At 33.4% G+C, this 144,179-nt stretch overlaps 1 protein-coding gene across 1 annotated transcript; it reads left to right on the forward strand.

The window, feature by feature from the left end:
* The first annotated feature begins 10,039 nt into the window (after window positions 1-10,039).
* LOC139849288 (uncharacterized) lies at window positions 10,040-54,003 on the forward strand. Its single transcript, XM_071838944.1, has 3 exons — window positions 10,040-10,520; window positions 10,584-11,026; window positions 53,416-54,003. Exons 1-3 carry the CDS (start codon window positions 10,040-10,042, stop codon window positions 54,001-54,003), a joined length of 1,512 nt encoding a protein of 503 aa, XP_071695045.1.
* Window positions 54,004-144,179: the final 90,176 nt, after the last annotated feature.

Raw genomic sequence — 144,179 nt, forward strand, 5'->3', positions numbered from 1 at the left:
ATTAGTAATTTGAAGGCACAAAAACTAATAAGAAAAGGTTGCTATGCTGTTCTAGCACACGTCGAGAAAGTACAAACTGAAGAAAAGAGCATCAATGATGTTCCCATTGCAAAAGAATTTCCCGATGTATTTCCGAAAGAATTACCGGGATTACCCCCACATCGATCCGTTGAATTTCAAATAGATCTTGTACCAGGAGCTGCACCAATAGCTCGTGCTCCTTACAGACTCGCACCCAGCGAGATGAAAGAACTGCAAAGCCAATTACAAGAACTTTTAGAGCGTGGTTTCATTCGACCAAGCACATCACCGTGGGGAGCTCCTGTTTTGTTTGTCAAGAAGAAAGATGGTACATTCAGGTTGTGTATCGACTACCGAGAGTTGAACAAACTTACCATCAAGAACCGCTACCCACTACCGAGAATCGACGACTTATTTGATCAACTACAAGGCTCGTCTGTTTATTCAAAGATTGACTTACGTTCCGGGTATCATCAAATGCGGGTGAAAGAAGATGATATTCCAAAGACTGCTTTCAGAACACGTTACGGTCATTACGAGTTTATGGTCATGCCGTTTGGTTTAACTAATGCACCAGCTGTGTTCATGGACCTTATGAACCGAGTGTGTGGACCATACCTTGACAAGTTTGTCATTGTTTTCATTGATGACATACTTATTTACTCAAAGAATGACCAAGAACACGGTGAACATTTGAGAAAGGTGTTAGAAGTATTGAGGAAGGAAGAATTGTACGCTAAGTTTTCAAAGTGTGCATTTTGGTTGGAAGAAGTTCAATTCCTCGGTCACATAGTGAACAAAGAAGGTATTAAGGTGGATCCAGCAAAGATAGAAACTGTTGAAAAGTGGGAAACCCCGAAAACTCCAAAACACGTACGCCAGTTTTTAGGACTAGCTGGTTACTACAGAAGGTTCATCCAAGACTTTTCCAGAATAGCAAAACCCTTGACTGCATTAACGCATAAAGGGAAGAAATTTGAATGGAATGATGAACAAGAGAAAGCGATTCAGTTATTGAAGAAAAAGCTAACTACGGCACCTATATTGTCATTGCCTGAAGGGAATGATGATTTTGTGATTTATTGTGATGCATCAAAGCAAGGTCTCGGTTGTGTATTAATGCAACGAACGAAGGTGATTGCTTATGCGTCTAGACAATTGAAGATTCACGAACAAAATTATACGACGCATGATTTGGAATTAGGCGCGGTTGTTTTTGCATTAAAGACTTGGAGGCACTACTTATATGGGGTCAAAAGTATTATATATACCGACCACAAAAGTCTTCAACACATATTTAATCAGAAACAACTGAATATGAGGCAGCGTAGGTGGATTGAATTATTGAATGATTACGACTTTGAGATTCGTTACCACCCGGGGAAGGCAAATGTGGTAGCCGATGCCTTGAGCAGGAAGGACAGAGAACCCATTCGAGTAAAATCTATGAATATAATGATTCATAATAACATTACTACTCAAATAAAGGAGGCGCAACAAGGAGTTTTAAAAGAGGGAAATTTAAAGGATGAAATACCCAAAGGATCGGAGAAGCATCTTAATATTCGGGAAGACGGAACCCGGTATAGGGCTGAAAGGATTTGGGTACCAAAATTTGGAGATATGAGAGAAATGGTACTTAGGGAAGCTCATAAAACCAGATACTCAATACATCCTGGAACAGGGAAGATGTACAAGGATCTCAAGAAACATTTTTGGTGGCCGGGTATGAAAGCCGATGTTGCTAAATACGTAGGAGAATGTTTGACGTGTTCTAAGGTCAAAGCTGAGCATCAGAAACCATCAGGTCTACTTCAACAACCCGAAATCCCGGAATGGAAATGGGAAAACATTACCATGGATTTCATCACTAAATTGCCAAGGACTGCAAGTGGTTTTGATACTATTTGGGTAATAGTTGATCGTCTCACCAAATCAGCACACTTCCTACCAATAAGAGAAGATGACAAGATGGAGAAGTTAGCACGACTGTATTTGAAGGAAGTCGTCTCCAGACATGGAATACCAATCTCTATTATCTCTGATAGGGATGGCAGATTTATTTCAAGATTCTGGCAGACATTACAGCAAGCATTAGGAACTCGTCTAGACATGAGTACTGCCTATCATCCACAAACTGATGGGCAGAGCGAAAGGACGATACAAACGCTTGAAGACATGCTACGAGCATGTGTTATTGATTTCGGAAATAGTTGGGATCGACATCTACCGTTAGCAGAATTTTCCTACAACAACAGCTACCATTCAAGCATTGAGATGGCACCGTTTGAAGCACTTTATGGTAGAAAGTGCAGGTCTCCGATTTGTTGGAGTGAGGTGGGGGATAGACAGATTACGGGTCCGGAGATTATACAAGAAACTACCGAGAAGATCATCCAAATTCAACAACGGTTGAAAACCGCCCAAAGTCGACAAAAGAGCTACGCTGACATTAAAAGAAAAGATATAGAATTTGAAATTGGAGAGATGGTCATGCTTAAAGTTTCACCTTGGAAAGGCGTTGTTCGATTTGGTAAACGAGGGAAATTAAATCCAAGGTATATTGGACCATTCAAGATTATTGATCGTGTCGGACCAGTAGCTTACCGACTTGAGTTACCTCAACAACTCGCGGCTGTACATAACACTTTCCACGTCTCGAATTTGAAGAAATGTTTTGCTAAAGAAGATCTCACTATTCCGTTAGATGAAATCCAAATCAACGAAAAACTCCAATTCATCGAAGAACCCGTCGAAATAATGGATCGTGAGGTTAAAAGACTTAAGCAAAACAAGATACCAATTGTTAAGGTTCGATGGAATGCTCGTAGAGGACCCGAGTTCACCTGGGAGCGTGAAGATCAGATGAAGAAGAAATACCCGCATCTATTTCCAGAAGATTCGTCAACACCTTCAACAGCTTAAAATTTCGGGACGAAATTTATTTAACGGGTAGGTACTGTAGTGACCCGAACTTTTCCATGTTTATATATATTAATTGAGATTGATATTTACATGATTAAATGTTTCCAACATATTAAGCAATCAAACTTGTTAAGACTTGATTAATTGAAATAGGTTTCATATAGACAATTGACCACCCAAGTTGACCGGTGATTCACGAACGTTAAAACTTGTAAAAAAACTATATGATGACATATATATGGTTATATATATAGTTAACATGATATTATGATAAGTAAACATATCATTAATTATATTAACAATGAACTACATATGTAAAAACAAGACTACTAACTTAATGATTTTGAAACGAGACATATATGTAACGTTTATCGTTGTAACGACATTTAATGTATATATATCATATTAAGAGATATTCGTACATCATAATATCATGATAATATAATAATTTGAAATCTCTTTTGATATTATAAACATTGGGTTAACAACATTTAACAAGATCGTTAACCTAAAGGTTTCAAAACAACACTTACATGTAACGACTAACGATGACTTAACGACTCAGTTAAAATGTATATACATGTAGTGTTTTAATATGTATTTATACACTTTTGAAAGACTTCAATACACTTATTAAAATACTTCTACTTAACAAAAATGCTTACAATTACATTCTCGTTCAGTTTCATCAACAATTCTACTCGTATGCACCCGTATTCGTACTCGTACAATACACAGCTTTTAGATGTATGTACTATTGGTATATACACTCCAATGATCAGCTCTTAGCAGCCCATGTGAGTCACCTAACACATGTGGGAACCATCATTTGGCAACTAGCATGAAATATCTCATAAGATTACAAAAATATGAGTAATCATTCATGACTTATTTACATGAAAACAAAATTTCATATCCTTTATATCTAATCCATACACCAACGACCAAAAACACCTACAAACACTTTCATTCTTCAATTTTCTTCATCTAATTGAACTCTCTCAAGTTCTATCTTCAAGTTCTAAGTGTTCTTCATAAATTCTAAAAGTTCTAGTTTCATAAAATCAAGAATACTTTCAAGTTTGCTAGCTCACTTCCAATCTTGTAAGGTGATCATCCAACCTCAAGAAATCTTTGTTTCTTACAGTAGGTTATCATTCTAATACAAGGTAATAATCATATTCAAACTTTGGTTCAATTTCTATAACTATAACAATCTTATTTCAAGTGATGATCTTACTTGAACTTGTTTTCGTGTCATGATTCTGCTTCAAGAACTTCGAGCCATCCAAGGATCCATTGAAGCTAGATCCATTTTTCTATTTTCCAGTAGGTTTATCCAAGGAACTTAAGGTAGTAATGATGTTCATAACATCATTCGATTCATACATATAAAGCTATCTTATTCGAAGGTTTAAACTTGTAATCACTAGAACATAGTTTAGTTAATTCTAAACTTGTTCGCAAACAAAAGTTAATCCTTCTAACTTGACTTTTAAAATCAACTAAACAAATGTTATATATCTATATGATATGCTAACTTAATGATTTAAAACCTGGAAACACGAAAAACACCGTAAAACCGGATTTACGCCGTCGTAGTAACACCGCGGGCTGTTTTGGGTTAGTTAATTAAAAACTATGATAAACTTTGATTTAAAAGTTGTTATTCTGGGAAAATGATTTTTATTATGAACATGAAACTATATCCAAAAATTATGGTTAAACTCAAAGTGGAAGTATGTTTTCTAAAATGGTCATCTAGACGTCGTTCTTTCGACTGAAATGACTACCTTTACAAAAACGACTTGTAACTTATTTTTCCGACTAGAAACCTATACTTTTTTTGTTTAGATTCATAAAATAGAGTTCAATATGAAACCATAGCAATTTGATTCACTCAAAACGGATTTAAAATGAAGAAGTTATGGGTAAAACAAGATTGGATAATTTTTCTCATTTTAGCTACGTGAAAATTGGTAACAAATCTATTCCAACCATAACTTAATCAACTTGTATTATATATTATGTAATCTTGAGATACCATAGACACGTATACAATGTTTCGACCTATCATGTCGACACATCTATATATATTTCGGAACAACCATAGACACTCTATATGTGAATGTTGGAGTTAGCTATACAGGGTTGAGGTTGATTCCAAAATATATATAGTTTGAGTTGTGATCAATACTGAGATACGTATACACTGGGTCGTGGATTGATTCAAGATAATATTTATCGATTTATTTCTGTACACCTAACTGTGGACAACTAGTTGTAGGTTACTAACGAGGACAGCTGACTTAATAAACTTAAAACATCAAAATATATTAAAAGTGTTGTAAATATATTTTAAACATACTTTGATATATATGTATATATTGTTATAGGTTCGTGAATCAACCGGTGGTCAAGTCTTACTTCCCGACGAAGTAAAAATCTGTGAAAGTGAGTTATAGTCCCACTTTTAAAATCTAATATTTTTGGGATGAGAATACATGCAGGTTTTATAAATGATTTACAAAGTAGACACAAGTACGTGAAACTACATTCTATGGTTGAATTATCGAAATCGAATATGCCCCTTTTTATTAAGTCTGGTAATCTAAGAATTAGGGAACAGACACCCTAATTGACGCGAATCCTAAAGATAGATCTATTGGGCCTAACAAACCCCATCCAAAGAACCGGATGCTTTAGTACTTCGAAATTTATATCATATCCGAAGGGTGTCCCGGAATGATGGGGATATTCTTATATATGCATCTTGTTAATGTTGGTTACCAGGTGTTCACCATATGAATGATTTTTATCTCTATGTATGGGATGTGTATTGAAATATGAAATCTTGTGGTCTATTATTATGATTTGATATATATAGGTTAAACCTATAACTCACCAACATTTTTGTTGACGTTTTAAGCATGTTTATTCTCAGGTGATTATTAAGAGCTTCCGCTGTCGCATACTTAAATAAGGACGAGATTTGGAGTCCATGCTTGTATGATATTGTGTAAAAACTGCATTCAAGAAACTTATTTTGTTGTAACATATTTGTATTGTAAACCATTATGTAATGGTCGTGTGTAAACAGGATATTTTAGATTATCATTATTTGATAATCTACGTAAAGCTTTTTAAACCTTTATTGATGAAATAAAGGTTATGGTTTGTTTTAAAATGAATGCAGTCTTTGAAAAACGTCTCATATAGAGGTCAAAACCTCGCAACGAAATCAATTAATATGGAACGTTTTTAATCAATAAGAACGGGACATTTCAATATCAATAAGTCGTTGATATGTTGCTCCTGCATTCTTCAAACCAAAAGGCATTTTCATATAACAGAATATGCCTTCCGTCGTGTGAATAGCCGTTTTGTCTTCATCCTTTAAAGCCATTGGGATTTGATGATATCCCTTAGCTGCATCTAGAAAACATTTGAATCGATATCCTGCTAATGATTCAACCTTCCAATCAATTTCAGGTAAAGGATAATTGTCCTTTGGACATGCTTTATTGATATCCGTGAAATCCACACACATCCGCCATGAATTATCCGGCTTCCTAACCATGACCGGATTGGCTACCCATGTCTGATATTTGACCTCTCGCAAGATCCCAGCATCTACCAAACTTCGTACCTCATCACGAAGGAACTTGCTTCTTTCTAGCGCCATGCCACGCTTTTTCTGACAAACAGGATGTACATTGGGGTTCACATTTAGCCTATGCTCTGCAATTTCCCTTGGAACACCGGTCATATCAGACGGCTGCCATGCAAAAATGTCTAAATTTGTTGTCAAAATATTGTATAATTTTTCTCTACATTCATTGTACAACGTATGCCCAATTATGATTTTCTGATCTGAAAATTTAAGATTTGGTGAAATTGACCCATCATCGTGTATGATTGGCTTAATTACTGCCTTTGTTACTTGGGCACACTCAATTGAGTTCTGCCGTTCTGCATATAACGTTGCCACTCCGCCTGGTGTTGGAAACTTCATCATACCATGTACAGTTGACGTTACAGCTCCAAACGTCATTAAAGCAGTTCTTCCTAAAATTATGTTGTACTGTGAATTTGCTTTAACTACCAAGAACTCAATGTTGGTTGTACGTCTTAGGGGTGGCTTGCCCAAGGTTACTTCAAGCAAAATACTTCCCTCAGACCACGATGGCTCACTTGTAAAACTTGCCAACGGCACATATGTTTCCTTCATTCCCTCTTGTACATCTTTGGGTAGCTGTATGAAATAATGTTCATACATAATGTCTGCTCCAGCTCCTGTGTCAGTGTAAATGTTGCGTATTAAGCAATTTGCAACTCGCGCTTCTATAACTACTGGACCATCAGATGGGTTTGTGTTACACATAGAAGGAAATGATATTAAGTGTTCTTCCCAATCTTCTAATACTTCTGCCTTCCTTCGTTGTCCAGCTTTCCATGGATGTATCATGCCCACTTCTATGGGTATGAATTCGTTATCCTCGCCGTTTTTATCAGTATTGGTGAGATGATTCATCTTAATAATGGATGGCGCCATTGTTAACACCTATTTCCTTATGAGGTAAGGCTTAGTATGTCAACAAGAGACTAGAAGTGATCTAGCTTTAGGAGGGCGGAGTGTTGCCGATTGATTTTTACCCTCGGGAAATAATCCCTGCAGACCCGGTTCACAAGTGTAGAAACTTGTGGGGTGGCTAAATCAATCTGTCGTCCGTAGAGCGTATAAGTGCTAGCCGGATGACTTCTAGTGAGAGAAAGTAGAGAGAGAAAGAGAAGTGAAGTCTCAGCTCTCAAAGTTGTCAGAATATCTGAACTTGTAAAATGACGACCCAAGGGGTCTATTTATAGTGTTAGATCCACCAGATTGCTCGGGGACACGTGTCAGATGATGATACGTTCTGTTATTCGTGGTCCGAAATTTATGCTGAAAGTGCCGTTCTCCGGCGAGGGCTTACACGCTAGGCGGCCCTCAGGGCTTACGCACGACGGAGCAGCCTATACAGCGGAGAACGCTGGATGGATAATTCCACAAAACTGTTGTTTCCAGCCTTCCTGATGCTATTTTTATGCATCCATTATGCCTTTTATGTGTGTATACGATAGGATACACCATTAATTAGGAACTCGTCTAGACATGAGTACTGCCTATCATCCACAAACTGATGGGTAGAGCGAAAAGATGATACAAACGCTTGAAGACATGCTACGAGCATGTGTTATTGATTTTGAAAACAGTTGGGATCGACATCTACCATTAGCAGAATTTTCCTACAACAACAACTACCATTCAAGCATTGAGATTGATCATATACATACTTATGTATATGTATATTTTTAAGTGCGAAAGGCCATTTAAAGGCAAAAATACAAGATAGCTAAACCACGGTAAGTTACTAATGAACGCGGTAGGATTACGCAGAATATTAAAGAGTGCGAAGGATTCTCGCAGTGTTTATGCGGAATGCCTAAGTGCCCGCACATCTTACTTCCGCGTAACTCCTGAACCTATAAATAGGGAGCTTGGCCTCTCATTTTAGGTTGTTGATTCTGGAAGAATTGCTCTAGCCATATTGATCTCTCTCGTGACTTTGCCCGAGACTTGATCATTGTTTGGTTAAGGTAATTTGCGAAGACCGGTACATGGTTGTTGATCGTTTAGTACTTAACGAAATATGACAATAAGGTCCCAAAACCATAATCGACATCCATTTTTCCCCCTCATTACACTCAATCCTTGATTAACCTTAATAGGATGATCTAGGATTGATCAATTGGCGCCATCCGTGGGACACGAATAGAATTGAAATGAGAAATTCGCGTTCGTTGTAATCGAGCTATTAAACTCATTTTCTAATTCTAATCGTGTTGATTTCTGTATTATATTGCAGGAAGGTGTTCTTAATCCAATAGAAGTGAAAATTTCATGTTATTCTTGAATAAACATGACTACGTGCAAAAAAAGAAGAATGCAAGCACTATAGGTGCATTGGATCCAAAAAATGCTTCAAATTTTGACTTTCAATCAAGTCCTGAAGTTAGTCAGCAAACTAAAGAATTCCTTGTGAAAGCATCTGCAAATGCTAAAGCAATAGAAGAAACACAATCAAATGTTTTAGCTGAAAAAATGAATGCGACAAGGTGGAATGTGCCGCAGACTCGTGAAGAGCAGAGAACAGAAGAAATAAATTCCAAATTAACATCTGCAAATACGCAGACAAAAATGGATAAAATGTCAGTTAATGAAGGTAATGCGCATAGTGGTGCTGAAATCGTAAAAAAAGGAAGGTCAAAACAGAATGCGAAAAAAGTGCTCACGCCTTTAGAGGCAAAGAAATTGTTAAAGGAAAGAGGTTTTGACCTCCGTATTCCAAAAAATTTTGAATGGCCACTCAATGCCTCCAGACAGAAAGTTACTTTTTCCTGTACGAGTAGTGAAGAACTAAATGAGAACTTTTGTTGGTTGTTGACCAACGGAAAGAAATGGGATTGTGTCAACTTCGTTCCTTCATCACCAAATGCGCAAAGGTTAGTAATACAACATGATGAAGGTGTGCGAGATGAAGTGCAAGACCAAAGAGCTTTTGGTTCACCAGTGCTGCTTTTAAAGAAAGCGAAAAGTGCTAAAGTTGTATTGCCAAATTCTGATCCTGTTCCGCGTTACTATGAAGAAGGAGAAACATCCCAGGCTGCGAAAATGGAAAATGCACAAACATTTTTAGCAGATATGTTTAAAAAGTTGGCACCAAAGGATATGCAACACAAGTTTGAGCATCCAGATGTTATACAACAAATGATTGAGAAATATTGCGCGGAAAATAAAGAAGTGCGGCTAAAAAATTGAGAAATATTGCGCGGAAAATAAAGAAGTGCGGCCAAAAAAGGCAACTGAAATTACATTTGCGATTGATAAGTTTGTGGAGCACATATCTGATTACCCAATCACCACACCACCCATTGTGCCTGCAACTTTGGGTGTGTATTTAGGGTTAACAGACCACTTGATTTTTTGCAAAGATTTGAAGGTGTTGTAAGCACGTATAATTGGGATGAGGCGGTTGCGTGCCACGTATTCCCAATGGTGTTGCAGGGATTAGCGCGTGAATGGTTTCATAATCTAAACGCAAGAAGCATTGCGGGATTTGTTGATCTAAGAGAAAATTTTCTGTTGCAATTTCAAAACTTGTTACCGCAGAAAAAGATGCATATTGAGTGCCATGACATTAAACATGGTTTTAAGGAAACATTGGGAAGTTTATTGACAAGGTACATTTATGAATGTCAAAAAATCCCAAATCTTAATGAAGATCAAAAAATTTCTGGTTTTGTGCATGCGATAAATCCGCAAAGGCACCCAACACTTATGCGACGCCTTCGCAGAGATGTTCCGCGTAATTTTTCTAAAGTTATGCAGGAAACATATGATTATATTCGCTGTGGTGAGGATAGTAATATAGTGCAACATTGCGGATGGGGCAAGGACAGAAATTGGCGTGATGATAATGACACATACCGTGATGGTAATGGGGATGGATACCGCGATTATAACCGCGGATCTGGTCAGCAAAGAAGGAATAACAATGGTGGAAATTGTCGTAATGATCGATAGCGTACTAATTTAGATGGCGAAAATCAAGGATATAATAATCGCGACAGGAATTACACGCGAAAATGGAATAATGATTCCTTTGCTGTAATTCAAACATTGTCCAATACGCCAAAGGAAATACTCTTGCAAGAGCGCATTGCTAAGGCATTTACAGACCCACCGCATTTGAGTGATAACAACAGGCGTGACAAGTCAAAATTTTGTATCTTTCATGATGATTATGGCCATGATACAAATAGATGTCGCGACCTTGTTGAATTAATCGCAGACGCGGTTTGGCAGGGAAAATTCAATCATTTATTAATTAACAAGGAAGCAAGCTCTACTGATGCAATCGTTGTACCCGCATTAGCTGCTACTCCAAAAACACCAAATTTTAATTCGGTGGTTCAGCAAGAGCGCAAAGCACCTGCGGTTAAAAACTTAGGTGCGAAGGTGGTTGGAAAGAAGGATACTGTGACGACCCGGAAATTTCTGACTAAATTTAAACTTTATCTTTATATTATTCTGACACGATAACAATGTTTGTTAAGTTAAATCTCAAGGATTTTAAACTATGTTTATACATTCATTTAAACCTCGACCAAATTCCAATGATTCACGAACCATTAAATGAACATATATGAATATGTATGTATATGTGTATATGTTATAAATTGAAAATGTCAACAAAGTATTTAAACGTATAATGCTTTATATGAACGTATTTGTTTCAATATGATTATCGACGTAATTAAAAAAATATATTAAATGATTGAATTATGATTACAAGTCTCTGTTGAGAGGTCCACTATGATTTGAGAAAATCTATTCCTCTTAACGATATTCGGAATAATTTATAAAGCTATTTATAATTAAAAATAAAAAGTGTCATTTACGAAAGTTAGACAAAAGCTAGTGGAGAATTGGTTACCATAATATTCTATTAATCTATTTTCAAACGTACAAAAACGTTTTCAGTTTAAAAAAACTTTATTATTAAAATGTATATAACTTTTATAAATATCTAGAATCACTTTTGACAACTCATTACTTAACCAGTATAATAAATATAACGATATTTATATATTATTTCATTAAATATATATAACGATTTAAATTAATATTATATATATTTATACGTGTATTATACATACATAGTTTTTATACTTTTACTATACTTTAACTTTACCTTTACTTTACTTTTACTTTACTTTAACTTTAATAATTCACTTTAATAATTCATACTTTAATAATTCACTTTAATAATTCACTTTAATAATTCATACTTTAATAATTCACTTTAATAATTCAAAAATCTATTATAAATAGAATTCAATAGGTTTCATTATTTCATAGAAACTTGAAAATATATTTCTCTAAACTCTCTCAATCGATTTACATACATATATATATATATATATATATACATATATATATATATACATATATATATATATATATATATACATATATATATATATATATACATATATATATATATATATATACATATATATATATATATATATATATATATATATATTTATTTATTTATTTATTTGCTCTGTATTATTTCAAGATATTATTAGTATACATAAAATATTACGACGGAGTGATGTCCGAGTGATTTCAAAATAGTTTTTTGAATGAGTCGAAGCTAAGGAAATTATGGGTTATAGCTATGGAGGTGATGGGTATGGTTTATGGGTATGCTCGTGAGGTCAATCTAGTGTTTATCATCTCCGTTGCGTCTACGTACTTTCCTACAATATTGAATCTCAATATTGATACGTGAGCACTCATAACTTAACTTTTATATATCAATAGTGTATCCCTGACTAGTGCTCGAGTATATAGGATTATGAATGCTTGTACATTCGATATTGTCCTTAGATAGGTTTGTTGAATCCTGAATTAGATACATATGCTACTGAGATAGGGTATATGATATGCATGTCATTGGAAAGCTAGCGAAAAATTAAGAACTTTTCATTTAGATATCGAATGGTTTCGATGAACGGATTAGAAGTTATAGTCAACTGAATTTTAGTATTATTGGTAAAATGATTATTATTACTATCGTTGTTATTATTTTAATAGAAATATCATTGTTATTATAAAATATCATTATTACTATTATGTTAGTATTATCATTTTATCATAATAACATTTTTAGTAAATATAAATATTGTTATAGAATAATAATAATTATTATTACAAAATAATACAACTTTTACTTATTATTATTATGATCAATATTATTTTATCCAATAAATAGGGGATACAAAGATATTTTTCACCGCGCGTAATATAATTACATTAATAATACTTACCACTATAGTTTTACGATATTAAGTAAACTTTATTTATTTTACTACTTAAGACATATAAAAGTATATTTTATCATATATAAACGTTAATATAAATTTTTATTAATAAATGACTTTTATTATTATAAAATCTAATAAATATATTTAAATATATAAAACGACTATAGTTAAGTAATATAATAAACACGTATAAATTTTAGAAGTCATTTTGGGTCAAGTTGACTTTTGTTGACTTTTGCATATTAGTCTCGAGCATTAGGATTGTGGTACACTATGACTTGACCAAAAATTGTTAGACAAATATTGACCAACATATAAATATATATTATTAATATAGGTTCGTGAATCCGAGGCCAACCTTGCACTTGTTAAATGACGTTATATGTATTTTTACTACGAAATACAGTATGGTGAGTTTCATTTTCTCTCTTTTATATATATTTTTGGGACTGAGAATACATGCACTGTTTTTATAAATGTTTTACGAAATAGGCACAAGTACTAAAACTAATTCTATGTGGGTTTAAACCAGAAATATACCCTTAGCTTGGTAACATTAAACTACTTGTCTATGTACGATAGGCGCGAATCCTAAAGATAGATCTATTGGGCCTGACAAACCTCATCCTGACTATGGGATGCTTTAGTACTTCGAGGTTATTTTAAACATGAAAGGACCCGTTCATATACATTATAAACGATTCACAATAGTTGATTACATTGCGAGGTATTTGACCTCTATATTATATATTTTACAAACATTGCATTCGTTTTTAAAAGACAATCTTTCTTTACATCGAAAATTGACAGGCATGCATACCATTTCATAATATCCACTATCCAACTATAAATTGATTTATTAATAATCTTTGATGAACTCAATGACTCGAATGCAACGTTCTTCAAAATATGCTATGAAAGACTCCAAGTAATATCTTTAAAATGAGCAAATGCACAGCGGAAGATTTCTTTAACACCTGAGAATAAACATGCTTTAAAGTGTCAACCAAAAGGTTGGTGAGTTCATTAGTTTATCATAATCATTTATTTCCATCATTTTAATAGACCACAAGAATTTCATTTCCAGTTCTCATAAATATACGTCCCATGCATAGAGACAAAAATAATCATTCATATGGTGAACACCTGGTAACCGACATTAACAATATGCATATAAGAATATCCCCATCATTCCGGGATCCTCCTTCGGACATGATATAAATTTCGAAGTACTAAAGTATCCGGTACTTTGGATGGGGTTTGTTAGGCCCAATAGATCTATCTTTAGGATTCGCGTCAATTAGGGTGTCTGTTCCCTAATTCTTAGATTACCAGACTTTAATAAAAAGGGGCATATTCGATTTCGATAATTCAACTATAGAATGTAGTTTCAATTACTTGTGTCTATTTCGTCAAACATTTATAAAAGCGCATGTATTCTCAGTCCCAAAAATATAAAGGGTAAAAAGGCAAATGAAACTCACCATACTGTATTTCGTAGTAAAAATACATATAACGTCATTGAACAAGTGCAAGGTTGACCTCGGATTCACGAACCTATATTAATTATATATATTTATATGTTGGTCAATATTTGTATAGCAATTTAGGTCAGGTCATAGTGTAATCCTATCCTATAGCTCGAGTCTGACTCTACAGTATAGTAACATGTTATATTACTCATGCTCAATTAAGATTCTAGTAAAAGGTGACGTGTGAAACAACGTAACACAAATGGTTTCATAATCATAAAATAGTATTTTAGGTTTTTTTTTTTTTTTTTTTTAGAAAATCAACACAAAAAGTTAACTGAAAAGTTAACAGGAAAAGTCAAAGTTCAAAGTCAAAAGTCAAAGGTTAAAGTCAAAAGTCAAAGGTCAAAGTAAAAATGAGGTCGCATGCAAATATGTAATAACTTATACAAAAATAATTTTCGGTCAAACATGACTAAACGGGCCACTTCAGCTATTTTTAGAAAAAGTATCGAAACTCCGATTGATAAACGGCCAAAGATAAAAGTTACACATTACCAAAAAGATTAAGCATAAATATTACAGAAGTAAACTAAACCTAGACAACTCGTAGTTGCCAACGCGTTTTCGGCGTTTCAAAGTTAATTTTTCAGCTTTAATAAATTTACAAAAGTGACCGAGTAGCCTACTTTGGAGATTTTTAGAAAATTCCTCAAAACTCGTATTGACAAACGGTCAAAGCCTGCAAATTCTCGTTACCACAAAGATATAACATGATTTTTGGCAAGAGTAAACACATATCAGACCGACCATGACAACTGATACAAAACTGACATTTTTAAATAAAAAAGTTTCAGCTCTTTTTAGAATTTTAAAATGTGACCAAACCGTCAACTTTGATGATTTTTAGAAAAATCGTCGAGACTCGAATTGACAAACGGCCAGAGTCGTTTTTTAGACCTTACAGCAAAGAATTCAGTGGTATTTTTTTTTATGTATGAAACAACGCAGATCAGCGAGAATTTCAGTTCCCGTTTCGACATTTCATCAAAATTTGCAAAACTTCTTTTGTCCATAACTTGACAACCGTTCAACGAAACGAGACGTGCTTTATATGAAAATTCATCTACTCGACGAGTAGAATCCAAATAACCACTTTTTATAACCCATAAAATTAGTTCACTAATTATCATCAGCAATTTTAATTACGAAATTAATTATGCAATTTGTTTATTTCATAACTTTCTAACCGTTACTTAGATTCAAGTGATTCTTAAACCAAAATTCAACTATTTTTCGCTAGCTTTCCAACGACATGCATATCTTATACCTTATCTCAATCGTATATGTAACTAATTCAGGAATCAACATAACCTATCTAATGGCAATATCAAAAGTACAAGCATGCATAATCCTATATACTCGAGCACTAGTCAGGGATACACTATTAGTATGTAAAAATTAAATTATGAGTACTCACATATCAATATTGAGATTCAATATTGCAGGAAAGGTACGTAAACGCAACGGAGATGATAAACACTATATTGACCTCACGAGCATACCCATGAACCATACTCAATCACCTCCATAGCTATAACCCATAATTTCCTTAATCATATCCCACTCGAAAAAACAACTTCGAAATCACTCGGACAGCACTCCGTCGTAATATTTTATGTATACTAATAATATCTTGAGATAATACGGAGTAAATATATATATATGTAAATCGATTGAGAGAGTTTAGAGAAAACTATTTTCAAGTTTCTATGAAATAATGAAACCTATTGAATTCTATTTATAATAGATTTTTGAATTATTAAAGTGAATTATTAAAGTATCAATTATTAAAGTGAATTATTAAAGTATGAATGATTAAAGTGAATTATTAAAATATGAATTATTAAAGTGAATTATTAAAGTATGAATTATTAAAGTGAATTATTAAAGTATGAATTATTAAAGATAAAGTAAAGTAAAAATAAAGTAAAGGTAAAGTTTAAGTATAGTAAAAGTATAAAACTATGTACGTATAATACGCGTATAAATATATATAATATTAATTTAAATTGTTATATATATTTAATAAAATAAAATATAAATATCGTTATCTTTATCATACTAGTTAAGTAATGAGTTGTCAAAAGTGGTTCTAGATATTTATAAAAGTTATATACGTTTTAATAATAAAGTTCTTTTTAAACTGAAAACGTTTTTGTACGTTTGAAACTAAATAGATCAATCGAGTCTTTATGAGATTCAATCTTCCACTATCCTTTGTCTAGTTCTCAATGATTTACAATTTGTTCATATTTATAAATCACTTTACCATTTTCCGAATATTGTTAAAATGAAAAGATTTCTCAAATCAACGTGGGCCTTTCAACAGAGACTTGTAATCATAATTCAATATATCTGATAATTCAATCATTTGATCTTATCTTCTAATTCCATTGATAAACATTTTGAAACAGATACAATCATATAAAGTATTTAATCTAATATTTTGTTTACGTTTCAAGTTATAATATATATATACACATATACATATATAATCATATTCGTTTAATGGTTCGTGAATCGTTGGAACTTGGTCGAGGTTGAATGAATGTATGAACATAGTTTAAAATTCTTGAAATTTAACTTAACAAATATTGCTTATCGTGTCGGAAACATATAAAGATTAAAGTTTAAATTTGGTTGGAAATTTCCGGGTTGTCACAGTACCTACCCGTTAAAGAAATTTCGTCCCGAAATTTGAGTGGAAAGGTCGTGAATGATAATAAGTATGTTTTCATGATGCATACGGGCTGAAAATTAGAGTTTTATCATCAGCGAATACTTTGGATAAACAATCCATTTATATGAAGAGTACGAATGAAGGTAACATAGAAGAGTGAAATGAGTAAGTGTAGATTCATCTTATCATTTGACGTAGATATGATTGATTCCCAGATTTTAAGGGATTTGAAGAAAATCTTCTTAATAAGATTTGACTCTCTGGTAATCAAGGGAATTAGGATCCGCTTTAAATGCGATCGTCCATTTTAATTATTCTGTCGGAGATTTTCTTATAAATTCACCTCATTCGTTTCCTTACAACTCACACCATCTGTTGATGCATTTTATGTAAGTCCCTAGACATCTACCCACGTCCATTGCAGGTACAACAGTTTACAGGCCACCATAATTGCTCGTTATTATCCTATCCGTGTTTGTATGTGGTTACAGGAACTGCAGGAATTAGATTTAGATGTTTGACTATGTTAGACTTAGTCAGACGTACGAGTGAAGCCTCACTAGTACGGCAGACAGGCTCATACGCATGGTTGATGCTGAGCTAAGTCACAATTACAACCTAAATGATAAGACACGAGTGAGTGATCACCCGTACGGTTGATGAAGCCAACTCGTACGTGTGATGAATGAATCGTATGGGTGTGTCAACAGCAGGGGTATATAAAGTCTTATGTTCTTCATTTTAGGTTAAGCCTCTCATTTGTTACACACACTCAGATCTAGTGAGCTCCTTCGATTCTCTCTCAGTCCAAATCACCCAGGTGGTGAATAATAGCTCTAGGTGTTGATCTAATCACACTTGATTTAGTTGTGGTTTGACTAAATTAATCAAAAAAAAACTTAACCTATTCACTAGAGGGTTTGATTCACTTATTCTGCCATTGTGTGAGTTAAATCTGTTGATTTCTAAGTTCCTAGTCATGTTTCATCACCTTCTATTCTTTCCCCCTCAACTCATATTTTAAAGTATTCATCAATATGCTCCATCCAGTTCTGATTCTCGATATACTTCTAACTTTCATATCGGTCATTCTTCTTTTTTTCCTCTATTGCCGGAAGAATCTATTTACTTCTACTATACTCTTGGATTTATAGTGTTCCTAGTTCTCCCGTGTCTTTATATTGCTATATGCATCGATATATATGCTTTATAATTTCTGGTTTATCGTTGGGCTTTATATGTTCCCTTATATTTTAAAGTCTCTGCTTCTGTCTTCTATAATCATTATCATTCATAGTTAATGCTCTCTTTTATTTGCTACAATTTATACCCCAATTTCTATTTTGGAGTTTTGTCCTTTCGTTTCTTCTTCTTGCGATTAAGCACCGCTTGTAATGGTCCAGAATTCACAGATATGAATTTCGAAATGAACATTGTTAATGTTCTAGGAAGGAAATTGTGATGGCATGATCTTGACTTGTCAAATTACTAAAATACCTTGGAAAAGGCCGAATCATCAAGAAATATTTTCTTGATATTTTAGAGGTTAAATATAATACAAGAGTCGTATAACATAACACATGATGATGTTATGATCTGTGAATCATCACGTTCCATTTAGAAACTCAGCATAACTTACTGTAATATAATCACATTGATCAAGTGTCATTATATTATACTAATTCATGCTTCAGTTCCCAACACTACTTCAAAATATTCCTATTTTAAACTTGAATGTTTCAGAATTTAGAAACTAAAATAGTTTCTTTTATGATGTAATACAGATAGCGCGAAGAGGTAAATGATTTCAAATAAGAAAAATTAAGAAAATATCTTCAGAAATATGGAGGATATTTATAATGAAATATATGATGATATTTTAGAATTTCTAATATCAGAGGATGATGAAGAATATTGTCCGCAGGGGTTTAGAGTCAGGAGCAAGGTATTCATTAATGACTTCAGCAGATACTGAATTATTTGGATCCTTTGAAGTCAGGTTCAGTCTTTGTAATTTGTTCACAACCTCCTTCCTACTTTGCTCAATCCGTTTTCCAGTTCCAAGACTTTTCTTTTTCTGCGCTTTGCCAGCACACCTATTCATTATCATCAAACTTTTACTGTTAAGGTCGTTTATAGTTTTTTTTTTTGCTGCTTCATCAGTATTTTTCCATTTTCGGAGAACCAATTCGTAGTTCGAAGTGTTTTTCAGAATCTTCACATTCAAATTAAGTCCAAAAGATAGACGTTATATATACACATATAACTGTTGGCGTAGACATGCTGCGAGATTTCAAAATACTGATTGCTAATTCCCAATGATTCGTATGGAAATTCTCATTACAAGATGCGAATGAGTAAATGATGGGGTTTCAATGAATAATTATAATGACTTTTTGGAGAGGCTAAAGTCAAAGGGTAATGAAGTTGTTGATACATCTGTTAATAATGTGGTGGAATGTAAAAGGTTCCTTGGTAACGATGGTGTATATCTCAAGGTTATAATAAGGTTAGTCTGACTGAAAAGTCGAAGTTGACTTGCTGGAGCTGTGACAAAACTGGCTACTTTGAATAGGAGTCGCAAAGTTATTTTTGCTAATAAATGCTAAAGAATCTGACGAGGATACGTTGTTTAAACTTTTACTTTGGTTTCAAGAGTTTTTCGGGTACATAACTGTGGGTAACATGTGGTTGGATCATCATCTCGATTGCTCATCATTCGAAGTGTCTTCAGAAATTTTTGAAGAGTTTGAACACAGATTGTAATCATTAACATACATTTGATGTTCTAACATAGTTTTGAATTCAAAATATAGCTTGTGAAAGATGTAAGGATCTAAGAGTGATGATTTTGGTCATATCTCAAGTTGAATTTTGAGATTTCAAAATCAGAATATGTAATTAAATTTTGAATGAGTATGGTTGTTTTGATTTCTATAAAAGAATGTATATTGTTTTGAAAGTAGGGAGTATAATGGATGATTTGCTGAATCAGATTCGAAGAATGTAATATATTAATTGTGAATTTATATATCTCTCGGGTATTACCTACCCGTTACAAAAAATTTCACAATTAATATTTTGTACAAAAGAATTTTATTACAGTCTTTATGAAAATATATATATGTATATTTTCTTCTGATGTAACATAGATTTAATGAGTTAATGTTAAATTAAACTCATTTTATTTACGGTTGAAACTAGAATTGAATAATCCCTAAAGGCTTTAAAAAGTACATAACTTTTACGCAGTATTTCTTTAATAACATTGAAATTATGAATCAATACTTTGTTATTTGTTGATGTATGATGTTCAGTTCGTGGAATTCTTGTGAATTTCGCAAACTACGAATGATGTTATCTGAAAAGTTTCGGGTACATCGATGATGAAAGTGTAAAATCAAATATATACTTGATTTATTATGAATTGGAATTTGTTGAATTGCGACAAAGATTGTAGTTAACGCTGGTTAAGTTGCGGCCGAAGGACGTACATTATTGCATATTTGTAATATGAATTAACCGAGTAGTTAAGATTCACACACAATAGCTTAGCACGGAAAGATTTATTTTTATTTCAAAATATATAAAATATACCTATAATTTCTTCAAAGGGAATGAGTTAATTCTTCATAACTCGTTGATACAATATACGGGTTATTGATTCGTAATGATGTCCATAGTGATTCTTGAGCTGACGGAGTTTGTAATGTTATAGGTGTTGTTGATTCTGATGTTGACTATACTGATGATGCTGGTGACGCTGACGGTACTGTTGATGCTGTTGGTAAAACAAGTTTAGCTTGTTAATCACACACCATTTTTGTCAGGGTTTCTACTATTCCTTCTATCATTTTGGTTCGCTTTACTGATTTATGGTTAGGGCTAGATTAGATAATCTCTAAGACTTTAGAGATTACATAATCTGCGCGGAATGTTTATCCAATGAAGTTATGAATTAATACTTCGTCGGTTATTGTTGTTGGTATTCCTTGGTATCTACAGGGCGTATGACATTGGTGCTCGTGGGACAGAGTGTAAAGTTGAGGTTTACGACGTGGTTGTGGTTAGGGTGGTAATGGTACTATTGGCGTTGATGATGGTGTTACTGGTTATGTTGCTGATGCTGCTGCTGGTGTTTGTAATCTCTTCACCATATTCTCCAAAGCCACTACCCGAGCGCGAAGCTCGTTGACTTCTTCTATTACACCGGGGTGATTGTCGGTTCGGACGAGGGGATAAATAAAATCTAAAATTTGATGTAATATATAATCGTGACGAGATACTCTGGAAATGAGCGAGAAAATGGTGTTTCGGACAGGTTCGCCGGTAAGTGCTTCAGGTTCTTCGTCAAGAGGGCAATTTATTGGATGGAAGGAATCACCTTCTTCTTGTCTCCAATGATTGAGGAGGCTACGAACCCATCCCCAATTCATCTAGAATAGGTGATGACTGATTGGTTGATCTATTCCGGTCACACTGCTTTCGGAGCTGGAGTGGGATTCCATTTCAAAATCCGAGGAACTTGAATTAATGATGAATTCCATTTCGTACGATTGAATAAGGATTTTTTTTTTCGATATGAAATGATTTTCGGTTATCGGATGGTATTCTAATTACATAGAATATCCATATATATAGAACAAAAGATTTCGTAAATTACGGAGGAATTTACGGGATATATCAGGCAACGTTTACAGTAATAGATACGATAAGATATGATTTAGCAGATACGCTAAGATATGAATTTTTGTCTATACACTATTCATGCAATCAATGCAGCAAGACGTGTCTTAGACTAAAAATGATAAGCAGGTAATTTCATGAGGATGATAAGTAGTTAATTTTTGACACAAAATGATAAGCAAAACTATTGACATGCAGACACGGTCGAAGTTCAGACTCACTAATGCATCCTATCGACTTATCTGTTAGACACACTAATGCAGACCTGGTTCGCTAAGACCACCGCTCTGATACCAACTGAAAGGACCCGTTCATATACATTATAAACGATTCACAATAGTTGATTACATTGCGAGGTATTTGACCTCTATATTATATATTTTACAAACATTGCATTCGTTTTTAAAAGACAATCTTTCTTTACATCGAAAATTGACAGGCATGCATACCATTTCATAATATCCACTATCCAACTATAAATTGATTTAATAATAATCTTTGATGAACTCAATGACTCGAATGCAACGTTCTTCGAAATATGCTATGAAAGACTCCAAGTAATATCTTTAAAATGAGCAAATGCACAGCGGAAGATTTCTTTAACACCTGAGAATAAACATGCTTTAAAGTGTCAACCAAAAGGTTGGTGAGTTCATTAGTTTATCATAATCATTTATTTCCATCATTTTAATAGACCACAAGAATTTCATTTCCAGTTCTTATAAATATACGTCCCATGCATAGAGACAAAAATAATCATTCATATGGTGAACACCTGGTAACCGACATTAACAATATGCATATAAGAATATCCCCATCATTCCGGGATCCTCCTTCGGACATGATATAAATTTCGAAGTACTAAAGCATCCGGTACTTTGGATGGGGTTTGTTAGGCCCAATAGATCTATCTTTAGGATTCGCGTCAATTAGGGTGTCTGTTCCCTAATTCTTAGATTACCAGACTTTAATAAAAAGGGGCATATTCGATTTCGATAATTCAACCATAGAATGTAGTTTCAATTACTTGTGTCTATTTCGTCAAACATTTATAAAAGCGCATGTATTCTCAGTCCCAAAAATATAAAGGGTAAAAAGGCAAATGAAACTCACCATACTGTATTTCGTAGTAAAAATACATATAACGTCATTGAACAAGTGCAAGGTTGACCTCGGATTCACGAACCTATATTAATTATATATATTTATATGTTGGTCAATATTTGTATAGCAATTTAGGTCAGGTCATAGTGTAATCCTATCCTATAGCTCGAGTCTGACTCTACAGTATAGTAACATGTTATATTACTCATGCTCAATTAAGATTCTAGTAAAAGGTGACGTGTGAAACAACGTAACACAAATGGTTTCATAATCATAAAATAGTATTTTAGGTTTTTTTTTTTTTTTTAGAAAATCAACACAAAAAGTTAAAGTTCAAAGTCAAAAGTCAAAGTCAAAAGTCAAAGGTTAAAGTCAAAAGTCAAAGGTCAAAGTAAAAATGAGGTCGCATGCAAATATGTAATAACTTATACAAAAATGATTTTCGGTCAAACATGACTAAACGGGCCACTTCAGCTATTTTTAGAAAAATTATCGGAACTCCGATTGATAAACGGCCAAAGATAAAAGTTACACATTACCAAAAAGATTAAGCATAAATATTACAGAAGTAAACTAAACCTAGACAACTCGTAGTTGCCAACGCGTTTTCGGCGTTTCAAAGTTAATTTTTCAGCTTTAATAAATTTACAAAAGTGACCGAGTAGCCTACTTTGGAGAATTTTAGAAAATTCCTCAAAACTCGTATTGACAAACGGTCAAAGCCTTCAAATTCTCATTACCACAAAGATATAACATGATTTTTGGCAAGAGTAAACACATATCAGGCCGACCATGACAACTGATACAAAACTGACATTTTTAAATAAAAAAGTTTCAGCTCTTTTTAGAATTTTAAAATGTGACCAAACCGTCAACTTTGATGATTTTTAAAAAAATCGTCGAGACTCGAATTGACAAACGGCCAGAGTCGTTTTTTAGACCTTACAGCAAAGAATTCAGTGGTATTTTTTTTATATATGAAACAACGCAGATCAGCGAGAATTTCAGTTCCCGTTTCGACATTTCATCAAAATTTGCAAAACTTCTTTTGTCCATAACTTGACAACCGTTCAACGAAACGAGATGTGCTTTATATGAAAATTCATCTACTCGACGAGTAGAATCCAAATAACCACTTTTTATAACCCATAAAATTAGTTCACTAATTATCATCAGCAATTTTAATTACGAAATTAATTATGCAATTTGTTTATTTCATAACTTTCTAACCGTTACTTAGATTCAAGTGATTCTTAAACCAAAATTCAACTATTTTTCGCTAGCTTTCCAACGACATGCATATCTTATACCTTATCTCAATCGTATATGTAACTAATTCAGGAATCAACATAACCTATCTAATGGCAATATCAAAAGTACAAGCATGCATAATCCTATATACTCGAGCACTAGTCAGGGATACACTATTAGTATGTAAAAATTAAATTATGAGTACTCACATATCAATATTGAGATTCAATATTGCAGGAAAGGTACGTAAACGCAACGGAGATGATAAACACTATATTGACCTCACGAGCATACACATGAACCATACTCAATCACCTCCATAGCTATAACCCATAATTTCCTTAATCATATCCCACTCGAAAAAACAACTTCGAAATCACTCGGACAGCACTCCGTCGTAATATTTTATGTATACTAATAATATCTTGAGATAATACGGAGTAAATATATATATATATGTAAATCGATTGAGAGAGTTTAGAGAAAACTATTTTCAAGTTTCTATGAAATAATGAAACCTATTGAATTCTATTTATAATAGATTTTTGAATTATTAAAGTGAATTATTAAAGTATCAATTATTAAAGTGAATTATTAAAGTATGAATTATTAAAGTGAATTATTAAAATATGAATTATTAAAGTGAATTATTAAAGTATGAATTATTAAAGTGAATTATTAAAGTATGAATTATTAAAGTTAAAGTAAAGTAAAAATAAAGTAAAGGTAAAGTTTAAGTATAGTAAAAGTATAAAACTATGTACGTATAATACGCGTATAAATATATATAATATTAATTTAAATTGTTATATATATTTAATAAAATAAAATATAAATATCATTATCTTTATCATACTAGTTAAGTAATGAGTTGTCAAAAGTGGTTCTAGATATTTATAAAAGTTATATACGTTTTAATAATAAAGTTCTTTTTAAACTGAAAATGTTTTTGTACGTTTGAAACTAAATAGATCAATCGAGTCTTTATGAGATTCAATCTTCCACTATCCTTTGTCTAGTTCTCAATGATTTACAATTTGTTCATATTTATAAATCACTTTACCATTTTCCGAATATTGTTAAAATGAAAAGATTTCTCAAATCAACGTGGGCCTTTCAACAGAGACTTGTAATCATAATTCAATATATCTGATAATTCAATCATTTGATCTTATCTTCTAATTCCATTGATAAACATTTTGAAACAGATACAATCATATAAAGTATTTAATCTAATATTTTGTTTACGTTTCAAGTTATAATATATATATACACATATACATATATAATCATATTCGTTTAATGGTTCGTGAATCGTTGGAACTTGGTCGAGGTTGAATGAATGTATGAACATAGTTTAAAATTCTTGAAATTTAACTTAACAAATATTGCTTATCGTGTCGGAAACATATAAAGATTAAAGTTTAAATTTGGTTGGAAATTTCCGGGTTGTCACAAAACACACCTGATCTGGTGTACTTCAGAGGGTAAAACATGAACGTTAAGGCTTGTTATCGGGTGCCTACAACTTATAGAATACTTTTATACACTTGCGAGTGTACATATATTTATAAACAGAAATCTTGTGGTCTATTAATATATTGAAATGTTTGTTATGATAAACCTATGAACTCACTAACCTTTTGGTTGACACTTTAAAGCATGTTTATTCTCAGGTATTAAAGAAATCTTCTGCTGTGCATTACTCATTTTAAGGATATTACTTGGAGTCATTCATGGCATATTTTGAAAGACGTTGCATTCGAGTCATTGAGTTTATCAAGATTATTATTGAAATGTCCCGCTCTTATTGATTAAAAACGTTCCATATTAATTGATTTCGTTGCGAGGTTTTGACCTCTATATGAGACGTTTTTCAAAGACTGCATTCATTTTTAAAACAAACCATAACCTTTATTTCATAGGTAAAGGTTTTAAAAAGCTTTACGTAGATTATCAAATAATGATAATCTAAAATATCCTGTTTACACACGACCATTACATAATGGTTTACAATACAGATATGTTACAACAAAATAAGTTTCTTGAATGCAGTTTTTACACAATATCATACAAGCATGGACTCCAAATCTCGTCCTTATTTAAGTATGCGACAGCGAAAGCTCTTAACAATCACCTGAGAATAAACATGCTTAAAACGTCAACAAAAATGTTGGTGAGTTATATGTTTAACCTATATATATCAAATCATAATAATAGACCACAAGATTTCATATTTCAATACACATCCCATACATAGAGATAAAAATCATTCATATGGTGAACACCTGGTAACCGACATTAACAAGATGCATATATAAGAATATCCCCATCATTCCGGGACACCCTTCGGATATGATATAAATTTCGAAGTACTAAAGCATCCGGTACTTTGGATGGGGTTTGTTAGGCCCAATAGATCTATCTTTAGGATTCGCGTCAATTAGGATGTCTGTTCCCTAATTCTTAGATTACCAGACTTAATAAAAAGGGGCATATTCGATTTCGATAATTCAACCATAGAATGTAGTTTCACGTACTTGTGTCTATTTTGTAAATCATTTATAAAACCTGCATGTATTCTCATCCCAAAAATATTAGATTTTAAAAGTGGGACTATAACTCACTTTCACAGATTTTTACTTCGTCGGGAAGTAAGACTTGGCCACTGGTTGATTCACGAACCTATAACAATATATACATATATATCAAAGTATGTTCAAAATATATTTACAACACTTTTAATATATTTTGATGTTTTAAGTTTATTAAGTCAGCTGTCCTCGTTAGTAACCTACAACTAGTTGTCCACAGTTAGATGTATAGAAAAAATCGATAAATATTATCTTGAATCAATCCACGACCCAGTGTATACGTATCTCAGTATTGTTCACAACTCAAACTATATATATTTTGGAATCAACCTCAACCCTGTATAGCTAACTCCAACATTCACATATAGAGTGTCTATGGTTGTTCCGAAATATATATAGATGTGTCGACATGATAGGTCGAAACATTGTATACGTGTCTATGGTATCTCAAGATTACGTAATATACAATACAAGTTGATTAAGTTATGGTTGGAATAGATTTGTTACCAATTTTCACGTAGCTAAAATGAGAAAAATTATCCAATCTTGTTTTACCCATAACTTCTTCATTTTAAATCCGTTTTGAGTGAATCAAATTTCTATGGTTTCATATTGAACTCTATTTTATGAATCTAAACAGAAAAATTATAGGTTTATAGTCAGAAAAATAAGTTACAAGTCGTTTTTTTAAAGGTAGTCATTTCAGTCGAAAGAACGACGTCTAGATGACCATTTTAGAAAACATACTTCCACTTTGAGTTTAACCATAATTTTTGGATATAGTTTCATGTTCATAATAAAAATCATTTTCTCAGAATAACAACTTTTAAATCAAAGTTTATCATAGTTTTTAATTAACTAACCCAAAACAGCCCGCGGTGTTACTACGACGGCTTAAATCCGGTTTTACGGTGTTTTTCGTGTTTCCAGGTTTTAAATCATTAAGTTAGCATATCATATAGATATAGAACATGTGTTTAGTTGATTTTAAAAGTCAAGTTAGAAGGATTAACTTTTGTTTGCGAACAAGTTTAGAATTAACTAAACTATGTTCTAGTGATTACAAGTTTAAACCTTCGAATAAGATAACTTTATATGTATGAATCGAATGATGTTATGAACATCATTACTACCTTAAGTTCCTTGGATAAACCTACTGGAAAATAGAAAAATGGATCTAGCTTCAACGGATCCTTGGATGGCTCGAAGTTCTTGAAGCAGAATCATGACACGAAAACAAGTTCAAGTAAGATCATCACTTGAAATAAGATTGTTATAGTTATAGAAATTGAACCAAAGTTTGAATATGATTAGTACCTTGTATTAGAATGATAACCTACTGTAAGAAACAAAGATTTCTTGAGGTTGGATGATTACCTTACAAGATTGGAAGTGAGCTAGCAAACTTGAAAGTATTCTTGATTTTATGTAACTAGAACTTGTAGAATATATGAAGAACACTTAGAACTTGAAGATAGAACTTGAGAGAGATCAATTAGATGAAGAAAATTGAAGAATGAAAGTGTTTGTAGTTGTTTTTGGTCGTTGGTGTATGGATTAGATATAAAGGATATGTAATTTTGTTTTCATGTAAATAAGTCATGAATGATTACTCATATTTTTGTAATTTTATGAGATATTTCATGCTAGTTGCCAAATGATGGTTCCCACATGTGTTAGGTAACTCACATGGGCTGCTAAGAGCTGATCATTGGAGTGTATATACCAATAATACATACATCTAAAAGTTGTGTATTGTACGAGTACAAATACGGGTGCATACGAGTAGAATTGTTGATGAAACTGAACGAGGATGTAATTGTAAGCATTTTTGTTAAGTAGAAGTATTTTGATAAGTGTATTGAAGCCTTTCAAAAGTTTATAAATACATATTAAAACACTACATGTATATACATTTTAACTGAGTCGTTAAGTCATCGTTAGTCGTTACATGTAAGTGTTGTTTTGAAACCTTTAGGTTAATGATCTTGTTAAATGTTGTTAACCCAATGTTTATAATATCAAATGAGATTTTAAATTATTATATTATCATGATATTATCATGTATGAATATCTCTTAATATGATATATATACATTAAATGTCTTTACAACGATAATCGTTACATATATGTCTCGTTTAAAAAACATTAAGTTAGTAGTCTTTTTTTTACATATGTAGTTCATTGTTAATATACTTAATGATATGTTTACTTATCATAGTATCATGTTAACTATATATATATATCCATATATATGTCATCATATAGTTTTTACAAGTTTTAACGTTCGTGAATCACCGGTCAACTTGGGTGGTCAATTGTCTATATGAAACATATTTCAATTAATCAAGTCTTAACAAGTTTGATTGCTTAACATGTTGGAAACATTTAATCATGTTAATATCAATCTCAATTAATATATATAAACATGGAAAAATTCGGGTCACTACAGTACCTACCTGTTAAATAAATTCCGTCCCGAAATTTTAAGATGTTGAAGGTGTTGACGAATCTTCTGGAAATAGATGCGGGTATTTCTTCTTCATCTGATCTTCACGCTCCCAGGTGAACTCGGGTCCTCTACGAGCATTCCATCGAACCTTAACAATTGGTATCTTGTTTTGCTTAAGTCTTTTAACCTCACGATCCATTATTTCGACGGATTCTTCGATGAATTGAAGTTTTTCGTTGATTTGGATTTCATCTAACGGAATAGTGAGATCTTCTTTAGCAAAACATTTCTTCAAATTCGAGACGTGGAAAGTGTTATGTACAGCAGCGAGTTTTTGAGGTAACTCAAGTCGGTAAGCTACTAGTCCGACACGATCAATAATCTTGAATGGTCCAGTATACCTTGGATTTAATTTCCCTCGTTTACCAAATCGAACAATGCCTTTCCAAGGTGCAACTTTAAGCATGACCGTCTCTCCAATTTCAAATTCTATATCTTTTCTTTTAATGTCAGCATAGCTCTTTTGTCGACTTTGGGCGGTTTTCAACCGTTGTTGAATTTGGATGATCTTCTCGGTAGTTTCTTGTATAATCTCTGGACCTGTAATCTGTCTATCCCCCACTTCACTCCAACGAATCGGAGACCTGCACTTTCTACCATAAAGTGCTTCAAACGGCGCCATCTCAATGCTTGAATGGTAGCTATTGTTGTAGGAAAATTCTGCTAACGGTAGATGTCGATCCCAACTGTTTCCGAAATCAATAACACACGCTCGTAGCATGTCTTCAAGCGTTTGTATCGTCCTTTCGCTCTGCCCATCAGTTTGTGGATGATAGGCAGTACTCATGTCTAGACGAGTTCCTAATGCTTGCTGTAATGTCTACCAGAATCTTGAAATAAATCTGCCATCCCTATCAGAGATAATAGAGATTGGTATTCCATGTCTGGAGACGACTTCCTTCAAATACAGTCGTGCTAACTTCTCCATCTTGTCATCTTCTCTTATTGGCAGGAAGTGTGCTGATTTGGTGAGACGATCAACTATTACCCAAATAGTATCAAAACCACTTGCAGTCCTTGGCAATTTAGTGATGAAATCCATGGTAATGTTTTCCTATTTCCATTCCGGGATTTCGGGTTGTTGAAGTAGACCTGATGGTTTCTGATGCTCAGCTTTGACCTTAGAACACGTCAAACATTCTCCTACGTATTTAGCAACATCGGCTTTCATACCCGGCCACCAAAAATGTTTCTTGAGATCCTTGTACATCTTCCCCGTTCCAGGATGTATTGAGTATCTGGTTTTATGAGCTTCTCTAACTACCATTTCTCTCATATCTCCAAATTTTGGTACCCAAATCCTTTCATCCCTATACCGGGTTCCGTCTTCCCGAATATTAAGATGCTTCTCCGATCCTTTGGGTATTTCATCCTTTAAATTTCCCTTTTTTAAAACTCCTTGTTGCGCCTCCTTTATTTGAGTAGTAAGGTTATTATGAATCATTATATTCATAGATTTTACTCGAATGGGTTCTCTGTCCTTCCTGCTCAAGGCATCGGCTACCACATTTGCCTTCCCCGGGTGGTAACGAATCTCAAAGTCGTAATCATTCAATAATTCAATCCACCTACGCTGCCTCATATTCAGTTGTTTCTGATTAAATATGTGTTGAAGACTTTTGTGGTCGGTATATATAATACTTTTGACCCCATATAAGTAGTGCCTCCAAGTCTTTAATGCAAAAACAACCGCGCCTAATTCCAAATCATGCGTCGTATAATTTTGTTTGTGAATCTTCAATTGTCTAGATGCATAAGCAATCACCTTCGTTCGTTGCATTAATACACAACCGAGACCTTGCTTTGATGCGTCACAATAAATCACAAAATCATCATTCCCTTCAGGCAATGACAATATAGGTGCCGTAGTTAGCTTTTTCTTCAATAACTGAAACGCTTTCTCTTGTTCATCATTCCATTCAAATTTCTTCCCTTTATGCGTTAATGCAGTCAAGGGTTTTGCTATTCTGGAAAAGTCTTGGATGAACCTTCTGTAGTAACCAGCTAGTCCTAAATACTGGCATATGTGTTTCGGAGTTTTCGGGGTTTCCCACTTTTCAACAGTTTCTATCTTTGCCGGATCCACCTTAATACCTTCTTTGTTCACTATGTGACCGAGGAATTGAACTTCTTCCAACCAAAATGCACACTTTGAAAACTTAGCGTACAATTCTTCCTTCCTCAATACTTCTAACACCTTTCACAAATGTTCACCATGTTCTTGGTCATTCTTTGAGTAAATAAGTATGTCATCAATGAAAACAATAACAAACTTGTCAAGGTATGGTCCACACACTCGGTTCATAAGGTCCATGAACACAGCTGGTGCATTAGTTAAACCAAACGGCATGACCATAAACTCGTAATGACCGTAACGTGTTCTGAAAGCAGTCTTTGGAATATCATCTTCTTTCACCCGCATTTGATGATACCCGGAACGTAAGTCAATCTTTGAATAAATAGACGAGCCTTGTAGTGGGTAGCAGTTATTGATGGTAAGTTTGTTCAACTCTCGGTAGTCGATACACAACCTGAATGTACCATCTTTCTTCTTGACAAACAAAACAGGAGCTCCCCACGGTGATGTGCTTGGTCGAATGAAACCACGCTCTAAAAGTTCTTGTAATTGGCTTTGCAGTTCTTTCATCTCGCTGGGTGCGAGTCTGTAAGGAGCACGAGCTATTGGTGCAGCTCCTGGTACAAAATCTATTTGAAATTCAACGGATCGATGTGGGGGTAATCCCGGTAATTCTTTCGAAAATACGTCGGGAAATTCTTTTGCAATGGGAACATCATTGATGCTCTTTTCTTCAGTTTGTACTTTCTCGATGTGTGCTAGAACAGCATAGCAACCTTTTCTAATTAGTTTTTGTGCCTTCAAATTACTAATAAGATGTAGCTTCGTGTTGCCCTTTTCTCCGTACACCATTAAGGGTTTTCCTTTTTCTCGTATAATGCGAATTGCATTTTTGTAACAAACGATCTCTACTTTCACTTCTTTCAACCAGTCCATACCGATTATCACATCAAAACTCCCTAACTCTACTGGTATCAAATCAATCTTAAATGTTTCGCTAACCAGTTTAATTTCTCGATTCCGACATATATTATCTGCTGAAATTAATTTACCATTTGCTAATTCGAGTAAAAATTTACTATCCAAAGGTGTCAATGGACAACTTAATTTAGCACAAAAATCTCTACTCATATAGCTTCTATCCGCACCCGAATCAAATAAAACGTAAGCAGATTTATTGTCAATAAGAAACGTACCCGTAACAAGCTCCGGGTCTTCCTGTGCCTCTGCCGCATTAATATTGAAAACTCTTCCGCGGCCTTGTCCATTCGTGTTCTCCTGGTTCGGGCAATTTCTAATAATGTGGCCCGGTTTTCCACATTTATAACAAACTACATTGGCATAACTTGCTCCGACACTACTTGCTCCGCCATTACTCGTTCCGACACCATTTGTTCCTTTCGTTCTATTAACCCCTGGTCCGTAGACCTCACACTTCGCTACGCTATGACCATTTCTTTTACACTTGTTGTAAAATTTGGTGCAGAACCCCGAGTGATACTTTTCACACCTTTGGCATAGCTGCTTCTGATTGTTGTTGTTGTTGCGGTTATTATTGTTATTGGGATGATTGTTGTAGTTGCTGTTGTTGTTGTTGTTGTTGGGCCGTTTGTTGTAGTTACGATTGATGTTGCGATTGTTGGGATAATTATTGCGATTATTGTTGTAATTGCTGTTGTTGTTGTATTGGTGATTCTTATCACCGTTTTCCTCCCACTTTCTTTTGACTTGCTTCACATTGGCCATTTCAGCAGTCTGTTCTTTAATTCTTTCTTCAATCTGGTTCACTAGTTTGTGAGCCATTCTACATGCCTGTTGTATGGAGGCGGGCTCGTGTGAACTTATATCTTCTTGGATTCTTTCCGGTAATCCTTTCACAAACGCGTCAATCTTCTCTTCCTCATCTTCGAATGCTCCCGGACACAATAGGCACAATTCTGTGAATCGTCTTTCGTACGTGGTAATATCAAATCCTTGGGTTCGTAACCCTCTAAATTCTGTCTTGAGCTTATTGACCTCGGTTCTGGGACGGTACTTCTCGTTCATCAAGTGCTTGAATGCTGACTACGGTATTGCGTATGCATCGTCTTGTCCCACTTGCTCTAGATAGGTATTCCACCATGTTAACGCAGAACCTGTGAAGGTATGCGTAGCGTACTTCACTTTGTCCTCTTCAGTACACTTACTTATGGCAAACACCGATTCGACCTTCTCGGTCCACCTTTTCAATCCGATCGGTCCTTCGGTTCCATCAAATTCCAAAGGTTTGCAGGCAGTGAATTCTTTGTAGGTGCATCCTACACGATTTTTTGTACTGCTAGATCCAAGGTTATTGTTGGTATGTAGCGCAGCCTGTACTGCGGCTATGTTTGAAGCTAGAAAAGTACGGAATTCCTCTTCATTCATATTCACGGTGTGTCGAGTAGTCGGTGCCATTTCCTTCAAAATAGTCAAACGGAACAAGTTAATCAGACAGAATATTAAGAGTAGTTAATAGTATTTCGTAGCATAATATGAACTCATTTATAAAAGCTTTTTCTTCATATTAGCGTTTTATAAATTTAAATTCGGGTAGTACCTACCCGTTAAGTTCATACTTAGTAGCTAATATACAATTCAACTACTACAATTCTATATGAAAAACTGATTATAATAATATTTCGCGTTCAAACTTTTACACAATATTTTACAAACTTACAATACCGCTTATTTTACATATAGCATGAAATATAGCACACAATAAATTTGATACAAGATGGTTGTGAAGATAATTCTAGCTAGTACACAAGTCGTTCAGCAAAGGCAATAAAGACACGTAATTCATACGTTCAGAAACAAGTCATGCATTCTGGTTTTACTAGGATTACTTCCCATCCTTGGTCTTGTGGAACATAACCGTTATGGCCGTTGATAAGACAGCGTGTTGTAACGTCGTCAAAGGGACGAGGGTTACGTAATGTCCAACAGTCCCGTAACAATCTAAAAACCTCATTTCTTACCCCAATTACTGACTCCGTCACTTGTGGAAACATTTTGTTTAATAGTTGTAGCCCGATGTTCTTGTTCTCACTTTGGTGAGAAGCGAACATTACTAATCCGTAAACATAACATGCTTCTTTATGTTGCATGTTAGCCGCTTTTTCTAAATCACGAAGTCCAATATTCGGATATATTGAGTCAAAATAATTTCTTAACCCATTGCGTAAAATAGCATTTGGGTTCCCCTCAATATATGCGTCAAAGTAAACACATCGTAACTTATGGATTTCCCAATGTGATATCCCCCATCTTTCGAACGAAAGCCTTTTATAAACCAAGGCATTCTTGGAACATTCTTCGAATGTCTAATAAACTGATCTCACCTTAAATAGTTGTGCCGAAGAATTCTGACCGACTCTAGACAAGATTTCATCAATCATGTCTCCGGGTAGGTCTCTTAAAATATTGGGTTGTCTATCCATTTTGTGTTTTTATACTGTAAAATAGATAAGAGTTAGATTCATAAAAAAATACTTATTAATACAAGCAATTTTTACATATATCATAAAGCATAAGCACACTATATTACATATATTACACCACACGAATACAACTATCTTATTTCGACTCGCTTGTTTCTTCTTCTTCGGTTTTGGTTCGTTTTGCCAAGTTTCTAGGGGTATATGATGTTCCCCTAATACGAGCCGTCGTTTTCCACATTGGTTTAGAAAAACCTGGTGGTTTAGAGGTTCCCGGGTCATTGTTACAACTTAAGGACATCGGGGGTTGACGATACATATAAAGTTCATCGGGGTTGGAATTAGATTTCTCTATTTTTATGCCCTTTCCCTTATTATTTTATTTTGCCTTTTTAAATTCAATTAGGGTAATTTCTATAACATCATCGAAATTCTCGTCGGAATCCGATTCATCGGAGAATTGGTAATCCTCCTAATATTTTGCTTCCTTGACGGAAACACCATTGACCATAATTAACCTTGATCGGTTGGTTGAGGATTTTCTTTTACTTAACCGTTTTATTATTTCCCCAACCGGTTCTATTTCTTCATCCGGTTCCGATTCTTCTTCCGGTTCCGATTCTTCTTCCGGTTCCGACTCTTCTTCCGGTTCCTCTTCGGGAACTTGTGAATCAGTCCACGAATCATTCCAATTTACATTTGACTCTTCATTATTATTAGGTGAGTCAATGGGACTTGTTCTAGAGGTAGACATCTATCACATAATATCAAACGTGTTAAGAGATTAATATATCACATAATATTCACATGTTAAAAATATATAGTTTCCAACAAAATTTGTTAAGCAATCATTTTTCAAGTAAACACGGTCGAAGTCCAGACTCACTAATGCATTCTAACAAACTCGATAAGACACACTAATGCAAAATTCTGGTTCTCTAAGACCAATGCTAGGATACCAACTGAAATGTCTCGTTCTTATTGATTAAAAACGTTCCATATTAATTGATTTCGTTGCGAGGTTTTGACCTCTATATGAGACGTTTTTCAAAGACTGCATTCATTTTTAAAACAAACCATAACCTTTATTTCATAGATAAAGGTTTTAAAAAGCTTTACGTAGATTATCAAATAATGATAATCTAAAATATCCTGTTTACACACGACCATTACATAATGGTTTACAATACAAATATGTTACAACAAAATAAGTTTCTTGAATGCAGTTTTTACACAATATCATACAAGCATGGACTCCAAATCTCGTCCTTATTTAAGTATGCGACAGTGGAAGCTCTTAATAATCACTTGAGAATAAACATGCTTAAAACGTCAACAAAAATGTTGGTGAGTTATAGGTTTAACCTATATATATCAAATCATAATAATAGACCACAAGATTTCATATTTCAATACACATCCCATACATAGAGATAAAAATCATTCATATGGTGAACACCTGGTAACCGACATTAACAAGATGCATATATAAGAATATCCCCATCATTCCGGGACACCCTTCGGATATGATATAAATTTCGAAGTAGTAAAGCATCCGGTACTTTGGATGGGGTTTGTTAGGCCCAATAGATCTATCTTTAGGATTCGCGTCAATTAGGGTGTCTGTTTCCTAATTCTTAGATTACCAGACTTAATAAAAAGGGGCATATTCGATTTCGATAATTCAACCATAGAATGTAGTTTCACGTACTTGTGTCTATTTTGTAAATCATTTATAAAACCTGTATGTATTCTCATCCCAAAAATATTAGATTTTAAAAGTGGGACTATAACTCACTTTCACAGATTTTTACTTCGTCGGGAAGTAAGACTTGGCCACTGGTTGATTCACGAACCTATAACAATATATACATATATATCAAAGTATGTTCAAAATATATTTACAACACTTTTAATATATTTTGATGTTTTAAGTTTATTAAGTCAGCTGTCCTCGTTAGTAACCTACAACTAGTTGTACAAAGTTAGATGTACAGAAATAAATCGATAAATATTATCTTGAATCAATCCACGACCCAATGTATACGTATCTCAGTATTGATCACAACTCAAACTATATATATTTTGGAATCAACCTCAACCCTGTATAGCTAACTCCAACATTCACATATAGAGTGTCTATGGTTGTTCCGAAATATATATAGATGTGTCGACATGATAGGTCGAAACATTGTATACGTGTCTATGGTATCTCAAGATTACATAATATACAATACAAGTTGATTAAGTTATGGTTGGAATAGATTTGTTACCAATTTTCACGTAGCTAAAATGAGAAAAATTATCCAATCTTGTTTTACCCATAACTTCTTCATTTTAAATCCGTTTTGAGTGAATCAAATTTCTATGGTTTCATATTGAACTCTATTTTATGAATCTAAACAGAAAAAGTATAGGTTTATAGTCAGAAAAATAAGTTACAAGTCATTTTTGTAAAGGTAGTCATTTCAGTCGAAAGAACGACGTCTAGATGACCATTTTAGAAAACATACTTCCACTTTGAGTTTAACCATAATTTTTGGATATAGTTTCATGTTCATAATAAAAATCATTTTCTCAGAATAACAACTTTAAAATCAAAGTTTATCATAGTTTTAAATTAACTAACCCAAAACAGCCCGCGGTGTTACTACGACGGCGTAAATCCGGTTTTACGGTGTTTTTCGTGTTTCCAGGTTTTAAATCATTAAGTTAGCATATCATATAGATATAGAACATGTGTTTAGTTGATTTTAAAAGTCAAGTTAGAAGGATTAACTTTTGTTTGCGAACAAGTTTAGAATTAACTAAACTATGTTCTAGTGATTACAAGTTTAAACCTTCGAATAAGATAGCTTTATATGTATGAATCGAATGATGTTATGAACATCATTACTACCTTAAGTTCCTTAGATAAACCTACTGGAAAAGAGAAAAATGGATCTAGCTTCAACGGATCCTTGGATGGCTCGAAGTTCTTGAAGCAGAATCATGACACGAAAACAAGTTCAAGTAAGATCATCACTTGAAATAAGATTGTTATAGTTATAGAAATTGAACCAAAGTTTGAATATGATTATTACCTTGTATTAGAATGATAACCTGCTGTAAGAAACAAAGATTTCTTGAGGTTGGATGATCACCTTACAAGATTGGAAGTGAGCTAGCAAACTTGAAAGTATTCTTGATTTTATATAACTAGAACTTGTAGAATATATGAAGAACACTTAGAACTTGAAGGTAGAACTTGAGAGAGATCAATTAGATGAAGAAAATCGAAGAATGAAAGGGTTTGTAGGTGTTTTTGGTCGTTGGTGTATGGATTAGATATAAAGGATATGTAATTTTGTTTTCATGTAAATAAGTCATGAATGATTACTCATATTTTTGTAATTTTATGAGATATTTCATGCTAGTTGCCAAATGATGGTTCCCACATGTGTTAGGTGACTCACATGGGCTGCTAAGAGCTGATCATTGGAGTGTATATACCAATAGTACATACATCTAAAAGCTGTGTATTGTACGAGTACGAATACGGGTGCATACGAGTAGAATTGTTGATGAAACTGAACGAGGATGTAATTGTAAGCATTTTTGTTAAGTAGAAGTATTTTGATAAGTGTATTGAAGTCTTTCAAAAGTGTATAAATACATATTAAAACACTACATGTATATACATTTTAACTGAGTCGTTAAGTCATCGTTAGTCGTTACACGTAAGTGTTGTTTTGAAACCTTTAGGTTAACGATCTTGTTAAATGTTGTTAACCCAATGTTTATAATATCAAATGAGATTTTAAATTATTATATTATCATGATATTATCATGTATGAATATCTCTTAATATGATACATATACATTAAATGTCTTTACAACGATAATCGTTACATATATGTCTCGTTTAGAAATCATTAAGTTAGTAGTCTTGTTTTTACATATGTAGTTCATTGTTAATATACTTAATGATATGATTACTTATCATAGTATCATGTTAACTATATATATATATCCATATATTTGTCATCATATAGTTTTTACAAGTTTTAACGTTCGTAAATCACCGGTCAACTTGGGTGGTCATTTGTCTATATGAAACATATTTCAATTAATCAAGTCTTAACAAGTTTGATTGCTTAACATGTTGGAAACATTTAATCATGTTAATATCAATCTCAATTAATATATATAAACATGGAAAAGTTCGGGTCACTACAATTATTATGTCAATTATAGTTGGATGTATTATGAAATGGTGTGCATGCCATCAACTTTTGTTGTAAAGAAAGTTTGTCTTTTAAAAACGAATGCAATGTTTGTAAAATGTATCATATAGAGGTCAAATACCTCGCGATGTAATCAACTATTTTGAATCGTTTATAATGTATATGAACGGGTCCTTTCAGTTGGTATCAGAGCGGTGGTCTTAGAGAACCAGGTCTGCATTAGTGTGTCTAACTGATAGTCGTTAGGATGCATTAGTGAGCCTGGACTTCGACCGTGTCTGCATGTCAAAAGTTTTGCTTATCATTTTTGTCAGTAATTGCCTGCTTATCATTCTTAGTCTAGACACGTTTTACTACATTGATTGCATGAATAGTGTATAGACAAAATTCATATCTTAGCGTACCTGCTAATCCATATCTTAGCGTATCTGTTACTATAAACTTTGCCTGACATATCCAGTAAATTCCTCCGTAATCTACAAAATCTTTTGCGCTATATATATATAGATATTCTATGTAATTAGAATACCACTCGATAGCCAGAAAATCATTTCATATCGAAAAATCCTTTATTCAATCGAACGAAATGGAATTCGTCATTAGTTCAAGTCCCTCGAATTTTGATATGGAATCCCACTCAAGCTCCGAAAGCAGTGTGACCGGAATGGATCAACCAATTAGCCATCATCTATTCTGGATGAATTGGGAATAGGTTCGTAGCCTCCTCAATAATTGGAGACAAGAAGAAGGTGATCCCTTCCATCCACCACATTGCCCTCTTGGCGATGAACCTGAAGCACTTACCGGCGAACTGGTCCAAAACACCATTTTCTCTCTCATTTCCAGAGTATCTCGTCACGATTATATACTACATCAAATTCTAGATTTTATTTATCCACTCATCCGAACCGACAATCACCCCGGTGTAGTAGAAGAAGTCAACGAGCTTCGCGCTCGAGTAGTTGCTTTAGAGAATATGGTGCAAGGATTTATATGTATATCTTATATATATAAATTTTTAGACCATAATAAATATTTCCGTACTAAGCTATTATGTGTGAATCTTAACTACTCGGTTAATTCATGTTACTAATATGCAATAATGTACGTCCTTTGTCCACAACTTAACCATCATTAACTACAATCTCTGCCTCAATTCAATAAATCCCAATTCATAATAAATCAAATGAATTATTCAAATATAAGTTTGATTTTTCACTTTCATCGTCGATGTACTCGAAACTTTTCAAATAACATTATTTGTACCTTGCGAAATTCACAATAATTCCACAAACACCAACAAATAACGAAGTATTAATTTATAATTTCAATTTTATTGAATAAATACTCCTTAAAAGTTAAGTAATTTCTAAAGTCTTTAGGGATTATTCAGTTCTAGTTTCAACCGTAAATCAAATGAGTTTAATTTAATATTAACTCATTAAATCTATGTTACATCTGAAGAAAATATGCATATATATATTTTCATAAAGACTGTAATAAAATTCTGTTGTACAAAATATTAATTGTGAAAAAAAAATTAACGGGTAGGTAATACCCGAGAGATATATAAATTCACAATTAATATGTTACATTTTTCGAATCTGATTAAGCAAATCCTCAACTATATCCCTAATCTCACAACAATATACATTCTTGTATAGAAATCAAAACAACCATTCTCACCCAAATTTGATTACGCATTCTGATTTTGACAAATCAAAATCCAAGTCATGATTTAACAGAAGACATCACTCTTAGATTCCTACATCTTTCAAAGCTATACTTTGACTTTAAAACTGTGTTAGAACATCATATGTATAATAACGATTACAAACTGTGTTCAAACTCTCCGAAGTTTTAGAAGACACTTCAAACAATGAACAATCGAGATGATGATCCAACCACATATTACCCACAGTTATGTACCTAAAAAGCTCTCAAAGCCAAAGTCATAGTTCGACGCGTATCCGTGTCAGACCCTTTGGCATTTATTAGCTAAAATGACTTTTCAATTCCTTTTCAAAGTAGCCAGTTTTGTCACAGCTCCAGCAAGTCAACTTCGACTTTTCAGTCGGACTAGTCTTATTATAACCTCGATAGATACGTTGCCATTTCATCATCGTTACTGGGGAACCTTTCATATCTCGCCACCTTAGCAATAAACTTACCAACAACTTCAATTATCTTTGACTTTTCGAAAAATCATTATATTTATTGAAATCACATCATTTACTCATTCGCATCTTGTAACGAGAATTGTCATACGAATCATCGAAAATCAGTAAACAGTATTTTGAAATCTCGCAGCATGTCTACGCCAACAGTTATGTGTGTACGTAAAACGTCTATCTCCTGGACTTACATACTTTAAATGTGAAGTTCTGAAAAATATTTTGAACTGCAAACTAGTTCTTGAAATACTGACGAAGCATCAAAAACTGTAAACGATCTTAACAGTAAAAAGTTTGATGACAAAGAATAGTAAGGTGGTAAAGCTGAGAAAAAGAGAACGTTTGGAACTTTAAAACGGATTGAGCAAAGTATGAAGGAGGCTGTGGACAAATCACAAGGATGAAATCTACCTTCAAAGAATCTAAATGATTCAGTGTCTGCTGAAATCCTTAACAAATACCTTGCTCCTTGCTCTAAAACCCTTGCGGACAATATTCTTCATCATCCCCTTATCTTAAATATTCTAAGATATCATCGTATCTTCCATTATAAATATCCTCCATATTTCTGAAGATATTTTCATAATCATTCTTATCTGAAATCATTTATCCCCTCGCGTTATATGTATCACATCATAAAGGAAACTGTTTTAGTTTCTAAATTCTGAAACCTTCGAGTATAAAGTATAAATGTTTTGAAGTAGTGTTGGGAACTGAAGCATGAGTTAGTATAATATAATGATACTTGATCAACGTGATTATATTACAGTAAGTCATGCTGAGTTTTTAAATGAAACATGATGATTCACAGATCATAACATCATCATGTGCCATGTTACACGACTCTTGTATTCTATTTAACCTCTAAAATATCAAGAAAATATTTCTTGATGATTCGGTCTTTTCCATGGTATTCTGGTAATTTAACAAATCAAGACCGTGCCATTACCATTTCCTTCTTTGAACATTAACAATGTTCATTCCGAAATTTATATCTGCGAATTATGGACCATTACAAGCGATGCTTAATCGCAAGAAGAAGAAACAAAAGGATAAAGCTCCAAAATAGAAATTGGAGTATAACTCGCAGCAAATAGGAGGGAGTATTAACTGTGAATGACAATGATTATAGAAGATAGAAGCAGGGACTTTGAAATATAAGGGAAGATATAAAACCCAACAACCACCCAAAAATTATAAACCGTATATATCGATGCATATAGCAATATAAAGACACGGAAGAACTTAAAACACAATAAAACTGAGAGTATAGTAGAAGTAAATAGATTCTTCTGGAGGCAGATGAAAAAGAAGAACGACAGATATGAAAGTGAGGAGTATATCGAGAATCAGTACTGGATGAAGCATATTGATAAATACTTTAAAATATGAGTTGAGGGAGAAAGAATAGAAGGTGTGAGTTGTAAGGAAATGAAGGAGGTGGATTTATAGTGAAATACCCGACGGAGAAATCAAGATGGATTATCGTATTAATTCGAAGAGAATCATAATCTCCTTAATCACCGAAGCATCAAATCCAATATAGATTATAAAGATTTTCTTTAAATTCGGAGATCAATTGTGATGACGTCAAAAGATATGACGAATCACTATAATCTTATTTCCTTCATTTACGATAACTTCCCTCATACGCTTCGAGTAATTGAATTATTTTATCCATACTTCTTAGACATGATAAAACTTCATAATCGTCATAATAACATTCTCATTGTTAGCCATTACGACCTCTATCAAATTTCGGGGATGAAATTTCTTTAACGGGTAGGTATTATGACGACCCGGAAATTTCCGACTAAATTTAAACTTTATCTTTATATTATTCTGACACGATAAGCAATGTTTGTTAAGTTAAATCTCAAGGATTTTAAACTATGTTTATACATTCATTTAAACCTCGACCAAATTCCAATGATTCACGAACCATTAAATGAACATATATGAATATGTATGTATATGTGTATATGTTATAAATTGAAAATGTCAACAAAGTATTTAAACGTATAATGCTTTATATGAACGTATTTGTTTCAATATGATTATCGACGAAATTAAAAAAAATATATTAAATGATTGAATTATGATTACAAGTCTCTGTTGAGAGGTCCACTATGATTTGAGAAAATCTATTCCTCTTAACGATATTCGGAATAATTTGTAAAGCTATTTATAAATAAAAATAAAAAGTGTCATTTACGAAAGTTAGACAAAAGCTAGTGGAGAATTGGTTTCCATAATATTCTATTAATCTATTTTCAAACATACAAAAACGTTTTCAGTTTAAAAAGAACTTTATTATTAAAACGTATATAACTTTTATAAATATCTCGAATCACTTTTGATAACTCATTACTTAACCAGTATAATAAATATAACCATATTTATATTTTATTTCATTAAATATATATAACGATTTAAATTAATATTATATATATTTATACGCGTATTATACATACATAGTTTTTATACTTTTACTATACTTTAACTTTACCTTTACTTTACTTTTACTTTACTTTAACTTTAATAATTCACTTTAATAATTCATACTTTAATAATTCACTTTAATTATTCATACTTTAATAATTCACTTTAATAATTCACTTTAATAATTCATACTTTAATAATTCACTTTAATAATTTAAAAATCTATTATAAATAGAATTCAATAGGTTTCATTATTTCATAGAAACTTGAAAATATATTTCTCTAAACTCTCTCAATCGATTATATATATATATATATATATATATATATATATATATATATATATATATATATATATATATATATATATATATATATATATATATATATATGTTTGCTCTGTATTATTTCAAGATATTATTAGTATACATAAAATATTACGACGGTGTCCGAGTGATTTCAAAATAGTTTTTTGAATGAGTCAAAGCTAAGGAAATTATGGGTTATAGCTGTGGAGGTGATGGGTATGGTTCATGGGTATGCTCGTGAGGTCAATCTAGTGTTTATCATCTCCGTTGCGTCTATGTACTTTCCTGCAATATTGAATCTCAATATTGATACGTGAGCACTCATAACTTAATTTTTATATATCAATAGTGTATCCCTTACTAGTGCTCGAGTATATAGGATTATGCATGCTTGTACATTCGATATTGTCCTTAGATAGGTTTGTTGAATCCTGAATTAGATACATATGCTACTGAGATAGGGTATATGATATGCATGTCATTGGAAAGCTAGCGAAAAATTAAGAACTTTTCATTTAGATATCGAATGGTTTCGATGAACGGATTAGAATTTATAGTCAACTGAATTTTAGTATTATTATTAAAATGATTATTATTACTATCGTCGTTATTATTTTAATAGAAATATCATTGTTATTATAAAATATCATTATTACTATTATGTTAGTATTATCATTTTATCATAATAACATATTTAGTAAATATAAATATTGTTATAGAATAATAATAATTATTATTACAAAATAATACAACTTTTACTTATTATTATTATGATCAATATTATTTTATCAAATAAATAGGGGATACAAAGATATTTTTCACCACGCGTAATATAATTACATTAATAATACTTACCACTATAGTTTTACGATATTAAGTGAACTTTATAAATTTTACTACTTAAGATATATAAAAGTATATTTTATCATATATAAACGTTAATATAAATTTTTATTAATAAATGACTTTTATTATTATAAAATCTAATAAATGTATTTAAATATATAAAACGACTATAGTTAAGTTATATAATAAACACGTATAAATTTTAGAAGTCATTTTGGGTCAAGTTGACTTTTGTTGACTTTTGTTGACTTTTGCATATTAGTCTCGATCATTAGGATTGTGGTACACTATGACTTGACCAAAAATTGTTAGACAAATATTGACCAACATATAAATATATATAATTAATATAGGTTCGTGAATTCGAGGCCAACCTTGCACTTGTTAAATGACGTTATGTGTATTTTTACTACGAAATACAGTATGGTGAGTTTCATTTGCTCCCTTTTATATATATTTTTGGGACTGAGAATACATGCGCTGTTTTTATAAATGTTTTACGAATTAGGCACAAGTACTAAAACTAATTCTACGTGGTTTTAAACCAGAAATATACCCTTAGCTTGGTAACATTAAACTACTTGTCTATGTACGGTAGGCGCGAATCCCAAAGATAGATCTATTGGGCCTGACAAACCTCATCCTGACTATGGGATGCTTTAGTACTTCGAGGTTATTTTAAACACACCTGATCTGGTGTACTTCAGAGGGTAAAACATGAACGTTAAGGCTTGTTACCGGGTGCCTACAACTTATAGAATACTTTTATACACTTGCGAGTGTACATATATTTATAAACGGAAATCTTGTGGTCTATTAATATATTGAAGTGTTTGTTATGATAAACCTATGAACTCACCAACCTTTTAGTTGACACTTTAGAGCATGTTTATTCTCAGGTATTAAAGAAATCTTCCGATGTTCATTAGCTCATTTTAAGGATATTACTTGGAGTCATTCTTGGCATATTTTGAAAGACGTTGCATTCGAGTCATTGAGTTCATCAAAATTATTATTATGTCAATTATAGTTGGATGTATTATGAAATGGTATGCATGCCATCAACTGTCGTTGCAAAGAAAGTTTGTCTTTTAAAAACGAATGCAATGTTTGTAAAATGTATCATATAGAGGTCAAATACCTCGCGATGTTATCAACTATTGTGAATCGTTTATAATGTATATGAACGGGTCCTTTCAGTTGGTATCAGAGCGGTGGTCTTAGCGAACCAGGTCTGCATTAGTATGTCTAATTGATAGTCATTAGGATGCATTAGTGAGCCTGGACTTCGACCGTGTCTGCATGTCAAAAGTTTTGCTTATCATTTTTGTCAGAAATTGCCTGCTTATCATTCTTAGTCTAGACACGTTTTACTGCATTGATTGCATGAATAGTGTATAGACAAAATTCATATGTTAGCGTATTTGCTAATCCATATCTTAGCATATCTGTTACTGTAAACTTTGCCTGACATATCCCGTAAATTTCTCCGTAATCTACGAAATCTTTTGCGATATATATATAGAAATTCTATGTAATTAGAATACCACTCGATAGCCGGAAAATCATTTCATATCGAAAAATCCTTTATTCAATCGAACGAAATGGAATTCGTCATTAGTTCAAGTCCCTCGAATTTTGATATGGAATCCCACTCAAGCTCCGAAAGCAGTGTGACCAGAATGGATCAACCAATTAGCCATCATCTATTCTGGATGAATTGGGGATAGGTTCGTAGCCTCCTCAATAATTGGAGACAAGAAGAAGGTGATCCCTTCCATCCACCACATTGCCCTCTTGGCGATGAACCTGAAGCACTTACAGGCGAACCGGTCCGAAACACCATTTTCTCTCTCATTTTCAGAGTATCTCGTCATGATTATATACTACATCAAATTCTAGATTTTATTTCTCCAATCGTCCGAACCGACAATCACCCCGGTGTAATAGAAGAAGTCAACAACCTTCGCGCTCGAGTAGTGGCTTTAGAGAATATGGTGCAAGGGTTACAAACACCAACAGCAGCACCAGCAGCATAACCAGTACCACCATCAGCAACACCAACAGTACCATCACCACCACCAACAATAACATCCGCATCCCACACTTCAGCATCACAACCTATATCCCACGAGTACCAATGACATACACTCTATAGATACCAAGGAATACCAACAACAACAAACGATGAAGTATTGATTCATAACTTCATTGGAGAAACATTTTACGACGATTATGTAGTCTCTAAAGTCTTAGAGATTATCTATTCTAGCCCTAATCATAAATTAGATGAGTGAACCCAAATGATAGAAGGAAGAGTAGAAACCCTGACAAGAATGATGTGTGGTTTACAAGCTAGACTTGATTTACCAATAGCATCAACGGTACCATGAACATCACCAGTACAGTTAGTACCATATGCGTTGTCAGAATCAGCAGCACCTATAACATCACAAACTCCGTCAGTTCAAGAATCACCGTGGACATCATTATAAATCAACAACAAGTATGTAATATCAATGAGTTATGAAGTATTAACTCATTTTCACTGAAGGATTTATATGTATATCTTATATATATAAATTTTTAGACCATAATAAATATTTTCATACTAAGCTATTATGTGTGAATCTTAACTACTCGGTTAATTCATGTTACTAATATGCAATAATGTACGTCCTTCGTCCACAACTTAACCATCATTAACTACAATCTCAGCCTCAATTCAATAAATCCCAATTCATAATAAATCAAATGAATTATTCAAATATAAGTTTGATTTTTCACTTTCATCGTCGATGTACTCGAAACTTTTCAAATAACATTATTCGTACCTTGCTAAATTCACAAGAATTCCACAAACACCAACAAATAACGAAGTATTAATTTATAATTTCAATTTTATCGAATAAATACTCCGTAAAAGTTAAGTAATTTCTAAAGTCTTTACGGATTATTCAGTTCTAGTTTCAACCGTAAATCAAATGAGTTTAATTTAATATTAACTCATTAAATCTATGTTACATCTGAAGAAAATATGGACATATATATTTTCATAAAGGCTGTAATAAAATTCTATTGTACAAAATATTAATTGTGAAAAAAATTTTAACGGGTAGGTAATACCCGAGAGATATATAAATTCACAATTAATATGTTACATTTTTCGAATATGATTAAGCAAATCATCAACTATATCCCTAATCTCACAACAATATACATTCTTGTATAGAAATCAAAATAACCATTCTCATCCAAATTTGATTAGGCATTCTGATTTTGACAAATCAAAATCCAAGTCATGATTTTACAGAAGACATCACTCTTAGATTCCTACATCTTTCAAAGCTATACTTTGACTTCAAAACTGTGTTAGAACATCATATGTATAATAACGATTACAAACTGTGTTCAAACTCTCCAAAGTTTTAGAAGACACTTCAAACAATGAACAATCGAGATGATGATCCAACCACATATTACCCACAGTTATGTACCTAAAAAGCTCTCGAAGCCAAAGTCATAGTTCGACGCGTATCCGTGTCAGACCCTTTGGCATTTATTAGCTAAAATGACTTTTCAATTCCTTTTCAAAGTAGCCAATTTTGTCACAGCTCCAGCAAGTCAACTTCGACTTTTCAGTCGGACTAGTCTTATTATAACCTCGATAGATACGTTGCCCTTTCGTCATTGTTACTGGGGAACCTTTCATATCTCGCCACCTTAGCAATAAACTTACCAACAACTTCTATTATCTTTGACTTTTCAAAAAATCATTATATTTATTGAAATCACATCATTTACTCATTCGCATCTTGTAACGAGAATTGTCATACGAATCATCGGAAATCAATAAACAGTATTTTGAAATCTCGCAGCATGTCTACGCCAACAGTTATATGTGTACGTAAAACGTCTATCTCCTGGACTTACATACTTTGAATGTGAAGTTCTAAAAAATATTTTGAACTGCAAACTAGTTCTTGAAATGCTGACGAAGCATCAAAAACTGTAAACGATCTTAACAGTAAAAAGTTTGATGACAAAGAATAGTAAGGTGGTAAAGCTGAGAAAAAGAGAAGGTTTGGAACTGGAAAACGGATTGAGCAAAGTATGAAGGAGGCTGTGGACAAATCACAAGGACGAAATCTAAATTCAAAGAATCCAAATGATTCAGTGTGTGCTAAAATCCTTTAAAAATACCTTGCTCCTTGCTCTAAAATCCTTGCGGACAATATTCTTCATCATCCTCTTATCTTAAATATTCTAAGATATCATCGTATCTTCCATTATAAATATCCTCCATATTTCTGAAGATATTTCATAATCATTCTTATCTGAAATCATTTATCCCCTCGCATTATCTGTATCACATCATAAAGGAAACTGTTTTAGTTTCTAAATTCTGAAACCTTCGAGTATAAAGTATGAATGTTTTGAAGTAGTGTTGGGAACTGAAGCATGAGTTAGTATAATATAATGACACTTGATCAACGTGATTATATTACAGTAAGTCATGCTGAGTTTTTAAATGAAACGTGATGATTCACAGATCATAACATCATCATGTGCCATGTTACACGACTCTTGTATTCTATTTAACCTCTAAAATATCAAGAAAATATTTCTTGATGATTTGGTCATTTCCAGGGTATTCTGGTAATTTAACAAATCAAGACCGTTCCATTACCATTTCCTTCTTAGAACATTAACAATGTTCATTCCGAAATTTATATCTGCGAATTATGGACCATTACAAGCGATGCTTAATCGCAAGAAGAAGAAACGAAATGACAAAGCTCCAAAATAGAAATTGGAGTATAAATCGCAGCAAATAGGAGGGAGTATTAACTGTGGATGACAATGATTATAGAAGACAGAAGCAGGGACTTTGAAATATAAGGGAAGATATAAAACCCAACAACCACCCAAAAATTATAAACCGTATATATCGATGCATATAACAATATAAAGACACGGAAGAACTAAAAACACTATAAAACTGAGAGTATAGTAGAAGTAAATAGATTCTTTCGGAGGCAGATGAAAAAGAAGAACGACAGATATGAAAGTGAGGAGTATATCGAGAATCAGTACTGGATGAAGCATATTGACAAATACTTTAAAATATGAGTTAAGGGAGAAAGAATAGAAGGTGTGAGTTGTAAGGAAACGAAGGAGGTGGATTTATAGTGAAATACCCGACAGAGAAATCAAGATGGATTATCGTATTAATTCGAAGAGAATCATATTCTCCTTAATCACCGAAGCATCAAATCCAATATAGATTACAAAGATTTTCTTTAAATTCGGAGATCAATTGTGATGACGTCAAAAGATATGACGAATCACTATAATCTTATTTCCTTCATTTACGATAACTTCCCTCATACGCTTCGAGTAATCGAATTATTTTATCCATACTTCTTAGACATGATAAAACTTCATAATCGTCATAATAAAATTCTCATTGTTAGCCATAACGACCTCTATCAAATTTCGGGGACGAAATTTCTTTAACGGGTAGGTACTGTGACGACCCGGAAATTTTCGACTAAATTTAAACTTTATCTTTATATTATTCTGACACGATAAGCAATGTTTGTTAAGTTAAATCTCAAGGATTTTAAACTATGTTTATACATTCATTTAAACCTCGACCAAATTCCAATGATTCACGAACCATTAAATGAACATATATGAATATGTATGTATATGTGTATATGTTATAAATTGAAAATGTCAACAAAGTATTTAAACGTATAATGCTTTATATGAACGTATTTGTTTCAATATGATTATCGACGAAATTAAAAAAAATATATTAAATGATTGAATTATGATTACAAGTCTCTGTTGAGAGGTCCACTATGATTTGAGAAAATCTATTCCTCTTAACGATATTCGGAATAATTTGTAAAGCTATTTATAAATAAAAATAAAAAGTGTCATTTACGAAAGTTAGACAAAAGCTAGTGGAGAATTGGTTTCCATAATATTCTATTAATCTATTTTCAAACGTACAAAAACGTTTTCAGTTTAAAAAGAACTTTATTATTAAAATGTATATAACTTTTATAAATATCTAGAATCACTTTTGACAACTCATTACTTAACCAGTATAATAAATATAACGATATTTATATTTTATTTCATTAAATATATATAACGATTTAAATTAATATTATATATATTTATACGCGTATTATACACACATAGTTTTTATACTTTTATTATACTTTAACTTTACCTTTACTTTACTTTTACTTTACTTTAACTTTAATAATTTACTTTAATAATTCATACTTTAATAATTCACTTTAATATTTAATAATTCACTTTAATAATTCATACTTTAATAATTCACTTTAATAATTCATACTTTAATAATTCACTTTAATAATTCATACTTTAATAATTCACTTTAATAATTCAAAAATCTATTATAAATAGAATTCAATAGGTTTCATTATTTCATAGAAACTTGAAAATATATTTTTCTAAACTCTCTCAAACGATTTATATATATATATATATATATATATATATATATATATATATATATATATATATATATATATATATATATATATATATATATATATATATATATATATTTTTGCTCTGTATTATTTCAAGATATTATTAGTATACATAAAATATTACGACGGAGGGATGTCCGAGTGATTTCAAAATAGTTTTTTGAATGAGTCGAAGCTAAGGAAATTATGGGTTATAGCTATGGAGGTGATGGGTATGGTTCATGGGTATGCTCGTGAGGTCAATCTAGTGTTTATCATCTCCGTTGCGTCTACGTACTTTCCTGCAATATTGAATCTCAATATTGATATGTGAGCACTCATAACTTAACTTTTATATATCAATAGTGTATCCCTGACTAGTGCTCGAGTATATAGAATTATGCATGCTTGTACATTCGATATTGTCCTTAGATAGGTTTGTTGAATCCTGAATTAGATACATATGCTACTGAGATAGGGTATATGATATGCATGTTATTGGAAAGCTAGCGAAAAATTAAGAACTTTTCATTTAGATATTGAATGGTTTCGATGAACGGATTAGAAGTTATAGTCAACTGAATTTTAGTATTATTGTTAAAATGATTATTATTACTATCGTCGTTATTATTTTAATAGAAATATCATTGTTATTATAAAATATCATTATTACTATTATGTTAGTATTATCATTTTATCATAATAACATTTTTAGTAAATATAAATATTGTTATAAAATAATAATAATTATTATTACAAAATAATACAACTTTTACTTATTATTATTATGATCAATATTATTTTATCAAATAAATAGGGGATACAAAGATATTTTTCACCACGCGTAATATAATTACATTAATAATACTTACCACTATAGTTTTACGATATTAAGTGAACTTTATAAATTTTACTACTTAAGATATATAAAAGTATATTTTATCATATATAAACGTTAATATAAATTTTTATTAATAAATGACTTTTATTATTATAAAATCTAATAAATATATTTAAATATATAAAACGACTATAGTTAAGTTATATAATAAACACGTATAAATTTTAGAAGTCATTTTGGGTCAAGTTGACTTTTGTTGACTTTTGTTGACTTTTGCATATTAGTCTCGAGCATTAGGATTGTGGTACACTATGACTTGACCAAGAATTGTTAGACAAATATTGACCAACATATAAATATATATAATTAATATAGGTTCGTGAATCCGAGGCCAACCTTGCACTTGTTAAATGACGTTATATATATGTTTACTACGAAATACAGTATGGTGAGTTTCATTTGCTCCCTTTTATATATATTTTTGGGACTGAGAATACATGCGCTGTTTTTATAAATATTTTACGAATTAGGCACAAGTACTAAAACTAATTCTACGTGGTTTTAAACCAGAAATATACCCTTAGCTTGGAAAAATTAAACTACTTGTCTATGTACGGTAGGCACGAATCCTAAAGATAGATCTATTGGGCCTGACAAACCCCATCCTGACTATGGGATGCTTTAGTACTTCGAGGTTATTTTAAACATACCTGATCTGGTGTACTTCAGAGGGTAATACATGAACGTTAAGGCTTGTTACCGGGTGCCTACAACTTATAGAATACTTTTATACACTTGCGAGTGTACATATATTTATAAACGGAAATCTTGTGGTCTATTAATATATTGAAATGTTTGTTATGATAAACCTATGAACTCACCAACCTTTTGGTTGACACTTTAAAGCATGTTTATTCTCAGGTATTAAAGAAATCTTCCGCTGTGCATTAGCTCATTTTAAGGATATTACTTGAAGTCATTCATGGAATATTTTGAAAGACGTTGCATTCGAGTCATTGAGTTCATCAAGATTATTATTATGTCAATTATAGTTGGATGTATTATGAAATGGTGTGCATGACATCAACTTTCGTTGTAAAGAAAGTTTGTCTTTTAAAAATGAATGCAATGTTTGTAAAATGTATCATATAGAGGTCAAATACCTCGCGATGTAATCAACTATTGTGAATCGTTTATAATGTATATGAACGGGTCCTTTCAGATACTTTGCAGCAAATTCAAGTCATAAACTTGGTGACTGTTAATGGTAATATACAGAAGCAAAAACCGCTTGAAAGTTATGACCAATGGCAACTTGAGCCCATAACTTTCGCATCAGAAAATGGTTGCGGATTTTTAGAAGAACCAATTGTGATATCATGCAAGATTGCGGGACTGGATATTCAAATAATGAAAGTTCATATCGACACTGGTAGTAGTGTTGATGTTATGTATAATCAGTGTTTTTGCAAACTGCCAAAGGATGTTCAATCCAAGCTAAGGCCAACCGCAATGTCTTTATCAGGTTTTTCTGGTGAATCTGCATGGCCTATAGGGCAGTTAAAGTTGGAAATCGAAGTTGTTGATGAACAAAATGCGCAGCTTTCGCGTAAAGCTTTATTGAATCTGTATGTAATGAATACTGTTTCGCGCTATAACATTCTTCTGTGGCATACAGCTGTTTGTAAGCTGGGCATTGTTTCATCCCCAATTCATGGGATGGTAAAGTTTGTAACTTGTAATGGCATTGCGACAGTTACATCTGCGGTTCAACAGCCGTTGTGTGCATCTATAATAATGAATGGTAATGTGGGAATAGAAGGTCATGTAGTGGTTACAAACAAGGAAGTTATGGTGATAGATTGATTTTAAATGTGGGTGTTTGTAATTTCGCATGGAAGTTTTAGTGCGAAGGATGGAAATTCGAATTTTCACGTGCATATTATTGTTTAGAAGTAAAGATGGAAAGTGTCTTTACTTACTGAATGTTGTTTGAAACAAAAAAATGAGAATAAATAAAGTGTTTCAATTTCTGTTACAATATCATTGTACGCATGAATAGATATATCGCGTAAACTATGATACATAATGCATATATACCTGCAAACTTCCTACGGCAAGGGATAGTTTTTTAAATAAAAAATGAAAATGAATGATGGTGAATGAGGCCTAAAGTGATGGAAAAGCCCACTTTATGCAGAATTATATTAAGGCTCAGAATGCAATTGATTTTCTTAAAATAATGCTGTTTAAATTAATATCCATTTTGTTATGCGAAATGAAATGATGGATATAAATGAAAATTTATGCGAATTTGTGCCAAAATTGTAATTCAGGAACAGTGTGAAAGTACCAGGCTCAAAATTGAATAAGTGATGGTAAAGCCCACTTAATGTTTAAATATATAAATAAATAAAAGGTGTATGCGAAAAGATTAATATTTGTAATTTTCATAAGATATTTAAATGCATGGATGCTTCGCATAAAACACAAACTTGCCTAAGGATCGTTTCGGCAGAATTGGAAGATTCATAATGTGTAAACACACGTGCATACAGGTTGTTTCGCATAAAGTAATTGTTTATTATGTGCACAATAATAAACAGTGAAAATGCAAAGGACAATGCTAGTGATTATGAATATTGAAAAGTACTTAAAAGCGCTATAAAGGTAAAAAAGTTGCAACTGATATAAGCATTTTCCATTTATAAAACCGTATACGACAGCGGCCAAGTGTTACAAAAAATAAACGCAATGATAATTGCGGATTCACTATGAGATTACAATTCAAGTTCCATAATGTCCTTAATAGTAATATTCTCCTGTTGGCTAAGAGCGGCAAGAGCTGGAATATCAATACGCTCTATGCCTTGGCTGGTTTCGGTATAAATCTTCTCTGTAACCTCCATATCGCATACTTCCTTATCTATGACCTCTGGATATGGTGGACCAATACCATAAGCATCTGAGATTGTTGACAGAAATTCGCAGTGTTCGCGGAGTTTAACCGCGTTAAGGTACGCTTGGAATTTCTGTGAAACCGGTTTGGAATCCATGATCTTATGGCTAAGGTCGGGAAGGCCTGCGATAAGTTGTTTAAACTGGTCATCTGTAGCTGCAACCTGCTGTTGGGACTCAAGCGCAGTAGTGAGCATAGTCACTTGAGCCTCGGCTGATTGAAGTGCAGTTTGTGAAGTTCCAAGTTCTTTTTTCAGTTTAGCGTTTTCTTCTTCTAAACGCGCAATCTTGTTATCGGCCTGTTTTAATGCTTTTTCTTGAGCTATAAGCTCTTGGACTAATTTGTCCCTACGAGGGACGTCATCCACAAGAAAACACACAGCAACATACAGATTCTGCACTCTAGCACTTTCCATGGTTTCATCATCAAACTTTTCAAACTCCGCACGGACATCTGCGGGAACCGCAGATCCAAGCTTAAATAATTGGTCTGCGGGTGTTTCACGATCGATGTTTACGTGTTCATGGAGATGGTTGAATTTAACTGACATAATTGGGCTTGCTGGAGTAAAGCCTTTCTCAAAAACATTGTGCGGAATATCCTGAGAGATATTGAACAGCGGACCTTCTTGTGAACTTTTTGTAAGATCGATGGGTTCTGCATGAAAAATTTTCAAAATGAATTATATTAAGCAAACGCAGTATGAACACGTAATAATTGCAGTACGAATGCAGAATTTTTTTTATAAAGCAATTGTAACAAATATTTTGTATACCTTCCTCCTCGGAATCCTCTTGAACAATGCGTTTTAAGCGTTTCTTTTCTGAAGCAGCAAGATTAATTGTAGAACTTTTGCGTTTCAACTTTTCATGAATTTCCGCAATCATGTTCTCATTAATCAGTGGCTCTTCAACATCGGTAATTTTGTCATCCTCTAGCAAACGACGATAAGAAGTGTATCCTGTGATATTCTTCTGATGCATAATCTCGACGAGAGAAATCTCTGCAAAAATAATGGTAAATGTTAACAGTTGTATATATATGAAAATACGCGTTAACAAAATGAACATTGTAAATAAGACAAGTATATACAGTTATCATCCGCATCCTTGAAGATGCCAATTTGGTTTGTCCATACCCAATGCGTAGAGATTCTACCTACGTGTAGAGGCACAATCCCATAAGGACGAATTTGTAAACGTGTATTAATGATCTTCTGGAAGGTTTCTGTTTCATATTCATCAAGGGTAACGTGGTCTTTGTTGTATTTAGAACATGCAGTTATCCATGTGTTAATCTTATTGTATCCGCGGAGAGAAGTGCTTTTTATGAAGAAAAAAGATTGTTGCCAGTTGCCAATATTCTCTTTTGGTGTGTCCATAACACCATGGCGGCACTTGAAGGTAAACCATCTGGCATCATGAGTTAAGATGGTAGAAAACTTGCGGAATACGTCCAGAGAAGCTGGCCTATTGATGACGTTACAGTACATCTCAAATAATATAACTTTCGCCACCGCATTAGGATGCAATTGGCCAGGACCAACCGCGTAAAACTGGCACGCAGTTAAGAAGAAGTCAATAAAAGGAAGCCTAAGATTGCCTAAGTAAAGCGAGGTTTCGTATACGGTAATATAATCCTTTGGGGGTGTTAAAACCTATTTCCTTATGAGGTAAGGCTTAGTGTGTCCACAAGATACTAGAAGTAATCTAGCTTTAGGAGGGCGGAGTGTTGCCGATTGATTTTTACCCTCGGGAAATAATCCCTGCAGACCCGGATCACAAGTATAAAAACTTGTGGGGTGACTTAATCAACCTGTCATCCGTAGAGCGTAAGAGTGCAAGCCGGATGACTTCTAGTGAGAGAAAGTAGAGAGGGAAAGAGAAGTGAAGTCTCAGCTCTCAAAGTTGTCAGAATATCTGAACTGTGTAAAATGACGACCTCAAGGGGTCTATTTATAGTGTTAGTTCCACCAGATTGCTTGGGGACACGTGTCAGATGATGATACGTTCTGTTATTCGTGATCCGAAATTTATGCTGAAGGTGGCGTTCTCCGGCCAGGGCTTACGTGCTAGGCGGCCTTCAGGGCTTACGCATGACGGAGCAGCCTATACAGCGGAGAACGCTGGACGGTTAACTCCACAAAATTATTGTTTCCAGCCTTCCTGATGCTACTTTCATGCAACCATTATGCCTTTTATGCGTGTATACGATAGGATACACCATTAAGTCCCCCCAGTTTAATGACTTAAGCATTTGAAAATTGATTAAGTCGTTAAACTTTTGAAAACGCATGCCAAATCAAGTCTTCACGTTTTCTTTTTGCATTGGGAAGCACATCACAGGCATTAAATGATAGGCGAATTTTACTGACATTATGATGATTGCTTATATCGCATGCGCCTCTAGCTGTAAAAAGACCTTTCGATGTACTCACCTTTTTATCTTGTTCTTACACGTGTGTGGCTGAAAATAAAACCCCCAAAATCACCACTGATTACAGCTGTTATATCTTTTGCTTTTTAACCACCATAAACCCTAACCGATCATTTACTTTAACAACTTTCTCCTACAGTATTCATCTTCTTCCATCAATACCTTCGTTACCTCCTGTTTCATTAGAACATTAATGGCAGCCATAAAGGATGTTGCAGCTATTCCTAGTAGAGTAAATCAGAGATATTTAAGCGAGCTACTGCAACATTTTCCTAGATTAGCTGGTGTTGAACCAGTGATTCCTGCAATTAATGCCAGAGCCTGCTCACCGCCCCCTGGCAAGGTTGCTATTTATGGCCATTCATTCTTCAAATTTTGCTTACGTCTGCCATTTACACCCTTCTTCTTAGAAGTTTGCAAATTTTACGGTGTTGCTGTTGGTCAATTCGAACCAACATCAATTCGAAAGATCTTGATTTTTGAAATGTATTGTCACACAAGGAGCATTGAACCATCAATTCGGATATTTTGCCATTTGGTACGTATAGCATGCCATGAAAATGGTTGGTTCACTTTCAATAAAGTTCATGGGTTTCTGAAACCTGCAATTGATCATCCTGGCGACAACTGGTATGCTTCATTTATCTTTATTAATGAAGATGCAATTGATAAACAATACTCAGCTACTCGAGTATGGCGCAAATACTCGCATACCGTATCTGTTACCTTTCCAAAACTCGTCACCAAAGAAAACCTTTTGTTTAAAAGGATTAAAGCTGAAGAAATCAATGACATTAAATATGGGGAACACATGCTTTCGCTGACATCCATGAGCCAAGATTGGGATATCTCACAAGGCTACGCCTGTATTTTTGCTGGGAAAAAGAGTAAGCACTTACTTTTACTACATATGCTTAAATAAAATGTTCTTCTTTATTTAATCATTTAATCACTGTGACTTTTTAATTTTTGCAGAAATTACTCCGCTTACCGCCATGCGGTCATCGGTTTATTCGCAGCTTACCTTTACTACCAAGAAAATTATTGATGATACCCCCAAAATAGATGTAATGAGGGAGGAGGAAAATGAAGAAGAAGAAGAAGAAGAAGACATAGGTATGAATCGAGTTGCCTCTAGAGAAGCTCATAAAACCAGATACTCAATACATCCTGGAACGGGGAAGATGTACAAGGATCTCAAGAAACATTTTTGGTGGCCGGGTATGAAAACCGATGTTGCTAAATATGTAGGAGAATGTTTGACGTGTTCTAAGGTCAAAGCTGAGCATCAGAAACCATCAGGTCTACTTCAAAAACCCAAAATACCGAAATGGAAATGGGAAAACATTACCATGGATTTCATCACTAAATTGCCAAGGACTGCAAGTGGTTTTGATACTATTTGGGTAATAGTTGATCGTCTCACCAAATCAGCACACTTCTTGCCAATAAGAGAAGATGACAAGATGGATAAGTTAGCACGACTGTATTTGAAGGAAGTCATTTCCAGACATGGAATACCAATCTCTATTATCTCTGATCGTGTCGGACCATTCAAGATTATTGATCGTGTCGGACCAGTAGCTTACAGACTTGAGTTACCTCAACAACTCGCGGCTGTACATAACACTTTTCACGTCTCGAATGTGAAGAAATGTTTTGCTAAAAAAGATCTCACTATTCCGTTAGATGAAATCCAAATCAACGAAAAACTTCAATTCATCGAAGAACCCGTCAAAATAATGGATTGTGAGGTTAAAAGACTTAAGCAAAACAAGATACCAATTGTTAAGGTTCGATGGAATGCTCGTAGAGGACCCGAGTTCACCTGGGAGCGTGAAGATTAGATGAAAAAGAAATACCCACATCTATTTCCAGAAGATTCGTCAACACCTCCAACAGCTTAAAATTTCGGGACGAAATTTATTTAACGGGTAGGTACTGTAGTGACCCGAACTTTTCCATGCTTATATATATTAATGGAGATTGATATTTACATGATTAAATGTTTCCAACATGTTAAGCAATCAAACTTGTTAAGACTTGATTAATTGAAATATGTTTCATATAGACAATTGACCACCCAAGTTGACCGGTGATTCACGAACGTTAAAACTTGTAAAAACTATATGATGACATATATATGGATATATATATATATATATATATATATATATATATATATATATATATATATATATAGTTAACATGATACTATGATAAGTAAACATATCATTAAGTATATTAACAATGAACAACATATGTAAAAACAAGACTACTAACTTAATGATTTTTAAACGAGACATATATGTAACGATTATCGTTGTAAAGACATTTAATGTATATATATCATATTAAGAGATATTCATACATGATAATATCATGATAATATAATAATTTAAAATCTCATTTGATATTATAAACATTGGGTTAACAACATTTAACAAGATCGTTAACCTAAAGGTTTCAAAACAACACTTACATGTAACGACTAACGATGACTTAACGACTCAGTTAAAATGTATATACATGTAGTGTTTTAATATGTATTTATACACTTTTGAAAGACTTCAATACACTTATCAAAATACTTCTACTTAACAAAAATGCTTACAATTACATCCTCGTTCAGTTTCATCAACAATTCTACTCGTATGCACCCGTATTCGTACTCGTACAATACACAACTTTTAGATGTATGTACTATTGGTATATACACTCCAATGATCAGCTCTTAGCAGCCCATGTGAGTCACCTAACACATGTGGGAACCATCATTTGCAACTAGCATGAAATATCTCATAAAATTACAAAAATATGAGTAATCATTCATGACTTATTTACATGAAAACAAAATTACATATCCTTTATATCTAATCCATACACCAACGACCAAAAACACCTGAAAACACTTTCATTCTTCAATTTTCTTCATCTAATTGATCTCTCTCAAGTTCTATCTTCAAGTTCTAAGTGTTCTTCATATATTCTACAAGTTCTAGTTACATAAAATCAAGAATACTTTCAAGTTTGCTAGCTCACTTCCAATCTTGTAAGGTGATCATCCAACCTCAAGAAATCTTTGTTCCTTACAGTAGGTTATCATTCTAATACAAGGTAATAATCATATTCAAACTTTGGTTCAATTTCTATAACTATAACAATCTTATTTCAAGTGATGATCTTACTTGAACTTGTTTTCGTGTCATGATTCTGCTTCAAGAACTTCGAGCCATCCAAGGATCCGTTGAAGCTAGATCCATTTTTCTCTTTTCCAGTAGGTTTATCCAAGGAACTTAAGGTAGTAATGATGTTCATAACATCATTCGATTCATACATATAAAGCTATCTTATTCGAAGGTTTAAACTTGTAATCACTAGAACATAGTTTAGTTAATTCTAAACTTGTTCGCAAACAAAAGTTAATCCTTCTAACTTGACTTTTAAAATCAACTAAACACATGTTCTATATCTATATGATATGCTAACTTAATGATTTAAAACCTGGAAACACGAAAAACACCGTAAAACCGGATTTACGCCGTCGTAGTAACACCGCGGGCTGTTTTGGGTTAGTTAATTAAAAACTATGATAAACATTGATTTAAAAGTTGTTATTCTGAGAAAATGAATTTTATTATGAACATGAAACTATATCCAAAAATTATGGTTAAACTCAAAGTGGAAGTATGTTTTCTAAAATGGTCATCTAGACGTCGTTCTTTCGACTAAAATGACTACTTTTACAAAAACGACTTGTAACTTATTTTTCTGACTAAAAACCTATACTTTTTCTGTTTAGATTCATAAAATAGAGTTCAATATGAAACCATAGCAATTTGATTCACTCAAAACGGATTTAAAATGAAGAAGTTATGGGTAAAACAAGATTGGATAATTTTTCTCATTTTAGCTACGTGAAAATTGGTAACAAATCTATTCCAACCATAACTTAATCAACTTGTATTGTATATTATGTAATCTTGAGATACCATAGACACGTATACAATTTTTCGACCTATCATGTCGACACATCTATATATATTTCGGAACAACCATAGACATTCTATATGTGAATGTTGGAGTTAGCTATACAGGGTTGAGGTTGATTCCAAAATATATATAGTTTGAGTTGTGATCAATACTGAGATACATATACACTGGGTCGTGGATTGATTCAAGATAATATTTATCGATTTATTTCTCTACATCTAACTGTGGACAACTAGTTGTAGGTTACTAACGAGGACAGCTGACTTAATAAACTTAAAACATCAAAATATATTAAAAGTGTTGTAAATATATTTTGAACATACTTTGATATATATGTATATATTGTTATAGGTTCGTGAATCAACCAGTGGCCAAGTCTTACTTCCCGACGAAGTAAAAGTCTGTGAAAGTGAGTTATAGTCCCACTTTTAAAATCTAATATTTTTGGGATGAGAATACATGCAGGTTTTATAAATGATTTACAAAATAGACACAAGTACGTGAAACTACATTCTATGGTTGAATTATCGAAATCGAATATGCCCCTTTTTATTAAGTCTGGTATTCTATGAATTAGGGAACAGACACCCTAATTGACGCGAATCCTAAAGATAGATCTATCGGGCCCAACAAGCCCCATCCAAAGTACCGGATGCTTTAGTACTTCGAAATTTATATCATATCCGAAGGGTGTCCCGGAATGATGGGGATATTCTTATATATGCATCTTGTTAATGTCGGTTACCAGATGTTCACCATATGAATGATTTTTATCTCTATGTATGGGATGTGTATTGAAATATGAAATCTTGTGGTCTATTATTATGATTTGATATATATAGGTTAAACCTATAACTCACCAACATTTTTGTTGACGTTTTAAGCATGTTTATTCTCAGGTGATTATTAAGAGCTTCCGATGTCGCATACTTAAATAAGGACGAGATTTGGAGTCCATGCTTGTATGATATTGTGTAAAAACTGCATTCAAGAAACTTATTTTGTTGTAACATATTTGTATTGTAAACCATTATGTAATGGTCGTGTGTAAACATGATATTTTAGATTATCATTATTTGATAATCTACGTAAAGCTTTTTAAACGTTTATTGATGAAATAGAGGTTATGGTTTGTTTTAAAATGAATGCAGTCTTTGAAAAACGTCTCATATAGAGGTCAAAACCTGGCAACGAAATCAATTAATATGGAACGTTTTTAATCAATAAGAACGGGACATTTCACCAACCAGTGATCATTTCAGCAGAGATATAAAATAAGTTTGTCAATTGTATCTACACAGATACAGGAAGTGAAGCTGACATCATCTACTGGCATTGTTTGAGAACTTTTCCAAGGCATGTGCAGAGCAGAGCTAGGCAAACGAGGTTGAAAGTTTATGGACTAACAGGAGCACCGATAAATGCCATGGGGCAGATTCGTTTGGAAGTTGTTATGGGCACATTCCCATTGTTGAGAACGGAAACAATTGATTTCACAATCATAGATGGCAATTCTCGTTTTAATGTCCTTTTTGGAAGAACAGCTTTGGCTAAGTTTGGAGCAATAACATCGACGGCCCATGCAGAGGTCAGATTCCCCACTCCAAATGGAGTCGTAGCCATACATTCACAGTATGTGCAGCCAACAAGGGAAAGATCAACGTTTGCAAATGGGCCAGAAGGCAGAATGAATCAGAGAAGGCGTGATAGGTTATTCAGCGAGGAAGAAGTTCAGGAGTTTTTCATTCCATAAGCAAGTGTGAAGGCCGGATAGCGCTGGGCGCTCGGCATATGAAGAAGCAATTTGTCAACAAGTTATCAAGAACAGTGTTTATCTTTTCAATAAAGAGCAGTTTCATTTAGCATTTCAATAAAAGCAGTCTTTTACAATCGTTGTACTCATGCCTGTTTGGCATTTGAAGAACACATTTCGAATTATACGATGAAGCAGCGTTTATCAAACTTACTGTGAACCATTATGGTTATTTTGTAGTGCATACATTAGCAATTGCATACATTAAACGTTCATGACGTACTAATTAGGCTTGATCCACCTAAAAGTCGTCATCAATCATTTATGTACTGCACAGTACTGAACAATAATTTTATATTTTTCTTAAACAAAGTGCTGCCCGTGACAAATGTAAATCATTACATTTATAACCTGCCCACAGAAGGATCGTATTTTTAAATACCTCCGATGGTGGAAGTTTTTGTGCCGGCCAGTAAAGGCACAAGGGATCGGCTAGAAAACGTTTAAATTTTACTAGAACGCACCGAGGCATGATACAAAACTCAGATACTTGTCATGACAAACATTATAAAAAATTACTTCACAGAACGAAGTTATATATTTTATGTATGAAGGCAAAATAATTAGCAATTCTTCCTCATATACTTTATGATGGAAGGCGTAAGACGGAGAGTTTATTGATTTATAGTCATTCTTCTAAAACACTTCATAATTCTTCCTCATTAATTTTATGACGGAAGGCGTAATCAGACATCGTATTCTTGATACTGCAAGGCATCTACATATAAGTTACCTTATGCACTTTTCAAAATGATTTGCTCAAATTATACACTGTACAATTGTGTATAGAAATTTTATGTCAGGTGCATAATTGATTGGTTTTAAAGCATTAAGCATAAAAATATTTGCAACAAGCATATAAGCACACATAGTCATCACAATAAAGTCAGTATATAACAGTTGCATAAAAGTAGCATCAGGAAGGCTGGAAACAACAGTTTTGTGGAGATTGTCCGTCCAGCGTTCTCCGTTGTACAGGCTGCTCCGTCATGCGTAAGCCCTGAAGGCCGCCTAGCAGATAAGCCCTGGCCGGAGAGTGCCGCATTTAGCATAAATTTCAAAGCACATGTAACAGAACGTATCATCATTTGACACGTGTCCCCAAACAAATCTGGTAGATCTGACACTATAAATAGACCCCTTGGGTCATCATTTTACACAGGTTCAGATATTATGACAACTTTGAGAGCTGAGACTTCACTTCTCTTTCTCTCTCTACTTTCTTTCACTAGAAGTCAACCGGCTAGCACTCTTACGCTCTACGGATGACAGATTGATTAAGCCACCCCACAAGTTTCTACACTTGTGTACCGGGTCTGCAGGGATTATTTCCCGAGGGTAAAAATCAATCGGCAACGCTCCACCCTCCTAAAAGCTAGATAACTTCTAGTCACTTGTTGACATACTAAGCCTTACCTCATAACGAAATAGGTGTTAACACTTGGGCATACGAAATACCTTCAATCTCCCACTTGCACGTGAAATATAAGAAATTAATGCAAGTGATGGATACCACCTAACGACCGTCCATCACCCCCAACATGTTATGACTTTGTGCCATTCAATAACATCATCCCTTTCGAGTTCCCATCTCGAATATGAATAGGTGAATCATTCATTATTTCCTTTCGTCCTAGATGTCATGTTAAATCCAAGAGACACAAAGTGATCACTTGTGATGACCCGGGAATTTCCGATTAAATTTAAACCTAATCTTTATATGTTTCTGACACGATAAGCAAAAATCTGTAATGTTGAGTCTCGAAAGTTTTTAAATTTATATTCATGTAATCAATTACCATTTAACCATGCTTGACGATTCACAAACCATTGTGTGTTAATAAATAAATAAATAAATAAATATATACATATGTGTGATTATTAAATTGAAATATATTAATAAAACATTTAACGGATTAGTTGATATAAATATAAGCTATAGGATCTATTATATGAACTTGGAAACGTTATCAAAGTATTGAATGAATAATACTTTACATGAACGTATTTGTTCGATGTAAGTATACTATATTTATCTGCGAGATTAAAAGATAATATCAAATGATTGATTTATCAGATACATTGAATTATAATTATGAGTCTCTGTTACGAGGCCCACGTAGATTTGAGAAATCATTTTTTTTTTTAACAATATTTGGAATAAATGGTAAAGTGATCCACATGTGTGAATAAAGTGACAATCAACGGTAACTGAGAAAAAAGTTATATATATATATATATATATATATATATATATATATATATATATATATGAATTCTGAACACAAATAATAATATATGAATGTAGTAAAATATATAATATATATAAATATTAAATATTCTAAAATGTTATTATATAATATAAGTATTACATAAATTAATAATATGTAATATCAATATACTAAACTTACTTACAAGATTAAAAGATAGTTACTAAAGTAATTTTATTATCACATTCAATATTAATATCAACATTAGTAATTTAATATCATTATATTAAAAATATAACATATAGATATAAAATTTGATAAATATTAATATTAATGTTATTATTATCATTATTAATACTAATATAATTAGTATTATTACATTTATCATTAATAATATTATTATTATGGTTTTCATTAAAATTATTACTATTGTGACTTATTAATACTCTTATTATTATTATTGATGATATTATTATTATTAATATTATTATTATTATTATTATTATTATTATTATTATTATTATAATATTATTATGATTGAAATTGAGACCGAAATTCAAGGGATTTATTTTATAATACTGTACTACTTTTGCTTTTGGATGTATCACCAATTATACAGATGCTTTAACAAAAAAAACCATGATCTCATCTCTCTCTCCCTCTTATCAAACATTCATCATCAAATATTTTCATAATTATCATCGTTCTATCTCATCTTCTTTCTCTACATAAAAGGATTCTTTCATAATGGATAAACGCATTCGAATTCTCCATTCCATTGAACCATTACCGAGAACCTAACCTTCATCTTCAACCTTCATCACTACTTTTAACTTCTGATTGTTTCAAATTCGTAACCATGAAACCCACTTCAAATTATAGTGTATATAAATATACATACACAGACGATTTAAGTCTCATCCATCTTTTAACCTACTTTGATCACACCCGTCACATGTTTCCTATCTATTTCGAACAAACAGCATAAATTATTACTCGCTATTCCTGTTTCTGTTTTCTTTCCATTTCGAAACCATCATCATTCTTAAAACTTCAAACAAAACCTCTCTATCATCAAAGTCTACTACTGCAGCCTTTACGATCGGAACACCCACACCCATTGAAACCATATAAACTGAAACCCATTTAAATAGCTTTCTTTTTTTTTATTATTGCTGCATCTTTGTTGTTGCTCCTGTTCTAATCCAAATCAAGAGTCCACAAGACCCATATCATCACCACACTTGTATACACCGAGAGTCATCTTCATCCCCTCTTGTGCTATTCAAACCCAAACCGCTACCTTCACTTTTTGGTTTGCAACACTATCAAACCACAATCAATAGGTATTGTCACTTATGTTCCAACAATCACCAATCATTATAAACCCATTAAACTATCACCACCTTAAACCTTTGAACACCAAATCACACCAGTAAACTACTACTACTAAATCACTGTATCTGTTGGAGTTTCACTGAAATTAAACAAGAACATGGCTAGATAAAAACTGCAGCTGCCATGCTTGAAAACCCCACAAGTCAACGAGCAAGTGATAATAATGATAGAAGCTAGAAGATGATCTTGATAGCACAGCTCCTGCCGCATTATTTTTTTTCTGCTTCTGTTTCGAAACCCATCATGTAAACACCATGAAACCCTAATAAAATTGTTGCAGTTATCTATCCTCATCTATTCGCTATTCAACAAAAACCACTCGAATAATTGCTCGCTGTTGTTTTCTTTGCTTCTCCGGTTCTTGCTTCGGCTGAAGCATCCATCACCATAACTATCATCATTGATCACCGTTATTATTGCTACTTTTTGTTTTGGCCGACAGGTATAAAAAAAATAAATAAATAAAAACCCCACTTGCAATATAATAAAGGATTGAGGTTACCTAGTTCCATATTTTTTTTGTATCTGTCGACTTTTGTTTTCTGAAAATCGAACCATTTTCACTTTTAAGCGGGCTAAATTGTTATTCCCCTTGTTGGGTCGTTAACTTGTCTAAAAGGATTGGGCTATGAACTCGTTATTTGGGCCGAGACCCATTTATGCTGCAGGGCTGTGAAGATCAAAACGGAAATAAGTTCGGGTTAAACAGAAAAGATTAGGGGATTATTTCAGAAATGCAAGAGTAGACAGATGGTTAAGGTGTTGATGGGTATTCGGGAGGTCAAGGGTTCGAGCCTGGGCTAGTGCAGTTTATAAAAAAAAAAAAATTTAAAGCTTTTCCATGTAGTGAGGTAGTTTTCTTTTTATCTATTTATTTATTATTATTATCATTATTAATGTTATTAAGTATTAATATTATTATTGTTGTTAAGTATTATTATTATTATTATTATTATTATTATTATTATTATTATTATTATTATTATTATTATTATTATTATTATTATTATTATTATTATTAGTATTATTATTATTATCTATGTTATTATTATAATTATTATTATAATTATTAGTAAAAAATAATATTAAGTACCTATTTCGAATATTGAAAATAAATATATATATTAAGTTTAATACATGAGAATACTTTTAAACATCAAAACTTGATATTTAAAATAAATGAGTTAACCTATATTTTAAATCTGATATATGGATACATAAAAATATATATAAATTTTAAATATTAAAAATATACAAATAATTATAGTTAATAGATTATTAAAAATAGAAGTATATTAATAATATACAGATATAAACTTATTCAATTTTGATTATATATATTAATATATATACAAATGATATAGGTTCGTGAATCCGAGGCCAACCCTATACTTGTTCAATGACGTCATATGTATTTTTACTACAAAATACAATATGGTGAGTTTCATTTGCTCCCTTTTACTCTTTACATTTTTGGGACTGAGAATACATGCGCTGTTTTTATAACTGTTTTACGAAATAGACACAAGTAATCGAAATTACATTATATGGTTGAATGATCGAAATCGAATATGCCCCTTTTTAGTCTGGTAATCTAAGAATTAGGGAACAGACACCCTAATTGACGCGAATCCTAAAGATAGATCTATCGGGCCCAACAAGCCCCATCCAAAGTACCAGATGCTTTAGTACTTCGAAATTTATATCATGTCCGAAGGAGGATCCCGGAATGATGGGGATATTCTAATATGTATATTGTGAATGTCGATTACCAGGTGTTCAATCCATATGAATGATATTTTGTCTCTATGCATGGGACGTATGTTTATGAGGAATGGAAATATGAAATCTTGTGGTCTATTAAAATTATGAAATGATTATTTATGTTAAATTAATGAACTCACCAACCTTTTGGTTGACACTTTAAAGCATGTTTATTCTCAGGTATAAAAGAAACATTCCGCTGTGCATTTACTCATTTTAAAGGCAGTATTTTGAGTCGATCATCGCAATGGAACCAAATGTTGGTGATTTCGTCCAGATGGATTAGGACGGGTCCTTTCAGTTGGTATCAGAGTGGTGGTCTTAGTGAACCATGTCTACATTAGTGTGTCTAACTGATAAGTCGTTAGGATACATTATTGAGTCTGGACTTCGACCGTGTCTGCATATCAAAAGTTTTGCTTATCATTTTGTGTCAAAAATTACCTGCTTATCATTCTTAGAGAATCACTTGTTTATCATTCTTAGTCTAGACACGTTTTACTGCATTGACTGCATGAATAGTGTATAGACAAAATTCATATCTTAGCGTATCTGCTACTGTAGACATTGCCTGATAGATTCCGTAGATTCCTCCGTAACTTATGGGATTTTAGTATTATATATGCATATGTAAATTATGTATTGCGGGGTACTAATCTACATCCTATAATCTATTTCTTATCAAAAATCCTTCATCTGATTGTACGAGATGAATCCCTCAACCAGTTTGAATTCTTTGGATTCCGATAGCTATTCCGATATGGAGTTTTACCTAAGCTCCGAAAGCAGTGTCACCAGAATGAATAAACCAATCATCCATCTCCAATTCATCTTATGGGTTCGTAGTCAACTTAATCAATGGAGACGCGCAGAAGGCGATCCCTTCCACTAACCGAATTCACCTCTTGATGAAGAACCTGAAGCACTTACCGGCAAACCTGTTTGAAACACCATTTTCTCTCTCATTTCCAGAGTATCTCGCCACGACTATATCACAACTCAGATTCTAAACCTTATTCATCCACCTGTTCTTACCGACAATCATCCCGGAGTAATCAAAGAAGTCAACGAACTTCGCGCTTGAGTAATCAATTTGGAGAATATGGTGCAAAATTTAACAGCCTCAGCAACATCACCGACACCAACAGTACCATCAGTAACAGCATCAGTACCATCAACAATCCATGCCTCAACATCTCATTCTGTACCCCGAGTATAATTATCATACTACGTATCATTCTACATCATTTATCTTCGTACGACATGACGAATATGTAATCTGTAATGTTTTAGAGATTATATATTCTTGTTCTAACGGTAAAGCAAATGAGATTAATATTATATTAACTCATTAGATCCATGATTACATCTGAAGAAAATATATATGCAAGTATATTTTCATAAAGATTGTAATTAAAAATTCTTTCGTACAAACTGTTAATGATGGAAATATTTTAACGGGTAGGTAATACCCGAGGAATATTTAGATTGCACATTAATCAGTTACACGGTACATTCTGCGAATCTGGTTCAACAGTCATTTACTATCTTATTTATATTCATCGATATACGAATCTGTTCATCACAAAATAATCATTTTCATTCAATTTCATAATTGGATTTTGACTTATCAGAATCCAACAAGTGGCATAATGAAGAAAACATTGAAAAAAATAAAATTTGTTAGAAACAAACGAATTAACTATGAGAAATTTTGTTAAGAATCAACGCTAACTGTTCCAGCTAACTGTTCCTAGCTAACTGATTACATTTTATTTATCGCAATTTAATTATCGCAATTTATATTCTCGCAATTTTATTTATCATCATTTAATTTATGTTATTTATTTTTACGCACTTTAAATATCGGGACACGTATACAAAGTTTTGACATATCATATCGACGCATCTATATATATTATTTGGAATAACCATAGACACTCTATATGCAGTAATGATCGAGTTCTCTAAACAGGGTTGAGGTTGATTCTACAATAATATATATAGTTTGAGTTATGATCGAGTTTGAGACATGTACACGGGTCACGATACGTATTAATTAATTTGAATATTATATATTAAATTATATTTGAATTATTGGACTATTAATTGTGGACTATCGACTGTGGACTAATAACATTGGACAATTAAAATGAATTAAAATATTAATTATAACATATGAAACTAAACATTTCTTCAAGTTTGCCACTTGATTTCATCTTAAATCTCATTTGTATCTTGACAATTATAATCTGCTTTCAAACCTTTCATGATTCTGAAAAACACCTCAATCGAGAGGATGAACCAACCGCACTTCATCTATGGAAGAAAAGATTGATGCATAGGGTTATGCACCTGAAAACTCTCGAAAACTGAGTAAACGTTTAACGCATAACTATGCTAACTCCTTTAGCGTTATTATTACCAAAAATAACTTGGTAATTCCTTTCAAAGTAGCAAATTTTGTCACAGCTCCAGCAAGTCAACTTCGAATTTTCGTTCAAAACAACTTTATTATAACCTTGATACATACATTATCTTTTCGCCTTCGTTACCGGGGAACTGTTTATATCCCACCACATTAACAGTAAACGTACTAGCAACTTCACTACTCTTTGGCGTAAGTCACTTCGATAAATCACTATATTTATTCATAAATACCCTATCATATACGCATCCTCGTTTTGTAACAAGAATTGCCTTACCGGGAATCAGCAAATCAGTATTTTAAATCTCGCAACGTTTCTACATCAACCGTTATATGTATACATATAACATATATCTCTTAGAACTATGATCTTTCATTCTGAAATTCTGAAAAGCACCCAGTCTGTGAATTTATACTCTGAATGTTGAAAAAGCTGAATGAAGTAGCAGAAACTGTAGGCAATTGTAAACGACCTTAATCATCGGAAATTTGAAGATAAAGAATAATATGTTGGAAGAGCTCAGAAACGTTGGAACTGGAAAACGGCTAGAGTTAACCATGAGGGAGACCAAGGACAAATACAAGGACCATACCCTATATTCAAAGATTCCAGATAATTCTGGATCCGTTGAAATCTTTAGAGAGTATCTTGCTCCGAAGTCATGTTAAAATCTTGCAGAAAAATCTTTCCCCATCAACCATCGAACTTAGAAATTCCAAAATATCATCATCAATATCTTCGATATTTCTGAGGATATTTTCATAAATATTCTCGTCCGAAATTATATACCTCTTCTTGCTTCCTGTGTATCATTATATTGGAAACATTCGATAGAAAATTTAGTACCGAAAAGCAGAATATGCGAAACTATGAAGGAAGATGTGGACAAATCACAAAGAATAAGTTTGACTTCAAAGAATCTAAATGATTCAATGTCTGCTGAAATCTTTAGCGAATACCTTGCATCTGACTCCAAACTCTTGCGGATAGATTTTCTTCACCATCCTTCGATATTAGAAATTCCAAGATATCATCGTATCCTTCATTATAAATATCCTTCATATTTCTGAAGATATTTTCATAACTATTCTTATATGAAATCATTAATCTCATCATGATATCAGTATTACATCATATAGAAACTGTTAGTTTCTATATTCTGTAAACTTTCGAGCTTAAAATATGAATGTTATTGGATTAATATTGGGAACTGATGCATGAGTTAGTATAATATAATGACACTTGATCAACGTGATTATATTACAGTAAGTCATGCTGAGTTTCTAATGAGACGTGATGATTCACAGATCATAACGTCATCACGTGCCATGTTACGTAACTCTTTCATTCTGCGTAACTTCTGAACATATCAAAAATATATATATTCTTGATAGTTCTATTCTCAGTGATTCTGGTAATTTGACAAATCAAATCGTGCTAATACATTCTTTCTTATATAAAACATGATGTTTATCCGAAATTCCATACTTATGGTATTAAACTAGAGGTCGGGAGGATAATAAAAAGGCAAAGAGCTCCAAAATATAAGAGCAAATATTAAGCCCAATAACAACACGGAGGTTACAAATCGTGGTCATTAATAAGAATAGCAACATAAAGACACGGTAGAAGTAAGAATAGTATCATCCTTAGGTAATAATAGAAGAAACCAAATATTTCTGGTAGAGGACTGAAAAGAAGGATGACAGAAATGATAAATAGGAAAATATCAAGGATTAGAATAGGATGAAGCATTTTTACGATCTTTTGGATGTATGAACTAAGAAAGAAAATATAGGAATGGTGAGAATAATATGGAAGAGTTTAATTTATAATGGAAATATCAGACAGAGTACTCGAGGCAGATCATCGTATTTAATTATAGAGATCTTAAATTTCTTACTCGCCGAAGAATCAAATCTTTTAGATTTCGGAGATTTTCTTTAAATCATTTGAATTCCGGAATTCAACACTGACTCTGTCAAAATTTAAGACGAATCTTTACTTTTCCTAATTCAATCTTTTGCGATAACTTCACTCATACGCTTCAAGTAATCGAATTATTTTATTATTATTATTCAATGATGATAAACCTCTAATTATCAACTCATATTGGTCATGAAAACATTTTTATTGTAAGCCATGACCACCTCACTCAAATTTCGGGAAGAAATTTCTTTAACGGGTAGGTACTGTGATGACCCGGGAATTTCCGATTAAATTTAAACCTAATCTTTATATGTTTCCGACACGATAAGCAAAAATCTGTAATGTTGAGTCTAGAAAGTTTTAAAATTTATATTCATGTAATCAATTACCATTTGACCATGCTTGACGATTCACAAACCATTGTGTGTTAATAAATAAATAAATAAATATATACATATGTGTGATTATTAAATTGAAATATATTAATAAAACATTTAACGGATTAGTTGATATAAATATAAGCTATGGGATCTATTATATGAACTTGGAAACGTTATCAAAGTATTGAATGAATAATACTTTACATGAACGTATTTGTTCGATGTAAGTATACTATATTTATCTGCGAGATTAAAAGATAATATCAAATGATTGATTTATCAGATACATTGAATTATAATTATGAGTCTCTGTTACGAGGCCCACGTTGATTTAAGAAATCATTTTTTTAACAATATTTGGAATAAATGGTAAAGTGATCCACATGTGTGAATAAAGTGACAATCAACGGTAACTGAACAAAAGTTATATATATATATATATATATATATATATATATATATATATATATATATATATATATATATGAATTCTGAACACAAATAATAATATATGAATGTAGTAAAATATATAATATATATAAATATTAAATATTCTAAAATGTTATTATATAATATAAGTATTACATAAATTAATAATATGTAATATCAATATACTAAACTTACTTACAAGATTAAAAGATAGTTACTAAAGTAATTTTATTATCACATTCAATATTAATATCAACATTAGTAATTTAATATCATTATATTAAAAATATAACATATAGATATAAAATTTGATAAATATTAATATTAATGTTATTATTATCATTATTAATACTAATATAATTAGTATTATTACATTTATCATTAATAATATTATTATTATGGTTTTCATTAAAATTATTACTATTGTGACTTATTAATACTCTTATTATTATTATTGATGATATTATTATTATTAATATTATTATTATTATTATTATTATTATTATGATTGAAATTGAGACAGAAATTCACGGGATTTATTTTATAATACTGTACTACTTTTGCTTTTGGATGTATCACCAATTATACAGATGCTTTAACAAAAAAAAACCATGATCTCATCTCTCTCTCCCTCTTATCAAACATTCATCATCAAACATTTTCATAATTATCATCGTTCTATCTCATCTTCTTTCTCTACATAAAAGGATTCTTTCATAATGGATAAACGCATTCAAATTCTCCATTCCATTGAACCATTACCGAGAACCTAACCTTCATCTTCAACCTTCATCACTACTTTTAACTTCTGATTGTTTCAAATTCGTAACCATGAAACCCACTTCAAATTATAGTGTATATAAATATACATACACAGAAGATTTAAGTCTCATCCATCTTTTAACCTACTTTGATCACACCCGTCACCTGTTTCCTGTCTATTTCGAACAAACAGCATAAATTATTACTCGCTATTCCTGTTTCTGTTTTCTTTCCATTTCGAAACCATCATCATTCTTAAAACTTCAAACAAAACCTCTCTATCATCAAAGTCTACTACTGCAGCCTTTACGATCGGAACACCCACACCCATTGAAACCATATAAACTGAAACCCATTTAAATAGCTTTCTTTTTTTTATTATTGCTGCATCTGTGTTGTTGCTCCTGTTCTAATCCAAATCAAGAGTCCACAAGACCCATATCATCACCACACTTGTATACACCGAGAGTCATCTTCATCCCCTCTTGTGCTATTCAAACCCAAACCGCTACCTTCACTTTTTAGTTTGCAACACTATCAAACCACAATCAACAGGTATTGTCACTTATGTTCCAACAATCACTAATCATTATAAACCCATTAAACTATCACCACCTTAAACCTTTGAACACCAAATCACACTAGTAAACTACTACTACTAAATCACTATATCTGTTGGAGTTTCACTGAAATTAAACAAGAACATGGCTAGATAAAAACTGCAGCTGCCATGCTTGAAAACCCCACAAGTCAAAGAGCAAGTGATAATAATGATAGAAGCTAGAAGATGATCGTGATAGCACAGCTCCTGCCGCATTATTTTTTTTCTGCTTCTGTTTCGAAACCCATCATGTAAACACCATGAAACCCTAATAAAATTGTTGCAGTTATCTATCCTCATCTATTCGCTATTCAACAAAAACCACTCGAATAATTGCTCGCTGTTGTTTTCTTTGCTTCTCCGGTTCTTGCTTCGGCTGAAGCATCCATCACCATAACTATCATCATTGATCACCGTTATTATTGCTACTTTTTGTTTTGGCCGACAGGTATAAAAAAAAAAAAATAAAAACCCCACTTGCAATATAATAAAGGATTGAGGTTACCTAGTTCCATATTTTTTTTGTATCTGTCGACTTTTGTTTTCTGAAAAACCGAACCATTTTCACTTTTAAGCGGGCTAAATTGTTATTCCCCTTGTTGGGCCGTTAACTTGTCTAAAAGGATTGGGCTATGAACTCGTTATTTGGGCCGAGACCCATTTATGCTGCTGGGCTGTGAAGATCAAAACGGAAATAAGTTCGGGTTAAACAGAAAAGATTAGGGGATTATTTCAGAAATGCAAGAGTAGACAGATGGTTAAGGTGTTGATGGGTATTCGGGAGGTCAAGGGTTCGAGCCTGGGCTAGTGCAGTTTATAAAAAAAAATAAATTTTAAAGCTTTTCCATGTAGTGAGGTAGTTTTCTTTTTATCTATTTATTTATTATTATTATTATCATTATTAATGTTATTAAGTATTAATACTATTATTATTGTTAAGTATTATTATTATTATTAGTATTATTATTATTATTATTATTATTAGTATTATTATTATTATTATTATTATTATTATTATTATTATTATTATTATTATTATTATTATTATTACTATTATTATTATCTATGTTATTATTATAATTATTATTATAATTATTAGTAAAAAATAATATTAAGTACCTATTTCGAATATTGAAAATAAATATATATATTAAGTTTAATACATGAGAATACTTTTAAAAATCAAAACTTGATATTTAAAATAAATGAGTTAACCTACATTTTAAATCTGATATATGGATACATAAAAATATATATAAATTTTAAATATTAAAAATATACAAATAATTATAGTTAATAGATTATTAAAAATAGAAGCATATTAATAATATACATATATAAACTTATTCGATTTTGATTATATATATTAATATATATACAAATGATATAGGTTCGTGAATCTGAGGCCAATCCTATACTTGTTCAATGACGTCATATGTATTTTTACTACAAAATACAATATGGTGAGTTTCATTTGCTCCCATTTACTCTTTACATTTTTGGGACTGAGAATACATGCGCTGTTTTTATAACTGTTTTACGAAATAGACACAAGTAATCGAAATTACATTATATGGTTGAATGATCGAAATCGAATATGCCCCTTTTAAGTCTGGTAATCTAAGAATTAGGGAACAGACACCCTAATTGACGCGAATCCTAAAGATAGATCTATCGGGCCCAACAAGCCCCATCCAAAGTACCAGATGCTTTAGTACTTCGAAATTTATATCATGTCCGAAGGAGGATCCCGGAATGATGGGGATATTCTAATATGTATATTGTGAATGTCGATTACCAGGTGTTCAATCCATATGAATGATATTTTGTCTCTATGCATGGGACGTATGTTTATGAGGAATGGAAATATGAAATCTTGTGGTCTATTAAAATTATGAAATGATTATTTATGTTAAATTAATGAACTCACCAACCTTTTTGTTGACATTTTAAAGCATGTTTATTCTCAGGTATAAAAGAAACATTCCGCTGTGCATTTACTCATTTTAAAGGCAGTATTTTGAGTCGATCATCGCAATGGAACCAAATGTTGGTGATTTCGTCCAGATGGATTAGGACGGGTCCTTTCATCACTCTCTTCTAGATTTAACTTTATCAGGTCTTAGACATCTGACTCTCAACGAATAAGAGGGACAAATTCCATCTTGACTACATACGTCCTAAATATGTACTTTGCGTTGTACCTGAGCTCTTCCTTATGAACTATCATATTTCAGAATAGCGAAGGAAAGAATCAAGGCACAATACTTGGTAAATATCTGAACCCAATATGTATCTCAGGTCAGAGGATACACTGATATTCGCCTTTACTCAAGATTACATGTGATCAACCACAAAGGCTCCATTAAGCAAATCTTGAGGGCGGGTCTTCCAATATTTGCATCCCACAAATATCTATGAACCTTGGTAGCAACCTTGCCCCACATTCAGTCCGTGAATGTCATAACCCGTCCTTAACCATAAGAACGTGTTAGATAACGTATGATTTCATTGCGAGGTATTGACCTCTATATGCGACATTTTTAAAAGAACAACTGCATATATTTTACATTACAAACCATAATTCTTATTTTGATACAAGCTTTAGACAAAATAAAGATGATTATCGTTTAGCGATAATCTTAGACTTACAAACTTTACAAATGATGATAACAACACGATTTCTAGCATATTTTACAATACAAATCCTCGGATATGCAGTTTTATTTTTGACACAAATATGAGTACGCAAGATCCTGCTTAAATTCAACATGTTGCAGCGGAAGCTTCTAATTATCACCTGAGAATAGACATGCTTAAAACGTCAACTTAAAGTTGGTGAGATATAGGTTTAATGCCGGCAGCAATATATATATATATAGACCACAAGATTTCATATATAAACGTTTTAATAAAAATATTCTAAGTGGTTGAGCACTTGGTAACCATACTTAACATTTAATCACGTCGCATATTCCCTTTATTATGAAATCTTACTACACCGTACCAAGTGTAGTCACAAAACGAAGTACTGTGCAACCGTTGAATACTGGTCGTCCAGTCCGGTTGGGGTTGTTAGGCCCGATAGATCTATCAACAGGATTCGCGTTTATAATACCGCTGTAAATAACAGTTACCAAGCTACAGGGAAGTATGCCAGTGGTACAACTCAACGTAGAATATATTTTTCAGTTACTTGTGTCCATAACGTAAAACATAAAATACATGTATTCTCATCCCGAAATACTTAGAGTTTAAAAGTGGGACTATATACTCACTTTCGTCTTGAAGATATGTAATTTTGACTTGGTCTCCGATTGATATCACGAACCTATCCATATATAATATATCAATACCTTTTCTTTTTAAACAATCGTCACATATATATACTTATAATACTTTTAATACTTTTAATAATTCCTTAGTCCGTAGTTAGCAGTTCGATGTTAGTAATTCAATTTTAAATGGTTCATTTTTAGGTGTTTAATAAACCCCCAACGAAATAAATAAAACCCCCATCGTATATGTATTGGTCGAGATTAATCTTGACCCACGGTACCGGTGTTGTCAAATGACGTGTTGCGTACATAAAGTACCGGTGTTGTCAAATGACGTGTTGCGTACAATCATGGGATCTTATGATTAATCTTCTCGTATTGTTTACGGGTGATCCTGAACCATATAAAATTAAATTATGAGTACATATATATAAAATATCATGTTATTTTAAAAAGATGTGATTTATTTAATTTTCTCCAATTATTTTCGTAGCTAAACTAGTCTTGAATATCCGATTTTGTTTTGGTCGTAGTTTCTTCGTTACAACTCCGTTTTCGTTGGTTCAACTTGCCACTTCCTTGGATCGAGTCCCTCTTTAAGACTATGAACTGTAAATACCTTAGTTTGTATTCGAAATTACAGGTCATAGGTCAAACTTTAGTAAAACTTATGAAGTTAATCATTTTCCATCATGTAAACAACCTTAAATGATTATTTTTCTAAAATACTTATACTTTGAGTTAAATCATGAAATTTTTATATGTTATCATATTCATAGCAAATATCATTTTTCCAGAAAATAAACCTCCAATTCAAAGTTCAAGATAGTTTTTAATTATCCAACCCAAAACAGCCCCCGGTTGCACTTCAACGTTGTAAATTCAGTTTTTAAGGTGTTCTTTGAAAAACCAAGTTATACCTTGTTAAATTAGCATATATTTATGAAATATTACAGGTCTTGAAGTATTTTAAAAGTTAAGTTAGAAGGATCTATTTAGTTTGCAAACAAGTTTGAAAACATTCAAACTATGTTCTTGTTGTTAAAATTTTATACCACAAAATAAGATAGCTATATATATATATATGAATCGAATAAGGTTATGAACAAAGTTACTACCTCAAGTTACTTAGACAAGATTGCTGTAAAAGAGGAGTAAGAACCTAGAACCAAAAGAGTGATGGAATTGGATGAAAGATTGGAAGTAAACTTGTGTTCTTGAAAGGATTCTTGAAGTGTTTTTGTAAGGTTTTTCTTATGGTGTTTAAGTGATGTTTTTATGGCTAGATCTTCATGGATACTAGCTGAATGGTTATGGAGTTTCTTAAGAGTGTGTTTTTGTTAAAGGAAATGTGTAGTAAAATGAAAATGGAATGGAGTATAAATGGTGGTGTAAAAGGTGTATAAGTTTGTAATTTTGTGAAAAAAATCTTTTAATCATGTGAAATTGTCATACTAGATAACAAAAGTAGTTACCTTATACATAAGGCATTGAACAAGGGCTGGTTGGTGGTGATTTGATGTGTATATACCAATAGTAAATACGTATAGAGGTTAGGTATGATACGAGTACATGTACTCTAGATATACGTATAGAAATTTTTGTGAAAAATGGAATGAGAATTCAAATATAGCTATCTTTTGTGAATACACTTATATTGTTTTATGTATTTAAGTCCTTAAAAAGTGATTAAATACATTACTTATACGATATATGTATAAACATTATAGGTCATAAGTATTTATGTCAAATGACGTTACGTATGGTTATCGTTTTGAAAACTTAAGTTAGTAGTTTCAAAATATAGTTATAACTTATTGTTATTAATACAAAATGAGGTATTAAAACATTCTTAGATCATGTTAAATATGTATATATACATATATATACACAAACGTATAATTATCATATATTGTATAGTTCGTGATATCATCGGTCAAACTAGACGGTCAAACGTTGTGTAAAACTCTTTTCGAAGACATAAGTCTCAACAATTTGGAATGCTTGTCATGTTGGTAAGGTTTAATTTATGTAAATATTAATCTTATAAGTATAGAATGATCGAAAAAGTGCGGGTCATTACAGTGAATGTATACCAATCCAAGTTCATAATAGTCTAAACCTCACACTTGTTCCCACGAATGTTATCGACTACGAAATTTAGAATAATTACTTATTCATGGATAAAATATGCAAAATAGGAACATGACTCAAAATAAATTAATACCATAATTATATTAATGAGTTTGAACAATTTTGTTCTGTTACAATACTTAAAACAGATCATGACCAATCACTAGAATATCGAAGCCCTAATGCACAAATATGTCCTGTTTGTTTTGATCCATGTAAGAGCTTCGTGAGAGGATCCGCTATATTAAGATCTGTGTGAACTTTGTGAATACATATCTTTCCCTTTTCAACTTCATCCCTTATGTAGTTGAATCTCCGCTCAATGTGACGGGTCTTTTGGTGAGCACGAGGTTCTTTGATTTGAGCAATCGCACCCTCGTTGTCACAAAAGATCTCAAGAGGGTCCTGAATGGAAGGGACTACTCCTAAGTTGTCGATGAATTTCTTCATCCATGCAGCTTCCTGAGCTACCAATGAGGCGGCAATGTACTCTGACTCTGTAGTGGATAAAGCAACAACATCCTATTTTGAACTCTTCCAAGAGACTGCACCTCCAATGAGGCGGCAATGTACTCTGACTCTGTAGCGGATTGTGATCGAGAATCGTCTCGATCAGTTTGGAAACTCGCGTCCACGTAAACTTTTACAGCGAGTTCCTCATCACCAGACCCGTATATAAGAAACATATCTTTAGTCCTCCTAAGGTATTTCAATATACTTTTAACCGCAATCCAATGACTGTTTCCTGGGTTATTCTGGTATCTACTTGTCAAGCTAAGAGCGCATGACACATTCGGTCTAGTGCATATCATTGCATACATGATTGACCCAATAGCAGATGCATATGGGACTTTCTTCATTCTCTCCTGTTCATCTTTCGTGGTGGGACACTGAAATGAACTAAGGAGTGTTCCTCTTTGAATAGGTACTAAACCTTTCCTAGAGTTCTCCATCTTGAACCTTTTCAAGATCTTTTCAATGTATGCACTTTGATTCAAACCTATCAATTTCTTGGATCTATCCCTGTAGATCCCAATCCCCAAAACATATTGTGCTTCTCCAAGATCCTTAATGGAGAAGCATTTACTTAACCAAGTTTTAACACTTTGCATTTCTGGAATATCATTTCCAAATAACAATATATCATCCACATATAGTACAAGGAACATGATTGTGCTCCCACTAGCCTTCTTGTATACACAAGCTTCATCACCATTTTTAATGAAGCCAAATTTCTTGGCTTCCTCATTAAAACGATGATTCCACATTCTAGATGCTTGTTTCAATCCGTAGATGGACTTCTTTAACTTGCATACCCTTTTAGGACACTTCGGATCAACAAAACCTTCAGGCTGAACCATATAGACATCTTCCTCAAGATGTCCATCTAGGAAAACGGTCTTGACATCCATTTGCCATATTTCATAATCATAATGAGCAGCAATGGCAAGTAATATCCTAATAGACTTTAGCATTGCCACAGGCGAAAAAGTTTCATTATAGTCAACCCCTTGAGTTTGAGTGAAACCTTTTGCTACAAGTCTAGCTTTATATGTATCCAAGTTTCCATGTATGTCGGTTTTCATTTTGAAAAGCCATTTACAATCAACTAGCCTTGAGCCAGTAGGTTGTTCAACAAGTTCCCAAACTTGGTTGTCATACATGGATTGCATCTCAGCGTTCATGGCTTCCTGCCATTTATCCTTATCAATCCTTGATAAAGCATCATGGTAGTTTGTTGGCTCATCCAAATCAACCACATAGCAACCATCCATGAGAAACCCATATCTCTCAGGAGGATTACTAATCCTACCAAATCTGCGAACGTCTTGTGTATTTTGATCATCCATTTGATCACTCTCAACATTTTCATGTTGAGTGCTAGTGTCAACCAATTGTGTATCATCTACTTGATCTTGAACCTCCTCAAGATCTATCTCCCTTTCACTATTTCCTTCCATTAGGAACTTAGTTTCAAGGAATTCCGCCTTCCGAGCAACAAATACATTATGCTCGGATGGATCATAGAAATAATATCCCATATCATCCTTGGGATATCCTATGAAGATACACTTCGTGGATCGAGCATTCAACTTATTAGGGACGTAACGCTTAGGGTAAGCTTCACATCCCCATACCTTTAAGTATGATAGAGATGGAGGTTTTCCAAACCACATCTCATGAGGTGTTCGTTCCACTTTCTTGGTTGGGGCCATATTTAAAATACGAGCCGCGGAGCATAGACAATAACCCCAAAATGATAGAGGTAACGAGCTTCTAGCCATCATAGATCGAACCATACCTATTAGGGTTCGGTTCCTCCTTTCGGAAACTCCATTCAGTTGGGGTGTTCCAGGAGGAGTGAGTTGCGAGATAATCCCACAACTTCTAAGATGATCTTGGAAAGCATCGCTTAGGTATTCACCTCCTCTATCGGTACAAAGTACCTTGATTGTCTTATTGAGTTGATTTTGTACTTCATTTTGATACTCTTTGAATGCTTCAAAAGTTTCATCCTTATGTTTTAACAAGTAGACATATCCGAAACGGCTGAAGTCATCAATGAAAGTAACGAAGTATCTTTCACCATTCCTAGTTATGGGCTTAAAGGGTCCACATACATCCGAATGTATTAATCCCAATAAGTCCTTAGCCCTTTCATAGGTCCCTTTGAAAGGTGCTTTAGTCATTTTGCCTTGTAAACAAGACTCACATACATCAAATGAGTCTAGTTCATTTGATTTCAAAAGTCCATTCTTTTGAAGTGTATGTATTCGGTTCTTATTTATGTGACCAAGGCGACAATGCCATAAGTAGGAATCACTCAAATTGATCAATCCTTAATTAATGATGTTGCTTAATTACGGATTGAGTGCAATAAGATTATAATGGAGGATGGGATGTTCGATGATTATTTTGGGCCCCGATGATCGTTTTTCACTTTAACTATCAAGTGATCAACCACCCCGACCCGGTCTTCATTATCGATTAGCATGATTCACCTTAACTCAATGTAAGAAGTCCTTGGGCAAAGTCACAAGTGAAATCTACAAAGGCTTAAGCAAATGGCAGAGAATCAACAACCTATAAATGAGAGGCTAAGCTCCCTATTTATAGTATCCGTGATATCCGCGGTCTGCGAGATGCTCGGCTCTCCGCGGAAAGTCAGCGGATCAAACTGCAGTTTGGCATTTCAGCGAATACTTAACCGCAGTATTTATTTTCAGCGAATATGGCATAACTGTGCCTTATAATCCGCGTAGTTCTGTCCTTAGCTTTTTAGAAAATAAAATATACATATACAATGCTATGTATATGATCAAGTCCCCCCAGTTTATTATGATGCATTTTCGCGAAGCAAATGCATCATGATAAACTCTAAAAATAAAGAAGTGCATCTTTAAAATATCTCGTGAACTTTATTATATATTTTTTACTGTCCATTTATTACCGTTGTTTTAATTAGGCGAAACGCGTAATTACAATGGTAACTTTCGCTATTCTGTCAAATCAGCTTATTTTAATGGCTAGATTTTTACCGTTTTACGCGTCACAGTAATTACAGCCGTTAAAATTCAATGATTACCTTTTCAACTTGCTCGCCCTAATCCTAATTATAAATAGCAGACAACGCCGCACAAAAACTTTACGCTTTCCTTTCCCAATTTCGCATTCAAATTCGTTGAATCATAATCGTACCGTGCAATTAATCAATTTCAATCTTTAATTTCTTCAATTTTATCATCCAATTTATTTGCAAATGGCATCGTCTTCTTCAATGCACACTCCCGGAGGATATGTTTCCTACATGACGGAAGCAAAACTGCAAACTGTCTTATCCCGCAGTGGCCAGGCAACGACTGCATAATTGCTATAATGCAATTTATCTAACAGTCGATAGCATGGAGCATTTTACTGAGATGTCAGACGAGTATGAGAAAGCAACTAAGGCTGCCAATGCCCAAGAGAGAAGGGCGCGAAAGGCTGAATCGCGGCTTGAAAAGGTGACGGAAGAGAATGCCCGACTTAAAAGAAGGGCAGAGGTCGCGGAACACGAGTTCACACAGCTAGTCAAATATCTACCGACATTTGCGGTTAAAGTGATGGACTCCGAGCCAGTCACTGAAAAATTTCAAACATATGCCCAAGCATCAAAGCTCGCCAGTCGCTGCGAGTGGCATGATTTATTATGCCAACTTGGCGATCTTTCGCAACCTTTTCCCTCTGACATGGCTAAAGAAATTATCGCCACCGATGATGCTCGCGAAATACTTGAGAGGGCAAAGAAAGAGGTTGAGAAAATCAACATACCTGTTCTTGAGGAACTCAGTCAGCGGGAAGGCGTTACATTTGCAGATATCAAAGCATTAGAATTTTAGCTTTGCCTTAACTAATTTGCTTATTGAATGTATTTTCGCAATTACAACTTTCGTCTGTTGTAAGATTCCGCGTTGCATACGCGTTTAATATTAATTACTTTTTCGCAGTTCGCAGTTGCAACTTTTTTATTTTTATAGCGATTTTACTTTAATTATTCATAATTCAGACTTGTCCATTGCAATTTCCGCATTCGTTATTGTGCACATAACAAAGCGTACTTTGTGCGAAACAATCTTTTAACATTATGAATCTTGTAAGTCCGATAAAACGATCCTTAGGTAAAATCTAGCATTGCGAAGCATCTAAGTGTTGGCAAGATCAAACACTTAGGAAAATTTATCCTTTCGCAATTTTTATTAACATAAGTGGGAAATTTCATCACTTGGCTTTTCTGCAAAATATTTCGCAATACAGTTATGTATTGATATATTATTTTAAGCAGGTCATGTTTAGTGAAAACAATGCCACCTTACTTAAAGCATCCGCAGAGCAACCATTAACTTAGTGTTTCAAAAAGATAAGTATTTGTATTCTGCGAAATAAACACTACGCGTGGCCACACGCAGTGTTTTCACTGTTTAAAGAAACAAGTACTAACACTGAAATTAACTTCACTTTATTCTTTATTAATTCGCATTACATTATTCAAATCATGAACATAACATGTCTCGCATTAATGGAATTTCAATACAATATTTTGTTAATCATTTTCGCACTAAGCAGGGTTAACTGAATGCCCTTCAACACACATATCCGCACTTGTCATAACCATAGCACATGAAGGCTCTATTTCCGCAGAAATCAGCGTGCCAATTCCCTTATTAGCAGAAAACTTTAGCATACCATGTATTGTAGATGGTATAGCGCCAAACATGCGCAAAGCTGTGCGGCCAAGTATCATATTGAACCGCGATTGATTCCGCATAATGTACAAATTCAATAAGGCTTGACGCCTTAGCGACTCATCGCTATCATCAACCAATTCCATTTGTAATTCCAATTGGCCAACAGGCCATGATGATTCTCCCGAAAAACCAGCCAATGAAACCGCAGTAGGTTTCATCAAAGCCTGAATTTGTGCGGGCAGCTTGAGAAAACATTGCTCGTACATGATATCTACACTGCTACCAGTGTCAACATGTACCTTCATGATTATAATGCCGGTATTAGCAACACGACATGAAATAACCACGGGCTTATCAACATCAGCATTCAAACGCGCTGAGGGAAATGTAATAGAGGGACATTTCCAGCTAACAATTTGCGCCGAAATTTGCAGCACTGACATTTCACCGTGCACTTCCACCACATTAATCACTTGTACTCCGCACTGATTTTCTTTCTTATTTACCATCTGTACTCCCAAATTTTTCACCGCAGGAGCTTTCCGCTCAACCGCGTTTGGGGCACTCGAACCATTAGCTTCAGCTGGCATAATGATCGCATTCGCAGTGCTGGATGAGTTCTGCGCCAACAAATGGTCCAACTTACCCTGTTCATACGCTTCCGCAATAAATTCCGCTAAATCTCTGTAGCGATTGGTGTCATGACGGTAATCGTCGTGAAAGACACAAAACTTTGATCTGTCACGCCTGCTGTTTTCTCCCAATGGCTGCGGATCAGGGAAAAACTTAGCAACTCGCTCTTGCAGCAAGATTTCTTTGGGCGTTTTTGTTAGCATCTGAATGATATTGAATGACTCATTATTCCACTTGCGCGTAGAATAGCGGTTATTACGGCCATATGAATTGTTATCGTTCTGACCTTGAAACCTGTCATTACGCTGATATCCGCCGCCACCATTTTTTCACGAAAAGCCTGGACCGCGATAGGTATCACTGTTACCATCTCTGAAAGAGTCATTGTCATCTCGCCAACTTTTATCTCTACCCCAGCCACATGCAGGGGTAATACTGCTATCTTCTCCTCCGCGGATATAATCATAAGTTTCCTGTTGCACTTTTGCGAATGTCTGCGGGACATCTCTTCTTAATCGCCGCACAAGCGTAGGGTGTCGCTGTAGGTTGATAGCATGCAAGAAACCAGAAATTTTCTGATCTTCATTCAACCGCGGAATTTTCTGGCACTCATAAATATACCGCGTAAGTAGCGCACTTAGAGTCTCATGTTGCCTTGTTTAATATCGTGACACTCTATATGTGTCTTTTTATGCGGTAATAAATTTTGAAACTGCAGCAAAAACTTTTCTCGCAGATCCATAAAGCCAACGATACTGCGAGATGGCAAGCTGTGAAACCATTCCCTTGCTGACCCCTGCAAGGCCATAGGAAACACTCTACATGCGACTGGTTCATCCCAGTTGTAAGTGCTTACGACGCCCTCAAAGCGTTGCAGAAAATTCAAGGGATCAGTGAGGCCTGAGTAAACTCCCAACGTCGCCGGCACAATCGGCGGAGAAACAATTCGATAGTCAGAAATGTGCTGGACAAATTTATCTGCAGCAGTGGTAATTTCTGTTGCCTTTTTTGCGCGAATGTCTGTGTTATCCGCACAGAATTTGGTAAGCATATCTCGCAGAAAATTTGGCTGATCGAACTTATGTTGCATTGATTTCGGCGCAATGCTTCTGAAAGCATCCGCTAAAAAATTTTGGGCGTTTTCTCTGCGCGCTGCTTCAGACGCTTCACCTTCCTCCCCATAGCGAGGGAAAGGTGTTGGAGGTCGCTTTCGCTTGACGTATGGATTTTTAACAAACTCTTCTGCACTGTCTGAGTCATCAAAAAATTCATCTTCCTACCTTGGCGCTTTCACCAATCTGGACTTGTGTGCGGAGTGCACGTGGATTTGATCATCCGCGTTATCACTATCGCTGTCATTGTGCTCAAGAACCAACCGATCACTTTGTGATCCTGAACCACTTAATGGCCATAAGTATGTGCGCGGTATGCGAGATTCACAATTATGCTTAGCGTCTCTTTTGGCTTGCTCAATAGCAGTATTAACAATTTTCTCAGTGCGTAAACTGGATTTTCCCGATAAGATTTTCGCTCGCTTTCCTTCAGCGATTGATTCTTCGCGATTTTGCAATAACGTTCTGCGTGCGATCATTTTTTTAGCGGCATCTTCAGGCTGCGAATCGTTAGCATTGTTTGCATTAGATTTTTTAGCATTCGTTTCCTGAACCGATTTTCCCGCAGTAACACTTGCATCTATTTGCATTGGAAATACGATAACGTTCTGCGAATCGCCAGGCAATGCATCAGCATTCGCAGAGACGCCAGTTTGTTTTGTATTCGACGTCATGATTGTTAAGCAGATTAACAATTTGCGTATTGGAAAAAACACCTGCAAATCATCACAACAAAATCATGATTTGAAATTAAACCGTTGAATTAATTGTTTAATCGGCGTAAAACAAAAAATTTTCAGTTTAATTTGTAAAACGAGTCCCACGGATGGCGCCAATTGATCAATCCTTAATTAATGATGTTGCCTAATTACGGATTGAGTGCAATAAGATTATAATGGAGGATGGTTTGTTCGATGATTATTTTGGTCCCCGATGATCGTTTTCACTTTAACTATCAAGTGATCAACCACCCCGACCCGGTCTTCGTTATCGATTAGCATGATTCACCATAACTCAATGTAAGAAGTCCTTGGGCAAAGTCACAAGTGAAATCTACAAAGGCTTAGGCAAATGGCAGAGAATCAACAACCTATAAATGAGAGGCTAAGCTCCCTATTTATAGTATCCGTGATATCCGCGGTCTGCGAGATGCTCGGCTCTCCGCGGAAAGTCAGCGGATCAAACCGCAGTTTGGCATTTCAGCGAATACTTAACCGCAGTATTTATTTTCAGCGAATATGGCATAACTGTGCCTTATAATCCGCGTAGTTCTGTCCTTAGCTTTTTAGAAAATAAAATATACATATACAATGCTATGTATATGATCACAAATCCCTTTTGAGTTTCTTGGTGCTAGTATGGTATATTGAGCTACTAGATGATGTGTCATCATGAACCAATTCATAAATTCCATTTGAAGGCGAAGCCTTAAAATAGAATACATTATCTAAATAAACGTGGATATCATCATTAACAAAATTAAGATAAAAACCACATTGTTTTAAACGGGAAACTGAAATAATGTTTCGACATAAATCCGGTGCATACAAAACATTGTTCAAAATAAGTTCCAAACCACTTGGAAGCTTTAATACAAAGTCTCCTTGAGCCTTTACTTGCACTTTGGCTCCATTACCCATAAAGAGACTTGATGTTCCCGTTTGCTTGCTACTTCTTTTGAACCCCTGCAAAGAATTGCAAATGTGATTTCGACATCCAGTGTCTAATACCCATGTATTAGAAGAAGTAATACTAAGCTCTATATATACCATATATATATTACCTGAGGTTTGCCCCGCATCCCTCTTTTCCTTCAACTCCTTAAGGTAGACCGGGCAGTTGCGTTTCCAGTGACCCATTTCTCCGCAACCGAAGCACGGGTCTTCCTTGGGGTTTGCTTGTCCGGCAACCTTTTGCTTCTTGTTCTTGTTTTTGGTTGGGGTAACCATCCTCCCCTTTCCCTTGCCTTGATGGACGGGTCCTTTCCTCTTAGCCGCCTTTGGCTTAGAGATGTTGTTACCTTTGGATCCACCATCATTGATCATTAGCACTGGTGAAGCCCTCTTACCCATGCTAGATTCCACTGTCCTAAGCATACCATGAAGTTCGCCAATGGTCTTATCCATCCCATTCATATTGTAATTAATTACAAATTGGTCAAACCTCTTTGACAAGGAGTTTAGGATAAGATACGTGGCTAGCTCATTAGATATGTTGAGATTAAGACGGTTTGCGTGATCATTGAGGCTTTTCATCTTAAGGACATAAGATGAAACGGATTGGGAGTCGTCCATACGACATGCATGAAGCGCTCGAGCGGTCTCGAAGCGCTCGACACGTGCTTGTTGAAGGAACATCTCCTTCAATTGCGTGATCATGTCGTATGCAGTATGATGCTCGAAATCCTTTTGGAGTTCGGGTATCATAGTCCCAAGCATTAGGCAAGTGACTTGCACCGAATCGGCACAATACTTATCCCAATAAGCCATGCCTTCCGTATCATCCTCGTCGGGTTGATCGGGAATGGGGTCTTCCAACACATACGCCTTATCCTCAAGTTTGAGGACAATCCTAAGATTGCGGAACCAATCCATAAAGTTCGTATGGTTGAGTTTGTCTTTCTCGAGGAGAGACCTTAACGATAGGTTGTTCAAGTTAATAGGTGCGTTTTTCATGTTGTTGTTATTGGCGGCCATCTACAAAATTTAACAAAGTTCATTTAAGTATCGATTTTAAATTTAATAAACAATACCCTTTTAAATTTTAATTGACTTATTAAATATTAGAATCCAACGGTAAATCAAATTTCGGTTAGGTGACCTTTATCCCGTTATTTGATTTAGCTAGGTAGTCATTTATATGACAATTGCAATCCTTTTGCAACTTCTAAATTATGGGATCATGCAATCCTTTTGCATGGCATATTTATCCCATCAACGCCTATTTGTTCCTCATGCTTCGGTGACCCTATGTTCATGATTCCCAAATCAAGTCGTCCTACTTGTGTAAACATGTAAAATTAACATACAAGTGGTTAGGTGACCTTTATCCCACAAGCATGCGAATTTTACCTTAACCATATTAGTTAGCTCATAACGGTTATGTGACCTTTATCCCATTATGAGTTCCCTACTATGTTTAAGTGTCCCACAAAAGGATGGCGTTAAACTTGTCGATTAAGGGATTTTAAGTTTTCGTTAATTCTAGTTTAAGAAAACATTTATGCCATACACTAACATGCATTTAGTGTATGGTTCATTTGAAATCCATTTTCAAGTCTTGTAATTTTAGCCAATTACTTGATATAAACCATTTTATATATATGATCCTCCTTATCATGTTCTTAATAACCGATTATTAATGTCCTTTTAGCCATTTTTAATTTAACCATTTAAATTGACGTTTTGCATGTCGTTAATAATGTTATAATTTAACCAATTAAATTGCCATTTTCTAATTGTCGACTTGAGTGATTAACTTGTAGCATACAAACATACAATCCACATAATCATACAAAACAACCACACATGCAAAATCATATGTTCACAATCAAGCCATTTTGGTGGACATTTGTTTAGCCGAAAACAAATGCCACCGGTAAAGGGGTTATAACACAAAGTAGGAGATTTTAAATCTCCCACTTAATCTTGCATCCAAATGCTTCTTCCAAGTCTTCAAGTCTTCATCATCTTCATCATTTTACAAAATATATCCTAATACATTTTGTCTAAAAAATGAAAATACAACCTAATCTATTTTACATACCAAATATAAAATAAATTACATAACCAAAATAATAATATTACAAACCAAATTGAATAAATATTATTACAAACCAAATGAATGAATAATAAATCAACCAAACATGCATACATTCAAACATAAGGTCAAGGCTTGATTGTGAACTTCAACATACAACAAAATATGACCAAATTTCAAGTTCCAAACCCATTTAGAACTTGCTAAAATTCGGCCAAAAAAGGAAACCCACCCAAACATATAATTTTTGCATTTTGATATCATGCATGTACATAAAATGCAAAATATATAGTGAGTTTAAAAACTATCTCGAAGCATATTTCAACAACTTCGGCTCTAGATACCATTGTTGGGATTTAACCAGTTTCAAAATGCTTAAAACATAATAAGAATCAAACTTAGCGGAAGCATGTAATTACCAATTTTAGACTTGTTAAACTTTAACCAATTAAAGTTAAATCCGAATTAGGATCAAGTTGTGAAACATACTTACAAACTACAAGATAGATAAGAGATTATACCTTCTCCAAGCTATGTAGTTGATGATGAAGATGATGATGAAGAATAGAGCTTCAAATGGATGAAACCTCAAGTAGTTATAACCCAAACTTATGAACCAACACCTAGCCTTTGGTTAGGATTTTATTACACTTGAATATAGACTTGCAAAAATTAAATTTAGAACCTCCTAATGGCACCAAAAGGCCACGGCCTACAGCTCTAATATGAGCTGAATTCTGCAGTTTCTTTTATGTCTATTTTGCATGTATCACTTGAGAGAATAAGTGCAATACTTGGTAGAAGTGTAAGCATGCTTATATGGAGTTGTGTAGAATTGAAAGTAACAAAAAAAGAGCATGAGATGCTCTCTTGGAGACCCCAAAAACTTCCATTTATCATGGGGTTTATTTTATATATAAGTGTTTATTTTATAAAATAATTTATATACAAACCCATGAATTTATTTTGTTACTTGCATATTTTATAAAACCTTTTATAAAATATAACACAATATAATTATTTAAACTTATAAATAATTAAATCCTTATTATGTAAATTATCCAAATAATTTATCTCAAGTGATAATATTTTAGAAAACCGATTTTCTAAAATCCAAGTGTTGCGTATTTATTTAACGATCCAACCGTTAAGATTAAATACTTGTAAAGTGTTGGTAAGCTTGTTATTGGGTATGACCCGACTTGGATCATAACACATTAGCCACATTAATTTAATATGTTTCTCGGGCATACGAAATACCTTCATAAACAATGGGTTAACAACATTTAACAAGATCGTTAACCTAAAGGTTCCAAAACAACACTTACATGTAATGACTAACGATGACTTAACGACTCAGTTAAAATATATATACATGTAGAGTTTTAATATGTATTCATACACTTTTGAAAGACTTCAAGACACTTATCAAAGTACTTCTACTTAACAAAAATGCTTACAATTACATCCTCATTCATTTTCATCAACAATTCTACTCGTATGCACTCGTATTCGTACTCGTACAATACCCAGCTTCTAAATGTATTTACTATTGGTATATACACTCCAATGATCAGCTCTTAGCAGCCCTTGTGAGTCACCTAACACATGTGGGAACTGAAATGTCCCGTTCTTATTGATTAAAAATGTTCCATATTAATTGATTTCGTTGCGAGGTTTTGACCTCTATATGAGACGTTTTTCAAAGACTGCATTCATTTTAAAACAAACCATAACCTTTATTTTATCAATAAAGGTTTAAAAAGCTTTACGTAGATTATCAAATAATGATAATCTAAAATATCCTGTTTACACACGACCATTACATAATGGTTTACAATACAAATATGTTACAACAAAATAAGTTTCTTGAATGCAGTTTTTACACAATATCATACAAGCATGGACTCCAAATCTCGTCCTTATTTAAGTATGCGACAGCGGAAGCTCTTAATAATCACCTGAGAATAAACATGCTTAAAACGTCAACAAAAATGTTGGTGAGTTATAGGTTTAACCTATATATATCAAATCATAATAATAGACCACAAGATTTCATATTTCAATACATATCCCATACATAGAGATAAAAGTCATTCATATGGTGAACACCTGGTAACCGACATTAACAAGATGCATATATAAGAATATCCCCATCATTCCAGAACACCCTTCGGATATGATATAAATTTTGAAGTACTAAAGCATCCGGTACTTTGGATGGGGTTGTTAGGCCCAATAGATCTATCTTTAGGATTCACGTCAATTAGGGTGTCTGTTCCCTAATTCTTAGATTACCAGACTTAATAAAAAGGAGCATATTCGATTTCGATAATTCAACCATAGAATGTAGTTTCACGTACTTGTGTCTATTTTGTAAATCATTTATAAAACCTGCATGTATTCTCATCCCAAAAATATTAGATTTTAAAAGTGGGACTATAACTCACTTTCACAGATTTTTACTTCGTCGAGAAGTAAGACTTGGCCACTGTTGATTCATGAACCTATAACAATATATACATATATATTAAAGTATGTTCAAAATATATTTACAACACTTTTAATATATTTTGATGTTTTAAGTTTATTAAGTCAGCTGTCCTCGTTAGTAACCTACAACTAGTTGTCCACAGTTAGATGTACAGAAATAAATCGATAAATATTATCTTGAATCAATCCACGACCCAGTGTATATGTATCTCAGTATTGATCACAACTCAAACTATATATATTTTGGAATCAACCTCAACCCTGTATAGCTAACTCCAACATTCACATATAGAGTGTCTATGGTTGTTCCGAAATATATATAGATGTGTCGACATGATAGGTCAAAACATTGTATACGTGTCTATGGTATCTCAAGATTACATAATATACAATACAAGTTGATTAAGTTATGGTTGGAATAGATTTGTTACCAATTTTCACGTAGCTAAAATGAGAAAAATTATCCAATCTTGTTTTACCCATAACTTCTTCATTTTAAATCCGTTTTGAGTGAATCAAATTGCTATGGTTTCATATTGAACTATATTTTATGAATCTAAACAGAAAAAGTATAGGTTTATAGTTGGAAAAATAAGTTACAAGTCATTTTTTGTAAAGGTAGTCATTTCAGTCGAAAGAACGACGTCTAGATGACCATTTTAGAAAACATACTTCCACTTTGAGTTTAACCATAATTTTTGGATATAGTTTCATGTTCATAATAAAAATCATTTTCTCAGAATAACAACTTTTAAATCAAAGTTTATCATAGTTTTTAATTAACTAACCCAAAACAGCCCGCGGTGTTACTACGACGGCGTAAATCCGGTTTTACGGTGTTTTTCGGGTTTCCAGGTTTTAAATCATTAAGTTAGCATATAATATAGATATAGAACATGTGTTTAGTTAATTTTAAAAGTCAAGTTAGAAGGATTAACTTTTGTTTGCGAACAAGTTTAGAATTAACTAAACTATGTTCTAGTGATTACGAGTTTAAACCTTCGAATAAGATAGTTTTATATATATGAATCGAATGATGTTATGAACATCATTACTAGCTCAAGTTTAGTAGGTAAACCTACTGGAAGTGACAAGAAATGATCTAGCTTCAAAGGATCTTGGATGGCTTGAAAGTTCTTGAAGTAGGATCATGACACAAAAACAAGTTCAAGTAAGATTTTTACTCGAATTAAGATAGTTTATAGTTATAGAAATTGAATCAAAGTTTGAATATGAATATTACCTTGAATAAGAAAGATAACCTACTATATATAACAAAGGTTTCTTGATCTTAGATGATTACTTGGAATGGATTAGAAAGCTTGGAAGTAAATTAGTAAACTTGAAGGGATTTTTGAAGTGTTCTTGAAGTGTTCTTCCTATGATGATTTCTTGAAGTAATTTTTGATGAAGATGATGATTAACTACTGGAAAAATAAGTTCATAATAGTGTGTATGTGTTGAGAGAGAATTAGAAAGAGAATTGGAAGTGAAATGGAGTGAATGATGAGTGGTAATTGGTGAGTGGTGAGTGGGGTTAAAAGGAGTTCTAGTTAGTTGACTAGCTCATGGTAGAAGTTAAAATTGATTAGTCATACATGACATAATCAAGAGTGGAATCCCATGCTAGTTTCTATTGGAATATACCCATAGTAAGTACGTTTTCAAGTTATGTATAATACGGGTAAGAATACGACTAGAATTCTTGATGAAAGAAAAGAATGGGAAAGTTACTGTAACCATTTTCGTTAAGTATGAGTGTTTTGATATATGTCTTGAAGTCTTCCAAAAGTATTTTAATACATCTAAATACACTACATGTATATACATTTTAACTGAGTCGTTAAGTCATCGTTAGTCGTTACATGTAAGTGTTGTTTTGAAACCTTTAAGTTAACGATCTCAATTAATGTTGTTAACCCATTGTTTATTATATCTAATGAGATGTTAAATTATTATATTATCATGATATTATGATATATTAATATATCTTAATATGATATATCTATACATTTAAATGTCGTTACAACGATAATCGTTACATATATGTCTCGTTTCGAAATCCTTAAGTTAGTAGTCTTGTTTATATGTATATAACTCATTGTTAATATACTTATGGAGATACTTACTTATCATAATCTCATGTTAACCATATGTATATCCATATATATATATCGTCATGTCGTTTTTACAAGTTTTAACGTTCGTGAATCGCCGGTCAACTTGGGTGGTCAATTGTCTATATGAAACATATTTCAATTAATCAAGTCTTAACAAGTTTGATTGCTTAACATGTTGGAAAAATTTAATCATGTAAATATCAATCTCAATTAATATGTATAAACATGGAAAAGTTCGGGTCACTACAGTACCTACCCGTTAAATAAATTTCGTCCCGAAATTTTAAGCTGTTGAAGGTGTTGACGAATCTTCTGGAAATAGATGCGGGTATTTCTTCTTCATCTGATCTTCATGCTCCCAGGTGAACTCGGGTCCTCTACGAGCATTCCATCGAACCTTAACAATTGGTATCTTGTTTTGCTTAAGTCTTTTAACCTCACGATCCATTATTTCGACGGGTTCTTCGATGAATTGGAGTTTTTCGTTGATTTGGATTTCATCTAACGGAATAGTGAGATCTTCTTTAGCAAAACATTTCTTCAAATTCGAGACGTGGAAAGTGTTATGTACAGCCGCGAGTTGTTGAGGTAACTCAAGTCGGTAAGCTACTGGTCCGACACGATCAATAATCTTGAATGGTCCAATATACCTTGGATTTAATTTCCCTCGTTTACCAAATCGAACAACGCCTTTCCAAGGTGCAACTTTAAGCATGGCCATCTCTCCAATTTCAAATTCTATATCTTTTCTTTTAATGTCAGCGTAGCTCTTTTGTCGACTTTGGGCGGTTTTCAACCGTTGTTGAATTTGGATGATCTTCTCGGTAGTTTCTTGTATAATCTCTGGACCCGTAATCTGTCTATCCCCCACTTCACTCCAACAAATCGGAGACCTGCACTTTCTACCATAAAGTGCTTCAAACGGCGCCATCTCAATGCTTGAATGGTAGCTGTTGTTGTAGGAAAATTCTGCTAACGGTAGATGTCGATCCCAACTGTTTCCGAAATCAATAACACATGCTCGTAGCATGTCTTCAAGCGTTTGTATCGTCCTTTCGCTCTGCCCATCAGTTTGTGGATGATAGGCAGTACTCATGTCTAGACGAGTTCCTAATGCTTGCTGTAATGTCTGCCAGAATCTTGAAATAAATCTGCCATCCCTATCAGAGATAATAGAGATTGGTATTCCATGTCTGGAGACGACTTCTTTCAAATACAGTCGTGCTAACTTCTCCATCTTGTCATCTTCTCTTATTGGCAGGAAGTGTGCTGATTTGGTGAGACGATCAACTATTACCCAAATAGTATCAAAACCACTTGCAGTCCTTGGCAATTTAGTGATGAAATCCATGGTAATGTTTTCCCATTTCCATTCTGGGATTTCGGGTTGTTGAAGTAGACCTGATGGTTTCTGATGCTCAGCTTTGACCTTAGAACACGTCAAACATTCTCCTACGTATTTAGCAACATCGGCTTTCATACCCGGCCACTAAAAATGTTTCTTGAGATCCTTGTACATCTTCCCCGTTCCAGGATGTATTGAGTATCTGGTTTTATGAGCTTCTCTAAGTACCATTTCTCTCATATCTCCAAATTTTGGTACCCAAATCCTTTCAGCCCTATACCGGGTTCCGTCTTCCCGAATATTAAGATGCTGCTCCGATCCTTTGGGTATTTCATCCTTTAAATTTCCTTCTTTTAAAACTCCTTGTTGCGCCTCCTTTATTTGAGTAGTAAGGTTATTATGAATCATTATATTCATAGATTTTACTCGAATGGGTTCTCTGTCCTTCCTGCTCAAGGCATCGGCTACCACATTTGCCTTCCCCGGGTGGTAACGAATCTCAAAGTCATAATCATTCAACAATTCAATCCACCTACGCTGCCTCATATTCAGTTGTTTCTGATTAAATATGTGTTGATGACTTTTGTGGTCGCTATATATAATACTTTTGACCCCATATAAGTAGTACCTCCAAGTCTTTAATGCAAAAACAACCGCGCCTAATTCCAAATCATGCGTCGTATAATTTTGCTCATGAATCTTCAATTGTCTAGACGCATAAGCAATCACCTTCGTTCGTTGCATTAATACACAACCGAGACCTTGATTTGATGCGTCACAATAAATCACAAAATCATCATTCCCTTCAGGCAATGACAATATAGGTGCCGTAGTTAGCTTTTTCTTCAATAACTGAAACGCTTTCTCTTGTTCATCCTTCCATTCAAATTTCTCCCCTTTATGCGTTAATGCAGTCAAGGGTTTTTCTATTCTGGAAAAGTCTTGGATGAACCTTCTGTAGTAACCAGCTAGTCCTAAAAACTGGCGTATGTGTTTCGGAGTTTTCGGGGTTTCCCACTTTTCAACAGTTTCTATCTTTGCCGGATCCACCTTAATACCTTTTTTGTTCACTATGTGACCGAGGAATTGAACTTCTTCCAACCAAAATGCACACTTTGAAAATTTAGCGTACAATTCTTCCTTCCTCAATACTTCTAACACCTTTCTCAAATGTTCACCGTGTTCTTGGTCATTCTTTGAGTAAATAAGTATGTCATCAATGAAAACAATGACAAACTTGTCAAGGTATGGTCCACACACTCGGTTCATAAGGTCCATGAACACAGCTGGTGCATTAGTTAAACCAAATGGCATGACCATAAACTCGTAATGACCGTAACGTGTTCTGAAAGCAGTCTTTGGAATATCATCTTCTTTCACCCGCATTTGATGATACCCGGAACGTAAGTCAATCTTTGAATAAACAGTCGAGCCTTGTAGTTGATCAAATAAGTCGTCGATTCTCGGTAGTGGGTAGCGGTTCTTGATGGTAAGTTTGTTCAACTCTCGATAGTCGATACACAACCTGAATGTACCATCTTTCTTCTTGACAAACAAAACAGGAGCTCTCCACAGTGATGTGCTTGGTCGAATGAAACCACGCTCTAAAAGTTCTTGTAATTGGCTTTGCAGTTCTTTCATCTCTCCGGGTGCGAGTCTGTAAGGAGCACGAGCTATTGGTGCAGCTCCTTGTACAAGATCTATTTGAAATTCAACGGATCGATGTGGGGGTAATCCCGGTAATTCTTTCGGAAATACATCGGAAAATTCTTTTGCAATGGGAACATCATTGATGCTCTTTTCTTCGGTTTGTACTTTCTCGACGTGTGCTAGAACAGCATAGCAACCTTTTCTTGTTAGTTTTTGTGCCTTCAAAGTACTAATAAGATGTAGCTTCGTGTTTCCCTTTTCTCCGTACACCATTAAGGGTTTTCCTTTTTCTCGTATAATGCGAATTGCATTTTTGTAACAAACGATCTCTGCTTTCACTTCTTTCAACCAGTCCATACCAATTATCACATCAAAACTCCCTAACTCTACTGGTATCAAATCAATCTTAAATGTTTCGCTAACCAGTTTAATTTCTCGATTCCGACATATATTATCTGCTGAAATTAATTTACCATTTGCTAATTCAAGTAAAAATTTACTATCCAAAGGCGTCAATGGACAACTTAATTTAGCACAAAAATCTCTACTCATATAGCTTCTATCCGCACCCGAATCAAATAAAACTTAAGCAGATTTATTGTCAATAAGAAACGTACCCGTAACAAGCTCCGGGTCTTCCTGTGCCTCTGCCGCATTAATATTGAAAACTCTTCCGCGGCCTTGTCCATTCGTTGCCTCTGCCGCATTAATATTGAAAACTCTTCCGCATTAATATTCATGCACTTTATTGTTGTAGTTGTTGTTGTTGTTGTTGTTGTTGTTGTTGTTGTTGTTGGGCCGTTTATTGTAGTTGCGATTGATGTTGCGATTGTTGGGATAATTGTTGCGATTATTGTTGTAATTGCTGTTGTTGTTGTATTGGTGATTCTTATCACCGTTTTCCTCCCACTTTCTTTTGACTTGCTTCACATTGGCCTCTTCAGCAGTCTATTCTTTAATTCTTTCTTCAATCTGGTTCACTAGTTTGTGAGCCATTCTACATGCCTGTTGTATGGAGGCGGGCTCGTGTGAACTTATATCTTCTTGGATTCTTTCCGGTAATCCTTTCACAAACGCGTCGATCTTCTCTTCCTCATCTTCGAATGCTCCCGGACACAATAGGCACAATTCTGTGAATCGTCTTTCGTACGTGGTAATATCAAATCCTTGGGTTCGTAACCCTCTAAGTTCTGTCTTGAGCTTATTGACCTCGGTTCTGGGACGGTATTTCACGTTCATCAAGTGCTTGAATGCTGACCACGGTAGTGCGTACGCATCGCCTTGTCCCACTTGCTCTAGATAGGTATTCCACCATGTTAATGCAGAACCTGTGAAGGTATGCGTAGCGTACTTCACTTTGCCCTCTTCAGTACACTTACTTATGGCAAACAACGATTCGACCTTCTCGGTCCACCGTTTCAATCCGATCGGTCCTTCGGTTCCATTAAATTCCAAAGGTTTGTAGGCAGTGAATTCTTTGTAGGTGCATCCTACACGATTTCCTGTACTGCTAGATCCAAGGTTATTGTTGGTATGTAGCGCAGCCTGTACTGCGGCTATGTTTGAAGCTAGAAAAGTACGGAATTCCTCTTCATTCATATTCACGGTGTGTCGAGTAGTCGGTGCCATTTCCTTCAAAATAATCAAATGGAACAAGTTAATCATACAGAATATTAAGAGTAGTTAATAGTATTTCGTGTGAATACCCGTCCTAATCCATCCGAACAAAGTCCGTATCGATTATAAACGATTCACAACAGTTGATTACATCGCGAGGTACTTGACCTCTATATGATACATTTTACAAACATTGCATTCGTTTTTGAAAATACAATCTTTCATTACATCGAAAGTTGACAACATGCATCCATTTCGTAATATATCTTACTATAATTGACTTAATAATAATCTTGATGAACTCAACGACTCGAATGCAACGTCTTTTGTAATATGTTATGAATGACTCCAAGTAATATCTCTAAGATTAGCAAATGCACAGTGGAAGATTTCTTTCGTACCTGAGAATAAACATGCTTTAAAGTGTCAACCAAAAGGTTGGTGAGTTCATTAGTTTAACATAAATAATCATTTTCATCATCTTAATAGACCACAAGATTTGCATTTCTCATAAATATACGTCCCATGCATAGAGACAAAAATATCATTCATATGGATTGAACACCTGGTAACCGACATTCACAATATGCATATAAGAATATCCCCATCATTCCGGGATCCTCCTTCGGACATGATATAAATTTCGAAGTACTAAAGCATCCGGTACTTTGGATGGGGCTTGTTGGGCCCGATAGATCTATCTTTAGAGTTCGCGTCAATTAGGGTGTCTGTTCCCTAATTCTTAGATTACCAGACTTAATAAAAAGGGCATATTCGATTAGATAATCCAACCATAGAATGTAGTTTCGATTACTTGTGTCTATTTCGTAAAACATTTATAAAAATTGCGCATGTATTCTCAGCCCAAAAATATATAAAGGGTAAAAAGGCAAATGAAACTCACCTATTGTATTTTGTAGTAAAAATACATATGACGTCATTTATCAAGTGTAGGGTTGGCATCGGATTCACGAACCTATATTAATTATATATTTTTTTTATATGTTGATCAATTATTTGTCTAATAATTTAAGTCAAGTCATAGTGTACCACAATCCTAATGCTCGAGACTAATATGCAGAAGTCAACAAAAGTCAATTTGACTCAAAATGATTTCCAAAATTTATACATGATTATTATATATTTTAAATATCGTCGTTTTATATTTTTAAATATCTCTAAAAGATTTTACTAGAGTGAATGATATAATTCTTTTATTAATAAATATAATTTTATATGAAAATATACTTTTGTACATCTTAAGTAATAAAATTTATAAAGTTCATAAAAATATTTTGATAGGTTTCATTAAGGTAATTACATTATTTGTATTACATATTTTGATTAAATAACATTAGTAATAATAATAAGTAAAAGTTGTATTTTTTTGTAATAATGATTATTATCCTATTAATAAAAATATTAATTTTTTTTTTTTACTAAAAATGATGTTATATAAAATGATAGTTCTAATTCATAATAATAATGAAATTTTATATTAACAATTATATTCCTCTTAAGAATAATAATTTTTGTAAAAATGATATTTTTTAATATTAATAATACTTTTAATAATAATAATAGTGATAAAAATAATGAGAAACGATAATTTTACAAAAATCAATATCTTACAATATTTTAAATTTCATCATGATACTCATACTCATTATCCCCTAATCAATTTATTGATAGCTTTTAAATCGTCTTTTATATCGTGTTCATTTTAATGAATATACTAGTAATCAAAATAATTAAGTGTTACAAATATTAATTTTAATTATAATAATACTAATAATAATAAATGTTTTGATAATATTAATACCAATAACTACTTTAATGATAAAAATAATAATAGTACTAATTATAAATTTTAACGATAATAATAATAAAAGAAAAATGAAATTTTTAATGATAATAGTTTTTAATGATAATAATAATAATAATAGTAATAATAATATTTTGATAAAAACTAGAACGACGATAATAATAATCATTTTTAATAATAATATCAAAAATTCAATTGACTATATCTTCTAATTCGTTCATCGAATCCATTTGACATCTAAAGGAAAAGTTCTTAATTTTTCGCTAGCTTTCCAAGGACATGCATATCTTATACCTTATCTCAATCACAGGTGTAACTAATTCAAGATTCAACATAACCTATCTAAGGGCAACATCAAAAATACAAGCATGCATAATCCTATATTCTCGAGCACTAGTCAGGGATACACTATTACTATGTAAAAATTTATTTACGAGTACTCACGTATCAATATTGAGATTGAACATTGCAGGAAAGGTACGTCGAATCAACGGAGATGACAAACACTAAATTTGACCTTACGAGCATACCCATGAACCATACCCATCACCTCCATAGCTATAACCCATAATTTCCTTAATCCTATCCTACTCGAAAATCCCATTTTTGGCAACCCGCGAGCAGAACCTCGTCGTAGTATTTTATGTATATATACTAATAAAAATACTTCTAAATAATATTAATATTAATAATAATAATAATACTAATATTAATAATAATAATAATAATAATAATAATAATAATAATAATAATAATAATAATAATAATAATAATAATAATAATAATAATAATAATAATAATAATAATAATAATAATAATAATATGAATATAGATATATACGGGGTAATATGTGATGTGTGTGTGTTGTGTTCGACCAAAAAAAAATAAATTGACGAGTTTATAGTTGTGGTCAGAATCCTCACCTACTCCCCATCATTCCATCCAGCTCATACGCATTACTCCTTTGCTTTAGATATACAACGTAATAGGTTATTTATATATTAATTAATATATATTATATTTAATCTTTAGAATTTATTAAATATTATATTATATTTATGTGCATAGTAAAAATGTAATTTTTGTTCGATTGACTCGTACGTTGTCACTCGGCTCATGTACCACTTTCGGTTTTTCGAGCGCACTTTCGTATGTTGAGAAAACTAGCCTTTTACGTTTAATGACTCGTACCATTATCAAAATTTAGTTTTAGTTATTGAAAAATTACTTTATGACAAATGTATCTTATATAATTGAGTGTTGTGGTCATTTGCTTCTATAAATCAGTGACTCGTTGTTTACCAAAATATTTTATTTTAAATTGAGACGTTTTATGACGATGTTAAAATATATAGATACATTTTTAGAAATATAAATTTGTATCCAAAATATAACATTTAGTTTTTCAAAACTATTTATTTTTCAAAATTTATTTTTTATTTCATTTAGGAACATAGTTTAGCGCGTAACATTTTTTTCTTTTTAAGAATTTAAATGGATACAAGTACTAATCGTTTTTAAATATCAATTGCGTCACTAGGTAGGTGTTACTATCGTATGCTTAATTTGAAAACATATATATTTAATGAATACGTTTTAAATACACGTTACAACCAATATTTCAACTTACGTTTATTTATTCAAAGGCATTTTAGATAGACAAGTCCTGTTATAGGGAAAAGTGTTTTCGTACAGTTGAAAACTACATCAATTGATTATTATGGAATTCCATCGACAAACAAATGGAACCAAATACTATATTGTAAAGTATTTATACTTAATATTTCGTTAACGTTATATACGCGTATTCATATATAATCTTTTACATTCGTTTAATGGTTCGTGAATCTTTGGAATTTGGTCGAGGTTAAATGAATGTATGAACATAGTTTAAAATTCTTGAGATTTAACTTATCAAACTTTGCTTATCGTGTCGGAATGATATAAAGATAAAGTTTAAATTTGGTCGAAAATTCCCTGGTCGTCACAGTACCTACCCGTTAAAGAAATTTCGTCCCGAAATTTGATCGTGGTCGTCATGGCTAATCATAAAAATGTGTTTATGACGAATATGAGTTGATATATAAAGTTTTATCATTATTGAGTTATATAGATAAAACGATTCGATTACTTGAAGAGTACGAGTGAAGCTATCATAAAAGAAAGGAAATGAGAATTAAAATTTTGTTTTAACTTTTTGACGTTGTCTTGGTTAAATTCTGGAATTCAAGGAATTTAAAGAAAATCTTCTAAATCTAAAAGATTTGATTCTTCGGCGAATAAGGAAATCAGGATTTCTCTAATTAAATGTGGAGATCTGTTTTGATTTTTCTATCAGATATTTCACTATAAATTAACTTCTTTTGTTCCGTTACTTTTACCATTCCTATACTCAATTCTCAAATTCAAAAGATTATGAAAATGCTTAATCCAGTTCTAATCCTTGTCCTTATCCTTACTATTACAACAATTATTCTCATTTTCCAACTTTCACCAGAGGAATCTGCTTACTTCTACTTTGCCCTTGGGGTTATAGTACTTATAATTCTCCCATGTCTTTATGTTGCGATAAACATTGATATACACGGTTTGTAATTTATGTGCTATTATCGGGCTTTATATCTCCCCTTATATTTCAATTTCCTTATTTCTGTTTCCTATAAACATTGTCATCCACAGTTAACACTCCCTCCTATTTGCTGCGATTTATACTCCAATTTCTATTTCGGAGCTTTGTCCCTCCGTTTCTTCTTCTTGCGATTGGGCATCTCTTGTAATGGTCCAGAATTCGCAAATATGAATATCGGAATGAACATTGTTAATGTTCTTAAGAAAGAAATGGTAATAGCATAATATGACTTGTCAAATTACCAGAATTCAAGGAAAATATAGGACTATCAAAAAATATGTTTTTGGTATGTTTATAGATTAGACAGAACGTAAGAGTCGTGTAACATGGCACATGATGATGTTAGAATCTGTGAATCATCACGTTTCATTAGAAACTCAGCGTGAGTTACTGTAATATAATCACGTTGATCAAGTGTCATTATATTATACTAACTCATGCATCAGTTCACAACACTAATTCAAAATCATTCATAATTTAAATTCAAAGGTTCGTAGAATATAGAAACTAAAGCAGTTTTTTTTTTTTGATATAATTCGGATAGCGCAGAGAGATAATTAATATCAAATGAGAATATTTATGAAGATATCTTCAGAAATATTGAGGATATTAATAAAGAAAGATATGATGATATCTTAGGATTTCAGAATCAAATTGTGATGAAGAAATTCATTCACGATGATTTAGGGTGATTAAGGAGTAAGGTATTCGCTAAAAATTTCATCAGAAACAGAATCATCTGGATTCTTTATGTACAAGTTTTAGTCCTTGTGATTTGTTCAGAGTCTCCTTCATGGTTTGCTCAATCCGGTTTCCAGTTTCAACTTTTCTGAGCTTTGCCAACATACTATTCTTTATCATTAAACTTCTGACTGTTAAAGTCGTGTACAGTTTTTGCTGCTGTATTCAGCTTTTTCAAAGATCAATGTATTGATTCGTAGGCTGGATGCTTTTCAAAATTTAAGAATGTAAAATCTTAATTTCAAGAGATAAATGCTATATGTATACGTTTAACTATTGATGTAGAAACATTGTGAGATTCAAAATACTGATTGCTATTTCCCGGTAATTGGTACGGCAATTCTTGTTACAAGATGTGGATGAGTACATGATGAGACTTCAATAGGTAAATATAGTGATTTGTCAGAGGGATTTAAACCAAGGAGCAACGAGATTACTGGTATGTCTGCTGGTAATATGGTAGAATATAAAAGGTTCCCTGGTAACAATAAAAGAGCACGCATATATATCAAGGTTATAATAAGGTTGTTTCGAACGAAAAGTCGAAGTTGATTTGGTGGAGCTGTGACAAAATTTGCTACTTTGAAAGGAATTACCAAGTTATTTTGGGTAATAATAACACTAAAGGAATTAGCACAGATACGTGTTAAACATTTACTCAGTTGCCGAGAGTTTCTCAGGTGCATAACTATATGCATCAATCTTTTCTTCCATAGATGAAGTGCGGTTGGTTCATTCTCTTGATTGAGGTGTTTTCAAAAATCATGAAAGGTTTGAACGCAAATTATAATCATCAAGATACAAATGAGGTTTAAGATGAAATCAAGTGGCAAACTTGAAGAATTATTTAGTTTCATATGTTATAATCAATATTTTAATTTATTTTAATTGTCCAATGTTATTAGTCCACAGTCGATAGTCCACAGTTGACAGTCCAATAATTCATATATAATTTAATATATAATATTCGAATTAATTAATACATATCGTGACCCGTGTACATGTCTCAGACTCGATCACAAATCAAACTATATATATTATTGTAGAATCAACCTCAACCCTGTATAGAGAACTCGATCATTACTACATATAGAGTGTCTATGGTTATTCCAAATAATATATATAAATGCGTCGATATGATATGTCAAAACCTTGTATACGTGTCCCGATAATTAAAGTGCGTAACATAAATAACAGAAATTAAATGACGATAAATAAAATGCGTAAAGTAAATAACAGAATTTAAATGACGATAAATAAAATTGTGAGAATTAAAATTGCGATAATTAAATTGCGATAATTAAAATGTAATACGGAATTAACAGTTAGCTAGGAACAGTTAGCTAGGATTTTGTTAGCGTGGATTCTTAACAAAATTTCTCATAATTAATTTGTTTATTTCTAACAAATTTTATTTTGTCCAATTTTTCTTCATTATGCCACTTGTTGGATTCTGATATGTCAAAATTCAAATATGAAATTGAATGAAAATGGTTATTCTGTGATGAACGGATTCGTACTTCTGTGGTTGTAAATAGGATAGTAAATGACTATTGAATCAGATTCGAAGAATGTACAATGTAACTTATTAATGTGAAATCTAAATATTCCTCGGGTATTACCTACCCGTTAAAATATTTTCATCATTAACAGTTTGTACGAAAGAATTTTTAATTACAACTTTTATGAAAACATATATACATATATATTTTCTTCAGATGTAATCATGGATTTAATGAGTTAATATAATATTAAACTCATTTGGTTTACATTTAGAACTAGAGTACATAATCTCTAAAACATTAGAGGTTACATAACCATCATGTCGAACAAAGATAAATGAGATAGAACGATACGTAGAACGAAGATCATACTCAAAGTACAGATGATGATATTGAAGCATGGATTGTTGATGGTACTGGTGCTGTTATTGATGGTACTGTTGGTGCCGGTGATGTTGCTGAAGCTGGTACATTTTGCACCATATTCTCCGAATTGATTATTCGAGCGCGAAGTTCGTTGACTTATTACTCCAGGATGATTGTCGGTCGGAACGAGCGGATGAATAAGGTTCAGAATTGTGGATAAAATATAATCTTGTCGAGTTACCCTGGAAATGAGACTGAAAATGGTGTCTCGAACAGGTTCGCCAGTAAACGCTTCAGGTTCATTGTCAAGAGGTGAATTCGGTTGGTGGAAGGGATTGCCTTCTGCGCGTTTCCATTGATTAAGTCGACTACGAACCCATCAGATGAATTGATAATGGCTGATTGGTTGATTCATGCTGATGACACTGTTTTTTGAGCTTAGGTGAACATCTATGTCGGAATAGCTGTCGGAATAACTATCGGAATAGCTATCGAAATCTGAGGAACTCGAACTGGTTGAGGGATTCATCTCGTACGATCGGATGAAAGATTTTCGATAAGAATAGATTATAGGATGTAGATTAGTACCCTGCAATACATAATTTACATATGCATATATAATACTAAAATCTCATAAGTTACGGAGAAATCTACGGAATACAACAGGAAAAGTTACAGTAACAGATACACTGAGATATGAAGTAGCAGATACGCTAAGATATGAATTTTGTCTATACACCTATTCATGCAATCATTGTAGTAAGATGTATTTAGACTAAGAATGATAAGCAGGTAATTTTCTAAGGATGATAAACTGATGATTTCCGACAAAGATGATAAGCAAAATTTTTGACATGCAGACACGGTCGAAGTCCAGACTCACTAATGCATCCTAACGACTTATCAGTTATACACACTAATGCAGACCTGGTTCGCTAAGACCTCTGCTCTGATACCAACTGTGAAGACCCGTCCTAATCCATCCGAACAAAGTCCGTATCGATTATAAACGATTCACAACAGTTGATTACATTTCGAGGTACTTGACCTCTATATGATACATTTTACAAACATTGCATTCGTTTTTGAAAAGACAATCTTTCATTACATCGAAAGTTGACAACATGCATCCATTTCGTAATATATCTTACTATAATTGACTTAATAATAATCTTGATGAACTCAACGACTCGAATGCAACGTCTTTTGTAATATGTCATGAATGACTCCAAGTAATATCTCTAAGATGAGCAAATGCACAGTGGAAGATTTCTTTCGTACCTGAGAATAAACAGGCTTTAAAGTGTCAACCAAAAGGTTGGTGAGTTCATTAGTTTAACATAAATAATCATTTTCATCATCTTAATAGACCACAAGATTTGCATTTCTCATAAATATACGTCCCATGCATAGAGACAAAAATATCATTCATATGGATTGAACACCTGGTAACCGACATTCATAATATGCATATAAGAATATCCCCATCATTCCGGGATCCTCCTTCGGACATGATATAAATTTCGAAGTACTAAAGCATCCGGTACTTTGGATGGGGCTTGTTGGGCCCGATAGATCTATCTTTAGAGTTCGCGTCAATTAGGGTGTATGTTCCCTAATTCTTAGATTATCAGACTTAATAAAAAGGGCATATTCGATTAGATAATCCAACCATAGAATGTAGTTTCGATTACTTGTGTCTATTTCGTAAAACATTTATAAAAATTGTGCATGTATTCTCAGCCCAAAAATATATAAAGGGTAAAAAGGCAAATGAAACTCACCTATTGTATTTTGTAGTAAAAATACATATGACGTCATTTATCAAGTGTAGGGTTGGCATCGGATTCACGAACCTATATTAATTATATATTTTTTTATATGTTGATCAATTATTTGTCTAATAATTTAAGTCAAGTCATAGTGTACCACAATCCTAATGCTCGAGACTAATATGCAGAAGTCAACAAAAGTCAATTTGACTCAAAATGATTTCCAAAATTTATACATGATTATTATATATTTTAAATATCGTCGTTTTATATTTTTAAATATCTCTAAAAGATTTTACTAGAGTGAATGATATAATTCTTTTATTAATAAATATAATTTTATATGAAAATATACTTTTGTACATCTTAAGTAATAAAATTTATAAAGTTCATAAAAATATTTTGATAGGTTTCATTAAGGTAATTACATTATTTGTATTACATATTTTGATTAAATAACATTAGTAATAATAATAAGTAAAAGTTGTATTTTTTTGTAATAATGATTATTATCCTATTAATAAAAATATTAATTTTTTTTTTTACTAAAAATGATGTTATATAAAATGATAGTTCTAATTCATAATAATAATGAAATTTTATATTAACAATTATATTCCTCTTAAGAATAATAATTTTTGTAAAAATGATATTTTTTAATATTAATAATACTTTTAATAATAATAATAGTGATAAAAATAATGAGAAACGATAATTTTACAAAAATCAATATCTTACAATATTTTAAATTTCATCATGATACTCATACTCATTATCCCCTAATCAATTTGTTGATAGCTTTTAAATCGTCTTTTATATCGTGTTCATTTTAATGAATATACTAGTAATCAAAATAATTAAGTGTTACAAATATTAATTTTAATTATAATAATACTAATAATAATAAATGTTTTGATAATATTAATACCAATAACTACTTTAATGATAAAAATAATAATAGTACTAATTATAAATTTTAACGATAATAATAATAAAAGAAAAATGCAATTTTTAATGATAATAGTTTTTAATGATAATAATAATAATAATAATAGTAATAATAATATTTTGATAAAAACTAGAATGACGATAATAATAATCATTTTTAATAATAATATCAAAAATTCAATTGACTATATCTTCTAATTCGTTCATCGAATCCATTTGACATCTAAAGGAAAAGTTCTTAATTTTTCGCTAGCTTTCCAAGGACATGCATATCTTATACCTTATCTCAATCACAGGTGTAACTAATTCAAGATTCAACATAACCTATCTAAGGGCAACATCAAAAATACAAGCATGCATAATCCTATATTCTCGAGCACTAGTCAGGGATACACTATTAGTATGTAAAAATTTATTTACGAGTACTCACGTATCAATATTGAGATTCAACATTGCAGGAAAGGTACGTCGAATCAACGGAGATGACAAACACTAAATTTGACCTTACGAGCATACCCATGAACCATACCCATCACCTCCATAGCTATAACCCATAATTTTCTTAATCCTATCCTACTCGAAAATCCCATTTTTGGCAACCCGCGAGCAGAACCTCGTCGTAGTATTTTATGTATATATACTAATAAAAATACTTCTAAATAATATTAATATTAATAATAATAATACTAATATTAATAATAATAATAATAATAATAATAATAATAATAATAATAATAATAACAATAATAATAATAATAATAATAATAATAATAATAATATGAATATAGATATATACGGGGTAATATGTGATGTGTGTGTGTTGTGTTCGACCAAAAAAAAAAAAATTGACGAGTTTATAGTTGTGGTCAGAATCCTCACCTACTCCCCATCATTCCATCCAGCTCATACGCATTACTCCTTTGCTTTAGATATACAACGTAATAGGTTATTTATATATTAATTAATATATATTATATTTAATCTTTAGAATTTATTAAATATTATATTATATTTACGTGCATAGTAAAAATGTAATTTTTGTTCGATTGACTCGTACGTTGTCACTCGGCTCATGTACCACTTTCGATTTTTCGAGCGCACTTTCGTATGTTGAGAAAACTTGTAGTGACCCGAACTTTTCCATGTTTATATATATTAATTGAGATTGATGTTTACATGATTAAATGTTTCCAACATGTTAAGCAATCAAACTTGTTAAGACTTGATTAATTGAAATAGGTTTCATATAGACAATTGACCACCCAAGTTGACCGGTGATTCACGAACGTTAAAACTTGTAAAAAAACTATATGATGACATATATATGGTTATATATATAGTTAACATGATATTATGATAAGTAAACATATCATTAATTATATTAACAATGAACTACATATGTAAAAACAAGACTACTAACTTAATGATTTTGAAACGAGACATATATGTAACGTTTATCGTTGTAACGACATTTAATGTATATATATCATATTAAGAGATATTCGTACATCATAATATCATGATAATATAATAATTTAAAATCTCTTTTGTTATTATAAACATTGGGTTAACAACATTTAACAAGATCGTTAACCTAAAGGTTTCAAAACAACACTTACATGTAACGACTAACGATGACTTAACGACTCAGTTAAAATGTATATACATGTAGTGTTTTAATATGTATTTATACACTTTTGAAAGACTTCAATACACTTATCAAAATACTTCTACTTAAAAAAAATGCTTACAATTACATTCTCGTTCAGTTTCATCAACAATTCTACTCGTATGCACCCGTATTCGTACTCGTACAATACACAGCTTTTAGATGTATGTACTATTGGTATATACACTCCAATGATCAGCTCTTAGCAGCCCATGTGAGTCACCTAACACATGTGGGAACCATCATTTGGCAACTAGCATGAAATATCTCATAAGATTACAAAAATATGAGTAATCATTCATGACTTATTTACATGAAAACAAAATTACATATCCTTTATATCTAATCCATACACCAACGACCAAAAACACCTACAAACACTTTCATTCTTCAATTTTCTTCATCTAATTGAACTCTCTCAAGTTCTATCTTCAAGTTCTAAGTGTTCTTCATAAATTCCAAAAGTTCTAGTTTCATAAAATCAAGAATACTTTCAAGTTTGCTAGCTCACTTCCAATCTTGTAAGGTGATCATCCAACCTCAAGAAATCTTTGTTTCTTACAGTAGGTTATCATTCTAATACAAGGTAATAATCATATTCAAACTTTGGTTCAATTTCTATAACTATAACAATCTTATTTCAAGTGATGATCTTACTTGAACTTGTTTTCGTGTCATGATTTTGCTTCAAGAACTTTGAGCCATCCAAGGATCCATTGAAGCTAGATCCATTTTTCTCTTTTCCAGTAGGTTCATCCAAGGAACTTAAGGTAGTAATGATGTTCATAACATCATTTGATTCATACATATAAAGCTATCTTATTCGAAGGTTTAAACTTGTAATCACTAGAACATAGTTTAGTTAATTCTAAACTTGTTCGCAAACAAAAGTTAATCCTTCTAACTTGACTTTTAAAATCAACTAAACACATGTTCTATATCTATATTATATGCTAACTTAATGATTTAAAACCTGGAAACACGAAAAACACCGTAAAACCGGATTTACGCCGTCGTAGTAACACCGCGGGCTGTTTTGGGTTAGTTAATTAAAAACTATGATAAACTTTGATTTAAAAGTTGTTATTCTGAGAAAATGATTTTTATTATGAACATGAAACTATATCCAAAAATTATGGTTAAACTCAAAGTGGAAGTATGTTTTCTAAAATGGTCATCTAGACGTCGTTCTTTCGACTGAAATGACTACCTTTACAAAAACGACTTGTAACTTATTTTTCGGACTAGAAACCTATACTTTTTTTGTTTAGATTCATAAAATAGAGTTCAATATGAAACCATAGCAATTTGATTCACTCAAAACGGATTTAAAATGAAGAAGTTATGGGTAAAACAAGATTGGATAATTTTTCTCATTTTAGCTACGTGAAAATTGGTAACAAATCTATTCCAACCATAACTTAATCAACTTGTATTATATATTATGTAATCTTGAGATACCATAGATACGTATACAATGTTTCGACCTATCATGTCGACACATCTATATATATTTCGGAACAACCATAGACACTCTATATGTGAATGTTGGAGTTAGCTATACAGGGTTGAGGTTGATTCCAAAATATATATAGTTTGAGTTGTGATCAATACTGAGATACGTATACACTGGGTCGTGGATTGATTCAAGATAATATTTATCGATTTATTTCTGTACATCTAACTGTGGACAACTAGTTGTAGGTTACTAACGAGGACAGCTGACTTAATAAACTTAAAACATCAAAATATATTAAAAGTGTTGTAAATATATTTTGAACATACTTTGATATATATGTATATATTGTTATAGGTTCGTGAATCAACCAGTGGCCAAGTCTTACTTCCCGACGAAGTAAAAATCTGTGAAAGTGAGTTATAGTCCCACTTTTAAAATCTAATATTTTTGGGATGAGAATACATGCAGGTTTTATAAATGATTTACAAAATAGACACAAGTACGTGAAACTACATTCTATGGTTGAATTATCGAAATCGAATATGCCCCTTTTTATTAAGTCTGGTAATCTAAGAATTAGGGAACAGACACCCTAATTGACGCGAATCCTAAAGATAGATCTATTGGGCCTAACAAACCCCATCCAAAGTACCGGATGCTTTAGTACTTCGAAATTTATATCATATCCGAAGGGTGTCCCGGAATGATGGGGATATTCTTATATATGCATCTTGTTATTGTCGGTTACCAGGTGTTCACCATATGAATGATTTTTATCTCTATGTATGGGATGTGTATTGAAATATGAAATCTTGTGGTCTATTGTTACGATTTGATATATATAGGTTAAACCTATAACTCACCAGCATTTTTGTTGACGTTTTAAGCATGTTTATTCTCAGGTGATTATTAAGAGCTTCCGCTGTCGCATACTTAAATAAGGACAAGATTTGGAGTCCATGCTTGTATGATATTGTGTAAAAACTGCATTCAAGAAACTTATTTTGTTGTAACATATTTGTATTGTAAACCATTATGTAATGGTCGTGTGTAAACAGGATATTTTAGATTATCATTATTTGATAATCTACGTAAAGCTTTTTAAACCTTTATTGATGAAATAAAGGTTATGGTTTGTTTAAAAATGAATGCAGTCTTTGAAAAACGTCTCATATAGAGGTCAAAACCTCGCAACGAAATCAATTAATATGGAACGTTTTTAATCAATAAGAACGGGACATTTCAGTTGGTATCAGAGCGTTGGTCTTAGAGAACCAGAAAATTTGCATTAGTGTGTCTTATCGAGTTTGTTAGGATGCATTAGTGAGTCTGGACTTCGACCGTGTTTTCTTTAAAAATGATTGCTTAACATTTTTGTTGGAAACTATATATTTTTAACATATGAATATTATGTGATATATTAATCTCTTAACGTGTTTGATATTATGTGATAGATGTCTACCTCTAGAACAAGTCCCATTGACTCACCTAATAATAATGAAGAGTCAAATGTAAATTGGAATGATTTGTGGACTGATTCACAAGTTCCCGAAGAGGAACCGGAAGAAGAGTCAGAACCGGAAGAAGAATCGGAACCGGAAGAAGAATCGGAACCGGATGAAGAAATAGAACCGGTGGGGGAAATAATAAAACGGTTAAGTAAAAGAAAATCCTCAACCAACCGACCAAAGTTAATTATGGTCAATGGTGTTTCCGCCAAGGAAGCAAAATATTGGGAGGATTACCAATTCTCCGATGAATCGGATTCCGACGAGAATTCTGATGATGTTATAGAAATTACCCCAACTGAATTTAAAAAGGCAAAAGAAAATAATAAGGGAAAGGGCATAAAAATAGAGAAATCTAATTCCAACCCCGATGAACTTTATATGTATCGTCAACCCCCGAAGTCCTTAAGTTGTAACAATGACCCGGGAACCTCTAAACCACCAGGTTTTTCTAAACCAATGTGGACAACGACGGCTCGTATTAGGGGAACATCATATATCCCTAGAAACTTGGCAAAACGAACCAAAACCGAAGAAGAAGAAACGAGCGAGTCGGAATAAGATAGTTGTATTCGTGTGGTGTAATATATGGAATATAGTGTTCTTATGCTTTATGATATATGTAAAAATTGCTTGTATTAATAAGTATTTTTTTATGAATCTAACTCTTGTCTATTTTACAGTTTAAAAACACAAAATGGATAGACAACCCAATATTTTAAGAGACCTACCCGGAGACATGATTGATGAAATCTTGTCTAGAGTCGGCCAGAATTCTTCGGCACAACTATTTAAGGCGAGATCAGTTTGTAAGACATTCGAAGAACGTTCCAAGAATGTCTTGGTTTATAAGAGACTTTCGTTTGAAAGATGGGGGATATCACATTGGGAAACCCATAAGTTACGATGTGTTTACTTTGACGCATATATTGCGGGGAACCCAAATGCTATTTTACGCAACGGGTTAAGAAATTATTTTGACTCAATATATCCGAATATTGGACTTCGTGATTTAGAAAAAGCGGCTAACATGCAACATAAAGAAGCATGTTATGCTTACGGATTAGTAATGTTCGCTTCTCACCAAAGTGAGAACAAGAACATCGGGCTACAACTATTAAACAAAACGTTTCCACAAGTGACGGAGTCGGTAATTGGGGTAAGAAATGAGGTTTTTAGATTATTACGGGACTGTTGGACATTACGTAACCCTCGTCCCTTTGATGACGTTACAACACGCTGTCTTATCAACGGCCATAACGGTTATGTTGCACAAGACCAAGGATGGGAAGTAGTCCTAGTAAAACCAGAATGCATGACTTGTTTCTGGACGTATGAATTACGTGTCTTTATTGCCTTTGCTGAACGACTTGTGTACTAGCTAGAATTGTCTTCACAACTATCTTGTATCAAAGTTATTGTGTGCTATATTTCATGCTTTATGTAAAATAAGCGGTATTGTAAGTTTGTAAAATATTGTATAAAAGTTTGAACGCGAAATATTATTATAATCAGTTTTTCATATAGAATTGTAGTAGTTGAATTGTATATTAGCTACTAAGTATGAACTTAACGGGTAGGTAATACCCGAATTTAAACTTATAAAACGCTAATATGAAGAAAAAGCTTTTATAAATGAGTTCATATTATGCTACGAAATACTATTAACTACTCTTAATATTCTGTATGATTAACTTGTTCCATTTAACTATTTTGAAGGAAATGGCACCGACTACTCGACACACCGTGAATATGAATGAAGAGGAATTCCGTACTTTTCTAACTTCAAACATAGCCGCAGTACAGGCTGCGCTACATACCAACAATAACCTTGGATCTAGCAGTACAGGAAATCGTGTAGGATGCACCTACAAAGAATTCACTGCCTGCAAACCTTTGGAATTTGATGGAACCGAAGGACCGATCGGATTGAAACGGTGGACCGAGAAGGTTGAATCGGTGTTTGCCATAAGTAAGTGTACTGAAGAGGACAAAGTGAAGTACGCTACGCATACCTTCACAGGTTCTGCGCTAACATGGTGGAATACCTATCTAGAGCAAGTGGGACAAGATGATGCGTACGCACTACCGTGGTCAGCATTCAAGCACTTGATGAACGAGAAGTACCGTCCCAGAACCGAGGTCAATAAGCTCAAGACAGAACTTAGAGGGTTACGAACCCAAGGATTTGATATTACCACGTACGAAAGACGATTCACAGAATTGTGCCTATTGTGTCCGGGAGCATTCGAAGATGAGGAAGAAAAGATCGACGCGTTTGTGAAAGGATTACCGGAAAGAATCCAAGAAGATATAAGTTCACACGAGCCCGCCTCCATACAACAGGCATGTAGAATGGCTCACAAACTAGTGAACCAGATTGACGAAAGAATTAAAGAACAGACTGCTGAAGAGGCCAATGTGAAGCAAGTCAAAAGAAAGTGGGAGGAAAACGGTGATAAGAATCACCAATACAACAACAACAGCAATTACAACAATAATCGCAACAATTATCCCAACAATCGCAACATCAATCGCAACTACAACAAACGGCCTAACAACAACAACAACAACAACAACAACAACAACAGCAACTACAACAATCATCCCAACAACAATAATAACCGCAACAACAACAACAATCAGAAGCAACTATGCCAAAGGTGTGAAAAGAATCACTCGGGGTTCTGCACCAAATTTTGCAACAAGTGTAAAAGAAATGGTCATAGCGCGGCGAAGTGTGAGGTCTACGGACCAGGGGTTAATAGAACGAAAGGAACAAATGGTGTCGGAACGAGTAATGGCGGAGCAAGTAGTGTCGGAGCAAGTTATGCCAATGTAGTTTGTTATAAATGTGGAAAACCAGGCCACATTATTAGAAATTGCCCGAACCAGGAGAACACGAATGGACAAGGCCGTGGAAGAGTTTTCAATATTAATGCGGTAGAGGCACAGGAAGACCCGGAGCTTGTTACGGGTACGTTTCTTATTGACAATAAATCTGCTTACGTTTTATTTGATTCGGGTGCGGATAGAAGCTATATGAGTAGAGATTTTTGTGCTAAATTAAGTTGTCCATTGACGCCTTTGGATAGTAAATTTTTACTTGAATTTGCAAATGGTAAATTAATTTCAGCAGATAATATATGTCGGAATCGAGAAATTAAACTGGTTAGCGAAACATTTAAGATTGATTTGATACCAGTAGAGTTAGGGAGTTTTGATGTGATAATCGGTATGGACTGGTTGAAAGAAGTGAAAGCGGAGATCGTTTGTTACAAAAATGCAATTCGCATTATACGAGAAAAAGGAAAACCCTTAATGGTGTACGGAGAAAAGGGCAACACGAAGCTACATCTTATTAGTAATTTGAAGGCACAAAAACTAATAAGAAAAGGTTGCTATGCTGTTCTAGCACACGTCGAGAAAGTACAAACTGAAGAAAAGAGCATCAATGATGTTCCCATTGCAAAAGAATTTCCCGATGTATTTCCGAAAGAATTACCGGGATTACCCCCACATCGATCCGTTGAATTTCAAATAGATCTTGTACCAGGAGCTGCACCAATAGCTCGTGCTCCTTACAGACTCGCACCCAGTGAGATGAAAGAACTGCAAAGCCAATTACAAGAACTTTTAGAGCGTGGTTTCATTCGACCAAGCACATCACCGTGGGGAGCTCCTGTTTTGTTTGTCAAGAAGAAAGATGGTACATTCAGGTTGTGTATCGACTACCGAGAGTTGAACAAACTTACCATCAAGAACCGCTACCCACTACCGAGAATCGACGACTTATTTGATCAACTACAAGGCTCGTCTGTTTATTCAAAGATTGACTTACGTTCCGGGTATCATCAAATGCGGGTGAAAGAAGATGATATTCCAAAGACTGCTTTCAGAACACGTTACGGTCATTACGAGTTTATGGTCATGCCGTTTGGTTTAACTAATGCACCAGCTGTGTTCATGGACCTTATGAACCGAGTGTGTGGACCATACCTTGACAAGTTTGTCATTGTTTTCATTGATGACATACTTATTTACTCAAAGAATGACCAAGAACACGGTGAACATTTGAGAAAGGTGTTAGAAGTATTGAGGAAGGAAGAATTGTACGCTAAGTTTTCAAAGTGTGCATTTTGGTTGGAAGAAGTTCAATTCCTCGGTCACATAGTGAACAAAGAAGGTATTAAGGTGGATCCGGCAAAGATAGAAACTGTTGAAAAGTGGGAAACCCCGAAAACTCCGAAACACATACGCCAGTTTTTAGGACTAGCTGGTTACTACAGAAGGTTCATCCAAGACTTTTCCAGAATAGCAAAACCCTTGACTGCATTAACGCATAAAGGGAAGAAATTTGAATGGAATGATGAACAAGAGAAAGCGTTTCAGTTATTGAAGAAAAAGCTAACTACGGCACCTATATTGTCATTGCTTGAAGGGAATGATGATTTTGTGATTTATTGTGACGCATCAAAGCAAGGTCTCGCTTGTGTATTAATGCAACGAACGAAGGTGATTGCTTATGCGTCTAGACAATTGAAGATTCACGAACAAAATTATACGACGCATGATTTGGAATTAGGCGCGGTTGTTTTTGCATTAAAGACTTGGAGGCACTACTTATATGGGGTCAAAAGTATTATATATACCGACCACAAAAGTCTTCAACACATATTTAATCAGAAACAACTGAATATGAGGCAGCGTAGGTGGATTGAATTATTGAATGATTACGATTTTGAGATTCGTTACCACCCGGGGAAGGCAAATGTGGTAGCCGATGCCTTGAGCAGGAAGGATAGAGAACCCATTCGAGTAAAATCTATGAATATAATGATTCATAATAACATTACTACTCAAATAAAGGAGGCGCAACAAGGAGTTTTAAAAGAGGGAAATTTAAAGGATGAAATACCCAAAGGATCGGAGAAGCATCTTAATATTCGGGAAGACGGAACCCGGTATAGGGCTGAAAGGATTTGGGTACCAAAATTTGGAGATATGAGAGAAATGGTACTTAGAGAAGCTCATAAAACCAGATACTCAATACATCCTGGAACGGGGAAGATGTACAAGGATCTCAAGAAACATTTTTGGTGGCCGGGTATGAAAGCTGATGTTGCTAAATACGTAGGAGAATGTTTGACGTGTTCTAAGGTCAAAGCTGAGCATCAGAAACCATCAGGTCTACTTCAACAACCCGAAATCCCGGAATGGAAATGGGAAAACATTACCATGGATTTCATCACTAAATTGCCAAGGACTGCAAGTGGTTTTGATACTATTTGGGTAATAGTTGATCGTCTCACCAAATCAGCACACTTCCTACCAATAAGAGAAGATGACAAGATGGAGAAGTTAGCACGACTGTATTTGAAGGAAGTCGTCTCCAGACATGGAATACCAATCTCTATTATCTCTGATAGGGATGGCAGATTTATTTCAAGATTCTGGCAGACATTACAGCAAGCATTAGGAACTCGTCTAGACATGAGTACTGCCTATCATCCACAAACTGATGGGCAGAGCGAAAGGACGATACAAACGCTTGAAGACATGCTACGAGCATGTGTTATTGATTTCGGAAACAGTTGGGATCGACATCTACCGTTAGCAGAATTTTCCTACAACAACAGCTACCATTCAAGCATTGAGATGGCGCCGTTTGAAGCACTTTATGGTAGAAAGTGCAGGTCTCCGATTTGTTGGAGTGAGGTGGGGGATAGACAGATTACGGGTCCGGAGATTATACAAGAAACTACCGAGAAGATCATCCAAATTCAACAACGGTTGAAAACCGCCCAAATTCGACAAAAGAGCTACGCTGACATTAAAAGAAAAGATATAGAATTTGAAATTGGAGAGATGGTCATGCTTAAAGTTTCACCTTGGAAAGGCGTTGTTCGATTTGGTAAACGAGGGAAATTAAATCCAAGGTATATTGGACCATTCAAGATTATTGATCGTGTCGGACCAGTAGCTTACCGACTTGAGTTACCTCAACAACTCGCGGCTGTACATAACACTTTCCACGTCTCGAATTTGAAGAAATGTTTTGCTAAAGAAGATCTCACTATTCCGTTAGATGAAATCCAAATCAACGAAAAACTCCAATTCATCGAAGAACCCGTCGAAATAATGGATCGTGAGGTTAAAAGACTTAAGCAAAACAAGATACCAATTGTTAAGGTTCGATGGAATGCTCGTAGAGGACCCGAGTTCACCTGGGAGCGTGAAGATCAGATGAAGAAGAAATACCCGCATCTATTTCCAGAAGATTCGTCAACACCTTCAACAGCTTAAAATTTCGGGACGAAATTTATTTAACGGGTAGGTACTGTAGTGACCCGAACTTTTCCATGTTTATATATATTAATTGAGATTGATGTTTACATGATTAAATGTTTCCAACATGTTAAGCAATCAAACTTGTTAAGACTTGATTAATTGAAATAGGTTTCATATAGACAATTGACCACCCAAGTTGACCGGTGATTCACGAACGTTAAAACTTGTAAAAAAACTATATGATGACATATATATGGTTATATATATAGTTAACATGATATTATGATAAGTAAACATATCATTAATTATATTAACAATGAACTACATATGTAAAAACAAGACTACTAACTTAATGATTTTGAAACGAGACATATATGTAACGTTTATCGTTGTAACGACATTTAATGTATATATATCATATTAAGAGATATTCGTACATCATAATATCATGATAATATAATAATTTAAAATCTCTTTTGTTATTATAAACATTGGGTTAACAACATTTAACAAGATCGTTAACCTAAAGGTTTCAAAACAACACTTACATGTAACGACTAACGATGACTTAACGACTCAGTTAAAATGTATATACATGTAGTGTTTTAATATGTATTTATACACTTTTGAAAGACTTCAATACACTTATCAAAATACTTCTACTTAACAAAAATGCTTACAATTACATTCTCGTTCAGTTTCATCAACAATTCTACTCGTATGCACCCGTATTCGTACTCGTACAATACACAGCTTTTAGATGTATGTACTATTGGTATATACACTCCAATGATCAGCTCTTAGCAGCCCATGTGAGTCACCTAACACATGTGGGAACCATCATTTGGCAACTAGCATGAAATATCTCATAAGATTACAAAAATATGAGTAATCATTCATGACTTATTTACATGAAAACAAAATTACATATCCTTTATATCTAATCCATACACCAACGACCAAAAACACCTACAAACACTTTCATTCTTCAATTTTCTTCATCTAATTGAACTCTCTCAAGTTCTATCTTCATGTTCTAAGTGTTCTTCATAAATTCCAAAAGTTCTAGTTTCATAAAATCAAGAATACTTTCAAGTTTGCTAGCTCACTTCCAATCTTGTAAGGTGATCATCCAACCTCAAGAAATCTTTGTTTCTTACAGTAGGTTATCATTCTAATACAAGGTAATAATCATATTCAAACTTTGGTTCAATTTCTATAACTATAACAATCTTATTTCAAGTGATGATCTTACTTGAACTTGTTTTCGTGTCATGATTTTGCTTCAAGAACTTTGAGCCATCCAAGGATCCATTGAAGCTAGATCCATTTTTCTCTTTTCCAGTAGGTTCATCCAAGGAACTTAAGGTAGTAATGATGTTCATAACATCATTCGATTCATACATATAAAGCTATCTTATTCGAAGGTTTAAACTTGTAATCACTAGAACATAGTTTAGTTAATTCTAAACTTGTTCGCAAACAAAAGTTAATCCTTCTAACTTGACTTTTAAAATCAACTAAACACATGTTCTATATCTATATGATATGCTAACTTAATGATTTAAAACCTGGAAACACGAAAAACACCGTAAAACCGGATTTACGCCGTCGTAGTAACACCGCGGGCTGTTTTGGGTTAGTTAATTAAAAACTATGATAAACTTTGATTTAAAAGTTGTTATTCTGAGAAAATGATTTTTATTATGAACATGAAACTATATCCAAAAATTATGGTTAAACTCAAAGTGGAAGTATGTTTTCTAAAATGGTCATCTAGACGTCGTTCTTTCGACTGAAATGACTACCTTTACAAAAACGACTTGTAACTTATTTTTCCGACTAGAAACCTATACTTTTTTTGTTTAGATTCATAAAATAGAGTTCAATATGAAACCATAGCAATTTGATTCACTCAAAACGGATTTAAAATGAAGAAGTTATGGGTAAAACAAGATTGGATAATTTTTCTCATTTTAGCTACGTGAAAATTGGTAACAAATCTATTCCAACCATAACTTAATCAACTTGTATTATATATTATGTAATCTTGAGATACCATAGATACGTATACAATGTTTCGACCTATCATGTCGACACATCTATATATATTTCGGAACAACCATAGACACTCTATATGTGAATGTTGGAGTTAGCTATACAGGTTTGAGGTTGATTCCAAAATATATATAGTTTGAGTTGTGATCAATACTGAGATACGTATACACTGGGTCGTGGATTGATTCAAGATAATATTTATCGATTTATTTCTGTACATCTAACTGTGGACAACTAGTTGTAGGTTACTAACGAGGACAGCTGACTTAATAAACTTAAAACATCAAAATATATTAAAAGTGTTGTAAATATATTTTGAACATACTTTGATATATATGTATATATTGTTATAGGTTCGTGAATCAACCAGTGGCCAAGTCTTACTTCCCGACGAAGTAAAAATCTGTGAAAGTGAGTTATAGTCCCACTTTTAAAATCTAATATTTTTGGGATGAGAATACATGCAGGTTTTATAAATGATTTACAAAATAGACACAAGTACGTGAAACTACATTCTATGGTTGAATTATCGAAATCGAATATGCCCCTTTTTATTAAGTCTGGTAATCTAAGAATTAGGGAACAGACACCCTAATTGACGCGAATCCTAAAGATAGATCTATTGGGCCTAACAAACCCCATCCAAAGTACCGGATGCTTTAGTACTTCGAAATTTATATCATATCCGAAGGGTGTCCCGGAATGATGGGGATATTCTTATATATGCATCTTGTTATTGTCGGTTACCAGGTGTTCACCATATGAATGATTTTTATCTCTATGTATGGGATGTGTATTGAAATATGAAATCTTGTGGTCTATTGTTACGATTTGATATATATAGGTTAAACCTATAACTCACCAGCATTTTTGTTGACGTTTTAAGCATGTTTATTCTCAGGTGATTATTAAGAGCTTCCGCTGTCGCATACTTAAATAAGGACAAGATTTGGAGTCCATGCTTGTATGATATTGTGTAAAAACTGCATTCAAGAAACTTATTTTGTTGTAACATATTTGTATTGTAAACCATTATGTAATGGTCGTGTGTAAACAGGATATTTTAGATTATCATTATTTGATAATCTACGTAAAGCTTTTTAAACCTTTATTGATGAAATAAAGGTTATGGTTTGTTTAAAAATGAATGCAGTCTTTGAAAAACGTCTCATATAGAGGTCAAAACCTCGCAACGAAATCAATTAATATGGAACGTTTTTAATCAATAAGAACGGGACATTTCAAAACTAGCCTTTTACGTTTAATTCCTCGTACCATTATCAAAATTTAGTTTTAGTTATTGAAAAATTACTTTATGACAAATGTATCTTATATAATTGAGTGTTGTGGTCATTTGCTTCTATAAATCAGTGACTCGTTGTTTACCAAAATATTTTATTTTAAATTGAGACGTTTTATGACGATGTTAAAATATATAGATACATTTTTAGAAATATAAATTTGTATCCAAAATATAACATTTAGTTTTTCAAAACTATTTATTTTTCAAAATTTATTTTTTATTTCATTTAGGAAAATAGTTTAGCGCGTAACATTTTTTTCTTTTTAAGAATTTAAATGGATACAAGTACTAATCGTTTTTAAATATCAATTGCGTCACTAGGTAGGTGTTACTATCGTATGCTTAATTTGAAAACATATATATTTAATGAATACGTTTTAAATACACGTTACAACCAATATTTCAACTTACGTTTATTTATTCAAAGGCATTTTAGATAGACAAGTCCTGTTATAGGGAAAAGTGTTTTCGTACAGTTGAAAACTACATCAATTGATTATTATGGAATTCCATCGACAAACAAATGGAACCAAATACTATATTGTAAAGTATTTATACATAATATTTCGTTAACGTTATATACGCGTATTCATATATAATCTTTTACATTCGTTTAATGGTTCATGAATCGTTGGAATTTGGTCTAGGTTAAATGGATGTATGAACATAGTTTAAAATTCTTGAGATTTAACTTATCAAACTTTGCTTATCATGTCGGAATGATATAAAGATAAAGTTTAAATTTGGTCGAAAATTCCCGGGTCGTCACATTTCGTAGCATAATATGAACTCATTTATAAAAGCTTTTTCTTCATATTAGCGTTTTATAAATTTAAATTCGGGTAGTACCTACCCGTTAAGTTCATACTTAGTAGCTAATATACAATTCAACTACTACAATTCTATATGAAAAACTGATTATAATAATATTTCGCGTTCACACTTTTATACAATATTTTACAAACTTACAATACCGCTTATTTTACATAAAGCATGAAATATAGCACACAATAACTTTGATACAAGATAGTTGTGAAGATAATTCTAGCTAGTACACAAGTCATTCAGCAAAGGCAATAAAGACACGTAATTCGTACGTCCAGAAACAAGTCATGCATTCTGGTTTTACTAGGACTACTTCCCATCCTTGGTCTTGTGGAACATAACCGTTATGGCCGTTGATAAGACAGCGTGTTGTAACGTCGTCAAAGGGACGAGGGTTACGTAATGTCCAACAGTCCCGTAACAATCTAAAAACCTCATTTCTTACCCCAATTACCGACTCCGTCACTTGTGGGAACGTTTTGTTTAATAGTTGTAGGCCGATGTTCTTGTTCTCACTTTGGTGAGAAGCGAACATTACTAATCCGTAAGCATAACATGCTTCTTTATGTTGCATGTTAGCCGCTTTTTCTAAATCACGAAGTCCAATATTCGGATATATTGAGTCAAAATAATTTCTTAACCCATTGCGTAAAATAGCATTTGGGTTCCCCGCAATATATGCGTCAAAGTAAACACATAGTAACTTATGGATTTCCCAATGTGATATCCCCCATCTTTCGAACGAAAGCCTTTTATAAACCAAGGCATTCTTAGAACGTTCTTCGAATGTCTTACAAACTGATCTCGTCTTAAATAGTTGTGCCGAATAATTCTGACCGACTTTAGACAAGATTTCATCAATCATGTCTCCGGGTAGGTCTCTTAAAATATTGGGTTGTCTATCCATTTTGTGTTTTTATACTGTAAAATAGACAAGAGTTAGATTCATAAAAAAAAATACTTATTAATACAAGCAATTTTTACATATATCATAAAACATAAGCACACTATATTACATATATTACACCACACGAATACAAATATCTTATTCCGACTCGCTGGTTTCTTCTTCTTCGGTTTTGGTTCGTTTTGCCAAGTTTCTAGGGATATATGATGTTCCCCTAATGCGAGCCGTTATTTTCCACATTGGTTTAGAAAAACCTGGTGGTTTAGAGGTTCCCGGGTCATTGTTACAACTTAAGGACTTCGGGGGTTGATGATACATATAAAGTTCATCGGGGTTGGAATTAGATTTCTCTATTTTTATGCCCTTTCCCTTATTATTTTCTTTTGCCTTTTTAAATTCAGTTGGGGTAATTTCTATAACATCATCGGAATTCTCGTCGGAATCCGATTCATCGGAGAATTGGTAATCCTCACAATATTTTGCTTCCTTGGCGAAAACACCATTGACCATAATTAACCTTGGTCGGTTGGTTGAGGATTTTCTTTTACTTAACCGTTTTATTATTTCCCCCACCGGTTCTATTTCTTCATCCGGTTCCGATTCTTCTTCCGGTTCCGATTCTTCTTCCGGTTCTGACTCTTCTTCCGGTTCCTCTTCGGGAACTTGTGAATCAGTCCACGAATCATTCCAATTTACATTTGACTCTTCATTATTATTAGTTGAGTAAATGGGACTTGTTCTAGAGGTAGACATCTATCACATAATATCAAATGCGTTAAGAGAGTAATATATCACATAATATTCACATGTTAAAAATATATAGTTTCCAACAAAATTTGTTAAGCAATCATTTTTCAAGTAAACACGGTCGAAGTCCAGACTCACTAATGCATCCTAACAAACTCGATAAGACACACTAATGCAAAATTTTGGTTCTCTAAGACCAACGCTCTGATACCAACTGAAATGTCCCGTTCTTATTGATTAAAAACGTTCCATATTAATTGATTTCGTTGCGAGGTTTTGACCTCTATATGAGACATTTTTCAAAGACTGCATTAATTTTAAAACAAACCATAACCTTTATTTTATCAATAAAGGTTTAAAAAGCTTTACGTAGATTATCAAATAATGATAATCTAAAATATCCTGTTTACACACGACCATTACATAATGGTTTACAATACAAATATGTTACAACAAAATAAGTTTCTTGAATGCAGTTTTTACATAATATCATACAAGCATGGACTCCAAATCTCGTCCTTATTTAAGTATGCGACAGCGGAAGCTCTTAATAATCACCTGAGAATAAACATGCTTAAAACGTCAACAAAAATTTTGGTGAGTTATAGGTTTAACCTATATATATCAAATCATAATAATAGACCACAAGATTTGATATTTCAATACACATCCCATACATAGAGATAAAAGTTATTCATATGGTGAACACCTGGTAACCGACATTAATAAGATGCATATATAAGAATATCCCCATCATTCCGGGACACCCTTCGGATATGATATAAATTTCGAAGTACTAAAGCATCCGGTACTTTGGATGGGGTTTGTTAGGCCCAATAGATCTATCTTTAGGATTCGCGTCAATTAGGGTGTCTGTTCCCTAATTCTTAGATTACCAGACTTAATAAAAAGGGGCATATTCGATTTCGATAATTCAACCATAGAATGTAGTTTCACGTACTTGTGTCTATTTTGTAAATCATTTATAAAACCTGCATGTATTCTCATCCCAAAAATATTAGATTTTAAAAGTGGGACTATAACTCACTTTCAAAGATTTTTACTTCATCGAGAAGTAAGACTTGGCCACTGTTGATTCACGAACCTATAACAATATATACATATATATTAAAGTATGTTCAAAATATATTTACAACACTTTTAATATATTTTGATGTTTTAAGTTTATTAAGTCAGCTGTCCTCGTTAGTAACCTACAACTAGTTGTCCACAGTTAGATGTACAGAAATAAATCGATAAATATTATCTTGAATCAATCCACGACCCAGTGTATACGTATCTCAGTATTGATCACAACTCAAACTATATATATTTTGGAATCAACCTCAACCCTGTATAGCTAACTCCAACATTCACATATAGAGTGTCTATGGTTGTTCCGAAATATATATAGATGTGTTGACATGATAGGTTGAAACATTGTATACGTGTCTATGGTATCTCAAGATTACATAATATACAATACAAGTTGATTAAGTTATGGTTGGAATAGATTTGTTACCAATTTTCACGTAGCTAAAATGAGAAAAATTATCCAATCTTGTTTTACCCATAACTTCTTCATTTTAAATCCGTTTTGAGTGAATCAAATTGCTATGGTTTCATATTGAACTCTATTTTATGAATCTAAACAGAAAAAGTATAGGTTTATAGTCGGAAAAATAAGTTACAAGTCTTTTTTATAAAGGTAGTCATTTCAGTCGAAAGAACGACGTCTAGATGACCATTTTAGAAAACATACTTCCACTTTGAGTTTAACCATAATTTTTGGATATAGTTTCATGTTAATAATAAAAATCATTTTCTCAGAATAACAACTTTTAAATCAAAGTTTATCATAGTTTTTAATTAACTAACCCAAAACAGCCCGCGGTGTTACTACGACGGCGTAAATTCGGTTTTACGGTGTTTTTCGTGTTTCCAGGTTTTAAATCATTAAGTTAGCATATCATATAGATATAGAACATGTGTTTAGTTAATTTTGAAAGTCAAGTTAGAAGGATTAACTTTTGTTTGCGAACAAGTTTAGAATTAACTAAACTATGTTCTAGTGATTACGAGTTTAAACCTTCGAATAAGATAGTTTTATATATATGAATCGAATGATGTTATGAACATCATTACTACCTCAAGTTTAGTAGGTAAACCTACTGGAAGTGATAAGAAATGATCTAGCTTCAAAGGATCTTGGATGGCTTGAAAGTTCTTGAAGTAGGATCATGACACAAAAACAAGTTCAAGTAAGATTTTTACTCGAATTAAGATAGTTTATAGTTATAGAAATTGAATCAAAGTTTGAATATTAATATTACCTTGAATAAGAAAGATAACCTACTGTATATAACAAAGGTTTCTTGATCTTAGATGATTACTTGGAATGGATTAGAAAGCTTGGAAGTAAATTAGTAAACTTGAAGGGATTTTTGAAGTGTTCTTGAAGTGTTCTTCCTATGATGATTATAGCTTGATTCTTGAAGTGATTTTTGATGAAGATGATGATTAACTACTGGAAAAATACGTTCATAATAGTGTGTGTGTGTTGAGAGAGAATTAGAAAGAGAATTGGAAGTGAAATGGAGTGAATGATGAGTGGTAATTGGTGAGTGGTGAGTGGGGTTAAAAGGAGTTCTAGTTAGTTGACTAGCTCATGGTAGAAGTTAAAATTGATTAGTCATACATGACATAATCAAGAGTGGAATCCTATGCTAGTTCCTATTGGTATATACCCATAGTAAGTACGTTTTGAAGTTGTGTATAATACGGGTAAGAATACGACTAGAATTCTTGATGAAAGAAAAGAATAGGAAAGTAACTGTAACCATTTTTGTTAAGTATGAGTGTTTTGATATATGTCTTGAAGTCTTCCAAAAGTATTTTAATACATCTAAATACACTATATGTATATACATTTTAACTGAGTCGTTAAGTCATCGTTAGTCGTTACATGTAAGTGTTGTTTTGAAACCTTTAAGTTAACGATCTCAATTAATGTTGTTAACCCATTGTTTATTATATCTAATGAGATGTTAAATTATTATATTATCATGATATTATGATATATTAATATATCTTAATATGATATATATACATTTAAATGTCGTTACAACGATAATCGTTACATATATGTCTCGTTTCGAAATCCTTAAGTTAGTAGTCTTGTTTATATATATATAACTCATTGTTAATATACTTATGGAGATACTTACTTATCATAATCTCATGTTAACCATATGTATATCCATATATATATCGTCATGTCATTTTTACAAGTTTTAACGTTCGTGAATCGCCGGTCAACTTGGGTGGTCAATTGTTTATATGAAACATATTTCAATTAATCAAGTCTTAACAAGTTTGATTGCTTAACATGTTGGAAACATTTAATCATGTAAATATCAATCTCAATTAATATGTATAAACATGGAAAAGTTCGGGTCACTACAGGAACCATCATTTGGCAACTAGCATGAAATATCTCATAAAATTACAAAAATATTAGTAATCATTCTTGACTTATTTACAAGTAAACAAAATTACACATCCTTTATATCTAATCCATATACCAATGACCAAAAACACCTACAAACACTTTAATTCTTCAGTTTTCTTCATCTAATTGATCTCTCTCAAGTTCTATCTTCAAGTTCTAAGTGTTCTTCATAAATTCTATAAGTTCTAGTTTCATAAAATCAAGAATACTTCCAAGTTTGCTAGCTTACTTCCAATCTTGTAAAGTGATCATCCAACCTCAAGAAATCTTTCTTATTTACAGTAAGATATCTTTCTAATACAAGGTAATACTCATATTCAAACTTTGATTCAATTTCTATAACTATAACAATCTTATTTCGAGTGGAAATCTTACTTGAACTTGTTTTCGTGTCATGATTCTGCTTCAAGAACTTTCAAGCCATTCAAGGATCCTTTGAAGCTAGATCTATTTTTCTCATTTTCAGTAGGTTTACCTACTAAAATTAAGGTAGTAATGATATTCATAACATCATTCTGAAGGTATTTCATATGCCCGAGAGACATATTAAATTAATGTGGCTAATGTGTTATTATCCAAGTCGGGTCATACCCAATAACAAGCTTACCAACACTTTATATGTATTTAATCTTAACGACTTTATCGTTAAATAAATACGCGACACTTGAACTTTAGAAAATCGGTTTTCTGAAATGTTATTACTTGAAATAAAATATTTGGATGATTTGTATTTAATTATTTATAGGTTTAAATAATTATGTTGTGTTATATTTTATAAAATTGGTTAATAAAATAAGTGACTTAACAAATGCATACTTTATGTAACAAGTTTTATAAAATTACAAGGTATTTTATAACAAGTTTTATAAAATATAAACCTTGTTATATAATTAATATTGGCAGATTTTGGGGTCTCCAAGGAGACGCCCATACCTTGTTTTCTCACTTTTAAGACAACACAACCTCTTAGGTACATGCTTAATAAGTTTACCAAGGTCTTGACTAAAGTAAGACATGCAAACACATCAAGATACTTAAAAAAAACTGAATAAACTCTCCTATCTGCTGCTGTTTGGCCGTGGCTGTTTTGGGAACAAAAGAGGGTTCTAAGTTTGTTTTTGCAAGTTCATTTTAAGTGTCAATCAAATCCTAACTAAAGGCAAAGGTGTTGGGGTTATTGCTTGGGGTATTACTTACTTGAGGCTTCAAGTTAGAGGCTTTATTCTTCATCATCTTCATCATTCATCTTGTTTGCTTGATAACAACCCTCAACTAGCTTGAGGAGGTATACATCTTCTCTACTTGTTTTATATGTAAGCATTTATCCAAGACTTGATATTATCATGGAATTTAACTTAATAGCTTAACATGTTAACATGAACTTTACATATTGCTTCCGCTTGCTTTAACTACATTAAAATGGTTTAATGATCAAGTTATCTATATGAATATGTTGTTTATCAAACTTGTTAAATTCCATCAATGGTATCTAGAGCCGAGGTCTATGGATTATGCTTCTTATATTGTCTTTAAATCCACTAATTTTGCATTCCAAGTACATGCATGAAAATGGAATACAAAAATTGTTGGGTTTGGGAGGGTTGTTTGATTTGGCCGAAATTTTAGGGGTTCTAAAATGGGTTTTGGTTCTTCCATTTTGTCATATTTGGTTGCATGTTCATGTTCACAATCATAGCCTTGACCTTGTGTTTGGTTGGATGTTTGAATGATTTATATTTATTCATTTGTTATGTAATATTAATTCATTCATTTGATTTGTAATAATATTATTTTGTTTATGTAATTTATTTTATATTTGGTATGTAAAATAGGGTATTTTCATTTTTAGAAAAATGTATTAGGATATATTTTGTAAAATGATGAAGATAATGAAGACTTGAAGAATACAAGAAGAAGCATTTGGATGCAAGATTAAGTGGGAGATTTAAAATCTCCTACTTTGTGTTATAACCCTTACTGGTGGCATTTGTTTTCGGCTAAACAAATGTCTACCTAATTGGCTTGATTGTGAACATATTTGTTTTGCATGCATTGTTGTTTTTTGTATGATTGTGGATTGTATGTTTGTATGCTACAAGTTAATCACACAAGTTAACAACAAGCAAAATGGCAATTTAATTGGTTAAATTAGACATTAATAAACGACATGCAAAACGTCAATTTAAATGGTTAAATTAAAAATGGCTAAAAGGACATTAATAAAAAGTTATTAAGAACATGATAAGGATCATATATAAAATGGTTTATATCAAGTAATTGGCTAAAATTACAAGACTTGAAAATGGATTTCAAATAAACCATACACTAAATGCATGTTGGTGTATGGCATAAAAGTTTTCTTAAACTAGAATTAATGGAAACTTAAAATCCCTTCTATTAACAAGGTAAACAAGTTAAACGCCATCCTTTTGTGCAACACTTAAAAATATTAGGGAACTCATAATGGGATAAAGGTCACCTAACTGTTATGAGCAAACTAATATGATTAAGGTGAATTTCGCACACTTGTGGGATAAAGGTCACCTAACCACTTGTATGTTAAATTTACACGTTTACACAAGTAGGACGACTTAATTTGGGAATCATGAACTTAGGGTCACCGAAGCATGAGGAACAAATAGGCGTTGATGGGATAATATGCCATGCAAAAGGATTGCATGATCCCATAACTTAGAAGTTGCAAAAGGATTGCAATTGTCATACAATGACTACCTAGCTAAATCAAATAACGGGATAAAGGTCACCTAACTGAAATTTGGTTTACCGTTGGATTCTAAAATTTAATAAATATCAATTGGATTTAAAGGGTATTGATTGTTAAATTAAAATTAATACTTAAACAACTTTGTTAAATTTTGTAGATGGCCGCCAATAACAACAACATTCCAAACGCACCAATCAACTTTAACAACCTATCGTTGAGGTCAATCCTCGAAAAGGAAAAACTCAACCATACGAACTTCATGGATTGGTTTCGCAATCTAAGAATTGTCCTCAAACTAGAGGATAGGGCGTATATGTTCTAAGACCACATTCTCGATCAACCGGACGAGGATGATACGGAAGGCATGGTTATTGGGAGAAATATTGCACCGATTCGGTGCAAGTTTCTTGCCTCATGCTTGGGACTATGATACCCGAACTCCAAAAGGATTTTGAGCATCATAGTGCATATGACATGATCACACAGTTGAAGGAGATGTTCCTTCAATAAGCTCGTGTCGAGCGCTTTGAAACAGTTCGAGCGCTTCATGCATGTCGGATGGACGACTCCCAATCCGTTTCATCTTATGTCCTTAAGATGAAAAGCCTAATTGATCGAGTGAACCATTTAAACTGCAACGTGTCTAATGAATTAGCCACGGACCTTATCCTTAATTCCTTGTCAAAGAGGTTTGACACATTTGTAATGAATTACAACATGAATGGATGGGATAAGAGCATTGGCGAATTACACGCCATGCTTAAGACGGTAGAAGCAAGCATGGGTAAAAGGGATTCACCCGTGTTTACGATTAATGAAGGCGGGTCCAAAAACTATATCACTTCTAAGCCGAAGGAGGCTAAGAGGAAAGGACCCGCCTACCAAGGCAAGGGCAAGGGAAAGGGGAAGATGGTTAACCCAACCAACAACAACAAGAAGCAAAAGGTTGCCGGTAAAGCTAACCCCAAGGAAGATCCGTGCTTCGGTTGCGGTGAAATGGGTCACTGGAAACGCAACTGCCCGGTCTACCTGAAGGAGTTGAAAGAAAAGAGGGATGTTGGGCAAACCTCAGGTAATGTATATATGGTATACATTGAGCTTAGTATTACTTCTTCTAATACATGGGTATTAGACACAGGATGTGGAACTCATATTTGCAATTCTTTGCAGGGGATCAAAAGAAGTGATCGAGATGCGGGAACAACAAGTCTCTTCATGGGAAATGGAGCAAGGGTGCAAGTGAAAGCTCAAGGAGACTTTGTTTTGAAGCTACCAAGTGGTTTGGAGCTTATTTTGAAAAATATTTTGTATGCACCCGATTTATCTCGAAACATTATTTCTGTATCCCGTTTGAAACATTGTGGTTTTAATCTTAATTTCATTAATGATGATATCCATGTTTCTTTAGATAATGTTTTCTATTTCAAGGCTTCGGCTGTGAATGGTATTTATGAATTGGTTCATGATGACACATCATACAATAGCTCAATATACCATGTAAACACCAAGAAACTCAAAAGGGATTTGAGTAATTCCTACTTATGGCATTGCCGCCTTGGTCACATAAACAAGAATTGAATGCATACACTTCAAAAGAATGGACTTTTGAAATCAAATGAACTAGACTCGTTTGATATATGTGAATCTTGTTTACAAGGCAAAATGACTAAAGCACCTTTCAAAGGGACCTATGAAAGGGCTAAAGACTTATTGGGATTAATACATTCGGATGTATGTGGACCCTTTAAGCCCATGACTAGGAAAGGTGAAAGATACTTCGTTACTTTCATTGATGACTTTAGTCGTTTCGGATATGTCTACTTGTTAAGACATAAGGACGAAACTTTTGAAGCATTCAAGGAATATCAAAACGAAGTACAAAATCAACTCAACAAGACAATCAAGGTACTTCGTACCGATAGAGGAGGTGAATACCTAAGTGATGCTTTCCAAGATCATCTTAGGAGTTGTAGGATTATCTCGCAACTTACTCCACCCGGGACACCACAGCTAAATGGAGTTTCCGAAAGGAGGAACCGAACCCTAATGGATATGGTTCGATCTTATGATGGCTAGAAGCTCGTTGCCTCTATCATTTTGGGGTTATTGTCTATGCTCTGCGGCTCGTATTCTAAATATGGCCCCAACCAGGAAAGTGGAACGAACTCCTCATGAGATGTGGTTTGGAAAACCTCCATCTCTATCATACTTAAAGGTATGGGGATGTGAAGCTTATCCTAAGCGTTACGTCCCTAATAAGTTGAATGCTCGATCCACGAAGTGTATCTTCATAGGATATCCCAAGGATGATATGGGATACTATTTCTATGATCCAACCGAGCAAAACGTATTTGTTGCTCAAAAGGCTGAATTCCTTGAAACTAAGTTCCTATCGGAAGGAAATAGTGAAAGAAAGATAGATCTTGAAGAGGTTCAAGATCAAGTAGATGATACACAATCGGTTGACGCTAGCACTCAACATGAAAATGTTGAGAGTGATCAAATGGATGATCAGAATACACAAGACGTTCGCAGGTCTGGTAGGATTAGTAATCCTCCTGAGAGATATGTGTTTCTCATGGATGGTTGCTATGTGGTTGATTTGGATGAACCAACAAACTACCAAGACGCCTTATCAAGGATTGATAAAGATAAATGGCAGGAAGCCATGAACGCTGAGATGCAATCCATGTATGACAACCAAGTTTGGGAACTTGTTGAACAACCTACTGGCTCAAGGCTAGTTGATTGTAAATGGCTTTTCAAAATGAAAATCGATATACATGGAAACTTGGATACATATAAAGCTAGACTTGTAGCAAAAGGTTTCACTCAAACTCAAGGGGTTGACTATGATGAAACTTTTTCGCCTGTGGCAATTCTAAAGTCTATTAGGATATTACTTGCCATTGCTGCTCCTTATGATTATGAAATACGGCAAATGGATGTCAAGATTGATGGAATTCATCACATAAAGAAAGTCACAAAACCCATTTTGTAGTATATAAATTCGTGTATGTGTGTATGTAACAAGCGGAAGCATTTTAAAGTTTATGCATGTATAGTTTAACCTTTTCAACATGAATTCCATTTATAGATCTAGTCTTGAAAATATACTAAAATGTAAATAGAGCTAGTTAGGAGTTATACCTTCTCCTAAAATGGAGGTAGAAGCAAGATGAAGATGAAGATGATGAATATTAAGCTTCTAACTTGAAACCTCAAGAGATAATACCCACAAGCCTTAATCTAACAACACCCTTGTATGTAGTTAGGATTTTTGACACCAAATAAGCTTGAAATCAAACTTGAAGAATCCCTTTTGTTCTCCCTTGAATTCGGCCAAGAAATGGAGGAGGGAGGAGTTTTTGGTTTTTCAAATTTGCAAGTAATGAAGTGTGTGAGAATGTGCCAAAGGTGTAGTATCAAATGGAGAGTTTAAACAACCAAGACAAGGCATGGGGTGGCTTGTCTTGGAGCCTTAAAACCGCCACCCCCACCATTGGTTAGAAAATATTTTATTTTTCCTTTATTATTCAAATTAACAAGATTAATTTGTGGAGGAAAATCCCATTTGATACTTACACATAATTCTTTATAAAACCCATTATAAAGATAAGTAAATATATTTATTTACTTGTAAATTATAAAACTTATAAGCCACTTACAAGTTGTCCATTTGTTACTTGCACATATACTTAATTTTATAACCATTTTATAAAATTATCACACTTACATTTATAATTATCCAAATAATTATTCAAGCATGTTATCTTTAGAAAACCAATTTCTAAAGTCAAAGTGTCTAGTATTTATTTTAAAGATCCATTCATTAAAACAAATACTTTTAAAGTGTTGTCGGCTTGTTATTGGGTATGACCCGACTTGGATCATAACATATTGGCCACATTAATCAATTATGTCTCTCGGGCATATGAAATACCTTCAATCTCCCACTTGCACGAGAAACATAAGGAATTAATGCAAGTCACGGATACCACCTAACGACCGTCCATCACCCCCAATGTGTTATGACTTGGTGACATTCAATAACATCATCCCTTTCGAGTTCCCATCTCGAATATGATTTAGGTGAATCTTTCAATATATCCTTTCGTCCTAGATGTCATGTCAAATCCAAGAGACATAGAGTGATCACTCTCTTATAGATCTAACTTTTTCAGGCCTTAGACATCCGACTCTCAACGAATAAGAGGGACAAATTCCATCTTGACTACATACGTCCTAGATACTACACTTCGTACCATACCTGAAGCCTCCCTTATGTACTACCATGTTTCAGAATAGCGAAGGAAAGAATCAAGGCACAATATTCGGTGAATGTCTGAACCCAATATGTGTCTCAGGTCAGAGGATATAATGATATTCTCCTTTACTCAAGATTACATGTGATCAACCACAAAGGCTCCATATAGTAAATCTTGAGAGCGGGTCTTCCAATATTTGTGTCCCACAAATATCTATGAACCTTGGTTGCAACCTTGTCCCACATTCACCATTTGAATGCTAACCAATCCAAGTTCATAATAGTCTAGACCTCACACTTGTTCCCACAAATGTGATCAACTACGTAATTCAGAATAATAGTTTATTCATGGATAAAATGTGCAAAATTGGAAAATGACTAATAAATAAATTAATACCATAATTATATTAATGAGTTTGAACTAATTCGTTCCGTTACAATACATAAAATAGATCAATTCCAATCACTAGAATATCGAAGCCCTAATGCACAAACATGTCCCTCATGTTTTGGCCCATGTAAAAGCTTCGTGAGTGGATCCGCAACATTTTGATCTGTGTGAACCTTGTGAATACATATCTTTCCCTTTTCAACCTCATCCCTGATGTAGTTGAATCTCCGCTCAATGTGACGAGTCTTTTGATGAGCACGAGGTTCCTTGATTTGAGCAATCGCACCCTCGTTGTCACAAAAGATCTCAAGAGGGTCCTGAATGGAAGGGACCACTCCTAAGTCGTCGATGAATTTCTTCATCCATGCAGCTTCCTGAGCTGCCAATGAGGCGGCAATGTACTCCGACTCTGTAGTGGATAACGCAACAACTTCCTGTTTTGAGCTCTTCCAAGAGACCGCACCACCATTCAACATGAAGACATAACCGGATTGTGATCGAGAGTCATCTCGATCAGTTTGGAAACTCGCGTCCACGTAACCTTTTACAGCGAGTTCCTCCTCACCAGACCCATATATTAGAAACATATCCTTAGTCCTTCTAAGGTATTTCAATATACATTTAACCGCAGTCCAATGACTATTTCCCGGGTTATTCTGGTATCTACTTGTCAAGCTTAGAGCGCATGACACATCCGGTCTAGTACATATCATTGCATACATGATAGACCCAATAGCAGATGCGTATGGGACTTTCTTCATTCTATCTTGTTCATCTTTCGTGGTAGGACACTGAGATGAACTGAGAACGGTTCCCTTTTGAATAGGTACCAAACCTTTCTTAGAGTTTTCCATCTTGAACCTTTTCAAGATTTTATCAATGTATGTACTTTGACTTAAACCTATCAATCTCTTGGATCTATTCCTATAGATCCCAATCCCCAATATGTATTGTGCTTCTCCAAGATCCTTAATGGAGAAGCAACTCTTTAGCCAAGTTTTGACTTCTTGCATTGTGGTAATATCATTCCCAAATAATAATATATCATCCACATATAGCACAAGGAACATTATAGAGCTCCCACTAGCCTTCTTGTACACACAAGCTTCATCACCATTTTTGATGAAGCCAAATTTCTTTGCCTCTTCATTAAAACGATGATTCCACATTCTAGATGCTTGTTTCAATCCGTAGATTGACTTCTTTAACTTGCATACCTTCTTAGGATTTTTCGGATCAACAAAACCTTCGGGCTGTACCTTATAGACATCTTCCTCAAGATATCCATTTAGGAAAGCGGTTTTGACATCCATTTGCCATATTTCATAGTCATAGTGAGCAGCAATGGCAAATAATATCCTAATAGACTTTAGCATTGCCACTGGCGAGAAAGTTTCATCATAATCAACCCCTTGAGTTTGAGTGAAACCTTTTGCTACAAGTCTAGCTTTGTATGTATCCAAGTTTCCATGTATGTCGGTTTTCTTCTTGAAAAGCCATTTGCAATCAACTAGCTTGGAGCTAGGAGGTTGCACTACAAGTTTCCAAACTTGATTTTCATACATGGATTGCATCTCGGCGTTCATGGCTTCCTGCCATTTATCTTTATCAATCCTTGATAAAGCATCTTCGTAGTTTGTCGGTTCATCCAAATCAACCGTATAGCAACCATCCACGAGAAACCCATATCTCTCGGGAGGATTACTAATCCTACTAGATCTTCGAACGTCTTGTGTACCTTGATCATCCACTTGATCATTTTCAACATCCTCATGTTGAGTACTAGTGCCAACCAATTGTGTATCATCGGCTTGCTCTTGTACCTCTACAAGATCTATCTTCCTTTCACCATCACCTTCCATAAGGAACTTGGTTTCTAGGAATTCCGCTTTTCGAGCAACAAATACCGTTTGCTCGGATGGATCATAGAAGTAATATCCCATGTCATCTTTCGGATATCCTATGAAGATACACTTTGTGGATCGAGCATGTAGCTTATTAGCTGCATAACGCTTAGGATAAGCTTCACATCCCCATACTTTTAAGTATGAAAGAGAAGGAGGTTTTCCAAACCACATCTCATGAGGAGTTCGTTCCACTTTCTTAGTTGGGGCCATATTTAAAATACTAGCCGCGGAGCTTAGACAATAACCCCAAAATGATAGAGGTAACGAGCTTCTTGCCATCATAGATCGAACCATATCCATTAGGGTTCGGTTCCTCCTTTCGGAAACTCCATTAAGTTGGGGTGTTCCGGGTGGAGTAAGTTGTGAGATAATCCCACAACTCCTAAGATGATCTTGGAAGGCATCGCTTAGGTATTCTCCTCCTCTATCGGTACGAAGTACCTTAATTGTCCTATTGAGTTGATTTTGTACTTCGTTTTGATATTCTTTGAATGCTTCAAACGTTTCGTCCTTGTGTCTTAATAAGTAGACATATCCGAAACGACTACAGTCATCAATGAAAGTAACAAAGTATCTTTCACCATTCCTAGTCATGGGTTTAAAGGGTCCACATACATCCGAATGAATTAATCCCAATAAATCTTTAGCCCTTTCATAAGTCCCATTGAAAGGTGATTTAGTCATCTTTCCTTGTAAACAAGATTCACATACATCAAACGAATCCATTTCATTTGATTTCAAAAGTCCATTCTTTTGAAGTGTATGCATTCGGTTCTTGTTTATGTGACCAAGGCGACAATGCCATAAATAGGAATCACTCAAATCCCTTTTGAGTTTCTTGGTACTAGTATGGTATATAGAGCTCGATGATGCGTCATCATGAACCAATTCATAAATTCCATTTGAAGGCGAAGCCTTGAAATAGAACACATTATCTTTAGAACCATGAATATCATCATCAATAAAATTAACAACGTAACCACATTGTTTTAAGCGAGAAATAGAAATAATGTTTCTACACAAATCCGGGGCATACAAAACATTTTCTAAAATAAGTTCCAATCCGCTTGGAAGCTTCAAAACAAAATCTCCTTGAGCTTTAACATGCACCTTTGCACCATTGCCCATATAGAGACTTGATGTTCCCGCCATATGATCACTTCTTTTGAACCCCTGCAAAGAATTGCAAAAATGAGTTCCACATCCCGTGTCTAATACCCATGTATTAGAAGAAGTAATATTAAGCTCTATATATACCATATATATATTACCTGAGGTTTGCCCTGCATCCCTCTTGTCCTTCAACTCCTTAAGGTAGACCGGACAATTTCGTTTCCAATGACCCATCTCACCGCAACCGAAACATGGGTCTTCCTTAGGGTTTGCCTTCTCGCCTACCTTTTGCTTCTTAGCCTTGTTGATGGTTGGGTTAACCATCTTCCCTTTCCCTTTGCCTTGATAGGCAGGTCCTTTTCTCTTAGCCACCTTTGGCTTAGAGGTGTTACCTTTGGATCCACCTTGATCGATTGCTAAAACGGGTAAAGCCCTTTTACCCATGCTAGTTTCCGCCGTTCTAAGCATACTGTGAAGCTCACCTATGCTCTTATCCATCCCATTCATATTGTAATTAATTACAAATTGATCAAACCTTTTTGATAGGGAGTTAAGGATAAGATCGGTGGCTAACTCATTAGATATGTTTAGGTTAAGACGGTTAGCACGATCAATAAGGCTTTTCATCTTAAGTACATAAGATGAAACCGATTGGGTATCGTCCAAACGACAAGCATGTAGCGCCCGAACCGTTTCAAAGTGCTCGACACGCGCTTGTTGAAGGAACATCTCCTTCAATTGCGTTATCATGTCGTATGCACTATGATGCTCGAAATCCTTTTGGAGTTCGGGTATCATAGTCCCAAGCATTAAGCATGAGACTTGAAGGGAGTCATGGCAATACTTATCGTAAGAGGCCATTGCCTCCACATCATTCTCATCCGGTTGATCGGGAATGGGGTCCTCAAGTACATACGCTTTATCCTCTTGTTTGAGGACAATCCGAAGATTGCGGAACCAATCCATAAAGTTGGTATGATTGAGTTTGTCTTTCTCGAGGAGAGACCGTAACGATAGGTTGTTCATGTTAAGTGGTGCGTTTTGCATGTTGTTGTTGCTATTAGCGGCCATCTACAAAATTCAACAAAGTCCTTTTAAGTATCGATTTTAAATTTAATAAACAATACCCTTTTAATTTGTTTTATTAAATATTAGAATCCAACGGTAAATCAAATTACGGTTAGGTGACCTTTATCCCGTCATTTGATTTAGCTAGGTAGTCATAATGACAATTGCAATCCTTTTGCAACTTTTAAGTTATGGGTTCATGCAATCCTTTTGCATGGCATATTAATCCCATCAACGCCTATTTGTTCCTCATGCTTCGGTGACCCTAAGTTCATGATTCCCAAATCAAGTCGTCCTACTTGTGTGAACATGTAGACTTAACATACAAGTGGTTAGGTGACCTTTATCCCACATGTATGCGAAGTGTACCTTATTGATATTAGTTCACTCATGACGGTTAGGTGACCTTTATCCCATCAAGAGATTCCTAATATGTCTAAGTGTTTCCACAAAAGGATGACGTTTAACTTGTTTACCTTGTTTTAGTAAAGGGATTTTAGGTTTTCTACATTCTAGTTTAGAAAACAAAGTGCTATACACCAACATGCATTTGGTGTGTAGTATATTTATGAAAAACTCATTTTCATGTCCTTTTTAGTAAACCAATTACTAGTCATAAACCATTTCATTACCTTTTAAATAAACCATTTTATTTAAGTCTAATAACCAATTTTAGTGTCATTTTGTTATGTTTTATTATAACCATTTATAATGTATTATGCAAGTTGTAAACATGTGATAATCTTGTAGCAACCAAACATACAAACATACACAAACATGCATAACAAAGTGTTCACAATCAAGAGCCATTTTGGTGGACATTTGTTTAGCCAAAAACAAATGTCACCTAAGAGGGTTAACCAAAGTAAGAGATTTTTAAATAAATCTCCCACTTAATCTTGTAATCTTCAAATGCTCCATCTTGTAATCTTCATCTTCATTTTATAAAATTATATCCTAATATAATTTTCTAGAAAATGAAATAACAACCTATTCTATTTTTACAAACAAATAGAATAAATTGCATGAAAAATTACAAGATTACTTACAACTTATTACAAACCAAAATTACAAAATTATTACAAATTTATACAAACCAAATGAATGAATATTACAACCATGAATAATAACCAAATCATTCAAACATTCAACCACATGGTCTAGGCTCGATTGTGAACAACAACATAACAACAAACTTTGCCAAACTTGAAGTCCCAAAACCCATTTTTGGGTTCAAAATTTCGGCCAAAACCAAAGACCCACCAAAACTCAAGATTTTTACATTCAACTTTCATGCATGTTGGTATATTGTAAAATAAATGAGTTTGCTAGCCAAAAACAAGAAACATATTAACAAGACTTTGGCTCTAGATACCATTGATGGAATTCATCACATAAACAAAGTCACAAAACCCATTTTGTAGTATATTAATTCGTGTATGTGTGTATGTAACAAGCGGAAGCATTTTAAAGTTTATGCATGTATAGTTTAACCTTTTCAACATGAATTCCATTTATAGATCTAGTCTTGAAAATATACTAAAATGTAAATAGAGCTAGTTAGGAGTTATACCTTCTCCTAAAATGGAGGTAGAAGCAAGATGAAGATAAAGATGATGAATAGCAAGCTTCTAACTTGAAACCTCAAGAGATAATACCCACAAGCCTTAATCTAACAACACCCTTGTATGTAGTTAGGATTTTTGACACCAAATAAGCTTGAAATCAAACTTGAAGAATCCCTTTTGTTCTCCCTTGAATTCGGCCAAGAAATGGAGGAGGGAGGAGTTTTTGGTTTTTCAAATTTGCAAGTAATGAAGTGTGTGAGAATGTGCCAAAGGTGTAGTATCAAATGGAGAGTTTAAACAACCAAGACAAGGCATGGGGTGGCTTGTCTTGGAGCCTTAAAACCGCCACCCCCACCATTGGTTAGAAAATATTTTATTTTTCCTTTATTATTCAAATTAACAAGATTAATTTGTGGAGGAAAATCCCATTTGATACTTACACATAATTCTTTATAAAACCTATTATAAAGATAA

The sequence above is a fragment of the Rutidosis leptorrhynchoides genome, chromosome 5 (assembly GCF_046630445.1).
Source record: "Rutidosis leptorrhynchoides isolate AG116_Rl617_1_P2 chromosome 5, CSIRO_AGI_Rlap_v1, whole genome shotgun sequence".
NCBI classification, from domain to species: Eukaryota; Viridiplantae; Streptophyta; class Magnoliopsida; order Asterales; family Asteraceae; genus Rutidosis; species Rutidosis leptorrhynchoides.

Excerpts from the sequence above, each read along its gene's own strand:
- LOC139849288 (XM_071838944.1), top strand. The coding sequence starts at position 10,040 with ATGGTGTTGCAGGGATTAGCGCGTGAATGGTTTCATAATCTAAACGCA. Across the intron at positions 10,521-10,583 it reads CGATTATAACCGCGGATCTG|ATGGCGAAAATCAAGGATAT; the intron begins GTCAGCAAAGAA and ends GTACTAATTTAG. Across the intron at positions 11,027-53,415 it reads TGGTTGGAAAGAAGGATACT|AAGCAAAAACCGCTTGAAAG; the intron begins GTGACGACCCGG and ends GGTAATATACAG.